Below are 135,504 nucleotides of genomic sequence, written 5' to 3' on the forward strand. Positions count from 1 at the left end.
TGGCGTGGAGTGTGGTCCACACTCTGGCGGCTCGGTCGTGCTGCTCTCGGTCCCTCTTGTACATGTTGGCAGCTACGATATCCACGGGGTCATCAGGATTGGGATCTGCTAGCAGCGACATGATCTATATGAGAACTTTATCTACAGTCAAGATAGACGACCAGTTGTGCGGAAGTATGTAAAGGCACTTTGAATTAGATATATTATTTCCAGATAACTGATCACTGATCACTGATCACTGATCACTGATCACCAGTGGCGGGGTTATGTTGCAGTGGTAAATCTGAGTCGTAAATTGTACATGAGGCGGGGCATGCGGGTAGTTTGGTGGAAATAATATATCTAATTCAAAGTGCCTGGACATACTATCGCACAACTTGTCGTCTATCTTGACTGTAGATAAAGTTCTCCTATCGATCATGTCGCTGCTAGCAGATCCCAATCCTGACGACCCCAATGGATATCGTAGTTGTGCATGCATTATTTCGTTCAGCTCATGACCAAGACGTCCTTTGGCGCCGCCGCCCCGAGACTGCGGCGAAGGAAAACGCTCCAGACCCTGTGGCCTGCTTCAGGGTAGAGGCCGTGGAACTAAGGCGATATTTTGAAGTTCAGTGTCATATGCATTCATCCGCCAATACATTTGTCGAGCTTCAAGGTGAAAACGCTGTTCAGCAGCACTAACATCAAGGTGGGTTGCAGGACATTGTACGGCGCTACTAGTAGCATTTCGGGTGGCGGTGGCAGCACGGTGGGTTGCAGGACGTTGTACGGCGCTACTTGTATAACCTTGGGTGGCAGCAAGTTCATTCCTAATGCTTCGTCGCAAAGGCATGATCTAGAAGACTGTCAAAACTTCAGAAAAACTTGCATATTTACGAGCATCTCGCTTACCTTTAGGTTTTGTCCGCACAGATTTTTTAAATTTTCTAAATGATTTTATTCAGTTTCGTCTTAACTGTTTAACACTTTCAATGTGAGTGAAAAATGATTGCATTAGCACAGCCAACATGATCTCCGTTTTGTAGGAGGCCCATGGAAAGCCGAGAAATGGACAAAAACTTGGTTGCTCAGTCAGTTATTATACTTTTTATACATTTTATTACTTCCTTTTGTTTACGACCGGTCCGCACGCTGAGTACAATCGAAGTGTCTTGATTTCCCGCCTATCGATAGTTCTTAGTGATCTACTTAACCTATTGGTATCTCCACTCGATGTATCGGTGTCGTGGACGATACCTATTTACTTATTACTTATTCAAAAGATGTAATGCTTAAAAAAACAACATTCTACAGTTTTATAATATAAAGTGTATCAGAAAAATTCTACCTAAAATAAATTCGTATTCATATTTTCTATCAAATCGAGACAAGCATTCCATAATACGCACTTTTAACTCCAGAATTACAAACATTGCTTAAGCCAGAAAAAATGAACAGAGAGAAAATGGTTTCAGTTAAGTTACAGTTGCAACTTTTTGCAGCTTCATCAATTCATTTACGATATTTAAAACGGAAATAATAATATAAGAAATCATAAAACAAACTTCGTCTGCGCAACTGAGAAGTGTTGTAGATTTAGATGACAGATGAAGAAAAAATGTAAAATTTGACAAAAACCGCTAAGGGACAGATGTAGTACTGAGTAACAAGCATTTGGCCCTGATAATAAGCGTCTCACACGTCCCTTCTCGTATGACCCATCTGATCGTACTGGTCATACCGCTCATCCCATTTGACTCCTGCTATTCCAATAAATCCACCAAACAAAACACGACCCCCCACTGAGATTCTGGCTACACTGTTCCTTATGCCATGTGCGCGGCCAATAAAACGAACAAACGAACAAAACTAAATAAATTAAAATAAACTAAACGCGCTGCGGCCTCAACAATGTAAAACATTTGCATTTTGCATTTTGGGGGCATTCAAACTGAACCAAACCAAATGCATCAGTTAACAGCAGAGGATGCGGAAGCTGGGAGGATGGGCAGACACATGTGAAATTTCGATGCGCAATCAAATCAAAACACGGTTTTTAACTTCCGCTTGATGGCAGTTACGTAGTCGGAAAAATACATGCACACCCACTCACGAATGTTCGTCTATTGAACATTTTAGATTCCCTTTTGGGTCTTGAGCTTTGTTTTTTAGTCACGATTCGGGATCCGGTTGGTCCTGGGACTGTGGCTGGGCTTGGGTTTTTTGTGGGAGCGGTCCAGCTACCAATATTTTTCAATAAATATTGGCATTTTTAACTTGTTTCACAATTTTCGAAAATTATTCATGCATATAAAGAAATACGTTGACGTTTTATTTATTTGAATTCCGCTTTTGTTTGTATGTATGTATTCCCATTTTCAATGTTCCATTTTCCATTCCCATTTCTTTTTCCATTTCATGTGACAGAAAAATAAGGGGAAACATGGAATAGTATTATTTTGCATTCGAAAAATATTTCATCACTGCAAGCGGTCAAAAATAGCCAGAGAATAGAAATATTTGCCTGCAACTTGGAATAGGAAAAACAAGCATGACGAAAAATACAATATACTGGCAACAAAATGTTATAAAAATATTCGAAATGTTTTTTATGGTTGAAACCCCATATTCGTTTTTTAAGCATGGAAACCCCGAAATAGAATACGAGTATTTGACAATCAAAAAGTTGTATGGAATTAACGAGCTCTGTAAGCTCAATATTTGATGTGGCCATAGAATTTAGACACACTTTTTTCCCACAGACTTTCCAAACAAGAGCACTGTCATATTTACAGGTTTTGTAGTAAAACCGCACATCGAGGTAGCAAAAAGATTGAAATAAAAACATTAAGGCTTCGCAATTTTGTATTATTTAAACCCTTTATTATTTCATTAATATATGTAGGTTTATGTGCCATATGCTTAAAAAAAATGTCGTATTCAAATAAATGTTAACCAGAGTATAACGGGCGACTATATATGTACATATTTTTAACTCAATTATTGAAAGCCCCCCATGAAAGTTGTCACCAAAAAAAAAAATCCGCATGCATGTACATACATACATACATATGTACGTCTATACATACTCGTACATATATGCATGCTCGTATATTTTGAACCGGAAGGAATCCTTCCGAGATACGTTTGTGGGGGGCCATTTTATTGAGGATTCGAGCACATACACGCATACTCGAAAACAAATAAATATACTTATTTGTTTGTTTGTTCAGTACAATTTTTTGGAACAAAAATTTATTTCGGTCACTTCCTCGTCGTTCTGATTTCTTTCTCTACCCTTTTTTTTGCAGCGCGTGTCCTCGAATGAGAGCCAAGTGGTGCTGGATGCGGTAACAATGGCAACATCCGGTAAATACAGTTGCGAAGTATCTGCGGATGCGCCCTCATTTCATACATTAATAGCGGCAGCCGAATTGGAGGTTATTGGTAAGTAATAAAGGCAAACATATAAAGGCCATTATTATATGCTGGCGATATCATTGAAGTTACTCTTTGGGGACAGGAAGACACAAAGTGAGCAATATACTAAGAATAACATTTTAATCCTGTAAGGGGTAAACACATTCAAGTAATTTTGATCCTTTGAGCCTTTGCGCAAGACACAAAATTAATTTCCAGTACAAGTTGTATATCCGTACGTTAAAGTTTTCAATACGAAACTAGAAATCAAACTAAACCGAGCCAGAGGCCATGGCCGGAACAAACTTTTCTGTTGACCAAATGCCAAATGTGAAGTTGGAAGGAAGGGACGAGTTCAATTGGGCAGGCGGTGGCTTGTGTGTGAACATGAAACTTAAAAATAAACCCTTGAAGTTCAAATGTTTTGGCAGTTAAGCAGACAAAATACCAACAGATTTGCGGGAAAACGAGATGAAGATGAAGATATTTAGGCGAGCAAACAAAATGAAAGCCCCGAGTGCAAATGTTTAGCCAAAGTCAGCGACGGTCAATAAACTTTGGAAGGGGCTGTGAATGTGACTGCTTTTCAGGGGGTGTGGGGTGTTTTCAAGGAGCTTTCGATGTGTTGACGGAGGTAAACTCAAATTGGCTTGACAAACTTTTGGAAGTGTCTATTTCATGTTTACAAACTCACATATATGCCATGTGCTGCCTGTGGGTGAAAGTTTGTTTGTAGATTCTCATTTTGACTCTTGAGGAAACAGACAGACTGGCAAGGGAAGTGAGTTTGACAGGTGAATGTGGATAAGAATTTGTTATTCTACGTATTCAAGGCGTCTTTATTCCGGCTTCACTTTCAACCGATTTTGCCAGTGCTCGCGAATATTTCAATTATGAACTGGGTGTATCAGATACACCCCCAAAAATGGGTACACACAGATACAATGATTCCAATTGACAGCCGGACAATTGCGGACAACCAGACAGAAGTTTCGGGTCAGATTCAGGGGGTTTCTCAATGCCGCAGTGTATCAGAAATAAAGTGACAATCGATGGTCATGCCGGGTCGATTTCCACCCATTCTTGTGTACGCGGATGCTCCATGCATGTACATATGTACCCCTGATGACTGATGCCATCTCTTTTGCTCTATCGTTTACAGAGACACCGCACAATGCGCCATTCATAACGGGAATACGTTCCCGATACCGGGTCGGCGACATATTGCGAGGTAATTGCACATCGCGACACTCCCGGCCCGCGGCCAATCTCACATGGACAGTGAATAATGAAGAGGTGAGTACCATCGAAAAGCCCCAAACTCGCAGCCCCCTAGACTCTAGCCCGTGGCCCGTTCCCACTAGATGCGCCCGAAATTATGCAAACACAATTTTCTTGTTTTTAAGCGTTGGCATCTGGCTGGAATTTATGCGTCTGTTTTTGGTCGAATAGCTGTGGGGAGCAATATCTGTGGAATGGGGGAGCGCGCAGGTTAAGCCCGCTCTGTAATTACCAGAAAAACACACGCATTCGTGGAGATCAACGCACTGGCGACACTCCCATCCATATCCATACATTATGCCGCCCCCGAATGGAACGAACGTCAAATTGAGTCAGCTCTTTTTTTGGTTTGTACATTTTCGGGAAACGTTTTGTACACACGTTATGGCAATTGGGGAATTTTCAGAATGGGTTTGGCTTGGGCAAATGACCCAAATTGAGAGCGGGCAGCGCACTCGAGTCGGGGACAATTTCCCCAGCTCATATTCACGTTTTGCATTTTACACTTCTCCATTTCTCTGCCGTATACGCCTCCTAATTGTTGGTGTCAATCGCAAACAGCTCTTGAAGTTAGCTCGAGGTCTGTCTGAATATAATATATAATGAATTAATTTGTTAAATTTTAAATAATTAATAAGGAGTGGAATATGCAGCTGCAAGTAGTACCAAAAGAATGAAGAGAAACTTTTTGAAATTAATATTTTATATGCGTTTCCCAATGAGCATTTTCTAGGTTAAATATTCAAGCGATCCATAAAACCTTTGCCTCTGGGGGATATGTAATTTTCAGGGGAAAACAAAACAGTGCCGAAAGACCTAGTTTGCATATGGAAAATTAAATAATTAAAGGCTGCTGCCTAAATAGTTAGCTTACAAATGTACACATACAATAAAACTTATTCACAAAGAGAGAGAGTGAGAGTGAGAGATAGCAGGGGGAAGAGTGCTGCCTGCAATTTCAGCGTCACTCAATGGCAAGCAATGCTTATTGATGCTGCATAATAGGAGCATAGTGGTGGCAGGAAAACAAAGCCCACACATAGCGACACACCCCCACACACACACACACACACACTCACACACACACACACACACACACACACACACACACACACACAGAGCAACACACATACACATATCTAAAGAGACCGCAATTCCGCGTTGGATGCACGAATTGGTTGTCGAGCTATCGAGACGAGCTGGCCATGGTCGGTGGTCGTTGGTCGGTTGATTGGATGTGCGGAGCTGTCGCTATTTCCACCCAGACCCAGCACCAGCCCATTCTGCTGCCCACAAAATCCGCTTAAACAATAAGCCAGAGAAACATACCACGAAAGCCAGCCAACAATCAACTAGTCCAGGGAGAGGGAACAACTGCCAAAATAGAGGAACAAAAGAAAAACAAGCTGGCATTCCCTTCCGAAAGAAAAACCTTAAGTGGTACTGCAAGAGCGTGATGGTTCCCGGTTGTTGCGGGGCAACAGACAAATTAATTTGCAGCCATGAAGTCAATCAAAGTCAATGCCGCAGCAGGGCGTCCCTAGTCAGTCCCCCCAAAAAGGATAATGGGCCAGGAATTTCTTTTAAAATACCTTCCCGTACGAGCGGCAGACACCTGGCTGTGTGACGTGCCAAGCGGCATAGTGACCCACTGGGGAAACTATTTTTCATTTTTGTTTTAAATACACTTAACTCAATGAAACGTTTAATTGTTGCAGGTGAATCCATCCCACGTGCGGCATCATAAAATCGTTGTGGATACGCGAAACGACATGCAAACGTCCATTGTGGGCATACACTTCGTGGTCACCGATCAGCACTTTGACAATGGCAAGCTTAAGGTGAGTGGATAATGGCCAATGTCCAATGGCTTTTAACCCGCTAATTGGTTGACCCTGCAGCTCCGATGCAGTGCCCAGCTGCACGACGTGTACTGGAAGACCACTGAGAAGACAATCCTCGAGGCGGATCCGTTCACCAAGTATGGCAGCGGAGGGGCCAGTGGGAACCGCGTCAGCCCCGATGAGTTCTACGACCAGTACACGCTGCACGAGGACGAGCAGTTTCACAGCAAGAAGAACAGCTATCTGACACAGCTGCAGGGTAAGTAGAGCGCCAATTAGAGGCCGAGTGGCTACGAGACACACACAAACACACACCGCACACACACACAATATACACCCGCTACACATACACATACACTAGCACCAAAAAGATGCCTGCACCCCTTGTGCTGGTAAGAGATGATAGATAGAACAAAGAACTACCAGAATACATCGAATACATGTCCTGCATTTGTCTGTGTCTTTCTCTATTTTTCGCTAGACTTTCTCTTTCATTCCTCAGGCGAAGAAGACGACGGGGCCGAAGGAGCGGAGGACGGCGGCGCTGCCTGGCGGGGCGCAGGCTCCGGCTCGTCCAGCTGCTGTCCGAGTCAATCTTTGGCAGTCAGTGGATCGCTGCTGGCGGTGCTCGGCTGGACGCTAGGCAGGCAATTAGTGTCGCAGTTGCAGGCGCTAACAAGCGGCGCCAGCAACAACAGCAGAAGGTGCACCATCCTCCGTACACATTCCGGACACATGCGGGTCAGCGCCACAAAGCAAAGGCAGCGGCGGGGCCAGGACCTGCAGGCGTCCAACTGCAGCTGGAGAGGATGTACACTCGAAAAGACCAGAGGCAGCGGCAGCGGCAGCAGCAGCAGTTGCATCAGGCAATTAACATGATTCAATTGTCATGCAACTCTTGTGCCACATGCCATGGAGGTGAACGGGATGCGAGAGTAGGGGGAGAGCCGTCGAGAAGCTGCCAGAATGCGCAGAGCAAATGCTGAGGATGAGCGATGATGCGAGAGTTCAGCCCTAGGCCAAGACCCATAAGCAACAGCAACCACTGCAAAATGTATCTAAAATATTTACACACTTATACACCAAGACACAAGACACTCGTTTCAGCTAGCTCAAAGTAACTTCGAATGCATTTAAGAGAAACAAAAAACATTAAAAGATACACAAAGATTGCCCATCACGAATGGGATCCATTTCATCAAATTTGCAGCGATATTTGTTTATTTCTTCAAGAGATGAAAGGGACAAAAGTTGTTTGAAATCTTCATGAGTCCTTCTTGGAACCGCTTGAGAGCCGCTCCCTTTCTTCAAGTGATGATGACAAAAACGGAAAATGTTGTGCTAAGCTTTTCACTTTCAGTTCTCTATAAAAATATATTTAAATACATATTAAAGTCAAGATTATTTGTAATTGATATAAATCATATTTATATGTATGTATATGTACCATATAAAATTATATATATATATATGTATGTATGTACTACTATGCCTAAATGTAATACCAAGGGAAAAGGAGAAAGCGAAAATGGGATGATTGGCAAAGGGCAGAAGAGCAATTAGATTGTAAGTCTTAATATTGCCTATAGGTATATGAAAAAGGGAATATATGTATTGTACTTGTATATAATATATAAATGAAACGAAAACCAAAAATCGAGATATGTATGAGCTAAGTATTTACGGTAGATAATCAAAATAAAAACCAAAAGCGAAGACAAACCAGAAATTTGATTGGTGTTGGATGTGGGCAAAGGTGCGCTGTAACCAAAGTAAAGTAAGTAAATGTTAAATGTAAGAAGCTAGATATATCCCCATCTCGATTTGATACCTAAAGTCTGGGTACAGTTTCTCTTCCTCAAATTAGTTCTTTCTCAAGTCTTCTGTTACCATAATAAGAGCTTCAGCTCCAGCTTCCTAAACAATAACATAATTAATTAGGATGCATTCGTCAACGTCTCACGCCCACCTGGCCAGCAGCCTTAATGATCCCAGGCATTTCGCTTATAACAAATGACACAAAACGACCCCAACTGAAGAAAGGACATCTCTCGGTTGGCCATTTTCCTGGTTTACTCGTAGTTGTTGGCGCCCAAACAATTAGCATAACTAAAACGCTCAATTAAGCGCCTAAAATGCTGCTGTGGAAGGCAACCAAGAACCCTCAATTTTCTTGGAAAAACTCCACTTTTCCCTGCTCTTCAGACTAATGCAATTTTCACCTGGCTACTGCTCTCATTTTATTACACGTTTCTTTGCCTTTTCTGGCAGCTTTTTCCCCTTGTCTTTTGGTTTGTTTTTCCTTTGTTTCTTTTCGTTTCTTGGATTTGTGTAACATTTTTTGCTTCCACTCTCTGTCGCCGCGTAATGTTTATTTTTAATTATATTTTTTCTCCCATTGTCTCTGTATATTGTTCTCTCTTCGTTTTATTTTTTTTTTGGTTTTTCTTGTCCCTGTGCTCTTTGGTTTTTGCTGGCACTTGGTGGGTGTAATAAACGTTAATGGCGGTTGACCACAAAGAGAAATGGTCGCACTTCGTTCTCGGCCTCCTCCTGATTAGCCCGTGCACACACAGAGCCATTGGATTTAATTGGGCAACATTTAATTGGATATTTGTTATCAGATGCTTAGTGGCTTAATTACTTTGCATAGCTCAGACCATGCCCAAAACCAAAATTAAATCATATTTCGAAAGGAACGAGAATTGTACGTCATTCTATGCGTATCTCTGCTTGCAAAAGTTTGCAACAAAAAGCGGCTAAAAGCATTTAACAGAAAACGTCAAGCCAAAAGAAAAAAAGAAGTGCAGGAAAGCCAAAGAACTTTCTATTCTATTTTCGGTAGTTTATTTTTTTGTGTTGGCTGCAGCTGGTGGTAAGTTTTCGTTTGTAAAAAGAAAATATAACAAAAAAAATCAAGAAAGTTGGCTTCTTCAAGGAGACGTAAAGCGGCTTTTAAAAATGTTTCAGGCGCAACTTGGCTTTGGCTTTTCACTTAGCGAACAGCACCAACAACAGGCAGATACATTCAGGAGGATGTAGCTACATATTCATAATGCTGATTGTCCCTGTTGTTGCCCCAACCCTGCTAGTCGTTGTCCTGGAGATTGAAAATTTATTCAAAAGTCTGCCGAGTTTTGTCAAGTCTGGCGAGAAGCTTGGCGCTGCCTTGGTATAATAACTTTAACTTGAAAAGTAGCTAGGCAAGCCGCTTTCCCTGGTTAGTTTCTCGCATTACCAACCCTCCCCGGAACTGAAATTTACATTTGGGGATACGTTTAAGTAGAAGAAAGTAAAAGCTGTCGCTTGTCATAATTGTACGACAATTCTCGTCAACATTCAAGATGCTTACCATGAATATGTGTGTATACATATGTCACTTGTACATCTCAAGGGTTTACGTTTACGGATTAAAATTGATATATATCAGTACTTCTGATATAAGAAACGTGTAATGCGGGTCCTTGAACTGGGGTCCGGATCTGTCGGCACCTGTTTATCGCACGAATATAAAATGAAGCTCTCAGCAGATGCAAGTGCAAATAAAGTCACGCATGTATTCACCGCACAGCCAGCCAGCACCACCAGCACCACCCCTACTCGAGCCACTAACCACTGCTGTGGCATGACTTCGGTGTGCACCGCACACCGGGAACCACAGGACACACAGCCAAACAAACAAACCCACGCACAAACACATTTAAAGTCATAAATTTTTATTTATATGATGATGACTTAAGTTCTACGTGCGTTACCTGTATCACCCTAGCCCCACTCCCCACCCGCAGGCCGCTCCTCCACCAGACAGTTACAACTTCCTTTGGCTGGGCTTTAGTTAAGTGCATGATTATGCTTTTAGTGGCATGTTGAGGTTTTGTCAGTCAGTCTGGTATGCTGTCTTTTCACTTCGGCCATCACACACATCACCCAAACCCGAATGCCAGCGCCACCCAGACCCCTACTATGATTTGGATGGCAAAACTGAACTTTAAACTCTTTTCGTTGCACAGCGAGACGCAGGAGAGGTGTTGGCCTTCGACTCCGACATACGTGAGCTAATGGAAAATTCTTTTTGGAAACTCTCTCCTCCCTTAACATTTGTATGGATATGGATTTTCATTTATTTTTCGGTTCTAATTTCAAGTTCTGCTCTTCCATCTCTATTTCCAAAGTGCTGGCGCTCACCCAGCCATAGGTAAGCCCTAAGCCGCAGCTGAGCTTGATTCTGTGTGAAACTCTTGTTGGTTATTTGATAATCTAGTTAGTTACTGAAGCCAGCGCTGGACAGCATATTTTAAGCTCCTTTTCGGATGGGGCTAGCAATTTTTTAAAGCGTTGAAACAGGACAAATAGCCAACAAAGGATCTACTTCTAAAGCTTTGATTTTGTAACAATAAATTCGATATGTGCATACGATAAATGCATGAAGATTAAAGCTAATTCTAAGCTCGCAAACCGCATAAAAATCACTAAAATATAAAAGAGCGAAAAGTTATGGCCAAGAAATAATTTTCACATCATTTTTTTGTGAGCCCGTTGATGGAATCATAAAAAGTCTCTACTATATATAGTACATCTTTTTAGTGCGTTCTTTGCGGTGGCTAAGCATCAAGCTGAAAGTATGCAATCAACTTTGATGGGCAGAGCATATGTTAAGGGAAAAAAAAACATTCATCCTCGTATTTATGTAGATGCATAAATACCAAAAAAACCACAACTGAATGGGCAAAAGAGACATTCAATACAATCTGGCAGTAAAAAGAAGAAAGACAAATAATGTAATGAATCATCCAGACAGAGCAACAAACTAACAAATTGTCATATAAATTTTAATAAGCGACTCCATAAAATATACAAGAGCATAATTATCGGCGGGAAGGCAAGTCAAACAAGGATTTTATGGACGGGCAAACAGCTGGAAGTGTGTAAATTATTGTGTCGAGCCAGAGGAATTAAAACATTTGCTGGAGAGGCACTGCCACACAGACCAGACAATCCAGACACTGTCTGGCAGGCCCAGGCCCATGCCCAGGCCCATGCCCAGGCCCAGGCAATTCCTCATGAGTCATGCCAGCGCAGAGCTTGCCAAATATGCAGCTGCTGAAGTAAAAATAAGCATCAACATAAATATAAGTCAAACAAAGCGTAACGGGTTTCCTTCTCTTCTCTTTTTTTACTTACTAGTACATATAAAAGTAGATTTTTCTTCGTGTCTCGAGCTGGCTGGGGTAAAAGCAAGTTTGTCGCGTTGCCAAAAGCCAAACTAGATTCTAATGTGGTCGACGCAGTTCGTCTCTCACTCTGCAAAATGTTGCCTTTTATAAGGCGTAAACACTCACAATGCAAACGGCAGACTCACACTCCACTCGTGTGTACTTTCTCTGTATTCACGAATGCTTTTTCCCCCTCTGTTTGTTTGGCTTTCACCCACCGCAGCCCTACACCACAATTATGTGAGAAGATTCGAGGGAAGGCCAGCATTTTCTCTTGTCGCCTGAACAAGCACAAAAAGAAACAAAAAACTTGGAAGGAACACTAGAATCTGTCAAGCCGAATGTCGATATACACTTGCAGCTCGAATGGATAAATAAAATTCCAAGGGAATGTTGTGTTTAATAACCAAATATATCTGATGTTAAGGTTCTAAATTAATCTGCAAGCATCTGTGTGTAAAAATAATAATATCCTTTAGAAAGTGTACTAGGAAATCAGAACCTTTATGCGTTGGCATGCGTTATCTGGCTGGGGTTTTGGGTTTGGGGGTCTAGGCGGTATGGTGCGACGGTGGCTTTGCGTCGTCTGTGGTGAAATGATGCGACAAAGTAAGTAGCAAAGGGGGGGTTGCCGGCGCTGCTCCTTGGCGGCTGCTGTTTCTTCTACTTCAGCTGCCTGTGTTTACTGCAACATAAATCAAAATCAAAGCCAAAACAGAAAAACAACACGCCAGAGTCGAGCTCTGTATTCGTATATTTCCCCATTTAGGGGTTTGCCTCTCGTTTTGAGAGCAGGAAATGCAGCCATGTATCCCAACATAGTTAGATATGTGAAGATAAACAAATTTTCTCCTTTGGGGCGCAGCGGACAGATGCAGCGCGACAAGTAGACAAGTTGATGTTGCGTGTAAAGTGGAAGATAAGTGAAATGCGCTCCCGTTGGAGAGCGTTTCCATGGCGAATTGCAGCGTGACATCATCCCAAAATGGCAAATGAAAGAGATTGGGCAAAGAAGTGATCAGGGGACTATCTAGTTTCCACTAATCGAACTGCCTTCTATTGAGGATATCCCAGCAGCAAAAAAATGAATAGTAAAATGCAGCTGCAACTTTATTTAACAAGTGTCAAATATTCAATTTTAAGTTAATTACATTTAGATAAAGTTCTCCAACTAATTTGAACTGTCAAAACAGTGGGTCCACGATCCAATTAGTTTCAAACATTTTGCCACACAACAGAGAAAAAAACTGAAAACTAAACCGCCAACAAATGGCATGTTGGAATATTTTCAATTCATTTTCGATGCACGCAAAGAGTGGCCCCGGGCAAGACAAGCATCAATTTCGATACAGAAATACAGAAATATTATGAATGGAAAAATACCCAAAGGAAGGGAGAACGTATTGGATTTCCACGTATTAGCGGTAAGCACGCACATGTCAGGACCACATGCAGCTTCCCTTCCAGCTGTTTATTAATGATTTGAGCACCTGAAATCATTGGTATTCCCAATATGTAAACAAATACTCGTGTATGCATATGAACGCAAATCGAACGAACTGAATGGAAAGCGAAACAAACTCAGTTGCAGGACAATTTTCACTTATTCCTACCCCAGAGCTGAACCAAAAGAAAAATAAATACAATTACATTACATTACGAAAACAGAAAAGTGTAAAAAGCAAATGCTTGCATTTAAAATTTCGCACCTGTTTTGGGCGTTGAATAAATATTTTAGTAGGCCTACCATTCCGTTGAAATGAGTTTTGCGGCAGCAACACGTTCCAGCAGGCATTCTGACGCACATGGAGAAGAGTGTATGAAACCGAATATGGCGATCATTTCGAATCTAACTGCTGCCTTCTGTTTGCTCGCCAAAATATGCAATGACATTGACGGCACTACACGAAATGCGATGCCTCACTGAATGTCGTCTAATGAATGGACACGGAGGCGCACACAATCACAATACCACCGGAAACAAGGGAAATACTCTCTCACTCTCTCGCTGTTTGCCTGTAGGTTGGCTCACAGGGTACTTGCAGATATCCAAGGGATGCTCGACTAAGAAAAACTATGCAAGAGGCAGAAAAAAAATGCATAAATGTATTTTAAAACGTTAAAACATTTTCCTAGATATTTTCTTTATCCTACTAAAGCATTATTGTGTATCCAATACAGCAAGAACCGGGGTATACACCGGTCGAGGCACTCTCGTTTTCCGCCTGTGTTTTTGTGTATTCATCTTGTTTTCAATTCCATTTCACATGAGGCTCGGCACGGCCGCCATCGGCAGACGGCAACACTCTTTTCCGCGTTGCCTTTGGTGCATTTCTCAGTTTGTCGCTCTGTCATTTTGCCTATTATTAGGGCGTGTGCAAGACGCAGATAGCGCTTTTTCCCTTCCCATTTTACTCCTCGCTCCTTTTGGTTTTGTATATGTTGAGCCAGCGATTCAATTTCAATGGTTGTTTGTTCGAGCTCTTTGTGGTCTCGGGATTGGATCAGATTATGCCTGATTGTTGCTTCAATTTGAGTTGGAAGCTGCAAGCATGATGAACACACAAACTCTTCGTTTAAGTAAACTTATTGTATTGTTAGTTTAATTCTTTAACTAGGAAAAAAAAGAGCAAATAATTCATTTGTAACAACACATCAAATTCTCGACTGATAAAGTTCCCTGCAATTATATTTTAGTAATTTAAATTCACTTTCGAGGCATATTGTTTGCTTACTTTGAGTGTCCCATTCAAAGGACCCTGAAATTCAACAATTTTTTATTGAACGCATAACTCCCTTTGGTCGAATTCTGGCAAAATGTTTATTATGCAAATCGAATGACAAAGGCCAAAGGGGCAATATCAGGGAGAGAGAAAAAAAGAAGGAAACTGGAGCTGCAACGCACCCGAGATGGCCCAGAGCTGGGGACACGGAGGGAAATAACCGAAAGCATTAATTAATATTCAAGTGGTCTCCTCCCTGTCGTGTTGCCCCCTTTGTTCTTATTTAATTTCATGCAGACATGAGGGGAATGCAGGGAGCAGCTTCTTCTGGATTGCCCGGGGGGAACTTATCAGTGTCAACGTTGTGCCAATAAAAACTATACTAGTATGCAAATATTTCCACAATCAAACAAATAGCTGCTAACAGGAGCAGGAGCTGGAGCAACAGCAGCAACACACAATACCAGCAAGGATGTGCAAACAAAAGCTGAAAGAATCCCACAGGACGAGGCGCCATGTGAAGCATGCAGAAATAATGGCAGAAGCCGGCAATAGGAAAGGGAAGGAGCAGAAAAGGCAGAGCGTGGCAAGTGCTCGGCGCTAGAGAGCAGATGCCTCACGTTTCCTTCTCTCCCAACGCAACAGGACATCACGGGATTGGCTGTGGCCCGCTTCTTTAGCCGCTTTCCGCTTACGCTTAGACAGTCGGCTTTGATTTGCCAAAGAAGAAAGTACGTACACCAGAACCAGGCACCAGGCACCAGGCAGCAGGCACCAACAACAACGACGAATTTGCATAGCTCAGTGCAATATTTCCATTCTCCTGTTTTGTCTCGAACCTCCAGTTCCAGTAACAACATCAATTCCCCTGGTTCCTGTCTTTGCATTTCCTTTTATTTCACTTCTTACTTTAGTGGTGGAAAAAACGCGCGAACAAGTTGCCAACTTTCATACGCCATGTGGGACGCACTTTTTTCTGTGTTTTACTTCCATTCCAAACAAAAAGCAGAAAAAGAACGTAGACAAGAAAGTTATTCTTAAACTGATAGAATTTAGAATCCCATAGCCGACCTTTCCATTGTTACTGTCCTCCCAGAAGTAAGATATTTGTTATTTCCCTCCGTGCAACTTTAAGCTTTGTTTAACAGCTTTTGCGATAATTATGAATTGATAGTTAAGAGAGTTTTATTTTGTTTTAAACATAAACATAAACATTCAAACATATATATTGCCGTTCGAAGGAATTTGAGTAATAAATCTGCACCCAAAAATTGTCCGATATTATTTAAACAAAGGATTTGGGGAATTGGCAAAGGAGTTAGTGGCCTTGAGAGAAGTTATTTTACATTTATATTTCCCATTTGAATATATTATTTTATTTGTATTGTTTTTCCACAATAATTGGCTCCACTGAGCTATTTTATGTTCATTTTATTGCATTTCGCATCATGTTTTGTGTGTGTTATGATTCCCTATTCTACTACACGCCACTCCACTGTTTGTCTTGAGCAACTAATAATCCTAATCGAAGAACAGGCTGCGCACGAGGTAACTTTTTAATTGCCCTTTCTCTTTCTGACAGTCGCCCTGTCTCCTTTCGCAGCAACTTAAAAGCCATAAAGCCGCAACAATAGAAGCTGCCTTCATAAAATATTTCACTTTTTTTTGCTCAAGTCGACTCTGCAACACTTCATTCCATGCCCTACCCAAAGGAATACAAACCAAGCATTTACGCATTCTATGCAAACTTACGCATTCGGAAATACCTGACGGATTGTGGTATGGGCAATGGTGGAGGTGCTCCTACCGTAGGTGCCCTTACAGTAGCACGAGACGTGCCAGAGATGGAGAAGCTGGGCTTGATAAACTATAAGCCACAAATTTGCATGGGGCTGCTGCTACTCGTACTGCTGCTGCTGCTGCTTCTTTTCCTTCGACTACAAATTGCCATTAAATGCAGCAAGAAGAGGCGGCTCCTCTTACCGGGTGTGTCTATGGGCATGAGTAAGGGCATGGGCGTTGCCGTTAACGAATCTATGTAGTAGCGTGACTGCCATCCGCTCTACCTCCAAACTTTGTACTTCAGCTGAGTGGCGCTACCTGGGCCGGGGAGTGGAGTTGCCAGCCCAACAATAACTGACACCAGTTGCTGCTGCTTTTGCTTTCCACTTTCCACTTTGTTGCAACAATTTGCGCGCCCCGAGGCGCCGCAAGGATACGCTGTGAGAAAGGACGAAAGATGATGCTGGGATGCTGCTTCATTGCATTTAATTCATTTTTATTGCAGAAGCTTACAGACAGATAGAGGAAAGGTATACACATAGGTGGGGCAGGGCAGGGCAGGGCAGGGCAGGGCAGGGCAGTGCAATGCAGTGTGTCGGGCCAAAGGCCACTTGGGTGTGCTCTTTAAAATTATATTGGGCAAAATTTTATGCAGTTGGAGATGCTAAGCTGGTCGCAGGAGCCAAGGATGTAGCTAACCAGCTGTCATTCTCCTTGGCTCCGTTTCCCTCTTCCCTTCCTGTGCACTCCTTCCTCTCACGCTGCATGCAATACAAAAGTTTTTACAAAGTAGCTGCGGCAGCTGCTGCAAGTTTGAGCATCGCAACCATGGGCGCCAAGGATGGGGCATGCCACGGACAGAACGGGACGAAAGCGACGGACAGACAGGCATTTTGATGAAGCTGCTTTATATATTGGGTGCGGGTTTTCGTTGGGTGGCCCTAGGTTGGTGCCTGGGTCCTGTCTGTGTCCGTAGCTGCCAGCAGCAGCAGCAGCAGCATAATTTAAATAGCATGTAAATTAGACGGAAGTCTAAAACGAGTGCATAATGTCTGCTAAAAGTGTTCTAAGTGATTGTAATTTAGGTAAAAGTTCCACTGGAGGCGCGCGGAAGTAGACTTGTGGCTTAGAAATGGTCTTGGATGATCAAGCCAAGCAAATTGATGGCCTTATAAAAGCTTTTGACAAAGGCAAAAAGGTTCAGCTGATGGAAGTAATGCGTTTAGGTTAATTGATTAATTAATTGTTATGTCAACACGTACTCAAATAATTTTCCTATTTACTCCCAAATATTTATAGAGGAAAGACACAACTCTGAGTACTTGAAATGGTGAAGAGAAAAAAGAACAAACATCTTAAACACTTTCATATACAAGTACTCTTCATTGTGCACTTCATTGTATTTTGTGTCTCTGCTTTATCAACTATCCTTGACTTTTTTCCTTCGTTTTCCGTTCCCGATTAAAGCAGGAGAAGACAACCCCTAGATATGAGAGTGGAATAGGGTAGCTGGGGGCCGAAATGAGTGCGGGGCATAGTGGAAGCAAAACCAAAAAACTGCGTGGTCCATGCTAAGACCGGGCTCAAAGTATTCCGGGATTTTCTTGGGTCTTAGCACCTTTCACTTCCGTATTTGCCTTTTGCACTGTGCCATGGGGACATCAACGGCCAAGGTTGGGAGAACGGAATCCGTATTCGATTCAAAGTGGGATTTGATTCGATGCTGCCATTTTTGTGCGTGTGAGCTTTAAGTTGGTCCTTGGACACATGCATGTAAAATATTGGTTGTTTTTACGCGGTTCAAGATTACTCGAAAATGAAAGGAAATCCACAATAAGCTCACTTTTTGATTGTCATTACAGCTTGCTCTCATCCACTTTTGCTCTTTTTTAAAATTCCATACTGCAGCAAGTAGTTTGTTCTCTGTATTCACAGTTTAATTAGCTCCCACAGTCTAGCACTAACCACTTCAGGCAACTCTTCTGAAATCCTCCACACAGTACTTCAACAACAACAACAAGGAGTATCTAAAATAATTTTACCTTTGGATTAACGGCCACTCTGGCAACTGCAGTGCAAACACACTTCCAGATCAACTTTGTGAGCTTCGGCACTAAAAATACTTAACCCCATTTCGGGAGCGTTTCATCAAAAACAAACCCACTGGAGGCGCACTCTAATCTATCAATAATATTATTGCTCGTTGCACTCGCTCTGTCTCCCAGAACTTTGAACTATATAACCCGAAGCCAGTCCCAGTCCCAATCGAGTCTCTCCAGGTAGGCAGCTACTCAACGAGCTTGGGTAATTCCTTAGGTAAATTTATAATTACTGGCAGCAACTTGAACTAGTTACGCCTGCAGTTGAAGTCCTTTTCCCTTTTCCCCCTGGACAGGTGTGCGTGTGTCCAATGGGTGGCCAAAGGAGTTGGGGTGGCTGAGCGGCAAAAGTTGTATCAAGTTGTTGTCTGGGCCAGCGACCAAGTCGGACAAGGCGCCAAGGCAATCTAATTTCCATTTTGCCGGGCAGACGGAGAAGCTACTCCTGCCACTCATCCCACTCCGCTACTTCTCCGCTTTCATTAGTTTTTCATGCTGAGGCAGCCGCACCTGGGAGTGGCTAAAAAGTTCATTCTAAGCGAAATTAAGTGCCATTTTTATTCGATTTTGTTTTCACTCGTTTTTGGCTATGGAAAAGTGCACTCGGTAGTTAAATAGAGTTTACGGAGAACGAGAGAGAGAGAGAGTTTTCCCTGGAGTTGTTCCATCTAAAGTTGTTTCTGCTGTGCAGCTCGACGTTTTTCATTGATTTTAATGAAAATGCAATTAAAAATTTAGCATACTCCAGGGTATAAGTGCATTAACATTAACTGAAAAATGATTTATAGCGTGTTTGACATTTTAATTATGCTCGCCGACGAAAACAAACAATCATATAAGGATATCTATGTGTGTGCCAGAGAGAAAAAGGGAGAGGGGCCGTTTTTCCGGCCATTTGTTTTAATTTTTGTTGTTTGGTGTTCAATTTTTAATGTTCAATTAATTGCATTAAATTATGTGCAAAATTATGCACTTAAAATGCAATAAGTTTCAACCTACAGCCAGAACTGACCCAACGGATCGAATCAAAAGCGAGACATAGGGCACTCAAATGAAGGAGAGAAAAATGGGATAAATCGTTTAAATAAATTCAGGGAAGTGCGAATTAGATATACACGAACCATATTGGGTGCAGTGTATTGCATTGGTTTTATTTATTCCAATAAGAATTTTATTTGAGGAGAGAATAGTTCGCTTATCGACGATTACCACACTGAAACTTGGTAAATAAATTGGAATTTTTCTTTGAAGATTCCAGAGGAATTTCAGTCATAAATCTAAAAGAGTTCTTTCCGCCGTACCTGCCGTGAGTCTGTCTGGCACGTAATCTTTGCCTGTTGTGCTTCCCAGAAATTCGCTTTCATTACGTCGAGTATACTTACGTTTTCCCATCGCCAGCTCTCTGTCTGCCCTGGGCAGCGCATCAAAAACCAATTAATTTTTATGTTACAGCTTTGTGCTGTTTGTTGTTCCATATTTTTTTTGCAACAGCAGCAGCAAACAGCTACAACAATGTGGCAAGAGAATCCTGGACAGGACATATGCATACAGAAGCAATTAGTCAGAAAATGTAACACAGTTCATTGGGCAAATTCGAACATGGCCGAACCTAATGACATAATTTCGGAATTGACTGGATTAGATAATGCCCACAACACAAACGAGGACACGAGCACACCAGCACACAGACACGCAGCCTCTGAGGAGAGGCCTCCGCCCTAATCCGCCAGCCAGGACTAATTGTTATAGGTCCTGGCCAGGACACAAGACAATCTGTTATAAGCCTTCGGCTAAAGATTAATGATCAGAAATCCCTAATGAAGTTACTTGGGAATAAACAGGACTGCGATTGGATTGCGTCTGCACGTTGAAGTGATGATGAGCGTAACGACAGCAGAAAGAGAGGACCACAACTAAATAAAGGAGACGACAGCACGGGAGACGGCTCTGGGGGGAATCTCTTTTTATTTATGATGCATTTAAATTGTTGCTCTTTTGCATATTTACCTTGTTATTTTATTACGTGCCGGAAATGAACTGAAATATAAAATAAAAAGAAATAAAATAAAAAAAACGTACCCTGAAAGAGAGACCCCAGCGAAACCGACCCCAACATAAACAGCGCGAAAACATTATCACAGCATGAAGTCGAATGTTTTTTATATGCAAAAATATTTCATTTCCTACAGCAGCGAAATGTTAAATAATAAAAAGAAAACAACAACGGGAGGAGCCGGGAAAATCAGCAGGAAAATGAGCGACAAAGTAAAATTCATAGTGGCGAGGAGGGCCAGAGACAGAGCGGCTGGGGGGGTGAGCACGGAAGAGACTGAGCAAATAAAAAAGTGCAATAAAAATCTGTTTAACATGAAGTGCTGCAAACGCACAAAAGTATGCTCGAGCGACAACTGCAGAGAGAAAGGATCTGAAGAAAAAGGAGCTGCGAAATCATCCTGTTGTATTCCGACTCCTCCCATACACTTTACAACTTATGAGTGCTAATAAAATTCACTCGGCATATCCCTGACAATTCACAAAAAAAGAAAGTAACACAAGGGAACTGTGGGCGTCCCTCAAGGTGTGCGCTTTGATAAAGAAATCGCCCCTCAACCAGGTCCGTTTGACGGCGACAAAGGTGGCGTGGGGTACACCTATATACATATCCATGGACATCATAAAATGCAAGGATTTCGTTTTAAATTTCACAATTTATTGCGGCAGTCATGGCCACAGCAGTTGCTTTGTGCAATTTCTGTGATAATTCCGCAAAGAATGAAAAGAGACGACGCTGCTTATGATGATGAAATCCCGGGGCTTTGGCTAATGCCAAGATTATTGGGAATTTATGCATTCTAGATTTTAATTGTGAAGGAAACGAATGCACTTTGGTTAAACGTGCTATCCCCGTAACGTTCTAACTTACCAATTGCTATCGAGTATCTAAAATAGTAACATTTCTTCTTTTACTACTTATTCATTTTCGAACTGGAGCTGCGCATCGACTGTGCTCTCTTCCTGTACTGTCAAAATTTTTAAGTCTTTAATTAAAAAAAAAAAATTAAAAATTAAAATTGAAAAATTTTAATTTTTATGCAGACGCAAATCCATTTCTTTCTTACGAGAGTTTAATATTTGATTCACTTGAAAAGTGGGATCAAGAACCCCAGGAGAGTTCACTTATGGAAGTGTCATTTCAGCCAAACGTCAGTCGAACATCATTGACAGACTGGAAGCATATCGAAAGCCATGAAATTGAAAGGAACACTTCAGGCAGCTGTGCTACTGTTGGTGCTTATCCATCTTCAGATCAGTGAGGCCATTTGGTTTCCCTGGTACTTCCATCGCTATGGACTGGAACCGCACTCGGCTCGTCACAGGGGCGCTGGCGGTGGCGGTGTGACAGCTCCGGCGGCTTCCAGTGGAAAACAGACAATGCCCGCGGGCGGAGCGAACAAGGATAAGAACAAGGGCGGTCCGACCTGTCCGCCTGGCTTCGAGCTTAAGGATCCCAAGTCTGTCCGTGAAGCTACACGTATCTGCGATGATAATCCTGTGCTGATGCAGCTTGCCCGCCTCTATGTGGTCAGTCCGGAGAGGATTGTGCTGCTGCTGGCCCAGCCCTCTCTGGTGGACTCGTGCGCCGAGATTCGCGATGTCCTCTCGAACATTCACGCTGCAACCAGCAAGTGTGTCCTGGCCCCAGACAATATCTATGGCAAGCTCAGCGAAGGCCTAGACTACTTCAAGGAGGTTGTCTGCGAGAGCGACTGTGAGGGCAGCTCACGCAAGCGCTTTGCTGGGCTCCTGGAGGCTCAAAACTGCATCCGGGAGATGCGCACCGACATGATCGAGTGCGAGGCCCCGCCCGATTGGTACGAGACGCGTAATAAGTCAAAACTGTGTCTGATCTACAACGATGTCCTGGACTGCTACTACACCAGGGCGGCCATGCTCTGTGGCATTGAAGCGGCCAAGCAGCTGAGATCCTTTGCTGCGGACAGCATGGGTCGGGCCATGAACCAAAAGTGTGAAGTCAGCAAGAAACTTCCAAGGGTGGTTAATGCCATGCCCTCGCTAGCAACAAGCTCTACGCCCATGGGTATGGCCATAGTTACCCTCGTCCTAATTTTAATATTTTGTTAAGGTTTTTGCTTCGGACACTTTATATTTTTATTATATTTTATTTACAGCAGAACCATATGGAAATCGTTAAATATAAATGTCAGTAGTTTAATGTTGAGGTAAAGAGTTTCTTTTATTAGACTGTATATCTTGGAAAATATATCTATAAACTTGTATAACTATATTCTTGTACATAAATATCATTTATCTTCGAACTGGCCTCATTGCCAACTTAAGTGTTTGGCTATTTTCAACTAAATTTCAATAAATACCCATGGGACTTAAGCTGTCGACAAAATAAGCCAATTTACTAGGGTGTGTCGGCCCTTCTGCGTGTGCGAGAGGGAGAACCACAAAACACACACAGAGGCAGAGAACACACTTGGAGCAGCGGACACACCGGGAAAGCCAGATGTCAGCGTTGCCTCTTGCTTCGAGCAGAACTCATCAATTATGTTGACGCGAATGGCAAATGTATGGGTGGTCAGGTGGTTTCCCTCTGTGGCCTTTATTAATGACACCTCAACCAATCGTTTGCACAGGAGAGAGTGTGAAGGGAAGCTTTTGTCGCCTCGAGCATTAGCATCGCAATAGACGAAAGCCCCCACTAGGAAATGAGTACCCCAATGGCGTTAAAAATTATGGAAATTATTAAAAGTTAACTGCTGATGGCGCAGACTTACATAAGGAGTTTCATCATCCTACTGCAAATGTCAATACGAAACGCATCATGATGTTCCACATGGGAATTGCAACTGAGAGTAAACTCAGTTTATTTTCCAATGAGAGCTTAAAATCCAAATAAATGTGATTATCTGTTAGTACTCAGAACTCAATGATCAGTGGCTTTGTTTGCCAGTCCGAAAGGGGATTGACTAAATCTGCGCCTATGTGCGTTGTCTGAGCTACGCCACTGATCCGAAAATAATTACGAAATATTAAATCGCTTGCCATAGCTAATAATCGAATAATCTTGCTCCAATATACATCCGTATTAATTTCAATTATTTCCTCAAATTGCCATCAATAAAACGAAGGTGGCAAACAGTTATCAGAGCCAATACTACAAATTTAATGCCATAATTAAACAAAGCGAAATGAGTGGCAAAAAGGGGAATGGAAAGCCACCACCCAGCCCCAGCCCATTAAAAGCCAGAATATAGAGTCAAATCCAAGCTGACAAAATTGGGCGTGGTTGTGGGCGAGGGCACAGGAACAGGATGAATCGAGTGGAATATATGCCAAAAGCATGAGCATGAGCAGGGAGCAGACGGGATCGACTGGATGTGGCGCCCATTTGGTGTCGCCATGGCTGACGTTGTCTACTCCATTAAAATTAAGTTGTGCTTTTTCTCTGTTGCTCTGTTTCTGCCTGTCCTGTTGGCTCTGCTGTTGTTGCTTGGCGCCAACGAGACGTTGAAAACAAAAAGCAGATTGTTCACAAACAAAACACGGGGCACATTTCAATGGGGGTTTTACCTGTAAATACTCGTAGTGGCATCAGGCCAGAGAGACGACTGGCAAAACAGTGAGCCGGACCATCAGCACGCAGCTGTCCTCCAGCAGATAAAGTATCTTTTTTCCTCCTGTTTTGTTTCCCCTTTTTTGCTCTGTTTTTCCTTGGCTAAATAAAAATAAGTGCTCTGGAACAGAGACCATCCCCTCCTGTTGCTTTCAATTGACAATAAACATGGGAGCTGAACGGAGCTGCTAGACGGACAGGACCAGAGACTAAAACGTTGGTTATTCCCTCAGATGAATGTCCCTTTTGTGGTGTGTGTGTGACTCACTCTATGGTTACCGCCTCCACCGCTTTCATTAACAATTTTAAAGCAAACTAAGGTCTGGGGTCGGACCGCTGGAGTCTGAAAAGTGCTCCTTTAATTCGACAATTCTTATGTACATACATACATATATTTAGATCAAAATTAAGGTTACTTTTATCATTAACAGACAGATTGCACAATCATGAATTCAATTACTTGAATATATATAACGAACAAGTAACTGCTTTGGCAATCTTTTATACAACGACAGTACTGAGAGCATCAGAACCATTCCCTTCAAACTTTTATTCTGATCAGCTAGTAGTTACTAACAGTAGTTTTCTAGCTTGTAGCTTCTCTCTCGATGCATCTCTCTCTCTCTCTCTCTCTCTCTCTCTCTACCCAAGCAGCTTGCTGCAGTCTGCAGTCTGCCCGCTCGTACGATGATCTCTATTTACCGTTTCCTTTTTGATCTGTCTTTGAACATCCTAGTCCTCGCTCTCTCTAACAACAACAACGACGCAGCTATGAGTCACACAGTGGACAAGAGTGTGCATGCTTAGAGATGGTTTGAGCAGTGACCAATAACAAACGGTAAAGTGCAAAGAAGACAACGAAAGGGAACACTGCAAGAAATTTCGTAGTGAACAACCAAGAATACACTGAAAACAATATTACTACATGTTATGAACAGGGTTCATGGCAGCAGCTCTATAATTCTCTCTCTATAATTAAAAACAATTAGTTTATTGTTTATCTTTGGATTTCAACCACATAAAACAGTTTTTATTATTAAAGATTTCACAAACATGCAACCTGCTTGATTTTGCGTTCCAGCAGAAAATCCATTTGGATCCTTCACCACCCAAAAGCAACGCCCTCCGCAGCTTTCGGCTAAACTCAATCACTCCCTCAACCTCAACCTCACTCACCTCACCTCTAACACCATCAACATCAATTCAACCACACAAAAAGCACCAGCCAACCCGGGCGAGCCCACACATTTGTTTATGCTATTCTTTCCATTGAATTGCCACAGCACGTATTCCATACCGAAAAGGGACAGAGCTGGAAAAGCATTCCTGAAAAAGGAGCAAGGGAATTGAGCATATTTAATAAGTTGACAAAACATATTTCACACGCACAAATGCGTCAGCTTTCGGTTGGCTTCCATTTTGTTTGCCCCTCGACTTACTGCCAGCTGCCTACATATGTCAGGCATCATTATTAACAGATTTTTGGGTGCGACACGCACGAAGCCCCAAAATACTCGTATCTGAACTCTCAATTTGGCCCGGGGCCCTGTGTTCTGGCTGGTGGCAAGGTGGGAGCTGAAGGACACACAGCGTGTGAAAATGGTATTGACATCTATTTCAATATTTATAAACGCGCAAAGAAAGAATTACCCTACAGGGGGGTGTATGGGGATTTTGGTTTCATTACATATTCCACTGAGCTTCGAGTGGCTGGACCTTAAATAAAGAATTGTCCAGGCAGAGAAAGACAGAGGATGGGACTGACACGCAGAATCAGCTCCAAGCTGGCAGACTCATGCACAGTCCATCAAAATCAATTTATCATTTTAGCGTCATTCTCTTAAAGGATATTTTCAATTGTGTGTGCTGTCCTTGAGTGATTTTGTCCACTGCAATTTTTACTACCAGCAGAGCAGAGCACAGCACAGCTCCGACCCAACGCAACCCAAGCAAAGCATGTAAGTCTCATGAAATATGCATCATTTAACATTTACGAGTGGTAGGGTCCGAGTCAGCCGGAACCTTCGGTACATCCTGCGACTGACAGGGGAATTGGTGGCTGGTGGCGGGTGGCGGGAGGCAGGGCAAAGCGAATTCCACCTTCAGTTATGGTCCCCGGCTGGCCGCAACATAAATGCCACAGCATTGGAGCTGACACTAATACGAAAAGCCTGGTTGGGCATCTAATAAGCGTGTGCCGAGGTGTGCCAACTGGCCAATGCACAGCGTCACCCCCGTAGGACAGAGGAGAGTGGGCAGTGGACAGGGAATGGACATCAGTATGACTGAACCTGACTGGGTGTCATGGCCACGCAGCACGAGTAGTGGGACAGGGAAAGGGACGAGCAACCAATCTTAAGAGTAACCATTCTCTGGCACTGCAGCAGGCAAATTAAACCCATATCAAACTAAAAGCATTGAACTGCCTGAACTGAATAAGCCAGGCTAGACATCGTTGCTCCAAATATCCAGGAATAACAAAACGTGCCCAGCGCCAAGCACTCCCAATGGTGACCAGAAAAAGTGTAGCACAATCAAAGGACGGTGGATAAAATGTGTAAGATGTGTAGTGGAAAGTGTAGCAAATAAATGGCGAATCCCTTACTATTTACGATAGTTTAAGTAATCTCAATAGTCACTAATATTACTGCAAGAAAAATCGATAGTTGCTGCCACGGTTTCAATATACCATTAGTACATACAGAATATTTCTTATTGTAAAATATTGAGGTGACATTGTAACGATAGATTTCAAATTTTGTTGTAGTCCAGATTCCTCTGCGCAAAGGATTATTTAACCATTTCGTTGCATGTGAATGGGTTTTGGTTACAAATCCTCTACAAAGCATTCAAATTCTACTTTTTATCAGCTATACTTTTCAGCTTCGTCCCGGACTTTCCCACAGTGCAGCTTCGTCAGAGCTTCTTAGAAATTTAAATCAAGGCAGGAGTGAACCCAATACCATAGACACGTCTCAGACATGCAAAAATAAAGTGAAAAAGCAGAAACATATAATGCAGAGAGAGAGAGAGAGCAGAGCAAAGCAGAGAGCAGTTGCCATATCATTGGCATATTTATGCACAGTTTTTGCTGCTCGAGGGTTCAATGCATTGATTATATCTCGATTACGCATACGCCACCACGACTTCCATGGCCGAGTGAGTCGATTTACAGATTCAAGATTAAATTAATACCTGCTCGAGTGGGCCTGGGCAAGTTCAATAATATATTGATTTCTCCAGTCAAGCCGCAACTCAAACATAACTTCAAATGGAATCAAAAACAGAGAGGATCCCGACAGACAACTTTCAAAACAGGCTGGACAAATTATTCCCGTCCGCCTTGTGGCTCATTGCTTGGCGCTGTCATGGCACTTATTTAATTTATAATCAAAATCAGCAAACCCGACCCCAGAACAAACCGAGAGCGAGGACAGTCCCAGTCCCGGGCCAAGTCAGTCAATAAAAGTCAGAGAACGACGAAAGTCAGTGAAGGATGGGAATTGGGAGGGAGAACTTGTGGCATTTGTGCTTATTTGGACATTCAAATTGCCTGAAGCATGAATTATGTTCGGAGAGCGAATCAAATTTGGCTCGAATTCATTCCTTGTTTTGTCCGCCATTGAAAGTCGGTGAAATGAATGTAAATAAGCGTAAAGATTCGCTTAGTGACTTTGACTCCAACCATTGGCTATTGTTCAATGAGAAGTAAATTGAACTTTCCCTTGGGTTTTCCAGCGCTGCGAGAGTTCCAGTTTTATGAACAATGCTTCAGAAATTAGAGGTATTCTCAGGTTTATTTTGTACAGTCCACGAAGCTTCAAACTCTATACTGTGCATCTTTATACTCGAACTCAGTACAAAAGGAATTATCGGTGTAGTTGAGTAGTCTTAAGGGGAACTTAAAATGCCGCATCAGTGCGTTCGTAATTGATGCTATGGTTTTTGCTGTGGGCACTTGTTCCTTGACGAAAATGCTGATTGATCCTGGAATAATTTGTAAACTTATATATTTGACGAGGCACGTCGAATGGTACTTACTCATGTGTTGTAGTTTGTTGTACCGATCTCTATCCTGATAGCAAAAATATTGCACTATGAAATGATCGTCATCTGTTTCGGCAAACTGCCTCCAAATGCGGTGGCCCTGAAAAGTGCGTTTTACACACTTTTCCTGCAGATAGTTTGGGTGGACTGCGTACAGATACCAGCTACCAGTGAACTTTGCGGGAAATAATTACAGTTATTAGTTTTTTTTGTATGTGTTAAATTATATTTAACTTACCACTGTCGCTTTTGAAACCTCATGGGGTAGCGGCATAAACTTTGGACACTGACCAGCAAAGGTAAGCCTCTGCTCCTTGCTTAGAGTTTGGCCAAACACCAACACTACACTTTAATGAGAATTGTCATCGAATAAATGTAGTCACCGAGGTCTTACATTTTGGGACTTACCAAAGTAACCGCAGCATATTGAAGGAGTTTTGTATGTCCATTCTTAAAGCGAAAACAAATAGCAGCAAATACCACAAATCGAGTTGGTTACACCGTGTTGAAGCATTTGTTACACAGCGTTACAGATTGATTAAAAGCTGTTGGATATATACTGCATATTATTCACAGGTCACCCAAGTCCCAAGCCCAATTCCCACCAATACGGTACACTCAAAGACCTTGACCGCAATCCTTTCCAGCCAAAATCAGCCAAAATTCTTTCAAAGAATTATCAATTATTCAAATGCGCTTAATGTCATTTGGCGGTACTCATTAAAACACAGACGGGCGAAAAAACCTCAAAGGCCACAGACAGCCAGAAGAAGACGAGTCAAGTCTGTTGCTCACCTTTCGCCAAAGATGGGCTCAAGAAGGACTCTGTCACTCTCGGCGGCTCCAAGTAGTAGCGCACTCTCTACTAATGACATGCAATTTAAAAGACTTTAAAGTAGTTTCGTCTAAAAGTGTGCCAGCCGCCTGCGGCATGTCAATGTCATTATGCACGAAAGGCAGAGTGACGACGCGACGGAGACGGCGATTTGCAACTGCAGCCGCAATCCTCTTTTATTTTTCCCTTTTTATAAGTAAATTTTCATGGATACACCCAAATACCAACAAGCGCATACACAGGCGCACATTTACATACGAATATGTATAACAATAAATGCATTTTTAACACAAAATATAACCATGCTATGATGTACGAGTGTGTGTATGCATATGCGTGGCTGCACTTGTATGAGAGATGGCAACAGCAAGCCGAGACGAAAGCAGCGGAGGTCGAGCGAGTTTGTAAAACAATTTGTATGCTCCAATTTACAATCAAGACACGCACCAGAAATTCATTGCCACCTGAAGCATGCGGGGAGAATAAAACAGAAAGCGGACAACAACGACTGACGAGTTGAATTGTGTTGGCCATTTCTCGATATTCGTTTATATTCCTTGTAGACTTATTGTTGCTTTTGTACTACTTAGATTGCTGAGGAATTACAGAAATTAAATACTGCTTGCATTTCCTCCTTGAAGATTGATCTTTCCTCTCTACTTTTCCGAAATTACGGCAATATTTCTCACTTTCTTTGGTATTTCAATAGTCTTCTTGGGTTAAGCTTGATGTAAGTCAGGGCACCTACAATACTCGTAAGCTTATATTTGAGAAAGGAGGCAACTGAAGGGAAAGGAAGTGATTATGAAATTCCAATACCAATTGCGGTGTTTCGTTGCATTTCATTTTCTCACAAACCACACAACAAAGCTAAGAGATTCTCAAAAGCGAAATTATTCACAGAATCCCAAACACGCTGAAGCTCATTGCGTGTGTATTTTATTTCCGACTCTAGGCAAATTAATTAGGAATAAATCCAATGCGATAGGCAACACTCGCACACAAATCGAAGAAGCGAGCAGCTCAAAAGGTTTGTTCTGCAATTTTGTGTAGTGGCAGAGGCAGTCGCGTGGGAGGGAAAATAATTACACAGCACGCAGCAGACAATGCAAGGTGAAAATTGCATTTTCAGAGCCAGAGCCAGAGCCAGGGCGGGACGCTCCAGAGAATGATGGAGTGGTGGCTGTGTGCCGTATGAGGGCTTTGGGTAGTACTCGCATTACATGCTTCTTAAGTATCTTTCGCCTCATACGTGCCTAGCGTCGTGGGGGCTAAAGATATTTATACGAACTTGTTGGTTCTGTTTCGTTTGCGAGCAGGAAGGAAGGAATGAAGGCGGATGGAGGAAGGAGAATGTATAAGGGTAGCGAGAAAATGCATTTAACGAAACTTGAACAAAATTGTAATGTAAAGAGGGGGAAATTATACAACTTGTTGTTGTTGCTCCCGCTCCCGTTCTTATTCCTGAAACTGAGCAAGTCAAGAAGTTGCCTGCTCCGCCCGTGTCTCTGCTTTTTCAGCTAGAGTTAGAGCTTTCTTCTACTTTTTCGTTGTTTTTTTGTTGGGAGAAAGTGAAGTCTTGGCACCTTTATTTAACAGACAGAAGCCCAAGGAGCTTTTGTTGGCTGTATGCAAGAGATTTACTAGCAAACGTGCGGAAGATAGAGAGAGGAGACCTTGGGAAGTGGTAGGGGAGGCGACATACATATGTTATGTCTCCTCCGTTGTCTGAGGGTGGCACCTCCGCCAGCATAAAGTCATTAAGTGCGGGAAATAAAAATAAATTTACGCTTGGTAAATAAATCTCTTTGATTCTCCACTTCTTCGCATCGTTTTCGTTTTTCGAACTACTGAGAAATACTTTAATTACATTTTTATAAAATTCACAACAGAACTAAGAGCATGGAAAATGGGGAAACTTAAAGGAAATTTGAAACAGAAACATGATTTTTGAAACTCATTATTTCGGCATTGATTTTCACTTTTTAACTGCTCATCGGGAATTGTTCGTTGGGATGAAGTTCATGCGCTATGAAGGGGAAACGTACACAAACTTCTTAGCCAGTTTCGCCGGCACCTCGCTTAACCCATTTCAGCAAATGCGTAAACATTTCACGTAATCGCTCAACACCTAATCAGCATTCAGCTTCAACCCTTCTGCCGCTCCTTGGCATTGTGATGCAACAAAGTTTGCAAGCCTCAGCCCCTGCCCCAGCTACAGTCCCGACCACAGCTCCAGGCTCTGCCCTATGAGATGTTACGAGTGGCTGCATCCTATACCCATTCCTGGAACAGAAGCCACAAAAGTTGATGCAATGAAGAGAAAAGGGAAACGAGCAGAGCCACGTTTATCGCAGTTCCTTGTTGCTTCAGATCCTGCAGTTGTTGCTGTTGTTGTTGTTGCTGGTAAGCATATGAGCATAAAGGATATACGCTGTAAATTTTCATTTTTATGAAGTTACACAAAGTACAGAAATGTGGTTACATTTTGGATTAAACTAAGGTAAGTATGCAGAATGTTTCAGTGTTCTCACATTATATGTTTGCACATACACATACATATCTATGCACAGCCACTGCAAAAAAGAAAAAGTAAGAACAGCGCAAGTACGAGGAACAACACAACTAAAAGATATTTTCAACATACATTTTAACTCTAGGGATATGAAGTCGGTACATTAATTATATATGCTCCAATATGTTGGTACATATGTTACATATGTATGTACATGAAAAAAGTACGTCTCGAGGAAAACATTGCCGCAGAATTAATTTAGCTGCACGGCCGCCTCTGTTCTCTCTTACTCTGTTAAGTGTTCTGTTAGTGCTAGAGACTCTGCTGTCTGTGGAATGACCGTCTTTGCTCTCTCACTCTGTTAAGTGCTCTGTTATCTCTACAAACTCTGCCGCTCTCTGTGGCACGGTCGCCTCTGATCTCGCTCACTCTGTTAAGTGCTCTGTTAACTCTACAGACTCTGCTGCTGTCTGTGAGCTCCCACCAAATCTAGTCACAAAACCAAAACACCTGTTACTTGCAAGTTTCCCGTTCTGTGCTTCATTGTTGATTTTTCCATAGTGAGTAAAGGCTGTTTACGAACAACTTGGTCAGCTATGATTAACAGTTGCAATATAACATCTATAAGTTTAAACTTTAAAATAAACTCCCATGAAATTTCAATCTCTGTTCTGCTTAAGCGTCTGTGGCATTGCACCATAATTCCACAATGAACTCATCTGCTACCACATACGAGTAGGAAGACTCCAGATGCTTTTCTCACGCGCTTGCAGAGTCGGCACGATGTTCAGCTGTGTCTGAAGTGCTCGGGACGCTATGGTTGATTTATTTTACATGTCACGACATAAGCGCACTTCCAAGTGCCAATTGGCGGGTTTGGTCCCTGCTGCCTGTTTGGGTATTTTTCTCGGCAAATGTGACACGTTTGTGTGTGTTTTCGTGCGTGTAATAAATTTTTTATATGCACTGCGCAAGACCAAAAATAATGCTAAATTCTTAATCGACACCTGTCAATAAAGCATTCTTCTTCCATTGTCGTCTGGTCGTGATGGGACTCATGTGTAGTGTGTTGACACTTTATTCCCTTTTTTAATATGGCACCCATGAGCTTAATACATAGACATACCCGCAATGCCTGTGGGGGGCTTCTCTGATTAATATCCGCAAGTATTGACAGCTGAGATTTCCTGCCATGTTTCGAGTGGGCGTGGACGTAGACGGGGCAAGGCTGAGTTAATAAAACATCGAGTGACATGTTTTAGGAAGGGAACGTGCGTGAAATTCTAAAATGAGCAAATCCTTTGCGGTTCTCCTCCTCTTACTCTCCTTCCACTTGCCATTGTGCTACGCTTAGCTCTTAAATTATTGTCGCTATTTTTTTGTTGTATTAAATATTCAGCATTGTGTGCAACTTTTATACGGAGCGTAGGTAAACATGACTCATACACCGCGTATGCCGCGTATGCCGCAGCAACCACAAGGCAGTATTAGGGCTCGGGTGGAGGAGGGTCTAGATTCGCTGTTGACCTCAGCTCTCCACCTGGACGGGGTAAGCTCCAAAGGCTGCGGCCCAACAAACAAAGTCTAATGACAGAGATTTATGCTGTAATTGCATTTAGTGGGTCGTCGGAGAGAATGAAACAATGTTGAGTTGGCAGACCATAAAGAATACCGAATACTCTTGCTGGGATTTTCATATTATTTTGAAGGATTAAACACACAACCAGGTGTAGTTTACTGCACTTGGCATCTACATTTTATGCTCTCGCCTCTGCAGGTAAATCAGATTCTCCGCAAATTGCTGCATCCGACATCCGACTGATCCATTCTGTGAAGGGTAAGGGTGTTCGTTTTGAAAGAAATGCGCCATAAATAAGCACTGAAACCAATTATAAGTTTTGTTTTGCTGTTCGCAACGGTGACATCGGGCAAATGGCCAGGCACAAAGTTTAATGAAATTGAAAATAAATGAGAAAACATTTTACACGACGTTCCTTTTGAGATTGGTTGCAGAAGCGCGACTCGTTTGGATTCAGTATTTTAATTGCAAAATGGCAAAGTTAAGCGTACGCTTAAGATGAGCAGAGCACACAGTACAAAGCAAGTACAAGTAGCTGGCCAGCCACCCCGACAACTCCCATCATCGTAGTCTGCAGAGACCCAAAACAAATGGCCATATTAGCATAGTCCGAGCTCCTCCAACATCTCGCATCCAACCTCCTCCATTCCTCCTAACCAAATGCTCCCGCACCCTACACGTGCGCACTTCACTTGGACTTCATTGCACTCGGGGAAGCGCACGTGAGGAGAGCTCGGAGGCGGAGACTGTGGGAGTGGAAATGGGGTTTACACACTTGTGAGTTTTATGGGTCAAGTGTTTATTACGCCCACGGGCGTGGCATGCGAGGATGCAAGTACGTAGCTCAAAGGCGATGCTAAATTGTAACACATTGTTCCGAGAGCTAGAAGCCTGAAAGTGCTTCTGTTTACTTATGTAATTGTAACGCTTCCGTGGCCTACTCCCTCTGCTCCAGCCGCTCCTTAGTGCCAGTCCCACTCCTACCAGCCAGCAGCTAGTGGCTGCAGCTTTTGTCCAAAAAGATACAGACTTTAATTTAAGTTTAATTGCGCAAAAAGACGACACTTTTAATTGAAGATCTGCCCTGAGAGCAGCCCAATCAGTCCATCATTTATTGGCTATTGCAGCATCATTCGCCCAGTGACTAATTAAGTGCGGCCAAGTGAAACAGGCCCATCTCCGCTCAGCTCCTGGTCTGTCTATTGCTCTGCCTAATAATTGCAGTTAATTGAGGGAAATTGCTCTTGCTGGCCATCATGCTGAGGGGAGCCCTTGCCTTTGTTGTCTGCCTCCTATGCCTGCTCCCTCAAATAACACTTTTCCAGCTCTTTTTATGTATGTAAGACAAATATTTGAAAACACAAAAACAGGCCTGAAAATTCAGTTAATTGATGGCTCCGTGGATCCTTGGGTGCCGCAGACATAAATTTCCTACCCACAAACAACTATTCCTATATTCAGTAATTTAATTGTACTCGATATTGAGTACCAATTTTGGTAACAGTCTTGCCGCTTATTTGTATCGCAATTAAGTGACTTCGTTATGTAAGTGACTGCTTAATTCTACTACTTAATACATGGTGAATGGAGCCAAAGTAAATGGATTTGGGCCGAATGAGTGGCGCCTTTTCATGTTGCGCATAAAAATGAATCTTGATAATTCTCATTTAAAGCCACAAAAATCCCATTTAATCTTTTATTTCATTACGTATTAACACACTTATGTAATATCCTGTTGGGTGTTTTTTTTTTGTTGGCTGCTGGTTGTTGCTGTCGCACGACGGTGACATAATTTACGCTACAAACACAATTTACCAATTAATTAACGTAGTGATTAACGGACCTGAGCCTGCGGCTCGGGGCCACGGAGGCGTGCAAATCAATTTGGGACGCCCTCTTGCTCTTTTCATAACTCGAAATTATAATTAAACTGTGCGTAGAATTCGACAAACAAAGGCATAGAGACGGAGAGTGGAAAACGGAACAACTTTCAAGTTCAAACAGCCGTGAAATGACAGGACACTGTGCATCCTTTCGCATGCCATTCTGGCGGATAATCAGGAAATTGTGTTGACAGTAAAAACCTGATGAGCGATGCTTACGTTTTCTTTTACTTATTTTTTTCCACACAAAGTTAATGAGTTGGACCTACGGAATCAGTGAAGCTTTCTGAAACTTTGCCTCTTTAAATGCTGCCACTAACCAAACCAATAACCAAATGTGGGGCTGGGTCCAATCATGTTCATTAAAGTGCCATAAAAGTAGAAACAGAAATCACCTCCATCGCCAGTTGTTGATGTTTGACATTAGCCCGGAAAACTTTATCCCGAAAAACCCACAGGAAAAGCAAACCATCAGGCCGACCCAAGCCATTGGGAAACTGTCTAATTAACTGGCTGAGGCCAGAAGACACAGCAAACAGACGCCTCTCTAGGCTGTTCTGACCCAACAGGAGACGGGGCACGGCTCATTCACAAAACTAATGACAATAATTTGGCAACTCTCATCACCAGTTTGCCGGGAGTTTCGGTAGTACAATAAAATAAATACACTCGAGTCTCTTTCGCCACTTACATGTCATGGAAACAACTTTCGAGACAGTCATTGTCTCTATGGGGATTATGGGGCTAAAGTTTATCGGGGTGCAAGTGGCAAGCCAACTTCCGCATGCCAACGCGGAGATGAATACGTGAGGTATTATGCATGGAAATCTACTCCTTCCGTTCCTTCCACACTCCAAATAAATATGGAAATGAAAATGAAAATTCGGTGCATTATTTGACACGTTCGCAGTGGGCAAATAAATAGTTTGCATTGACTGCACAGCTCCGCGTCTACGTGATGTTATTTCGTTTGACATCCTCGCTATCGTCATCATCATCATCATCATCATCATCATCGTCATTAGAATCAGCATCATAATTGGCCATCAGCGGCAGTGGCAGCCGTGCCATTGAGCTTTATTGTTTCGCAAATCGAATTCATTTGTATTATACGCGCTCCGATTGTTTTTGTCTTTGCTGCTTAATTTATGCAATTTGTGCATTAAAATGTTCACATTGAAACAAAAAAAGACTAGAAATAATGCATTTGTTTTGCAGCCTAAAATACACTTTCGGACTAAACTCTTGAATTATCTCTAATATTCCAACTGCTCTGCCTCGAATCTTTTTTGAGATCAAAATGAAATCGAAGGCGACATTTGCAACCGAGGTGGGAGTTGTGACCAGCTTTAGCTGACAGAACCTTTGGCAGTGCATGGAGGCTTTACGTTTTTGTGCACTTGTGGGGCTTACGAGTATTAAATAATTTTGTTTGATTTAAGAATGGCAAAGTAAATTAATAAAATGATATTGTTGCCTAGTGGCATTCTGTAACTTTATACATTCAAAAAAATGCCAACATATTATGCTAAAGATGGAGCAAAACATTGAGGTCCTTAGATTTCCCTGCATTGATTGATTAACAAGCCTATTAGTGACCTGATTTGGTAGCAAAAAGCTGGAATGTCCACAAAGTATGCTTGTCAAAAGTTAATATCCCATAACGTAGCCATTATGTCGGTATATGTAGGCGAATAAATGGCCGAAATGAGTTCAAGTTACGCTCAAAAACGAAAGCCGAATAAGGGGCCAGGAATTCGCATCCCTTTGGCAAATGTTGAAGAAGTCAGCCCTAATTGTCTGGCCGATGTCCAACGGCGGCCTAGTGTCGGCCTTTGTTCGCCTTCCAAGCTGGCCACAGCCATTGTGCTCTGGCTCTCTCGTTCTTGAAAGGAATATTGAATTACGTCTAATGGCCAACTTCCCATACAATGCTGGATTGCAAAGGCCCCAGCTACCCCAGCTACAGCACAAGAGAAGAGGAAAACACACGTTTCTTATTTTTTAATAACAATAAAGAATATTTTAAATATTTGTCAACCTTTAATCTTGTGCCTCAAGCGTAGTCATGGTAACTGAAGTTATTAAAGGAACTGAGCTGCAGCCTGTTTGAAATGCGAACTAGACCAAGGCAAGTCCACTCGAAATGTATTTATTCACTTGTCTCAAGTAGAGGTCGATGGAGATCGAAGGCGATGTTTATTTGTTGGAAAGTGAATTCCCAATACCCTACAAGAAGGCAAAAACAAAGCTCGTATGGCAGTATAGAAGTGGTGATTGAAGCGACAACAGACTTACTAAGAAAAGAGTATAAGAATAATATTCTAACACCTTTTTCGAATCAACAAAGTTAATGGAATCGGAAAAAAACCAGAGTACGGACAATTCTACGTGTAAAGGATGCAGCTGGAACCTTTGTATGAGAATAAAGAAGCTCATTGAGTGGATCGCATGGCTTTTGTTTGATGGCATAATAAATATTTCGCCTGTCCTCAGTAAATAGTGCAAACAATGGCGACTGCTCCATCGCCACTCCACTACTGTCCACCGCTCGAAAGTCTGCGTAAAACGCAATGTTCGAAGCGTCCACACAAGCGGAAGTTCAATATGTTTGCATAGGCCCAGGGAGCAAGGATTCTGTGGAAAGGACATCTGCGAAAACGGGGTACGGAAGGAATAGCGGAGGTCAAGGGATGCCTTTTGTCAAAGCCAGCTCAAAGACAGCCGCCCTCAAATCGCTTTTTTATATGCCATTGAATAGTGGCTCTCGTGGTCTGTTTGCTTCTCTGACCTCTGGCCCCACCTCGTCCTTTTAGGTGAGATCTGTTTGCCTTTGGTATGTGCTCGATAAGAGTGGAGGTCCTTAAAGCGAGGAAAAAATCAACCACCTAATGGCAATCAATTAGCAAAGATTGAGCTCCCGAGCCGCATCGGACTGCCCATAAAGGCAAAACGAGGTTCTCTGTGCGCCTTTCCGTTTTGAAGTGTTTGCGTTCAAAAGGCGTTTATGCTTCTTCCTTTCGACTTTTTTTTCACCGTAAATAACCCAAAGAAAAGTGAAGGGGCGATAGGTGCTAAAGCTAAATAACAAACTTGTTTCGGATGATTCTCTTTTCTGTGGTTCGGTTCTCCTTTTCTTTTCAGACATTTTTTCCCAAACAAACACAAAGTTCGAATGACAATGGCAAAAGGAGGGAGGAAGGAAAAGGCTACGCACACGGAAGTTGCCTTTCATCGAGGCTTTCGGCTTTGCTTTTCTTTTCTTCTCTTCTCTTTATTTATTTTATTATTTTGTTGTTGTTGAAAAGTAAATGAAGCCGTGTTTGTTGAGGGTCTTAGGTCATAATAAAGATAAATGATAAGAAAGTGATAAGACGTTTTTTAAACAACCAACGAACACGGGTCGAACGTAGCCAGCCAGGAGGGTTTCAGATATTTGAAAGCGTTTAAAGGAACAATGTATACATATTATGCAGATAAATATAAGAATATTTTAATAATATAATAATAGTCCGTTCTGGTTGTACTTCTCCAACTTAATGACACAAAATAAACTCATACTTCCACGCCACTGTGCGATTTCCCTTTCTTGACATCACTTTGCCTGTGATACACCAAATTTACGCCACAAATATTGGGCAAACAAGAGCTAATCCTTTTGGAAATTTGAGCCGCTTTTTAGATGACTTTCCAGCCAGCCGTAAACTTTGCTCACATTTTGGTTGAGCCGCAGAAAGCGGCCTACAGCAAACACAATTCGATTACGAAAGAGCAATCATAAAGCCACAGAAGAAATATGAAAGTAGGCCGGAAAAGCGGTTGGTGTAAACAACAAATTGATATCAACGATACGACAGATGAGGATGCGTTGTGGCAGCTGGAGGAGCACACAAAAATGTCTTAATAAAGTAAATTTTTTAAACACTGCCACGGGCAATTAAGTCATGATTGGGGGAGGAGCAGGAGGATTCCAGCGGTCTTAGCCAATGTCAGCATCGGCTCTTGAAACAATGTTCCATGGAGGGGAAACTGGCCGCATCAAATATTTGCCAAATAAATATCAAAAGACTCACCCTCCCTCGCCGCCTGTTAGTCTTGTATAAATCAATTGATTGTCGTTGTCGTTGGGATTTATCTTTCCTGGCCCACCCTTGCGAGAAACTCCACAGGGGGAGGCAGCACCCCAGTTTTAGAGGCACGCGTCTGTAATGCTTTAGGTGGAATTATGTGCCAGATTCGACTTCGTCATGCTGGGGGTCTCCGATATCTAATGTATTAATTCCGTTCGTTCAAAGAGCTGCCAGGGGTTGGGATTTGGACTCTAATAAAATTGCAAATGTCGACTTGCTGCAAAGTCGTTGGACAAATGTCAAAATTTGCGGCTATTGATTTGACTTCCTTTCAGGGACATTGCGGCAGGAGTGTGCCATCTATTGATCAACGGAGCGGGGGAACGGAAGACAAATAAGTAGAAGGCAGTGACGTATATTCTTATAAAGTATACAGACAAATTGGAATGGTGTGTGAGTGCTTTGAATGCATTCTAATTTGGGCAAAAAGGAAATTCGCTCATTCCAGTGGGGGTGGAATTTAAAAGAGGGCGCTGTGCCGTCTCTTATAATAGCATACTGGGATGGTGTGGGTGCTAATGGTTTGATGACCAGTTGAAATGCTAACATTAAATTGCTCGAACGAAAAGTTAAGGTTATTGCGAGTAGTTACGAAGTGTAGATGAGATTAATACTGACGGATGATGTTATGAAATGGTCTTGGGGGTGGCAATATAGTCCCCATGGGGGTTGAATTCTGTGTGAAGCTGCACTCAAAAATATAGAAATTTCCATAAAATAAAGATTATTGAGATGCGTATTCTTCATCTCCCCATCTATGACACACAACTATGTCCTTAAATTTGCAATTAAGAAGTTCCAATAGACATCGCCCCCTAGTGTAGCGACCAATCCCTCAAATTGGACAAAGTTTGTCCGATCATGTTCGATTGGTGCGTCACCAATTCCTGATGGAGCTGGTGTCTCTGCCAAATCCTATTGGCACCAATCAATTTAACATCAAATGTTCCAGCCCGCCAAACCCTTTCACCATTCTACGCTCCATGCCGTAAGCTCGGGGAAAAAATTCTGTCAACCATCTCACGGCTCTAATCCATTTGCGAGCTGGAAAACAAGTTCGGTATAAATCCCAGAAGCTGAAAAAAAGCATCAAAACTTTGCTATCCTCAAACGGAAAAGTGAAACGCAAACCGTCAACGCATTTTTGGTGGACACTTTAAAAATCCCAGAGAGAGATGGAGGATTGCCAGGGATAGTTCTAGTCCGAAAGAGAGGCAAAGCCAAACACTTTAAATGCGATTGCTGTCACGCTGGATGACGACTGGCTCCGCTCTGTTCGAGATGGTAAACAACGAAAAACTTGAACCCCCAATGGCTCTACACCGCGGCTATCACTGGGGAGGGTCCAGGCGGCACTACCACGTGGCACCATCCCCAAGCAGCCAGTCTCCCACCTCCACCTCCACCTCCACCTCAGCTAGAGCAATGTCGGCAATGCGATTTACGACCATTATTCAATCAGTATGACTGTTTGTCATTTTGTGCGAGCATTTTTTTTCGTCTCTCTCTCGGTCTTCCAGGGGAGCTGGAGCTGGAGCTGGAGCTGGGGCTGGAGATGGACCAGCAGATGGAGGTGTCTCCTCTGGGCGGGGAGGCTAGCTTGTGATGTGGAAGTCAACTTGACGCCGTCTCGTCTGTTGCATTGTTGGAAAAGCTTTTTCTCGGCATTTCTGGCTATGCTGTCCTGTCCTTGTCGGGCTGTCTGCTGTATTCTGGTCCCTGCCCTTGGTCCTGTCCCCATTACCATTCCCAGTTCCAGTCTCAGTCGCAGTCCCTTACCCTATCCTGTCCCTGCCTCATAGTCAGTCAACGTTGACGCGCGCTTTTAATGCATTCTTATGTCATTTTTTGCACTGCACTGCACTCGAATGTCATTTCTTTTGTATGTTTGGAGCACGGAACAACTCGCTGCTTTCCCAGTCCCGGAAAACCCCAATCCCAGCTCCAACCACTGAGTGCCCCGCACACCACCCCGCCCCTTAACCACACTTCATTGCTGTCGCTATTGTTGCTGTTGTTGTTATTGTACTTTTCGCTTTTCATTCATTTTATACTTTTAGAATTGAGCAAGAGAGAATGGAGAGAGAGAGCGAGAGAGCGAGAGGGCGCGCCGTCGCCAAACTTGAAATTGTGGGCGCATTTCATTTATGTTGACAAAAGGGCTCTCCCCCACCCAATCATTTTTCACCCTCCTCCCTTTGTCTCACCAATTTGGGGACTCTTTCGCCCCGCACCCCGTTCGACCACTGTTTGTGGAGACCTTTTTTTTGTTTCGTGGCGCTTTCTGGCTTCATTTGGAAGAGTTGATGCTTTGCGCTTTTGTTGCCTGGGGCAACATATGACATGCTATCCAGGAAGCTGCCAGTGGGGAAATGCTTTCTAGGGTACATGGGGAAGGGCACCTCCCTCTATCTCTGAGAGGAAATGAAATGGCAACAATCGGCAGCTTAACGTTGGGTGCGTTAATTGATTTTGATTGAGATACCGAACCACCATGGATGAATCACACATTTAAGAATACTCCTACTGGAAAACAGACACAGAAAGCCTTCGAACAAAAAAAACACTAGAGGCCTGGAATATCAATGAACAATCCTTGAAACCGATAGGCTTGCATTCAGTTGTGTTGGTTGGAGGCATTGATGGATTCGAAAACTTCCAGAGATATTTGTCGTATGCTGGTGATGACGATGCTGATGCAGAGAAGGATATGAATTCTAACAGCACTGAGCTGTAAATAAAACTGTGAAGTAAGACGTAATCAAATTGTGTCACTATTGTGGCCAAAATAGTAACTGGCAAGAAACTGCAGTGAGCGGAGCGGAGTCTGAGTTATCAGACGAAAAGCTAATTTATTGTAATGAAATTGAAGTAAGTAGTGTAGGGGTCGTAGAAGATGGACGTGTCACATAACAAATTTTATAAACAATTAAAATGTTACACTTTTAAAATTAAACCTTAAACAACTCCGGTGAACAAGATTCGGTTTGTTATATTATTAATAGATTATCTTAATGTGACTAAGGATAAATATTTTTGCTTTGGTTCTCTCTCTCTCTCTCCCACTCTCTCCTGCAAAATTCGAATGTTGGTTATACTCAATAAAACAAAAAGAGAAAGCGAGAGAAAGATGTCTTAGCAGAAGTGCTTATCATTGATATCTATCTTTTGGTAAAAAAAACTTCATTATAATATTGAAAATTGATTTTCTCAGTTTGCTGGCAAAACCAAAATTAAATTGACACAATGGGTAGTCAGGCAATATTCAGTTGCAAATTCTGGACAAATTTAGAGTTTTCTAGTCGAGACCCGAAGCCAACGTGGTCTGCATAAATTGAGGTCAATAAGAGGCAACAACACGGGACACAAAAAGAAAAAACTCGTCTCAAATTAATACGAAAAGTTTCTTGATTATTTGCGAATCACCTGAAGAACCTGGGAAGAGAAAGACAAGCAGCAACACCGAAAGCAACACCAAGAAGCCACAAATGTTTTCCATGTTTGAAAGCCAACGTCACATGAGACACAGTCTGCGTTCCAGTCTCTCTAGGAAAAAGTTTTAGTCAAAGAAGCCGGAGACACTCTTGGGAGCGGACAAGGGGCCCAGAGATGTCAAGTAGTTAACTAATCCACAGCTCCCTCCCTCTGTCCCGACCTGCAGGGTACACGGGTGGTTAGTCAAACAGAAAAGATAAAGAAAAATGCTTAACTCGGTTTGATTTTGCTCGGAGGCACAAATTTGTTGCCGGCTTGTTGCGCGTGCCATTTAAAATTGTGCAACCGTGCGTATGCTTAATGTTTTTCATATGTATGAACCGCCGCCACGGCCACGGCCACGGGCCCGGCCACTGTGTGACAGGCCACCGAAATTGAAATTCAACAGACATCACACCCAGGGACCTCAACCGAATTGAGTCGAGTCGGAATGAGTTGACTTGACTTGACTTGACTGCGCCTCGACTTCGGGTTCGAGTAGAGTTGACTTTTTGGCTGAGTGCACCAAATGATGATGTTTTAATTTTTTCGGTTAACCAAAAAAAGTTTGCAGCGAAATTTTCCTTACTCAACATCGCTTTCAATCTCTCTCGCCAGAAGCTCTCGTAACAGAAAAAAACTAATTTGTATGCCAGCCAGCAGAAGTCGTTAAGTCGTTTCAACCAGCCATCTTGACTTGTCTTTGAAGTTCTCAGTTTTTCCAAAAAATAAAAGAAAACGCAGCCAATTTTCTGTGTTGGAACTTCTCAGCGTCTGGTACTTGCGCTCTCTCCTGCTCTGCCCCTAGTGCAAATTGAATTAGTTTTGCATGGGAAGGAGCTAATTAAAATGCCGCACATCATTTACTTGAAAATGCATTTTAAATTACACTTGAAAAATTATGTGACAATTTGCCAAAAAAAATACCGACTGTTTGCCACCAAAAAATAAAGACCCTGCGGAAGAAAACATTCTGCAAATTGAAGTTGCGAATTTTAATTAAAATGCCCGCTACTTAAAAATAAAACAGACAAGTGGAAGAGAAACAAATTCAGTGTGTGTGCTGGGAGAATGTTTTCCCAAATGAAATTACTGAAAAGTGCGGAAGTTGGTAAAGAGCAAGCAAGCACTCATAGTTGTAGATTCTGTTAATGGCTTTGTTTAACTAAGAAGTTTCAAGACACGTTGTATCCATTTGGTTCATTTTTTGTAGCATTTTTAGCGTAAGTTTATTGGAGCACATAAACAAAAACTACTAAGGCATAAATATTTGAATAAATAATCGAGATAAATAACTTAAGGAACACCTGAAATGATTCGGGAAACTGAATTGGAATTCGAATTTTTGCCTTCAAGTGAAAATGCAAATCAGGCAGTAATATTTCGAAATTGAACATATGTAATTTGATGAGGAAATTATTGTGATTCAGCTTCTGCCACTTAGGCTGTTGCCACTGCCAGCAACAATTAGTTATGCAAAGCAGCTGAAAAAGCGAAAATTTGGAATGCTCAAAGTACCTCGCAGGCAAAAAGTCCATCAGGTTGGCAAAAGGCAGTCGAAATTTTATTACTGCTCAAATGTAATGCCCAAATCAAAGCCCATTTTGTATGGGCTCTCCCCAGGCCACTCCACCAGCCATTCTGTCCCAGCCCTCAATCAGAATCAGAATCCCGTTTCGAATTTCTCAATTTGCTACCCATCCTCAATCATTCAATCTGGCAGAACAAAATACTTTGCGTGTCCTTTGCAATTTTCTCATACATCAATTTCCATATTCATATCGACTCGTATTTTCGTACGTATTGAGACTCGTGTATTTTGCAATATTTTTTGTTGTGCGACGAGAGATGGAACGACAACCGATTTCCCTTTGTTCGCATTTTACGCACGATTTCATTTACATTTGTGTTCCTTTGGCTTATGGATCCTCTTTCCCTTTACCTTTTTTTTTTTGATTCTTTGTCTTTGGCTTCGCCTCCCCCAAAGTCCCAAAAAGAAGAGAGAATCGGTTTTAATAAAATGAATTAAGTCTCAGCTACTGTGAAGGAAATGCTGTGTTCTGCAAGGGTTCGATTGTCTTAAGATTTATCCATTTGCAGACTCTATCAATATAAGTGGTATGTGGGAAGACGATAGATAAAAGTTTAAGGACGAACAGTTTGATGTTCGAGATGAAGCCTCAAATTCAAAGTTATCATTGTAGAAATCATGTAATCTTCATAATATCTCGAAAATTCTTGCGCTTAAAAGATTGAGCATCAACTCTTTGATTTCCATGCCATTTAAGTGTGAAAAGTAGTCCGGTTTAATTAGCCAATAAAATATCGGTGAAGCGTAATCATTTGAGTGGCCTTCAATTAATACCGAAAACGATGAAACCAAAATGATCAATAATTATGGAAATTATAAAACTTCCTATGTTAGCCGAAAACAGAATGAACTGAAAATAATTCACAGATATACAAAATATACATAAAATCCTTTCCCACATAAAAAAATACACAATAAAATAATGTTTTTGTAGTTGAAATACTCGTACATATATAATGGTATAATTTAATTTGCATTAATTTTGTTTTGCTGCCATCGCGGAATGGCTCTGCCCATTTTCGGGTTTTTCGATTAATTTATTTGGCTTGGGGCCGCATTTAAAACTGATTGAAAATATTATTCCATCATTGACAGCTGCGGTATTGCATATCAAATTTGCATTTATCATACCGATGTTGGGCATAAACCTATATTTGCCGAATAACAAACAATTGACCGCATTCGGTTACACCAGACAGACAGAGGGGAGGGAGCGGGGACACGAATGGGAATCAAGTGCCCGTCAATGGCTGAGGGGGGCTGGGATCTCTAATTTAGATGTGCGGTAAATACCCGATGCAGTGAACATTTGTTTATTGTACTTAAAAGGACACTAAATATGAACACCTAACAGTTAGTTTCGCAGTTATAGTTGTGGGTGGATTTGTAAATAATAGAATAATGGAGTTGTAACAATAATTTACGGAATTTCCAAATGATTGTGTGGCTTATCTACCATTTATAAATGCGCCAGCATAACAAGCAAACTCCGATATAATGTGCTTAATCTATCTGAAAGTAAACTTTAACTAATTTCACAATGAGACTTTGCCTTTTCTTTCTTTTTACTACGTTGCGGTGACGAAGGAAAGGAAAACTGCGATAAGCGACTCTGACAAACATTTATCTGCGCCGCATGCAAATTTTCCTCTATCTCTGCGCTCTTGAACACACCCACACACACACATTGGGGTCGTTGAAAACTTTCGGTTGTCGGTGTGGAAAGGCAGAAGCGCCAAAAAGTATGCCACACAGATAAGAGTTTCGAAAGCGGCTAACTGAAATGGGTAAGCGCGGCAGATGGCTGGCATGGGAGCGGCAAATGTCATTCTCATTGTTTGCGATACAATTGAAAAGTATAATTAATTAGACAGACGCAGTGCAAGGGAGGGGCAACAGCTGGAGATAGAGGAGCACACACACACACACACACACCCAAGCTCACTTGAACTCGTATAAATGGCACTTCACTAAAGCGGCTTAGACCCAGACAGAGGAGACAGACCAAGGGAGGGGCCAAGTGGGCAGCATACCGTTCTATACAAGGACAAGTACGTCTCTCAATCTGCACAAATCCCCTGCAAAAATGAACGAGCCAAACGCATTGCAGTCCCACAAACACACACGAGTACGGCCAGAGAGGAGGAAAACCAAGGGGGCCGAAGCCAAAGCCCCCTCAGCATTGTTGCCTGCAGTGTAATTAGCATATTAGACAGTTCAGTCAAGGATCCTACACCACCGATGGCAGTGGGGTTGTGCGGGAATGGGGCCAATCCGGAACGAAGGCGTTCAACCTGCCCCGATTCAATGCAATTAACGTAAGGCGCCATGAGCTGGGAGCAGCTGCAGCAATGCTCGTCTGCACTCTGTGCTCCGTACCTGATGCTGGGCTCCATCTGTTGATATGACAATTCTGATTTTCCAAATTAGTCTCCATGTGTGTGTGTATCAGCCATGGGGAAAGTGTAACTGTTTCACACATACCACGACTCAAATATTCGGCCATTCACTCACTATATAGAAATAGAAACAGAGCTGAAGTCAGAAGTGCCAAAAATAAGCTCTCAACAGGGGTTCTACTTCGAGAATCGGTGAATCGCAAAACCGTTGTAGTAAAGAGAAACCCTTTGGCTCTCTACGCCACTGAGTGTCGTATAATTTATGGCCAAGTCAATTTGTTGGCTAGCATTACAAGGCAGACGATGTGGAGCGATGCAGACTTGGCCTACACACATGGGAGTGCCACAGAAATGCAATTGTCTCACTGTCTGACTGTCACGTTATCCCCTCATTTGAATTGAAGCGCTCTCCCGCTGCTGGGGAAGAGTCGGAATCGAGCAGTTAGAGGGCTTTGGAGTATGGTCCAGGAAAAGCATAATGCTCGTGTTTAAATTATAGACATTTATGCTTAATGCTTGGATACAAGACCCAAAGTTAGGCCAAAAAACAATGCCAGATACTCGTGCATTCGGTGAGAGGGAAAATGAAACAAGCACAGTCAAAGGATATTCAAAATAAAACAATGAATTGCATCAACTATGTGCAAGAGGCAGTCAGCAGTCCCCTGCAGGGTCCGGGGACATTGTCCAAGCCAGCATAAAGCGCTCGCGACACTTGCAGCGAATGTCCTTTTCAAGCGCCACGTTTTTTCCAATGCTCCACAATGGAGCACGGTCTGTAGTTCGTGCTGTGGGGGGTTGCTATCGCAGGTCCAGTCAAATGTTGCAAAAAGTATGCGTTTTATTTCCATTGGGGTCATCTAGATGAACGCGTCTGGGTATATGCTTGTCTGGTCAAAGGACCCTCTCCCACAAACGATTCACTAGAAGGTGTATGTATACTTTGGCTCTTGTTTTGTTGGACTCTCGTTAAAAGAAACAAATAATTGATGCGATAGCATGGAGTAATAACTATTAACAGGGATCAGACGGTGACGTTAGCGGAAGAATAATTTTAGAGGAATACTTTGTGGATATATTTAAATGAGGTAAAAGCAAAGCAAGCAAAGTAAAAGCATTTATGAATCTGACTAATCTCAGAGTGACATTTGCCACAGTCCTATCACATTCCGGGAACTCCATACCATTTCCCAGAAAGCATGTCAACCCCTCCATCATGTCGAATGATATCTGATAATATTCAACATAAAGATGTAAACAAAAGAGCAAAACAAAAAGATTTTAACCCAAATTAACTTCACCCGAGGCGCGCACACACACACATAACAAATTGCCATTGGCCACAATATACTCGGAGGCCCATACCGAATCGAGGACAACATGGATCAACGATAAAACGCCTGCTCTAATTACACACAATGGGCAATAAATAAAACATTGACAAATCAAGATGTTTTTGTGTCTGCTTGAGGGCACTCCCCTAAGCTTTCTTTTTTCCCCAAACATCAGAGAACGCCCACTCACAAAGAAATCGCCAAAAGCTGAAGTAGGAGTAGCAGAAGAAGTAGAAGAACAAACCTAAATCACTTGATTATGGGGATACTTTCCCAATCATTAATCTTCGAGGGGAATGCAAGTGTATATGTGTGATAAATGACCATGGGAAAAGCCATATTAATAACTAATAGATGACAGCATAATTGTGATTTACAAGAGCGAAATAAATAGATTTTTATTAGCCAGCGTGGAAAAGCGTGACGGGAACATTTACCAGGAAACGAAAGGTGGGGAGGAGAAAGTGTACACAGAATTTACTCAATTGTTTTGAGTGGAGCTTTCCTCATTCATTCCCCCATAAAGTCTACTTTCTCTCGGCCCTGCAAATGTTCAAGTGGCCGCGAGCAGCTCTTCAGACCAACTCCATTCCATTTAGCCATCGTCAAGTGAACCTGTTGGCAGTTTAGAATGCGAAAAGTGCATTTCAGCAGGTTTCCACGAAAAGCTTAATGGACATTTTATAGCACTCTCCATACCGCTCTCCACCGCACACATGCCCGACCGCCCGTGCGCTCCACACAAAAATAACAGAAAAGAGTTGGCCCGGGTGTCATGCATCATTTTAGCATTTCAAATACGTAGGCACATAAAAATCTCTTAACACCAAGTCGACTGCAGAAATGAAGCAAACAAAACGCAAAACTGGGAGAGCAGGAGAAAAAAAACTGCAATTGTAATTCAACTTCAGTGTTTCCAAACTGTTGGAATGGCGCCCAGAGGGGCCAGGCGGCCGGGAGGCCAGGGAGCGACCGACGGCCGGCAATCTGACTGCTCTCAAAATGAAAAATTGAATTTGTTGCCTGTGCCTCACACACTCATCGCAGACGCGGAAAAAAATGAGAAACGAAAAAGAAAAACGAATGTCTTGCTCTTAAATTGAAACGCTCGTTACGCACACTTCGCACTGTTTATATGCGTGAAATTCGCCTTGATTTATGCAACAATAGCAGTTGGGAGGAAAAAGATATGCAGCTCTCACGGAGAACAGGTCAAAGTGCATTAAACATATTACGAATAAATTTGAAGTTATGAACTAAACATAATTGAATTTTATGGTTGCAAACTTCAGGTAAATGTGAGTGGGAGAAAAAGAAATTTAGAACTGCTCTTCTTGTAAATAGATTCGCGGCGATTCTGCCATTAAAATGGGTATGTAATTATAGAAGATTTGTTACAAATAACCAAAAAATATATAAATAATTGTTCTTTCTTTTAGCGGGAAGGTTAGCGGTGTTAGGATGTTTGTTCAGAGGACGATGGCGGCGGCAGATAATCCTTAATAATCTTCGCATCTCTAAAGTAAACGGCTGTACTCGTATCCGAGTTGTCTTCCAGTGTATTGCGGCGTTGGACTATCCATAAAGGAACGTGCTCTTCATCATCGCTCTCCCCATCAGTGGACTTATTTTCGTGAAAGCCAAAGAACAAGCTGGGCTGCTGGCTCACACTTTTGTGGACTGCTACGGGCATCTCTCCCTGACTACGCATCGAACTCTTGCGATCTTCAGAGAACCGCCTGCCCAGATAGGCACGCTGCTCCATTGTAAATGCCGGCACACTTTTGAAGGACATAAGTTCACAAAATATCGCGTTCTCAACTGTTTCGAATGATGCGAGCACGTTTGACACGTAGGAGCGCTCGATTCCCCCATAGACCTGGGGCCAAGTGGGTGCCGACAGAATGCACCACAGCTGGAAGGCGCTGTGGTTGATCTGGAACCCTCGCGTCTTCTGCAGATGATCGATTATCTCCAGAAACATGTACTCCTGCCCATGGGTCTCTATAGTCAGCGGAAGCTCGCTCTGCATCGGCGAGAATGGCGCATCCAGTGAAAGCTGAGCTGCTCCCCAAATATAGGGCATCACGTAGTAGTCGTCCATCGAGCTCCTTGAGTTTTTTGTCAGCGATAGCGAGTAGGTCAGGATCAGGCGGCGAATCAGCCGAATGTAGCGGTGGAAGAGTAGCAAGGCCGCGGCCACAGTATCCTCAGCAACCAGTATGCCGGCCCTGAACAGGCTGCAAAGGAAGAACAGGAACATTAGTTCGTTGGCGGGGCCAAACTCGAGGCTGCTCGAGCAGCCAAAGGAGCGCCGCAAGTACTGTCCCAGTTCGTTGATGTGCTTGCACTCTGGCTGCAATGCCTCATCGAGTATCGAGAATACAAACTGCTGCATCTGGCGTGTCCAGGTGCGGTAGGCCCTGGCGGAGGTCTGCTGGGACTCCAGCAATGTATCGGAGCTGTCGAACTTGGGTGTGCACTCGGCTAGGAGTATCTCCAAGCCATCGAAAATTTCACACAGTCTTAGCATCTGCTTTGAGACTGGGTAATCGCTGTTCAATTTGATTCCCTGTATGGCCATGCTGGTGCTGCTGATGTAGGCGATCGTGTCATTGTAGGCCCGCGAGCGAACCCAGCCGTCAAGCTCCTCCAGGCATCGCACATGCCTCCTCGGCCCGTTCTGCGCTAATTTTGTTGCGTGCAACACCTGGTCGCTAGGGTCGCTCACATCATACATGCGTTTATTCATCCTGAAGCTATACAATTTTTAGGTTTCTGTTTCGGAAAGTAATGCTTTCTGAGGTATTTCCCATGACCAACTAAAATCGCATAGTTCATTAAATAAAATATACAATAATAAAAACTCTGTTCAAGTAACTTTTATCTGTGCCTTCTTCTATACCTGGACTTATATGTTGGCACAGTGCAGCAACTGCTGGCAAGTGAGTTACGCTATACATCAGCCACTGTCTTGTCATAGCTATAGAAAATAAATACTAATCCATTTCAGGCTATGGCTACGATTTTCCTGAACTGTGGCCAGAAGGAAGAAGGAAAGTCTGCAAGAAAACGTCTTAAAAGACATTAAAGATGGCATGGGATGGCATCTTAATGCAATCCACAGAGGCTAATCATTGAATTATATATTTTAAATGGAAGCCCTCCCTTGCAAATTTAGCAGAGTGTTATTTTTATTTAACAGTTTAATTTTCACCCAAGCTGCTCCAAAATAATTTTCAAAATTATAAATAAAGTTCGTAAAGAAAATATTTTATTTGGAAACTAAAGAACATTTTTGATTTGTTTACCACCTGCAAGGCGAATAAATATAATCTCTTTTCAATGATTTAGTCAAAAGTTTATTTCTTATTGTTCTCTTAGAAAGTTTTGGCTGCAAATTAATCCACCTGCACGACGGAAATGGCTGCTGTCCCCCGTCTTTCCTCAAGATGCAGCTTGCAGCAATATCAAACTATTAAAAATTATTCATTAAATACAGAACACAATAAGACGAGCAACAGCGATGGCAGAAAGTGCAGTCGGAAAACATGGAAATGAAAAAGTTGACTGCCTCTCCAGCTCCCTCAAGCCAGGCCAAACAATTGCGAGGTGCCGCCTTTTCAGAGTTTTTATGCTCGGAAAAGTATGGAACGAAATTACATCTGTACGGTGCAGCGTGGCCGAGGTGTGAGAGGAGGCGAGAGGAGTGTACGCTGATGGGACGAAGTCGAGTCGGAACTGAATCCATGAGCAGAAGCAGGAGTCGGAAAGCCGCCGTCGAGTAGTGAGCTGAAAAACGCCAAACTAACTAGACTTTCACTTTATTATTCATGAGAAGTGAAAAGCGTACATTGCAACAGCCAGCAGAAGATGACGAAGAGGAGAAAAGAGGAGGGAAGAGTGAAGGAGTAGAAGGAGCAGCAGAGCAGACGGAATGGGATCAGTGGGGGATTGCCGAAATGACTAGCCAGAAATGATGTGATGTGGGGCGTGGCTGGAAATTAAATGAAATTAAATGCAGCAACAGAATGAAAAGCCAGAGCAGAGTGACAGAGGGTCGCCCGCTCAAGGTGCACTTAGAGAAATGCACATGACGGAAGTTTGCCATTCAAAGTATATTTCATTTGGCTTCGTATTATTCTGAAGATATAACTAGTAATAGTTGTATATTTTTTTGCAGTGTGCAGAGTGCTTTTCACTTTGGGTATTCAAGCAAAATGAAATAATTTTTAAATGAAATTGCGTTGCCTTTTTGATTTGCACAAGGCGCACGGCTCTCCCACACCTTTAATCAATTCTAATTAATTTGCCAGAAAATGTACAAATATAATTTTTATAAATAAGCAACACTAATCGTCGCACCTCTGGCCCACCATCCTGCCACTACTGCCACCGCATCGCCACTAAAGGCCAGCAATTTGTTTCTATTAACAAAGCTGCGCCTACAAATTGCCCATCATTTATCAAGCCCAACTAAAGGCAGCAGCATGGAGAGGGCGTGTATATCGTAGATGTGTGTGAATGGTGTCAAATGGTCAGGGACAACAACACACACCTGAGCAATTGCTAATGGTGTGGCGTTCAGTATCATGAAAAGCAGCAAAGATAACTTGACTAAAAGTGGAGGCAACGAACAGGAGCATGCCCTGCAATCAATTAGAATGGCAAAAGAAATATCGAGCAAGCAGCATTCTTTTTCAAGCTAACCAAGAGTTGGGCACTGCGATTACTGAAAGAAACGAAAACATGAGTCCTTTAATTAAATTTGTTGAGCTAATTTATTCACGTTTTTTTGTAAATTCTCGCTCATTTTTATTGTATTTTTAAAATGTAGAACCACAAAATATTCCACATCCAACTCACATGTGTATACACATTTGTACCCCCACATATCAGCAGCAATCAAGACAAAGGAAAGACGAAAGCGAAAATGGAACACACATCATATTCACAACTATATTCGAGACATCCACACACATGTGTTCGGCCATTGTAAAGGGGACATCAGATACAAAGGCTACACGTAGATGCCGTCATCATCAGAGATGGCCAATTTGAAGTCATCACTCAGCGCTGACAAACAAGCGTCCGACGTCCGTGGTCGGATGGAGGAGGAATCGGAGATGCCTTGGGCACCCCCAAACCGCCACCCGCCGAACGAGTCGGTGCTCGTTCTGGGTTGGTCCGATAGCACGCGCCACGCACACACACACTTCAAAGGGACCAGAACGGGATAGGAATAGGGTGGGTGAGGGGTGGCACTGGGCCGGCTAGGTCCGTGTGAATCGAGGCCGGGAAAGTCAGCAAGTCAGCAGAGTTCCCATTCCATGGGATGGGATCCAACATAACTCACAAAAACACATCAATTATGAGGGGCCTCCACATATGGCTGGTGAGGGGTGTCAGTGCTGTGCCCAGTGCTCTTTATTAATGACAGCTAAACATTCAGGGAGCGAGTGCGAAGGAGAATGTCTGTGCGTGGCCTGGCAGGTGGGAAAAGCTAAGTCCTGACCCTGGCCACGCTTCAAGTTGTTCCCTCACTTTGAGTAATGTTCGCTTGTCAAACCGCAACCGAACTGGACAACCATAAGTCATGCTTTTGGCAATACAGCCAAGTAAAGTGCGACCAGACGGCTACTTGGCAGTTGCAATTGCAAAATGTCGATGGGAAACGTGTAGGACACGGTGATGGTTTCGTCACTGCTGGCTCTAATTTGGATTGGGTAATGATCCGAACATCCGCAATATTATTCCAGCTGTTCTAAACTGCTTAATTGTGTTTTTGTTTCATTATTAATATCGTATGGGAATAAGAAAATAGGTCAAATATCGTTTCATCTCAAGCTTGCAGTCATTCAAAAATAATCATTGTTCGAGAATCCTTCATATCCCCCCATTCATATCCCGTTCCCGATCTGTTTCCCTCTCCCCCCAACAATTCATCAACTTTGTTAAGAACACATCTCAATCCTACCGGGGCGGACTATTAAAACTTAAATCGACTTCTTTTGCAAAACAACAACAAAATCCCATTCAGTTTAATTGCTATCCGAAGAACAACAGCAGCCACGGCACTGGGTCCTCGTACCATTCCGAGCACTATCTGCTGTATAGCGCCTAAGAGTATGCAATAAATTGTATGCCTACCACGCGACCTGCCGGAACTTCCATGGGGAAACAAACACACACACATACACAAAAACAGATTGAAACCAAAAAATACGAAAACAAAAGAAGAGACAAAAAAGAGAAGAGGAAAATAGAAAAACCAAACATATGAATGACTTTCATTACTATTTTGATGCGAAATGCTTTAGCATCCGCACCAGATGGGGTTTCCGTTGAGGAGCCATCTTCCCATTGTACGTTCGAGTGTAACGTGTCCTGGCATGGGCATAGAATGTTTATCCATTGTTATGTAATCAATGGCAGTCCCAGATTGAGGCTGGGCCACCTCCCTCACCACATATCCCCATGCATGTCTGCCTGCAATTCGCCGTGGAGCAGACGCAGGAGCTGAAATCGTTAAAGTTCATTGAAAACAAATGATGGCATTACTTTGATTTGATGTGTGCTTTGATTGCTCTCCCACACAAAAACCCATCCCGGGATACACACAAATGATGTTGAGGCAGTACGCAAAATAGTTGCAAATGGCCCACACACATGCACAGACATGCCCAGATATGCCCCCTGCTTCCATGTGTGACGTTTTATTTTGTTGGTTGACTGATTTAGCTTGTCATTCAATTTCACGGTCAGTGGCTTTCGCTTCCAACAGCGTAAGAAGTCGAGACGAAGACGAGAGAGTGACATAACAAAGTCATTTGCATTGTCCAGGCAAACACAGCAAATTGATTTGGAGGTGAGCGAAACGCAGCTGCGGCAGGAATGCAAGAACTCGAAATAAAAGTCTGAAATTGTCAAACGTAAAATTCTGTGGGTTTTCCCTTGCACTGTTCACCCTTCAGGGATTTCCAGGCGTTCTGCCACAACCATTTTCTGGTCTAAAAAAATGTTAACTAAGGTTCAGAAACCAAGTAAATATTTGGTTACGGCTAACCACTAACTGCGTTAACGATAAGGACCTTAGATCCTGCCAGATTCCCTTGAGAAAATCAACAATTTAAAGCGTTTTCATCGGCTTAAAGATGTTTTCATTCAAAATAGCGAACAGGAATGAAACTCTTTGAACAAATACAAAACGAATGCTGCAAAGGAATTGAAAACAGGTGAAGTACGACTTGCATGCCTCGGGTATGTCGTCAAATATCCCACATGCCTTGGACTTCATCTACCGAGCACTATTTTTTTTGTTGTAGCCAACAACATCACAACCAATATCCACCGCAGATCCGCCACAAGCCAGGGAGTTTAAAGTCCACGACGGCATCAACAATGGCCAATCACTGAACAACAACCAACAACAAAGTGCGAACAATTACATCATGCTGAGTGACTTACGCTAAAAGGACATCACACAAACTGCGGGAACCCGCTGGCAACAACAATCCGAGCAACAGCAGCAAACACTTGGCTGGGAGGAGAGGCATGCAAGTTGTGTGGCATTTCACTTTTAATAAACACATTAAGCACTTAATTGCACACTTGAGTGTGGCCGTCGAGTGCTAGGCGAGTGTCCTGAAGCCAACCGACCGGAGTGTTGATGTGGAAACATACGACAGTTTCCATAGAAATCAAAAAAAAAAAAATTATGAGAAGGATAGCTTCGGTGCCGAATACTTAAATACCCTTTCTGATTCAGCAATTCTGTTAAATATTCTAAAGATTTTCTTCACGTTTTCCAGTGATTATTAACCGTTAATGTCTAAAAATTGCTAGCAGCCAACGAAATAAGCGAATTGTGAAAATTAAAGTATATTCTTTAAGCTTATAAAATGGAACCACTGAAATGAATAGAGAGAATGCAGCTTGCAGATGTGGGTAATTGGTGTGTGTATATCCATATCCCCGCTTTACAGTGCCTTTGCGTATGTTGTGTTGCCATAGACAATCGAGTCCTGTCATCGCTGGGATGTAATTATTTTATCTAGACGTAGGTATATATATGTATGCGTATCTGCATGCGTGCGTGCTTGTATCTGTGAATTCAAACAATGGAGAGCACACTTGAGTTGCCCCACTTGAGTCTCCCACTTCTATTCCTGCCTCGCGTTGCGTGCCTTGAAATGTTTCAATATTTACCGTTTATTAGCTGCCACATAGTGAAGGTGCTTAGGCGAGGGGCGTGGTGGAGAAGGCAGACAATTGCGGACAAAGAGGTGTTAAGGTGTGGCAAGTGTCTAAATATTGCATGCGACTGGTGTGAAGTGCTTGTACTGTAAATTTCTTATGATGAGTATCAGAGAAAAACTTGTGTATTTGGAAAGCAAAAAGCATTTAAACATATAATGGAATAAGACAAATTGGAATAAAAAAGAGTGCAGAAGAATTCTTCAAATTTACCATTCAAAATTATTAGCTTTATTTTTAAAAAACTTCATCAAATTTCCTTTTTAACATTTACAATTATTACTCGCATAGTTCATGATTTTGACCCAAGAGTCTTCTCCAAGCCAAATATCATTTAAATGTTTATGGCCAGCATAACTTTTGCGCATCCCGGCTTAATAGTTTGCATCTTTTTTACCGCATATTCTTTTATGACATTAGCACATACGCAAGCATATTCTTCCTGGAAGTACAAAACATTTTGTCCCTTTTTTGGTCATTTGTTTGCAAAACTGTTTCACTTATGTTTCATAAATAAATGTGGAGCAGCGAGGGAAGCGACAAAAAGTTGTTGCCCCTCAAGCACACATAAACACACGAGTATGTGTATATATTTTTCAGTTGCATTTAATGCCATTGCACAGAAGTACACACATGCGTAGATAAGACCATATACATGAACACGTTGGCAGAACATCTCAAAGGCAAGGCCTCGTCTGGGGTTTGTTGCTCGAGTTAAATTCCACATAGGAAAGCAAGAAAACATATTTAACTTTTGTAACAGGATATACGGCACAATAGTTGCAGTTTCGCTCAGATACTTGCTCCCTTGTTGGTTTGCTCCATTTGTTGTTGGAGTATTTCAAGTTGAACATTCCCCAACTGTCCATGTCAACCATTTACACTTGATGCATTTTTAAAGTTTGGCCCAAGCCAAAGTTTTGACTTAATAATATATGACATTTTAATTCCGTTGTTCTACATTATAATTGAGTGCAAAATGTAACCAGAGAACACTCGGCGGGAGTGGAAAGGTTTTGATACTTTAAACTTCTCAAGAAGCATGCAACATTCCCTGACAGGTTATGGGATGGGGCTAAAATTAGCAACAAACAAAGGTTTTTGAGCATTATTGTGGACATAAGAATTGAAATCAGAATATGTATTAGAAAGTATCAATTTATAAAGTTGCAATTAACCAAAGACCAAATTAATGTAATTTTGCGAACACTGTTGAAAATTTAAAGAATTTATAACTACACATTCCATGTTGTTCTTCCTTTATGACTTCATTTAAAGCACATGGGCAACAAAGAGGAGAGTCGTATGAAATAAATTCTAAAAAATTCCATCTATTTCTAGTTCAGACAAAGCCAGAACCCCAATCAAAATCCCAAAGCCACCCTGAAAAACGTCTGAAAACTTTTGTGAAAGTCAAAGCCACAGACAGCGGCAGTGGCAGCAGCAAATCGGGGCAGTCAAAAAATATTAATAAACCGCAAGCGCTATCTCGCTGTCTCGCTTCTGCCTTCTGCCTTCTACCGTCTGACTCAGCTCCGCTCCGCTCCCCGTATCGCTTTAGGAATGATATAAACCACAGGATAAAAACTCAAATATGCAGCATCGACAATTTTCCACAGTCATGTGAGCAAAAAATACAGCGAAGGGAAAACTATGAAAACATCATAAATTTCCCACAGTCAGAAAAGTTTTAGAGAGCTGACTCACCCACAAACTAGACAAGTACTGGGCTGGTGGAGGATATAGCTGATTATCCAAATGATGCATTTGCAGCCTGAGCCACGAACCAATGAAAATTGCGAAAGGCTTTCCTTTTGCAATTAATCCTTCGATTGGAGAGGGCTGTGCAGCTGGTGCAACAAGTCCGCGCAGGGCCGTGGCGCACTTCATTGAATCGGCAGCAGTTTCGGCCGAATGCTCACTCACAAAGGTCACCAAATTACGGCACTCATTTGGGTTAGCAAGCAATTTGGTTGATGAAGAGCTGTGATAGAGTGGAAGCTCCTATGTCAGTGGGGGTCAGGAGGGTTGGTGGGCTAAATCTAGAGGTTAGCGTGAGGTTGCACTGGGCGGGCGAAGTGGACTGCTTAATTGTGGTTTAATTGAGTGAAATTTAAGATTATAGTGCTCTGATAATGCCGATTGTCTGTGGCTACGTGAGTGTGCAATTTAGATCCAAATGGGAACAGGGTCGAAGGAGGCAAAGCAACTTGAATACTATCTATCAGGATCACTTACGAGCTCCTAATATCGACCTAAAGGAGTTTAAAAAGGATCGAAGAAACGCCTTTATTAACCATAAATTTGCTACTTATATTTGGTACATTTATAGACTATTATTAGACTCCAGAATATGCATTCAAAAAGTTAAGGAGTCAAAAATAAATATATTTTGGTCCGTGTCATCGTATTAACAATCGAAGGAGCTACTTTCTTTTCGTTTCTGCATATATTTATGTGTTCGCCTATGATGACCTCACCACCATTAAATTGTACTCTTTTCCATGCCTGAGGTCTGCTCTAGAGGAAACCCAACAAAAATATTATCTTAACCCTTCCATGGAGGTAAGCATTGCACACTTTGTGTAAATAGCAAAAACTTTTCCACTACTATTGCGACCTTATTATTTATATTTTTTGTGCGCTAGCACAGGCACACACGCTTATTATCCACTTAATTATCATACGAAAAGGCAGAGCACAAACAGCGACAAGCCACAAAAGGAAATATTGTGCAAGGGTCCGGGTCCTACGAAAACATTATTAGCGTGTGAGGGTCCCACTCGCAATGGCCTCCTCAAAGACTGAACAAAAACACACCACACGTACAGAGGCAGAGGGTTTTGCATTTTACAGAAAACTTGCGAGAAATTCCAGCGAACATTGTTAGACTCGCGAATTTCGCGCCACACACAACTTTTTGCCATAAATACAAATTTTGGCTCCTCATGGAGTTCTCGTACACAGAAGTGAGTGTAAGTAAGAGTATTTATTTGTTTTGATATAATAATCTAAGCCAGTACCCCCAAAGGCAGCACTTGCAAGCGGAAGTGCAAGCGCTGCGAAAGTTCATTTTTGTGTAAAAATAATTTCGGATGCCTCTCAGTTCTACTTTTAGAGAATTATCAGTGAACATGTTCGTGGAAAATACTATAAGAGTGGATTACTTAATTATACAGATATTGGATTGTAAGAACTTGAAGTTGTTTTGACACTTCTACCAACACGAAAAGAGTATAATAAATAACCAGCAGATTTCAAATGCTTGTCCGACTAATCAATGCTCCTGTCTATGCCATAACTTCACACACTAGCCACATCAATCTTGACTGGGCTGCCATTCAAGCTACCTCCATCAACCGACAGTTCGTCAGTCAGTGCCTCCGTTAGCCCGGCCGTCAATAACTTCATCGCTTTTGCTGAGAACCATTGAAGCTTACACTCATCGACGAAGTGCAGGTGGGAAGGGACCGCCAGAATAAAGCAAAAATACAAATATTATGGCACTGGCAATATTTACACTTTTCACGCTTTCAACATTTTGCTTTCGACTTTTCGTTTTCTCAAATTTTGGCACCTTCTACCTCTCTGGCAACTGTCTGGCCATCCCATACATCTGTACACCCAACCATCCATCGACCTCTTCAGTGCACTTTGCTCTTCTTCGACGCTTCGTTTACCAAAATAATATTCGTAAATAATTTTTGCACCTTGATGTGATTTGTGCGCAAAAATATTTTTCCAAATGATTTGTTTACTTATGTATTTACTTTTATCTGTGCTTTTGGCCAATTTCTGTCGTGAGTGCGAAAGCGACAGTGAGACTGTGCGGGAGTGCCTGAAAGAGACGGAAAAATCATAGAAGGAGCAGGAGCAGGAGCACTCACTGTAATTGTATTTGCTTTCGGAGCTTCCTCCACGCCATTTTCCCGCCACGCAGCGAAAGTCAAACGCAAATAAATAAACCGTTAAAGAGAAAGAGTCAGGGTCAGGGGAGGGGAAGTGGGAAGTGGGAACCGAAGAAAATGTGCGCTGGAAAATGCCGATGCACATTGATTAAATCAAATAAAAAGGAGGCAAATAAGAAAATTGGATAAAGGCAACACAACCGTTCTAGTTCATCAGTATGAAAAGGTTTTCGCATAGTCCCAATGCTCCCAATCCCAATCGTCTAGTGCCGATAGATGATATTTCTATACCTTTAAGCGCAAGTTTTACTCAGACCAAAAATTCACACACCAATGAACCCGAATCTCAGAGAGTCAAAAAGGGAAATACTTAAATTCTTAAACAAAACGCTCTCTCAAGCCAAAGCTACTTTCAAATGGCACTATTCTTCATTAAATCTTCCCATTAAGATCCCATTTGGTATATATTTTCCGTTTGCCATTCGGGAAACGTGCTGCCAACTAAGAAACTTTATTGAAATTCTATAATTCGACAAACAATTTCCATGTCACACGAGCAGGCGATCCGCATAGCGGGGAGTGCGAAAAGCGCGTGCATGGGTAAGAGTCGGGAAAACGTGCGTGACGCTGAATAGTGTTGTAACACTTTAGTTTAATGGATGTACGTATGTGCGATACAAATTGACGGTCTCAAGCCGCACTGAAAATGACTCAGTAGAATTTTCAACGATAAACAGCTTTAAAGTAATCGAGTTCGCACAATAAGCATAAAATATAATGTTCATATAAGCAAACAGTCTCCACAAAGAGAGGGTGGTAAAGAAAAATAAAATAAAACTCCATGAGAAAGTTCGTAACTGGAAATTGTTTACCACTGCGGATGATACTGACGTTGATGGTCATGATGATGTCATCAGCACTACGCGGGGCTGTTCCCAAATTATGCATCGTGGTGAATGCGTCCCCATTGAAGGATTCCCTGTATTCGTGTACACACTCATACGCACACCCCAGACACACTCTCACAAAATCAATACAATAACCGGAGCTGGAGTTGGAGCAGTCAGCGTTGAGATGAGCCGCAGACGTCGCCGACTCTCCGGCCAGACGGGCCGCCAATGTGGCGCCAATATTTTTCACAGTCTCCCTTCCGGTGGGGGTTGATTTTGCTGTCTTCCGTCAGTGCTGTTCCTCTTCCTTCTCCTTATTTCCACCCCGTGTGTGTGTCCTGTTCCAGCTGAGTTTGTGATGCTCTTGGCTTGGGGGTTTCCCTCTGATAGTTTTCGCAGCTTCTCGCTGAACTTTTTATGCAGACTTGGCAACTGCTCCTTTTTTTCAGCCACTGACTCATGTGCAGTGATATATTTTGCTCGTATATGTTTGAACTTGTTTTCAAACATTTTCCTTGAAGCTCTTCCAGCTCTCCTAATCAGCTATTTGTGGCCTGGGGGAGTTGAAGTTTTAATGCAAGGCGCTCGAAAATATTGGGAACTTTGATTAAAAATCCAGATACATTCTTTTGGTCTTGCTCTAATTTTTCTCAACCTGAGGCTGGCGTCCAAATTTTAATTTTCCATTTTGCTTTCATCTTTTAATTGGCGTCTGGTGTTAATTGAATAATATTAATTACCAACTGACAATCACAGCTGCTTTCACCACAAAAGCGAACGTGTTGCGTGTATGTGAAGCATAGACATTGACCTTGGGCTACCCTGTTTATGGTGAGCCCCACCATTTGTATTAGGCAAATACATTTAAGGAATGTAATGGGGTTTAAAGGCAAAAATAGTGATGCATTTTGATCTAGTATACTGGTCAAATATAACTCCACTGCTTGTGAATTTTCCGTAGTTCTGTACATTTATAAGAATAATTATAAATAAATAAATGCCCGCTTATTCCTTTTTTAAAAATGAAACTCATATAATGTTTTTTTTTCAGAATCTTTACTCAACGAGGCCTGCAGCCTAGTTTTTGTCTCGGGCAAAGTACATTGATGAAGTTCCCATTTTCCGAACAGTGTTCTACTTATAGAATTTAATTAATTTTCATTCTGGTCTTTTGAAACTTCTAACAGGTTGCCCTTACATAATGCCCATGCCCATGCCCAAACAAGTTTGAGAAGACCACACAACCAAATGGTTCCACTAATTAAATAATAAATTTAAGTAGAGACATGAACAAATCTTGTTGTTGGTGTTCCCTCTTGGTCCGTTCCTCTGTCGCTGTCTCTTTTGGCCAGCACATTTGTTTTATGTCATCGTCATTTCATAAAAAGCTTTTGCAGCAGTGACGATGGAAGTGTCGCCCCGGCCCCCACAAGGACAACCTACACTTGCATTCTGCCGTTGCATTCACGATGCGCTTCTGGCTCTGTTTCTGGTCTGTGGTTCCTGGTAATTACTCAAGCAGACGTCGAGCACTCGTGGAGGACTTGTCGGCAGGCAAACATAATGAACATATGCGGCACAGTGGCATAAAAAGGTTTGCTCCTCCACTCCAAATGTCGCCGCATAGAGGGAAGTGGGCGAACGGCACAGCAACTGCACAGAAGAGGCGTGGCCAGGGCATTACGCGCACATAATTCTAATTAGTGGCATATGTCAGCAGAGAGGATATCTCGGCGACCCTCACCCTCCCTCCACCATCTCCTCACGCTCATACACAAAAATTATGTTATTATAGCTTTCGAGTACAAGAGGGCCACGCGTGGCCAGAACCATGGCATGGGAAACCGAAGCTTTAGTTACCCTTGCAGTTCGTGTAATTTCAAATTTTTGCAGAACAAAGTTTCGAGTACAGAAGAAAGACGGGCCAACAGGCCCATGTCGTCTCGCCTTTTGTGGGTCTCAAATCTGGTGGACAACCACGAAAGGTTGCCTCTCGAAGCTGTGCAAGATATGGAATAACTTATTTACTTATTAAATTTAAATACATTTACAAATACATATGCAAATAGCCAAATCTCACCTACTTACTCAATCCAAACGCCAGCACATGGACTATTTGTTTTCACTTCTTGCTTTTCATGTGGTGTTTTTATTGCATCCACCGACGTGTGCCTGGCTTGAACATTTCCCCACTTTTTTTCCGAGACTTCATGGGAAATTTTTACCGATTTTTCGTTCAAAGTAGGCTTGGCCTTTAGGCTGTCAACAGATTTCCATTCATTTTCAAAAGTTGTTGATTCTGGCAGATACAAAAATAAACACACCAAAATGTCCAACCTTGAAGATTTCTTTTCCAAAAAGGATCACAAAAAGTCAAAGAAAAATTCCGAGTATTTGGCAGCTGAGGAGCTGTACAAAACGCTCAAAGAATCAACAAAGTTTTCATCGGAAGACAACTCCAACCTGGAGGTTGACGTCCAATCGGAAGATGGGGAAGCTGATTATGCTAGAGACTCAGCACCTCTCAAGTTCGGGATGCGTTTTTCAGATGAGGCGCATGACTTCACCGAGGAGAATCGTGGTAAATTTACGAATGTGCCACGTGACATACCTAAGGCCCTTGTCTCCACGGCACCTGGCCTAATCTCTAACACTGGAGGTGATGGCATTGATGTGGAATTCAATGAGATCGTGCCAGCGACATCATGCCCCTGTCAGAAGCCGGAGCAGGCCAACCACGAGCCGGCCAAGCAGAGTGAACTTTCGGCCAAGAAACATATCTACATTCCTCCGGCTCTCCGCCAGAGCCAGGGCGACTCTAATAAACGCAAAGCTCTGCCGCAGCAGCGCAAGGTTCCCAGTCCAATGCCGGACAAACCTCAAGCCCCCGATCTCAATAGTCTGGAGTACTTTCCGTCACTGAGCGGCTCAAAGATATTTAAGCGTCCCAAGTAGCAGAAAGAATGTCTCTTTTCTTTATGCTTGAATTTAAGTTGAAGATCAACCAACCATCGCATCCCTAATAATACAAATAAAAAACAACAAGAACTATTAAATCTGCCTTCTGCCATTCCTGTTTTCTCCCTGTTTATTCTGGCAGACAAATTGGCACTCTATAGACCCATTAGCATTACACAACTCGCTGTTAGTCCCCGATGTGTCATTAGCTCTAAACGAGCCAAATATGTACAATCAAATCGGCTTTAGTCTTAAATGCACCCCGTGGAGTTGAGCGAGTCCCAACCCAAAGCAGGCGTGCAAATTTAGCTTCCTGTTCTACGGCCATTGGAATACTTATTTTGGTTGTTATTTTTACTAGATTTTGGTTAATAAAAAGGCGGATGGAAGATTGAGAATTAAAGAATAACGCAAATTCTCTGTTACTGAAAAGTAAAGGAAAATTGTTTTGGCAATATTTTGTTTACCGCTTTTATGATAGCCATGGCCAAGTAGTCGTTTAGCTTTAATTTTCTTTTGAACATTTAATATGCAAAATGTCACTTCCCACACATTTTTAAGTTCCCCTCCACTTCCCAAAAAAGAATAGTTCGTAAATGTATGAGAAAAAATACATCAAATAATTTATTAACATTCGTCTTTGATTTTGTGGATTGTTTTCAAAAGATGTTTTGCTCCACCTCTGTTCAGAATTTTCTCTTCAGTTTCTTCTTCATCCAAGGTCTCGCGATTGATTTTGGTCTTCGGTGTTGGATCCTACCTTCCTTCTAAGCAGGCTAACAATGTCCGCCATAGGGCCCATAGCAGGAACAGCAGCCGTAGGGTCCGCACGGGCCGCAGCAATGGTTGATCGACTTGAACCACTGGCCATTGTAGGGTCCGCACAGAAGACAGGGTCCCAGTCCGCCAGTTGGTCCACAGCAAGTACCGGGCATTGAGCGGAAGCAAGGATTGCACATCTTTGGTTTTTGTTCTGCAATAATCAAAATAGAATATATATTTTTAAAAATATTAGTTTTTAAATTAATTTACGTTTGCCTGTTTACGGAAGTAGGATTTGAAAAAACAAAAAGAATTTTGTATTTTTTCCAAAATATGTTTATCGTTCGAGATCTCAGACTAGAATGAAAATCTGTGGAGCTCACACAGAGGGCAAAGCACTCGAACAATCAAGTTCAATATCAAAGCCTACCCACTTTGGGGAAATTTTTGGGAATACTTAAAAATTACTAATCCCTGATTTGGATATCAAACGTAAAAATCACCCCCAAATCCCACGTCCTGGTTATCTCAAAATCAAATAGAGTTCCACTTGACTGCACTATTTGTTACTGCAGCCAAGGGCGTCTCTCCTTGTTTTCCTATCCATCGCCTTAGTGTCATAATTTAGCTGAAGGCGCAACAAGTTGGGAAAAACTGAGATATGGTACGCGACTCATTCTCTGCCTCGTCCCTCGCGTTTATATTGTTTCGGTAAGAGCAGAGTTTTCTTAAGCATTTCAAGGGGGAGAAGCATGTACACGAGTACACTCAAACATATATTTCATCCTGGTCGGGATTCCAGCTTCAGACTGCCGGCCCTCCACTTGAGCGTTGGCTGTGTTTACTCTGGACCCGGACCGGGATTCCCCGTCAAAGTGAAGTAAAGTCATTTGACAAGTTTTGTCACGTGCGTCACATGCTGGAATGCCTCCGCAGTCCCGGTTTCCCATTGCTGTGAAGCCCTACCCGGGCTTCTGCACATTTCAAGCAATTTTGCAGGCATGCCTTGTTGCTCTGGTTGTTGTCGCCATTGTTTCAAAATTGTTGCGCCCATGCTAGTGTTGTTCTTGTTGTTGACCTGGTTTTCCACTTATTTTCTTTTTATTTTCCCTCTTACACAGCAACGTCAAGACGTTCGGAGGTCGGTCTGCCTTGGCATGGCGCTGAGGAGCTTGGAGCTGGCTGCTGTTTGTTCAAATGTGTTTGTGATTATTTAGTTATGGCATCTAATTGAGTTTTGTGTTTGTTTGCGGCTGTATGGTGCGCTGCGGGGGGCTGGTGCTTATGTGACGGCTAATTGAGTTGATTACTTCAACAATTCTCACGTTGTCGTAGGGCAGAATGGCCCACAAATGGATTGGAATGGAAGTAAAAAAAGCTGGGAGTGGTACGTGGAATTTATACACATTGATAAATCATAATTAATGGCTTAAATTGTTCCTCTTTGGTCTCCCACGTCCCCATTATCTCACGTCCCCGTATGTACTTACCAACTTCTATCACTTGAATGGGAGGGCTCCCTCAACCTAAGCTCTTCCGCTTCTCCAGCTTAGCTGCATGGTTTGGTGGTCTTGCCTGATTCATAAGCCATACATTTATGTATGTTGTAGATTCTCCGCTCCGTTCCATCAGCCCACAAGTTCCTACTAATGCCCCATCGCGTGCTCTTCTCGTATTACAGCGTTGCATACTTGCAGGCGTGCGGCTGTTCCCATTCGATGTGGACTCTGGGGCGACTTTAAAGAAACGTCGGAGTACGAGTACGTTGTGACTGTGAAGTTTAATGTTACGTGTTGGTGTTGCTTTTTTTGATTATTTTCAGTTCCGTTCGGTTGTTCTTTTTATTTTACATTTCTCGTAACGCCCTCGGCTAGAGCTGCCTGCTGAGAAGTTCAATGTCCGGCATTTTTCAAGCGTCCGTGCAACGGAAGTTTAGCGATAACTTTTTTGTTGTTTATATTTTTGATTTATTTATTTGTAGTTAACCGAAAGCATCCAAAAATGAACGGAACTCCATTAAAACAGCCGGGCCCGCGTTCTTTAACTTAGCAAGGAGAGGCGGGCGCCACTTGACTGCTGATATAATCCATGGAAAAAGTAGATGATGATGAGGTATAGAAGCTGTGCTTTCAGCCAGACAAAAGCCAGCCCACTCAGTCATACATTCAGTCAGTCGATGGCATCCTTATCTGTTGTTGTCCATACATCCATACACCCACAGCCACATCAATATCAACATCAATATCAACAACAACATCATTATCGTGGGGAAGGAATTAGTGCGAGTCAAGTGAACTCTATCACTCACTCTCTACGGCTTTCTCTGTGGCTCTCCAGCGAAGCATAACTTATGCCCATTGTAGTTATGCATTGAATGTTTTATTGAAATGTACAACCCAACAAGTCACTCAGTCCTCAGTCAGTCAGGCAGTCAGTCATTCACTCAGCCAGGCAGCCAGCCAACCAACCAACCAACCAACCAACCAACCAGCCAACGTGCCACCCAGGCAGCCCCCAATCGAGTGCACAAAAACCTCTGCCATGTGAAGACGTTTGTTGATTTATAAAGCGCTGCATGCAATTATCCGCTCAAATGGAGTTTGTCTATTGCCAATAACGCATCCCGGGAGAAAAGAGCATTGTGCATGTGGGGGCATTGTTCCGCTGTGGCTCTAGGGGGAGACTGCAGGATTCTGATTCCACAGAGTTTCCCTCATACATTCTGGGGCCTCAATCCGACTGTTTAGATGGACAAAAGAGTTTTTGGCGCTTGTCAACAAGTGGTCTATTAAACGGCGCTGCAAACAAGCCAAATGATGGACGAACAGAATCAATAGGAGTGATTATGGATCCACTAAGATGAAAAGCGAGAATGGAATTTCTCCAAAGTGAAATATAATTATAAATCCACTTTAGTCTCAATGCGAGCAGAAAACGAATGGGGAAATAATAAAGAGCTACGTGCAATATAATTGATTTGATTACACAAATCCCACACAAAAAAATCTCACATAAAATATCAAAAATGCACCCAATATGTGTGTGCCAAGCGGTTCTATCAACAACCAACCATTCAACGACCCTTTGCATTCCGTATTTGATCTGATTTGTAAGCACCATTGCATCGATATATAAACATTTGAATTTGAATTTCCTTTTTTTATAACCCATCAGCAAATTAAATTGATTTTCCACTTTGGACGGCAATAGTTTGCAATTATACAGAAAGGTTTTTTAAGGCAACCAGTTCGAGCCAAACGAAATGGAGTTCAAGTGTCAAAATTTTGCTGAAGACATTAAATACTTGAAGGATGCACAGAGGGTCAGAATAAAAATCGTAATATTTTCTTTCGGTCATAAATCACTTAATTAATTAATCTTAATTTGAGGCACCATAGCAGATGTCTCCACCTACACATAAATCTTATAAATTGCCCCCTTAAAGTGCCGTAAAATGCATGTTGAGCGGCAGAAGTTTTCAAGACATTTAACCCTAAATGGACCTGGTCGCAAACTGACCGAAAGAGTGCAAGAAAAAGTTTATAATTAAAACTTTACGCACGTTTTGGCTAAGTAAATAGCACAATAGAGGCAGACACACAAGCACTGCCATCACCATCCCCAACACAAACGAAAAACACAAACAGGATGGCTTTGGTTTTAGTATTTTTGGTACGCATGCAGCGTACGAGAATTTTGTGCTGCATACTTAAGTGGACGCTGTCTTGGCGCTCGCACACACACACACACACACACCAAACTCAAGGCAGGACATATGCCAGAGCCAATAGAGTCCCGCGGGGCAGGGAGGGGGAAAAGGAGACCAGTTCACGGGGTTTGACACTAATTATGTGACCAGTCCTTTGCTAGGGAATTCACTAAGAACGTTTAAATTTAGTTTTGAATGGAGAACGAACAACTGTTCTGAAAGTGTATTAGCTACAGGGATTCCATATAGATTCCATATAAGTGCACAAAAACAACTAAAACCCATCGCCGTTAGCCGTTTAGGTCAAACAACTATTTTCTATCTTTAGGCGGAAAACGATATTTGCCACTTTTACAATGATTCGAATCTAATTTTCTTAAACGCACACACAATACAAAATCTAGTCAGATGCAAGTGCTCAGTACTAAGGTACTACAAGTTCTCCTGTACCTAATAGATACATAATAGATACATACCATATCTTCCGGCTATGTAACCAAGTTGCAACAAGCAAACATATTATTCATGAGGAGTACTGCCCGTAAAAACAACAGGAACAATGACAACAAAATTGTAAGCCAAACGAAAGTTCATATGTAAATGTTTTGCCCATGTTTTGTTTGCTTTAGAGTGTGGCCAGCCAGTTTGAGTTTGGTCAGCTGATTGTTTGCTGCTGTTGTTGCTGCATAAATAAATGCAAATGCTGCTGAAAGGGCCAGCCTGGCCAAAATGTACGAGTTTTTTTGTTTGTTTCTTTCATTTTGGCTTTAAATTAGTTTGGGAGAATTTGCGCACAATTTTAATTGCTCTGATTAAATGATGTTGGTACTCTGAGTTGGAGAAAACTTTTAATTGAGTATTATTAACGTTTTAAGCTATGATTTTTTGTAATAAATGTTGGCGAAAATGGTGCAGCCGCAAGCGTTGTGGCCTCTCAACGGTCAAAGACAGCGAGAAGGCCATTGTCGAGTTAATTGTCATGGAATGGCTCGTTGGCTGTCGGTTGTTGCCGCTTTATTTTTGCGAATTGTATGTAAATTATTGTAAATTGTTGCGGTTTTGTCATTGTGCAGCACAAACTGGTCATACAAGCGAAATACCCTGGGCAATGGACAGGCATGCTGAAGTTCTCTAAATATCTGTATTTAAATAAATTTTAATTAGAGCAACTGCTGCTGGTGAGGAGTTTCGCATAGCTCACACCTGGGTATCATTTAGTCTACCCGCTGCTTAAGTGGTCCTTCTGTTTGGCGGCGTTAATATTTTGCTCTTTTTCTGTAGGCCAGCCTGTCGCTTTCAGTGGCTGTGGCCCATTATGGCCAGGCCTGTGTTTAAAGTTTGTTGTTCTGTCGCTGTCTTCGTTGCTGCGAAAAACATTTATTACACAATTCGTAGTCCGGGCCCACCAAAATTGTTAATTTCATATATATGTATGTATGAATGTATGTATATGTATTGTGTACATTTTATTTGCATTTTCCATGCAAAAGGCCTTTCAGGTGGTGGTCGTGGTGCAGCAACCCCCAAAAATGATTGCTTATAATTACATAACATGTGTTTGCGTCATTGTTCTTCCTGTATGTACGTACAGAGATACGTATGCAGTTTTCGAGCGGGGGTTTTAGTTAAAAATAGCTGCAGTTGGAGCATTCTATGAATAACAATTTGAATGCAAACAATTAAAAACTGGCATGAATTAAGTGAGAAATGTTTTATTTTAGTTTAATTGGAAAATATTTTCGGGTGGCAAATTCAATTTACTAAATGGATTGGCTGCGGCCCCAGAATATCTATTTTAAATTTTACTTTAAATACTGACATTAAATTTCTGCACTTTCTTTGACACTGCAAACTCATATGTGAATATTAAAAAATATTCTTATTATTATTCAGCTGTCATCAGCATGCGGTCTGCTCGGCTTCGCCGACAGTGAAAAAATGCTCCACTGCTGCGGGGAAAGATAGAAAAAAACGTTAAGCGACTTTTTCCTCCGCATCTGGAGCATCATTATTCACATGGCACAACTCTGGATTATCGCACCGGGCAGCGAAAGGAAGGAGTGAAGGCAAAGACAAGGACGGGCTCAAGTGAAAGTCAGGGGGCCAGTGAGCCCACCAGTAAATATTGGGGAAAAAGACCAGCAATATTAAAAAAAAAAATATTGGCTCAAGTCACAACAGGAACAGGCCCTAAAAACTGAACATGGATAACTAATAGTCAAGGACAGACTTGACACACAAAAAGTCTGAGCACTTTTTATGGACGGCTTAGCGGGAAGAATGTCCATTACGAGGAATCCGTTGTCCTTCATGTAACTCAAGGAACCAAATTCAATATAAAAGAAATGGATGAGAAAATGCACTTGGGATGACTTTTTTTGTAGGCTTTTGATTAATGTTATTCAGCACCAAGACAAATTCATGTGATTTGATGGCAAATTAAGGTGTATCTTAAAAAAATAGTGAAGGTGAAACGATAAAACTTGAGTATTTAAATCGAAATTACATTTTTCCGAAGCTCATATACCCAAGGTTTCTTACTGTTAATCTGTCTGACAGCTTAGCCGCAATAAGAGCAAATATTTCACCTTAGAACTGGAACATTCAAGCTCATTTAACTCGAAGACAAATGGCATTTTAAAGATGGAAAGAGAATGTCGAGACGGAGACCAAGGCCACCAGTTCAATTACAATATTTGGAAATATGGAGGAAGTTAATAAAAAGGCGCATAGTCTATAGGTTACATTTTAAATGCATAGTTTTTCTTATTTTATTCGTTGATAGGTATGTGTGTCACCTGGTCCCAAAGTTCACAACCTTTACTTTGGTTACCACTGAACTTTCCGTTTCTAATGATACTTTCTTCATGTAACATGAAACCAACTGACACACATCAAACTAACGCCCCTTGAAACATCACATTCTAATGCAATAGCCGCCCATCAGTGTGCAGTAAGGAGAAGGTATACAACAGCAAGCCATCCACTTAACCCCGAATCGCATTTCAGCAGCTTCATCTCGCATCTTAATCAACCTTAAGTCATCCTCTCGAATCACCACAGGACACACTGGCCAACCAGCAACCGCAGCCTTTAAGCACAAACTTTCAGACCCCTATTTTCGTGATGGGCTGCAGCTCGGACATAGGAGAAGGGCGTGGCAAATATTATCAGTGTAATGTTGCATGGAGCCACAGCCGTCCACAGCAATCTATCAACAGGAAAGGAGATAGCCCTTTGTGCAGGTGGCCAAAGTGGCGTCGTGCCTGCTGCTCTGGCAAGTATAGGTACGGCAAGGATAAGGACGGCACCGCTATGGAGAACACATGACAGAGTTGCCAAATGCAGCAGTCGTGGCTACCAATCTGCAATCATCTCCCGTTGCCTGCTGCTGATGAAGCCAATAAAGTGCCTTTTGTTGTTAACGTCGATAATGATGTATCCTTCCCGATTGTGAAATGAGCTTTAACCCCCGTCATGGCCTTTAAATAGTCCCTCCGAAGACCTTGTCAGAAAGTACTTCTTTATTTGACATCTTGGTGAAGGTTGTGTCCCAGCGCTCAACCGTTCTTGGTCGCAGTTAGTCAAAGTTTATGACTTTTCCATGCAAATCGACTTGACCCTTAGAGCCCTTAGGCTTCTGCCAACCCATTTGCTGACCATTTACTAATGTCTTGAGCACACTTCTGGTTAATTTATGAGATTCTCAGACTTAAAATTAATTCAATGAAATGCCCAACCGACCCATTTCGTGTATGTATACATTCGACGCGTTCTCTTTTGAATTCAACATTTCACGACAATCATGCATTTCGCTGTTGTGAAACTTCACATTGTTCATTTAATTTGTATTTATTTATTCATATGGCAAGCGTTTTATTGCATTGCTATGACAACCCGTAAATGAAGAAACTTACCGCAAATCCAGGCATACGGCACGGAAGATGAAGTTGGAAAAAACCAAAGAAATGTAAAGACTTCAGATGATACTTATTTTAAGTGCATCTTAATGTTTAGTGATTGAAGCCAAAACAACAGCTTGAAAGTATAATGGTAACGTGCTTAAAATAGTTCAATAGGACGGTAAACTCTTACATAAGTCTGTACTCCTTGTAAATATTTAAAATCTCTCATTTATTATGAGAGTATTTCCCGGCTACCATTGCCAGCGTTGAACATTTATCCAATTTTTTTTTAACTATCTGTTAATGCAAAGAATTTTTGCATGCATGTATTACAAGCAGCGAACAACGGCAACTGCAGCAACGGTCGTCGGCATTCTGCAGCTTACAACAATAATACAATTCTTTAATGTAAAAACAGACAAGAGGAGAGACATAATAAAAATATATATATGCGCAGATATATCGCCACATGAGTATAAATATATAATATTTTATATGTCGGCTCTCCAAATGTTCAGAGTTGCATTTTTTACGTTCCCGCAGCCACGCACAAAAGTCTGCACCCCCCACACTCGATCACGCCGCCATTCGTCTGTCCGGACATCATCTGACCAGACCAGGCCAGACCATCCCATTCCATCCCATGCCAGTCCATACATGGTCTGGCCAGGGCTCATGCTCATGCAAATGAAGTTATCCTGCGGTTATTTGTGGCTGTCGTTATGATGTGACTGAGGAGCAGAGTGCGGGCGAAGCAGATGGGGATGGTGCAACAGGATATGTACGTGGATCGCAGTTGCCTTGCCATTGATTAAAGCTTAATTGAATTTAAGCTCAAGTCGAGAACTTTAAGGATTAATTACATTATCCTGGGACAGGGCCATATCATTGCAATTGATGAGTCTCGCCATTCTCTGGCCAACATTTCAGCCTCAATCGTCTTACGCAGCACGCAAGGCGATAAGGACACGACACATACACTGCGAGAAAAGAGCTTTCCAGATGTTAACTCTACTTGCAAAACTCTATGCTAAAAATATATATTGATGAATACACACACACTGTCATTAAGTCTGCTCCTTAACAATTATAAACGCTCTTCTAATGGATTTTCCCGCAGTGTATATAGTGTCTGCTTTCCGATACATCGTATATAGCTGCAAGTATGTTGGAGCAATGTTTCGCTTAAACCTAATTAATTATGGCAATTAATTGCAAAATGCATTTGCCTTGGCCAAAAACCAACATTCCACACCCCGATTCCAGCCCCAGAACACAAGAAGACCAACAGCCAAGGCATTGCCCACAAACAACTGACAATTGACCGACTTTTGCCGCAAGGCCGCCGACTGTTTATTCTGGCCGGTTCGTTTCCTGTCGGACTACTGGGTTTTGGGTGTCATACGAGACGGCCGCCGTGATTAGACAATGAAATGTGAAACTGATTATTGTCCAAGCCAAGCGGCTAAAGAGAATGGCCATAAATAGTTTGGCTTTCCACATTGTTTGTCTTGACATTAGCCTGGCCAGGCATTGTGTCAGTCCAAAGGATTTAAATCTTTAGAAAATTATGGAGAACTGATGTGAGTCTGCACTTGGTCTTCTATCAAATGCAAATGGAAAGTGTATTCAAGCCGCATTCAATCAAAAGCGTTGCTTATTTTGGAAATGGAAATGGATAAGGAATTAATTCTAATCGTTGCTAGGTATCTGTCTAAAAAGGAAGAGCCACATTTTGCCAAGTACCAAGCCACTTTAAATAGAATAGTATTAATAAATCTTTATAGAAAGTGTGAAAAAATGTAACAATTTATGTATTTATTTATTTTTATTGATTTATACTTTCTTAAGCTTTGGGATCCTTTTTTCTTACTACACTGCTCCTGACGCAGACATAATCTCCATATTTCCAAAACAACAAAAAAGTCTTATCCCGACAAATCAACCTTCACCTTGATACTCGACGTTCCTTTTTCCGGTGCTCCTGTCTCTGGTCGGAAATTAATACACTTCCGGCTTTGGGTCGGCTGTCGCATTACTCAAAATGTGTTTGTGCCCCTCGCACAGGGACATAAAAATTAATTTGTTTTTGCAGCAAACACGACGTCGAGCTGCCGGATTCGCGTTGTAATCAACCGACAAATAAATTAACACTTACCCCTGACGAGGGTCGGAGAGAACGGTAGAGAGTAGGCAAAACAGGGCGGGAAAGATCGGCGGTTCTCGGTTCGAATTTTTACGAGCGGCTGGCAAATTGTGGGTTTTGTGTATTTCTGACCTTTTCATTTGATTTCCGTTTATGACTAACCTTATGTACATTTTTTCAATATTTTTTTGCTGCTCCAGTATTTAATTTTTATGAGCCAGACAAGGTTCAACGTTTGCTGCGGCAAATAAATGTTTTTTAATATGCGGAGCACGTCACGTTTGGCGGCATTTTTCAATAAGCAATTTATGCGACAAGTGGGTTGCTGGGGTAGAAAAGTAAATATTGAATCCGCGGGGCGACACAAAAAAATACAAAAAAAAAATGTCGCCCGATAAATGATTAATTTTGGGGTGCCAAAGGGTTGGGTGACAGGAATTTCAAACGTAAAAGGGTACAACATTGGAAAAAAACCCGCTTTTCTCTCTTTAATTATTCGCTTAAAATACAAGTCAACAGTTATTCAGCTTTTGGTCATTTCTGGATATGCATATATTTATATATCTTATATCTAATAGAAGATATCTTCATTTTAATTTATAATTAGGCTACTAAATGAGGGTCATACTGGTCGGATGAAGAGAAAATTGTTTCCCAACATGAAGCTATATTTCAGACCATCAAGAACTTTGGGAAGAATATTTCAAGGATTTTGAATAAACACAGACAGGAGATCCAAATTATACCTATTACGGTTATCAACAAACGGTTTCAGCTTTGCGGCAATAATTGTTTGGGGGCAACCAACTGCCCTCCAAACGGCCGCACACACAGCCCCACAGCCCGCTGCCAATTACAAGCCAAAAACTAGCCGCAACAACAACGGACACGGACGGGAGCAACAAGCAGCAGGGCTACGAAAAGATGCTTAAAATGTCGACGTAGCGCACATTAGGCTTAATTATAGGCAAACAGAGACAAACGAAGCGCATGGCCGCAACATAAAAGGCTGTGTGGAGAGGGCCAGGATCCGCCCAACAGTGTACCATGGAAGCTCTGCTGCTGTTGTGGGCCGAAAAACGTCAGTTGCATAACTCACGGACAAGCTGATGTGACCGAAGGGCAGGGCAAAGTTTCGGTCTTTAATTTCGAACCAACGAGAGCAAGATACGGAGCTGGGTGGTTTCCCAAACCCAAGCACATGACTGTTTGTCAGTTGCTGTTGCTGTTCCTGATTCTGGAATCGTCGGACATTGTTGGTGTTGTGCAATGCACAACTTTTCCTGCATCTGCATCCTGTGCGGTTTACTTGCCGTTGTCGAAACAACTTTGGTCCTCCCCCAGTCCGCCCCCTTTCTCACACGCGTTCTGGCTCTGTTGTTACTCTACACTGCCCTCCCCTCTGTTGTTGTTTGTGTGTCTCATTAGAGCATTAATCATAAGCCGGCGAAATACTTTTCTGGAGGGTGTACCCAGTCACGATTGTACCACTTTAATGGCATCACGTCGACCATCTCAATTTCTTTTACTCGGCTTGCGCAAAAATATGAGAACAAATTGACCACACATAATCGCATACCCTTCGAGGAGGGCATATGAGATTTTGAGACATGGTAATGGAACCGCTGTGTATATATTTTCTTTCTTTAATTATTTTAGTTTTATTTCAGATTCGGTAGGAAAAAATGCAGTGTAGAGTACTTTGTTTTCGGTCTGTCAAGTCCTCACAATTTCCTTCTTATTTGTAGCACACTTTCGTGGGTCGTCGGCTAATTGTTTCCCAGCTTGTTGCTCCCTCATAATTCTTAAATGCTTTATTACTCGCACACATCACCCACCTACGCACACACACACACACACACTCATCTACACAGTCAAACTCACCCAGACTCGTACACTTTCAGACACAGTCACAAATTGGCTCAGGGCATCGTCGACGGCAATACAAATGAAATAAAACGCATTCGCTTCCTACAAATTTCTTAATGTTGTTTTGGTTGTTTGTGCGAGCCTTTGGTGTATGCTCATACATATGCATATGTTGTTGTTGTTTTTGTTTTTATACCCTTACTGAGGGTACTATGGGTTTGGGAATTCAACAAAATTATCCGAAGTATAGCTATAGTTATCAGTCGGAAGCAACTAACATTAGATCACTACTGATCACTCCGTACGTAGAGCAGCTACATAGAAGAATGATTTATCTTGTGGAGTATGTGTTGTTCGGCTTTCTAGTACCCTTCAGCGTTCTTGTTTTGTTGTTGTTCCATCTTTTATTTTTGTTTTTGTTCTTTCTTTTTGGCGCTTTTGTGCGCTGCTGTGGTTTTCGTTCCTCCGGTCTTTGTCATTTCCTTCTGGGAGGGCGTGTCGACCTCGCGGGACTTGACATTTATAGCAGGAGCATTAAAAGTCAAGAGTGGCAAATGGGGGTGGAGTTGATGGGAGTCTGAGGTCACACGTGAGCACATGTGTGCCTGTAGTCAGTTCCGCAAGTGCGTGCGCTATAAAGTCACTTAAGGTTCGTCTGGGGCATCATAAATAAACGAGCGTGGGCAGAGAGAGGTAGGCAATTATTTAATTAATTAGCTTGGATTAATTGCATCTATTAATAATATTTACAGAAGTATAATTGAATTATCGTTGGATAGAAATTTAAATTAGAAGTCCTTCGTTTGGTTTCGATTTCAACCATAAAGCAATTACATGAAAATCGAACCAGAATCCATCCTAAAACGAAAGAAACAAAAAAAAAAATAGCCCCAGATGGGACTTGAACCCACAATCTCCGGCTTAGGAGGCCGGCGCCTTCTCCATTAGGCCACTGGGGCTTATTTTAAAGTTGAAAAAAAACTCTATATAACCTTTTCACACATCCTTTTTTCCTTCACGCTCGCTATTCATAAATATTTGAACAGGAACCACCCACGTACGATCGTTCGATAGACCAGTCTTTGTGGTGAAAAGTATTTACTATATTATCTATGTACTTACACATGTACATATACATACATACATATGTATATGTATATTTATATGTAAATGATCTATGTATCTGTATATTTCGTATGTGTCTGTCAAAGGGAAAATAGATCAGAGTCCAGATCCAGAAAATAAGTCGGAAAAGGGTCGCCAGGGAGGTGTTTCTTTGTTTTATTGTTTCGTATACTGAATCAACCAATATAGCAGAAGTCATTTATATTGAAGCAGCAGAGTGTTTAAGCGCTGTCGACAAATGAGCTCTTATTGAGTTGTCTTTCGTTATCGTACTCGTTCCCGAGTTCATATATCAGATCACATGGCGTATGTATACATATGCACATACATACATATGTACTTGTTCTGTGTTAATTAAAACCGCAATGTGACTTTTAATTGAAATTAACCTGAGTGGAAATCGGCATTGGCCATGCTCGTTTGCACTGACATCTGGGTGAGGTTCAAATTGCAATGCATAAATCACAAAATAATCAGACATTTACTGTCATTGTTCGGGTGTGTTTGCTGTACCAGGGAGACAGAGGGAGGGAAGAGAGATATCAATCTCGCAAGCCAATTGTCAATTGAATGCATTACAATACCAAAATTTGGCATATATTTCCGTTCCGATTCGTGTGGCGATACGGGCCAAAGCCTAACTGCAAACACCCACCCATCGGTTGCATAAATACTTAAAAATGTGTGTACATTTTGCTGCAGGCTATCTCGGTCTCTCACACATGCTCCTTCATTCGCCCTCCGCAAATTGCACACAATTACAAAATGGTATGCGTGTGTGCGTGTGCAATGAAAATTGATTTATCACGCACACAGCATTTACGGTCACGCATCCCACATAAATTTTCATTCACTGTCTTTTTCGGAAGCAGTGGGCCACATTGTTGTTCCCTGTTGGTACAAGGGTATCTGAGGCGTTGGAAAATTGTTTTATGCGCAGCATAAATTGCAATTCTATATTCTATCAACAAGGCTTTAGCCGATCCGCACACACAAACAGCCGTCGACGCCGTGTAGGCGGCTCTCAGCCGCAGTGTAAAATAAAATTATGTTACTTTTTTTTGGCTGGCCATTAAATAACAATAAAATTGGAAGAGAGAACTGAATTGCAGAGAGAACGGGAGTATTTACAAGTACTTTGCGGTTAAGCAAGACAGCTCATAAAATATATATGTATTTACGTACTATATATTGCGTTGGATTATATTAATGGCCTAGAGAGCATCCCATATTGACATTTTCTGTGGGTAATAACTATACATGCACTAAAACCGCATGTTTTTTGAGTAACGATTTCATTAGTTTGTGCTGTGACTTTCCTTATTTAAGTGTATTAAATAATTGTTTTGTTGTTTACCAAAATCATTTAGTTATATTCTACAACTCAAGCAAACACATTCAATAGTGCATAACCCTTATACAGACACCCAAAACCGAAGGGCTGCATGCCGCATAGCTGACCCCCAATGACATCAGAGCACGAAAAGGGACGATGGCGGGATGGCGGTCTATAATAGCACACATTACATGCGAGATTTGCATGCCAAAAATTCATTAGCACTTTAACAATGACAATTTATGTTATACACTTTAGGTGAGTCCGCCCACCATTATGACACCCCTACCGCACCACCGACCGATTACCCACCGCTAAATTCAGTTCAGTATCCTCACAGACGGATATTAGATTACATGCCAATCGTAATTATTGCTTCCTGAGGTAACAATGCGCATTGCATAATACATTTTGGATGAATGTTCTCGGTTGTTGGACTCTGAGTGCATCGATTTGCAATTAGAATTCATTTAACTGATTCATAAGAACGTATTTAATTTCAATTTAAACAACCAGAGACACAGACAGAGAAAAGCAGACATGGTGCATAAATCACAGAGGAATGGAAAATTAAGTACACGCCACCGATAGTCTTCAGTGGACACTTTACTCGGCTTTCGGCCTTCTTCAGTGAATGTCTCCCCAGAGGCCACTAAACAAATTAGCGTTAATTTAATGACAGACATTTTCGCCCTTTTTCCTTCAGTCCGACAGAGTTTATAGGTTTCCACAGTGAATGGCTGGCTAGCGGTCCTTTTTCCAGCCTTTACTTGACTCCACACTTAAGCGATGCCTAGACCATAAATTCCATTTGATTTTCTTCGAAAATGTTGCCCTGCAATGTCAGCACCAACTGTTGCGTGGGCGTGGCATGGTCCTGAATGGCAATGATGGCGACAATAAACTTGTCGGAATGAATGTTCGATACGAAGGGAATGCGGTAGAAATTTATAATTTAAAGCTTGAAGTGCCTTAACTTTAGCGAATTTGCAGGGAATGGATAGAAAATACATCTCATAAACATAAAACTATGTTTGCAATTTTATTGAAAGTCTTTCATGGACGATTGTTACTCTGAAACTTAAAAACAAATCAACATAAAATCTTATTCAAAAGAAAGTACATTTTGATAATCATAAAACTCCATTGGGTAAAGATCATAAAACCGACTTACCATTTTCGAATCTTCTCTGAAATCGCTTCAATAGAGGAAACAATAAACGTTCATGAAATATGAAAAAATGATTTTGATTTTGTATCGACTCATGACCAATAACTGTAGGCAGGCTGCAGGTTCAACTTCCAAAGCGAATTGCCTTCACTCAGATTACAGAATATTTTATGAGTATGAGTATGAGCACAAGTGTACATATATAGAACGAGCAGTATCTTCTATTGCCTGCCGCCAAAAGTGGCATCCAAGGTTCTCTGGCACACCCGCCGCCCAGAAGCTCTCTCTCTCTCTCTGCCACGACTGGGATGTAAATAATAAATCTGTTGCAATTCTTTGGACAGACAAGCCAGTGGGGCAACATTCCCAGACAGGCAGGCTGACTGCATTTTAGATGCTGCTTCTGCTGCTGCTGTTTCCGCTGCCCTACTGCTCCTGACTACCCTGGCTGATGTTCTACTTAAAAATCGTGACTGGGCTGCAATATTCAAGCAATTTGACATGCATATTTTAAACTTTGCTTAGCAGCCAGAAAATTAAATAACAAAAAAATGTACGAAAATTGAAATGCAACGCTATCGCCATTGCTTCTGCCAACAACAGGAACAACTTTCAATGTCCAAAAATATTTGCGAAAAAATTGAGAAATATTTATATGTATATAAGGGGAAATATAGAAGTTTTTGAAAGCATTTTTTGCACAGGTGTGCACGAAAATTGTTCGCACCTTCTCAGTTGGGCTCCTTTGGCAGTTCCTTAGTTGGGCAGAGAGTTTTCCGCTTAGCTGACAAGGCGAACCATCCACAAATTTCTATTTGCGGGGTGCTGCTACTCTTTGGCTGTTCTTTTCCTGCTGGGGCTGCTGCTGCTGCTGTACATAAGTTCTGCTTCCTTTTACAGAAAACTTTTTGCATACAACTAATGTGCACTTCCGCTTTCTGCGCGCCATTTTCTTTTCAGCTTCTTCATCCCCTTGTTGGAGCCCTTTCTCTGCAAAACTCACCGTGTAAAGAAGTTGAGGAGGAACCGAAAAATATGCGTTGTGTACGATATTATTTTGTGCTTCGAACTTTTGTTTGCCAAGAAAGGCATCGAGGGGAGGGAATGAGGGTACTCGTGCAATTGCTGGATGAGTGCAGAGATGCGTGTATTTATTGCCAAAGTTTGCACAGTCCTCCAGGGGATATACTCGAATAGGGCCAGCAAAAGAGTTCAATTGGAAACGTTGACTGTACAAATTTACCTGAAAGCATTTTCATCGCAATTTTGCTTTTAATTATTTGCAAATGTGTAAACAAAGGTTTGAAATATGTTGCAAATACATCATCATAGAATTGTAATGAAAAATGGTGAAAAATCCGAAAGAAATCATTATAACTGTGGTAATCTATGAATAAAAAATGGGATACATTTAGTGAAAATAATAACAATTTGCTGTTCATTAAAGTTTCATTAAAGCTACAAATTTGTTACATATTCAACATTTCTGAGAAGCTCCATAGAAGCTCGAAGCTCAAAAAATATTCCATTACCAGGAGAATGGTTGCAAAAAGCATTTCTAATTACAAAAAAACAAAAAACCAAAACAATGGAATACAAAAAATACAAACTGAGTAAGAAGAAACTGACTGAGGATGAGCATCCTATCAGCAAACATATTTGGAACAAGGGGAGGAGGCCATTTGTAGATTTTGGCCAGGAGGTGCAGATAAACGAACTCAATGAAGATTCAAGCCCATCTCCTGCTCCGCCTCTTATGCATGTTAAACAAAACAATCAAGACACGCAATATCCAAGTCCTGCTCCCATCCCTGCCTGCCAAGTGGTCCATGTGGCATGGAGTCGGTACGTGGCCAATACGAGTGTCTGTGTGGTTAGTCAATAAAAATGCTGCCCAAATGGAATTAACACGCACTCGACCAGATCACCAGCTGCAGCAAACGAATCTCAGGTCGGTCTGCATTTTTCCGGCCCGACTGGCCCCTACTCGCCCGCTTCTGCTGCTACTCTCCGCATTGTCACAAAACACTTTGTCTCACTTAATTTTTTCCCATCCAGAGTTTTTTCGTTTGCTTTGCTTCGACTCTGCTCCGCTTTACTTTTTGTAGTTTTCGTTTTGTCGTTTTTCGTTTTTACTGCCTGCTGTTGCGATGCGGCAAACAATTTCAATTTAAATTGCCAGCTTTGCTTACCTTTTTGCCGTGCACTGGGCACACTTATCAGTGTCAATAAAAGTCGAAGGGGAGCGCTTCTGCCAAAGGAAGCAGTCCCAAATGGTGAGACAGCAGGCGCAAGAAGCAGAGGCAGCTGTGACTCGTGCAGCTGAAAAAAAGTGCAAGTCGTAATGGATAGAGGAGTACGAAGAGTAGAAGATGGTTTGGCATAGGCACGGCTACTGGTACTGGCAAGCGCTGCTGCCCACAACTTTGGCTTAAAGTGACCGAGCGGAATGTGAAGCGGCTGGTTGGAAAACTTTATTGCCAGAGAAAACTAGACATGAATGAGGTATGACTGCTGCCTAAGGCGGAGAAATTTTCAGCAATTACACTTGGTAGTGACTGAATTATTGACGATTAAGTCTTTAATAGTTACTGTCACTGTTATTGTTAATAATAATGGGTCAAATTGAATTTAATTGACTCGAAACTCTGTGTGTAGTATTATGGCCGCTCAATAAACAGGTAAACTACTGATATAATTGAAATACATATGAAGTTATATATTCTCAAAGGACCGTCTTTTAATCCTTAACAAGAACATGTTGGTTCGCAATATAAACCTGCGAGAAAAGCTGTGCTATTTGCACAGATTTTTCAGCACACGCAAATAAAATATGCAGACTCTTAGACAAAAACATCATTCGCCTCGTAAGCAGAGCAAGGCCTGGGAACAGAGCCAGCCACCATCTTAGGCTAGTGCTCGGGCAATAGAGATTTTTGTTCTTTGGTTACTTTCACGCTCCATGCCCTGTCTTGGCAATGAAATGGAAACCTTTGTTAGAGCAAAGCTAATAATTGCCAAGACAAGAAACACTCTGTAAGTAGGCGTAAGCCATAGGTGGAGAATGTGGGGTAAAATATGGGTGAATGTGGTATTTGTATGCTTATGAGTGTGCTCTGCATGATGTCGCTTAATTAAGCAATAAGCGTCGTACTCGATGGGGGGAAACTTGGCCCCAATGAGATGGGAAAACTGAAAATATTCTTATGATTTATGGCGTGTGAAATGGAGGAGATGGATAGTCGAGTACAGTGTATAAAATTATAGAAACTTATGCAAATTCAGTGAAAAATATTAAACGATCGTCCCATAGAGAGAAAATATTCATAGTACTCTTATATAACACACATGTTTAGAGGAGGAAATGCTTTAATTAGTTCTATAAGGAAACGTAGAGTGGAACAAAGCTGGAAAGTGCTTAGAAATAAGAAGCATCATAAACTGACCTTTATTACAATAAGCCCCATAGATTAATGTGTAGAAAGACAAATATAACTTCCACAAAAACAAGAGAATTCTATTATTAGAGAATTGGAAAAATAAAATACAAGCGTGGGTTGCCGCATCAGTACATTGAACAAAAATGGAAGTACCCAGGATGGTTGGATGTAATCCGAAATGCGTCTAGCCATGGCCAATGGGAGAAACACAAAAACAAGGCTAAAGAGATAAGGGCCACTTTCCATGTCTGGTTGCCAACCGCTGTGTCTGTACCTGGCTCCCTGGTTATACCGCTCTCATCGCGTTTTTCTCTCTCCAAATTCCCCTTTTATCATTTGTCGCTTTCGAATGAAAACAAATTCTGCGGCTTAAGCTGCGGACTGACTGTCCCTTTCGTATTTGTATTTCCTTTAATTCCCCTCCTCGCCAGCACTCATTTTTTTCTCGGCTCTCTGTTCCCATAAAAGCAATATTAAAGGACATGAGCGCAAATATGCCAAGTGTAAATATGAAAAGCGTAGAGGGAGCACAAAAACAAAGAGGAAAAGCTCGATAGCGGCATTAAAAGAAATTGAAAAGCAGTTGCGGGCAAATGAAAAAATATGAGGTTGCTCAATGATTAAACTAGAGGACAACTTAAGGACAAAAAGAAAAGAGTATAATAGGGCTGTAAAAGGATGATTTTGGAATCAACTGTTGATTACAATGAGGATCCTTTCGGTAAACGTACTCTTAAGATGCATACACACATGTAAGTACCATTGTACAAACAGCCAATATCATTGCCTGCCTTCAACCCATTTCTTGCTGCATTCTCATTGTAGCTCCACGCTCTTAAAATTACCCATAAAAGTGAAGGAAACACAACGAAAATCTCATTTTCAGCACAATTTTCACATTGCAACACAAATTAATTTCCTTTGAGATTTGCATTTTGCGCAACTTTATCGAGTGTCCTGTGACTGGCTAGTAGCGAGTGGCGTCCTTGCTGCAGTATCGTTTATGTATACTAGTCCCCCGTCTGCACCATCCACCGAAAGGACCCCCCACAAAAAGGTCGCAAAAGTATGAAATGTCACTTTACAGTTAAAATGTCCAGAAAATTATCAAGTTTAACATTTTGTTGCTTCCTCCTTCTGCAGCGAGAGATAGGAAATATAGTTGCTCCGTTTGCCTGCTTGGGCGGGTCTCGGCTGCCACAGATGGCAACTTATAATGAAGTCCGCCAGGACTCTGCGAAGGACACTGCGACCCTCCCAGTCAGTCAGTCAGTTATTTTAATGCAATTAGGTTGGCAATTGCAGAAGAGTGTGCAAATGTGTGGTAGATGTTGGTCCCACAAAAACCAACAAGCGATTTTTGAGCGTGTTCTCGCTGGCAAAAGAAACCTCTGACAGCAGGCAGCAAAAAACTTTTAATTAGCCGACAAGTTAATATCGTGCATACGCAACGTTGAACCGATGAGCAGCACACGAATAAAAGTACGCGTGTTCCATGCAAGGGAATTCTCAGTAAAATCACATTCAGAAAAAACATTTTTAAATCTTTTTTTAAGCAAATTACAGGACGGTTGTTCGGCTTTTGTTTGCGAGTTGGCAACATGATCGGAAATTGGACGTGATCTCAAGTTTAGTTTGAAATTATTTAAACTCTTTGTTTTATATACTCGTAGTAGCGCTCATTCATACATACATATTAATTGATAGAGCATCTCTATGTTCACCTCTTGGTAGGAGTAGTCCTCCGTGTATTCCTGTTATCTTCCTGCTTATAAGTATCATTAACAAACCCATAATTATATTCATAAGCAGGCAGTTGGCAAGAGGAATGTTTGTTACCATCCCACACATCCTCACTGCAGAAGGACAATCTGTGCGGATTTTCCTTTTCCTGTTGGCGCAGTTTTGCTTACAAGTTCAACTCCTGTAAATATGCTACGTGTTCCAAACGAGCACACAAACAAAAGTTGGTCTTGCCACTGCCCAAACCCAGCCACCGGTGCACCGGTGTTCCGCCGCCATAATCACATATATAAATATTGTTGGAATTGTACGTATCGCACGGCGAGGGGTCTGTTTGCGCAGCTTAGATTTTGAAGTGCTGTTTTTGCTTTAGTTGGTAATTATAAAAGTTTTGTTTCACTTACCTGTTACTGAGGGGAGCCACGCCACACGCTGTCATTGAGTGGCATGCGAGACAGTAAATCTAAATAAAAATATTTGGTAAACAATAATTTTAGGAATTTTTGATTATTTCATAGCGTACCATTTCCTCCCACACATTCTGATTAACATTATGTTAAAAATCATCTTATGTTACAATTAAAAAGTTCTTCCAATGTTAACATAACTAAACTGCAGCCGAAGAAGCTTTAAAGCTTTAGTGTAAGTGTTAAGTATGGAGAATACACTATTCGATTATAAAATTATTTTCTCAACTTAATATCTACCCCGACTAGCTCTTAACTGTTTTGTTTATACAAATACATAATTTATCAGTTATTACATACGGAGATACATAATTTATCCAATATTTAATTTAATTTCCCTAGAGTCCCTACTAACGCCCCACAACGCTCTTTTAGCAGTATTAAACCTCTCCTAAAATAACGACTGTAACGTAAAAATATCCTAAATAATGCCAGAAACGCACCAAACAAAATACCACCTCAAAGAGCACACCAACAGCCAACAGTTTATGGGGCAGATCGACCGATCTCACCAATCTGACAGTTCTCGGCTGATCGTTGGCGTGTTCTGGTTTGGCTCGACGCATCAGAGTTGTGCCAAACACCGTGGTACGCGCTCTTGTGTGTTCTGATTTATTTTTAAGCTACACACAGAAAATAATTTTCTGTACGGGTGAAGGAAAATTTAGTTTTCGTGCTTCTAAGGCATATACGCGAGAATTTCGGTAATTTTTCCTTGGAAAAAAAAACAGTTCTAATTGCAAAGAAGTTCCTCAAGGAATAAAAAAGTGAAAGAGTTCGAAAGAAAGTATATATTGAAAATATATATATATCATTTTGTGCGATAAATCTATATTATACAGTGAGCTGGCATACTTAAAGCAGCTAAATATAAAAATATGTACAAAAATCAGTGTGAATCAAAAATAGAGAGAATAGTTTATTAGAGAAAAGTGCCATTAAATCTGTAACTATTCGTTAGTTAAATGATCAAGTCGATGAAAAATATACAACATACAAAGCAAGAAGTGGAATATATATTGAGCAAAAGAGAAGATATTTCCCAAAAAGTTTAAAAATATCAACGCCACGTATGCTGCCTGTGCCTTTTGGCTCGGATTTTGGTACGCATGACCACCCCTTCACATGAACATCGCGGCGTGTTTTTATTGTTGCCACGCGAAGGAGACACAGAGGGAACAGCGTGTAAGTGAATTTTTGAACAAGCCACGCCGCCACTTACTTGATCGGCCAGATACTATATAGCCATGTACTGTCTTCTGTTTTGTTCGCCTATAAATAGGAATTTTAAGTGTTCCATGCTGATCAAATGCTTGTAGTGCATATTTTGGTATTTGCACATTAAACCAATTCTTATTCAAATAAAAGGCAATACAATAGGCTAAATTTAATTTCATTGTCTGCTGATCGTTTTTGTTGCCGCTGCTGCTGTTTCTGAATTGGGGGCTACAATGAGAACAACAAGCGCAATAACAACATTGCCGCATCGACAGATCCAACTACGTGTGCTTGTTCTATATTTAGGCGCCGAAAACATCTTCTGGCCCAACGAAAATGACCGACGAACCGACTCCGAACACCGATCCTACAATAAGTTTCCCCCTCAGTCCACTTTTCTCTTCGGCAATAGTTGTATTCCCTCTGACGTTTCTCTGTTGTTTTTCATAATATTTAGCCACACACAGCCAAACAGCATTGCATGGGATATGGTAGAAACAGATTTTACTTCTATTAAAATGTTTTGTTCTTGTAAAAGGCACTTTTTTTGTCTTTTAATACAATTTGTTGCATCCAAGCTAATTTGGAAAATATGTTTGTGGCCAGTCGATATATTTGACTTAATTTTATTGATTTTATTGGACACTTTGAACTGTTTAATTTCCTTCATCTCATGTAGCATTACACTTTATTGATATGTGTCTGATTGTAGCGGAAATAAAAACATAATCTCTTCATTCAAAGAAATTCTCTTGTATTTTATCCGAAATAGTATTAAACTGAAAGTAAAATAATCGCTAAATTGATAAATATAAGATGGTTTGCCGTGTTTACAAAGCGAAAAATCGCATGCAAATATTTTCTCAAACTCAATAGAACTCGGTAGCGAAATAAACAAATCATAAAACCGGTAATCAAACAGTATGGCTATCTATAAAAGCAGAAAAAGAAACATCCAATCAATCAGAATAAAATATGTATCTGGAAATGTTTCCTTAAAGCTGAAAGTTTACCGAATGACAAAATGATATGACAATTTGTGAACATTTATTTTCCAAAATACCAACAAATCACCGTGAGACTACCAACCGGATATACATATACCAATCATTAGCCAAAGTGTATACCTCATCGAGGAACACACCCAGGGGCGAAAAGAATTGAATTTAGATTATAAATGGTGCTTCTGTATGGTCAAGCGTCAGAACATATTTCGCGATGACTCAGGCCGCTGCTCATCAAGTGAATTTTCCCAGAGGGAAATCGGCGAAAAGAAAATGCCCATAAAAACAACAGAACTAATTTTCTACATTCTCTCGACCGGCTCTCTCTCTATGTCAGTGCCAGTCTCTCTCTCGATCTCTCTTCAGCTTCAAATCTACATGTGGGCATGCGCTCTACTTGATCAGCTGTCTGACAACAAATGCGAGTGCAAGCGGGATAAAGACACTCAGTCCAATCTTTCTCACCTCTCTGATCGATTGCACCATATTTTGTTTAAAATATTTAAAGGGAGCGACGCTGAGAGTAAACAGAATACCCCTAAATAAAAATAAGTAAAACGTGAATGGCCGCTTATGTTTTCATTAAACGAAAACATTTTCCATTCCGATTTAATCGGGTAAACAAATGTACTGGGGCCAACCATAAATACTGGGTTATCCCCATTTGAGTTTAGTTTATTATGAACCATTTCAGGGAACAGGGCTATAAGTGGTATGCAAGTATGTTCATTTTAAGCTTATCTATCTGCACTTATGTATATGAGTCATTCATGAAATCTTTTTCGATATTAACAGCCCCTTTTTAGCTAAAATAATTTGGTATTTGGTAGATCTTCTCTGTAGATCTTCTAAGTTTGTTATATGGTGGATGGTTCTGTCTAGAGTGCGTGGACTATCCATCAAGCTTTGTCCTTAATTCGATTTTTTGGGCTTACATTTTCCGTAAACTTGTTCCGGACTATAAGGACAGCCAAGACTTGGACTAAATATGGATTTCATTAACCTATTCATTCACGACTAAACTTGGATCCATTGGACTCCACACACAACAAAGAGAATATCCGATTTCACAACCTTCAACAACCCCCAATCAATCGATAAGCTAACACAGCCTGTAACGTAAGCTCTTCTTGAAAGCTTTGAAAAATGACAACACGTTCGTAGTTGCCTCTGCGAAAAGCTAACAATTCCTGCACAGTGTGCTTTTGTGGCTGATTCCCTAAACTCGTTCACGTTGCTGTTGGTCGCGTGTGAGAAAATAATAAAATACAATACATATAAGAAGGAAAATCGAAGAAATTTATACCACAAAACGAATAGTGTTATGTCCAGTGATATTTGTGGGTAAATTGCAAAGTGCAGCAGTGAAACAAACGGCAGCACCTGAAGCATGTGAAAAAATGCTTTCCCTTTTCTTCGCAGTGCGTCTTTAAAAGTTTTCACACATGTGTGAATTTTCCTGAATGTGTGTTGTCTGGTATCCATATCTTTGTGTGTGCAAATTGTGTGTGTGGGCTATTACATATGGCTGGGTAGGTCAATCGGTCAGCTCATGACCCTCTTGGCCCCCTAAACTTCATCAGATAAGCCAGAGTCATTTTTGAAGTAGCCAACAAAGAGGCGACGCACAAAAGTATGCTTAACGCATTTCCCAGGCGGGCCATCAAAAGCTAATGAGCAAATTAGTTTTAGTGCCAAACGCGAGCTCTTGACCTCATTCCCATCCAAGCCGTTTTCTCACAGTCTAAACCTATCCTAGAAGCCTGCTTGACTGCTAACCATCTTTCAAACATCTGATGTGTTACATTTACCCATATTAATCAGTGACGAGTGCGTACTCGCATTCCCCAGTGCCCCACTCAGGAAAAGAAAAATATATATTTAAATGCCATTGTGACACTTTGGTGAAACTTTTATTTTGTTTGCTGCAAAGGCCAGTGAGCTTTGCTGCACGGCCAGAGAGAGCTTTAAAGAGCGAAACGATGACAAGAGAGTGGCTCCCGCTCTCGCATGCTCTGAGAGTTGATTGCCCATCTGACAGTTGCATGCCACAAAAGACTCCAAGGGAAAAATGTAAACATTGCGTGGGTTTTTGTTTTGGTGCCTGCTCTCCCACACACTTCAACACGCACACACACACATACGCACACAGATGGAAGTACTCACACAAACATGCTCCCTGTGTATATGTGTCAAGGGTTTATATATAGCGAGACCCCAATGAATGATAAGTTATCAATGCTAATGGAAATTCGTTGTCTGTTTACTCAACTGGAATTAAACGAAATCCAATAAAATGTGCTAAAAGCAAACGATAGAACGAAGCCAAACGCCTAATAATATTCCAATAATAAAATCTAACTTCCATAGATCTACAATTAACCCTCAAACGCAGACTTTCATAAATGCCAAATTTTACAAACCGTCGCTTTAAACTCGTCCAAAAGCATTAGCCAATAAGTCTTACAAGCATTAATTCAAACACCGCCGTCAAAACTCTACAATTGAATGGCAAAACATATTCTTTTGCTAAACAATATTAAAAGCTATCCTCAGTGTAAATACGTGTGAGAGAGTACTTGGCTGTGTATTAGTGCGTGTTTTGTATCTGTGTCTGAGACTAAACACACCTGTTGATGCCCTCGATGTGGCCCTCTCTCTCTGACCGCATTCCGGCGCTTGGCTAACACGTTTCTAGACCACAATAGTTCTTTGAAGTGCATTTTGAATGAAAGCCAAATCCATATTGAGCGCCTGAAGGAAACTTCAAATATGAATACAGGTACTGGGCGAACACGAACACTGCCCATCTTTAATTATTAACATCCATTTTCATTAACTCCCATCATCATTCATCACGCGCTTAATTTCTTAAGGGATCTATTCTTTTATCGATTATTATCATCCAATTATTTAGCTAGAACACAAGCACAAAAACGAACCATTAAACGAAATTAACAAATAAAATGTGTTACGATTATTAAGATTTTGTTTTTTTAACCACCAATAATATGCTTTGTATATTTTAAATTTGAATGGAGCTCGTCTTTTTGTCTACTTGTATATCAATCAGATACTTTCATTTAATATTGAATCATTTTCATACTTTAATTTAATCGCATTATTCATCCTACTCATCATTATACCAAAATAATTATATTAAAATTATCCATTGCCTTACTAATGAAATCTCCTATTTCAACTTCACATCACTTCAATGGAAACCATAATAAAAATCCAACAGGAGATCATAAGGAGCATGCCTCACTGACACAGCAACAGCAGCCTAAAGAGCAAAAGCAACAGCAGCCAACTAATAAATACGATGCCTTGGATAGTTCTAGCTCTAATAATAAGCTAAATCATAAATACAATAACGATAACGATAAGGATAGGGATAAATCCAAGGAGAAGGGTAGGGAAGCCAGCAAAGATACACAACCAGTCAGTGTTGTAGTCATTGATGAATCATGCCCGACAAAGAACCAACAGCCTGCGACTACAATCGAGCCCACCATAAGCCCGAGAAGTGGAGGAGCCTTAACTACGACCACATCATCCTCCCAACGGCGACGACAGTTGCAGTTCCAGAGACAAAGGGAGGCGAAACTTTATGACCAACGAGATGAGGCCACATCGTCGACAGCCACTACAAGCGTGATGGGTGGCGGAGAGCTGGTCAACTGCATAGCCTATGATGATAACACCTTGGTCATTGAGAGGAAGCCGTCACCTACATCTCCGGCCACCTCCAGGCGATATCTTAAGGCCGAGACGCCGACGCGAGGCAGTCGGAAATACAATCGCAAGTCGGCAGCAGCAAAAAGTGATTTGGAGGTGGTTATTGTGAAGCCCGAGCATCATCACCAGCATCGCTCGCCGACGATAACGCTACCTGTACCCATCAAAACAACATCAGCAGGAACTTCTCCATCTGGAACGTCGCCATCGGGAGCAGGCACACCTTCGGTGCTGCAACAAAGGTATATGCAGCTCCAGCGGGAGCACGAAAAGAAATACATTTACAATGCAATGCAAGAGTTTGATTATTTGGAACCAACTAGGCGCTCTAGGGCATAGTAAGTTAGATCCAGACCCCCAAATATCGTATAGCTTTCGTAACTCTGTGTTGTACATGGCTGTCGTGTATCCCTGTACTCCATAATGATGCTCCATAAATGCTCTTAAATGTGTCCATAAATTACCTTTTGTTTTGGGAATGTACTCGCATGATTTATTCAACTTTTTTAAACCTAAGTTCAAATGTACGAAAGGTGCATTTTTATTTTAGTTTTTCCATAATGTGTTCTGATTTTTTGGTACTTCTTTGGTACTTTCATGATTCTTTGATATGCATATTTTCTTGGATATATCGTTAATGTATTATTATTTTTTAAAGCAGCTTAAAAGCATGTGGGGCAAAATATTTTAAATGGTGTTCTTTCAGCGTTCAGCCGATTAATATGTCCATTTGTACCCATATACATAGATATGTTTATGAGCGAGTTTAGGTTACAAGAAATTTAAGTTAACCCTCGTTCTTCGTCTGGTCTCTCTCTCTCTCATCACAACCTTTAACGTCGGAGGGTAGCTCTCTCGGTGCTCTCGGTGATCTCCTCTTCGCTTTCCACTTGATTCGCTCTCTGTAGGTCTTTCTTTCCGTTCTGCTGTCGCTACTGAAATTATCCCTTGCTCGTGTTTTCTTTGTCTAAGGATTGCAATGTTTTTGAAGTGCGCTTTACTCATAGATTATTTATTATTATTTAACGTGTTTCACATTCACTATTATCAATTTCTTTTTATTATCATTTTATTCTCACTGTGTACCAAGAGGCATGTACTAAAGAGACAACGTAGGCTTCTCGAATGGATAGGGGTGAATCTTTTTCTTTGTCAATGAAACAGAATATATGGTGTAGTCCACGGAAAGATAGTTTTCCTTATTTTATAATTAAGTAGTCAATGGCAAGTGCATCCAAATGTATATTAAAAGTGTTTTGTTTAGTAATGATCTCTAACAATTTATTTCCTACTTACAGTTGCAGTGCGCTTGAGGTCCCTGACGACTCCAGTCAGCCGAGCAGCACCAACAAGAGACCAAGCAACACTGAACTCGCGCTCAGCACGGTCACCAGCCAAATAGTCAACAATAGCACCTATAAGCTCGACTTTAAGCAGCGTCGCCACAAAAACGGCAACGGGAACGGGGAGCCATCAGGCGGATCGGGACCAAATCAGGGGGGCAGTGCTTCGGCGAACGGCAGCAAGCGACGGAAGTCAAGCTGTGCATCCTGCGCAGGAGCGGGAGGAGGCGCCAGTGCCCCAGGAGGAAGCACTCAGCGGCTGACGCCGGAGGAGGCCCTTGCGGCGGCAGCTCAATCAGCGGCCGCCTCGGCATCTTCGTGGCAGCAGCAGCCACAAAATAGTGTAACAAGTGCGGGCAGCACCAACAGTAGCTTTAGCAGCGGTGGCCGGGACGAGGACAGCAGCTACAGTGCCGTTGGAGGGGACAGCAGCAGCAGCAATAGCTGCAACTGCGACATCACTGGGGACAACAGCACATTACACGGCTTCGGGGTCGGGGACGTTAGCAGTTTCATTGGGGACGACGACTGCCAGGACGACGACGACGACGATCCCAACCAACCGGATCTCAGCTCACAAACCCTAAGGACAGCGGCGATTGTCGCTGCGGTTGCCGCTGCCAAGGAGGACCAGGACCAGTCCTTGGGCGGAGTCGGAGGGATCACCGACTGTGAGAGCTTTAGCGAGCGTCGCCAGGATGCGGATGATGGTGTGCGGATCGTACGGGCCAGTGTCAACAATGATTCACTTGAGGATGTCGGCGATGTGGATGACAATGCCGATGTGGTTGTAAGGAAAAATACGCGCAACCGGCCCTCCATCAGGAGGACATGTAGGATCACCGAGGAGGACGACGACGCTGAAGAGTTCTACGACGACGAAGAGGTGGACGACGACGAGCCAGAGGGCACAACCATTGATATTGATGAGCAGGAGCAGCTGGCCCATAACGACGACGACGACGACGAGGAGGAGGAGGAGCAGGACGGCGACATTGAAGGTGACGAAGACGACGACGACGTCGACGAATACTACGAGGAGGAGGAGGACGACACCCAGGCCTTCTCCCCATTTTATTCCAGCTCAGCGGAGCTGATTGACAACTTCGGAGGCGGTGCCGGCAAATTCTTCAACATCATGGACTTTGAGCGTGGCGCTTCCGGTGGCGGCTTCACGCCGAACGGCAATGGCGGAGCCTCCGGCGGTGGCGATGCCTCCCACTCGGCGCGATATGATGGCGCCGAGACGGATCTCGGAGGCGGCAACACCATCATGGGTGAGTCTTTGTTTGAGGAATATCCATTCAACCTTGGAAAAATACATATCATACGTTCCTTCATACCGACAGGCATTGATTCCATGGGCATTGCAAACATTCCGGAAACCATGAACGGCACAACAATTGGACCCAGCGGCGCTGGTGGCCAAAAAGCTAATGCCGCCGCTGCCGGCCAGAAGAGGCCACAGCGTCGTGGCAAGCCGCAGCCAGATCGGCCGCAGCGAGCGCTCTTCTGCCTCAGCGTGAAGAATCCACTGCGAGCCATGTGCATACGCATTGTAGAGTGGAAGTATCCTTTTATAAACCAAACCTAACCAACCAGTTGCAAGCAAAAGTTGTAGACAGAATATAGAAAATTCGATCTACACACTATACTTTGAACTGGTTCGCAATTACAAACAACAGATATCCTCAGCCTGAGACTTTCCTTAACTCATTCACCTCGCTAGACCATTTGAGTTCCTTATTTTATTAACCATTTTTGCCAACTGTGTTGCCTTGGCCGTTTACACGCCTTATCCGGGCAGCGATTCGAATGTGACGAATCAAACCTTGGTGAGTAGTTCCATTGGACGATCCCAGTGGCAGAAATCGTATATTCTACTTTTTTAATACAATATTACGGAATATTAATCTATATGCATTTCTTTCATGTATCTTTTATATCCGCCTCATGCATACAACTCACATATCCAAATCAACAATACGAAAACCCGATTCCCCGAATACCAACTCCAAACTCCAATTCCTCCCAAAAACCCACAAAACCCCACAAAAAACACAATAACAGGAAAAAGTTGAATATGTATTCCTAGTTATATTCACAGCGGAATGTGTTATGAAAATTGTAGCATATGGTTTTATGTTACATAATGGTGCATATCTAAGAAATGGATGGAATTTATTAGATTTTACAATTGTAGTTATAGGGTAAGCATACAAAATATTCCAGTTAAAAGCGCAGAGCGCCTAGGCCCTCTCTGGCCTCGTTTTAACCATTTTCTATGTTACCTTATATCCAATTAATCGAAATCGAGCCAATCAGAAAGACCAAAATATTCGAAATTACCAAACAAAAGTAAATCAAAACTGAGACACGTATGAACTTTGTATGCCACACATTTTTACAGAGCGATAAGTACGGCACTCTCCCATTTGATGAAGGATGCTTTCGATGTGAAGGCATTGCGTGCCTTTCGTGTGCTGCGTCCGTTGCGACTCGTATCGGGTGTACCAAGTAAGAGCTGAATGCATCTGCCAAAATATGAGCAATAAATAAAATACAAAATTCACCGGCTTAGTAGGAGCTCTTTGCAAATAACTACGGATCGATTCGTAGTTGAAGTGCGGCACAGAAGTGTATAAGTCATCCTAAAAATAATATATGTACATAAGCTCGATGTTATCAGAATTCCGTAATTATGCTATTCTCAGTATGAGTTTCAATTATTCCAATAATAATATGGACTAAACTACCAATCTAAGGGCTAATTCCGTTTTAAAAATAATGGTTTAATCAGTTAACTTACGAGGAAAATGAGTAAGAGTCATTTAAATTACGAAATTGCAAATTACTATTGTTCTCTTGAGCTAGAAATGTGTTATTGGAACTACCAAATTCTGTGCCGTGTTTTTCACCTTTGTGTGTGCACTAAATTTTTGAAAAGCCGCTAATCAAACTAAGTAGCATCAAACCGAATATTGGCTATTCATAACGCTATTCTATACAGGTCTACAGGTTGTGCTAAATTCAATTTTAAAGGCCATGGTGCCCTTATTTCACATTGCACTCCTGGTCATATTTGTAATAATAATCTACGCGATCATTGGCCTCGAGTTGTTCTCCGGTAAATTGCACAAGGCGTGTCGCGATGAGATCACAGGTAAGAAGAATCGAGTCATCGCATCGTACGACTTTCATACGTTGTACGAATATCATTCAATTGTCTTGAATGCTACCAGATATGTCGCATTACAAAATCAACGTCCAAAAGCTCTATTACTGGAAGATGAGTGCTCCAAGGAATTCCAGGGCAGTCATTCCACAATTACACCTACACACAAAAGTCAGAAATACACTTTGATATAACACTAGTTGCCTGTTCCTTACTTATCTACCAGCTAGTAGAGCTATTGAAGATTATAAATGTTGGGACAAATATAAGTATGCCAAAGATGCGGCATATTCCGCCACAAACACACCACAAGAAACCCCAATGGCATCAATGACATTATCATTATCTGATCCCATCTCATTCCATTCCAATCAATCACTAATGCATAAAACCTAAAAAAAAAAACAATCCAAACGGATCCAAAACGGAATCTAGGTGAATACGAGGATGAAATCCGGCCCTGCGGCGTAGGCTATACGTGTCCGGAGGGCATGAAGTGCTACGGTGGCTGGGATGGACCTAACCAAGGCATTACCAATTTCGACAACTTTGGACTGGCCATGTTGACGGTGTTCCAGTGCGTCACCCTCGAAGGCTGGACTGATGTTCTCTACAGCGTAAGTGGCTGCCTAGTTTTAGCTTGATCTTAGTTATATTATTCGTAACTTTTTCCATAGATCCAAGACTCTATGGGCAGCGACTGGCAGTGGATGTACTTCATTTCGATGGTCATTCTGGGTGCGTTTTTTGTGATGAACCTGATTCTTGGTGTGTTGTCCGGTGAGTTCTCCAAGGAGCGTAACAAGGCCAAGAACCGCGGAGACTTCCAAAAGCTGCGCGAGAAGCAGCAGATCGAAGAGGATCTTCGCGGCTATCTCGACTGGATTACCCAGGCCGAGGATATCGAGCCGGATGCTGTGGGCGGCCTCATTCAAGATGGCAAGGTGAAGCAGGCAAACGAAATGGATTCCACAGAGAATCTGGGAGAGGAGATGCCCGAAGTCCAAATGACTGAGTCCCGATGGCGCAAAATGAAGAAGGACTTCGACCGAGTCAATAGACGAATGCGTCGTGCCTGTCGCAAGGCCGTCAAATCCCAAGCCTTTTATTGGCTGATCATTGTCCTCGTGTTCCTCAACACAGGCGTCTTGGCCACGGAGCATTATCAGCAAATGGATTGGCTGGACAACTTTCAAGGTGAGGCTCAACCTCTCCCTCTATTCGTACTCGTATTTCAGCACTGAACTCCGTCTAATTTCAGAATATACAAACGTTGTCTTCATTGGCCTCTTCACCTGCGAAATGCTGTTGAAAATGTACAGTCTGGGCTTTCAGGGCTACTTCGTTTCGCTGTTCAATCGCTTCGACTGCTTTGTCGTGATTGGCAGCATTTCGGAGACGTTGCTTACCAATACGGGTATGATGCCGCCTCTGGGTGTCTCCGTGCTACGTTGTGTTCGTCTCCTGCGCGTCTTCAAAGTAACCAAGTGAGTATATACATAAATACCTAATGTACATATTCACCCCAACACCTTCTTTCCTTGCAGATACTGGCGGTCTTTATCAAATCTCGTTGCTTCCCTTTTGAACTCGATACAATCAATTGCTTCGCTTTTGTTACTGCTCTTCCTGTTTATTGTGATATTTGCTTTGCTGGGCATGCAAGTTTTTGGCGGTAAATTTAATTTTGATGGCAAAGAGGAAAAGTATCGAATGAATTTCGATTGCTTTTGGCAAAGTCTGCTCACAGTATTTCAGGTAGGGCTCAAAACTCAGCCCAGTTGATGCAGAAGATCCTTATTTTCATCCAAACTTCATTTCAGATCATGACTGGTGAGGATTGGAATGCGGTGATGTATGTGGGCATTAATGCCTATGGTGGTGTCTCCTCCTATGGTGCCTTGGCCTGTGTCTACTTTATCATCTTGTTCATTTGCGGTAATTATATATTGCTGAACGTGTTCTTGGCCATTGCTGTCGATAACTTAGCTGATGCCGACTCGTTGTCCGAGGTGGAAAAAGAGGAGGAGCCTGTACGTATATAAAAAAAGGTTTAATTATAAGTTGGTGGTACTTAAATCTGAGCTTGACCTCTAGCATGAAGATCCGGCTCTAAAGAAATCCCACAGTCCGACTCCGACCATTGATGGAGAGGATGACGAGCATCTAAGCATTGATATAGATATGGAAAACAACGAAATGGATGAGGATAAAATGTAAGTGCACGATCCCTAGAACATATCATGTTGATGGATACATTTCACGTTGTATTCCAGGGACCAGGAAACACTCTCAGATGATGAAGTGCGTGAAATGTGCGAGGAAGAGGAAGAAGGTATGTTCTCTGCTATTGATTCAATTCAATTTTCAACTAAGACGAGACTAAGATTACTTTATGGTGTTAACGTAGAATTTAAGTACCTTAAGCTTATGCCTAGAAATGTACGAACTGAAAACTAACCAGAAAACAAACCAAAAATATTCCTTAAAACTTTTGCTGCCGACGCCTCTCATCTTCTGCTGCCACTTTGTTGGAAACCACTACACTGAACAAAAAACACAACAACAAAACGAATCAACAAACACCTTCACACACTCAATTATTAATCGAAAGACTCCCATTCCGAAGTATCAGCACATGTCACTGCACGACCCCGACGTTTATCCGAAGTCAGCATGAAGAAGACTAAAAAGCCCATGCCGCGCGGTAGTGCATTTTTCATTTTCAGCCACACAAACAGGTAAATCAATCACTGATTGACAGTCAACAGCTACAACACACTCTTTGATTTGGTTCATTTGTCTTGTGATTGAAGTTTAAGAACTTTCCCTAATTATTGACATTGTTTTGCACTCTGGTTCAGATGTTCGTTGTTTGCATGTGACAGAAAATCAAATTAAAAACTCCCATCGAACTGTAAAGCATTTTGAGGCTGTATATAATTATAATTAATATAACTGATCTGTTATTGAGTGTTTCACACTCGACTGGAATTTGTTCCCTTATTTTTATTACAAGTCGTGTGTTTATTTTTTTTTTCCTTTTGCATTTTGCATTCAACTCAAGTCGAATATCCTTAAACCATTTTTTTCTGAACTGTAATTTTATTTTTAAGCACAGAAATGTTACTCCAATAGTAAATGTATATGCTATTCATTTAAAAACCTTTAGCTTAATTTTAAGACATTTGTAGCGTAGTTTGTTAAATATATTTTAAGAGTATAAGAATTATTTCAGATCTCCTTGCCAAATTCTCATAAATGTGTTTATTATTTTTTTCCAAATTGGCATACATATTTATGTATACATAATATATGATCAAATTTTAATTGCAAATATAGTGGATGAAGAAGGCATGATTACAGCACGCCCACGTCGTATGTCTGAGGTTAATACGGCCACGAAAATCCTACCCATACCGCCGGGCACATCATTCTTTCTTTTCTCACAAACGAACAGGTTTTTATGTTTTAGTTATAATTTCCACGTCAATCAACCAGAATTCCCACGAATGATGATCTAGTTTTTTGTGTCTGTGCGTGTTCCATGTGCGTGTGTGTGCTATATATAATTGTGTAGTTCTCTTTTTGCTTAACCTCGTTTTGTGTATTGTCCCAAGTACTTAAGCAAAAGATCTTGGATGGAATCTGGCGCCTAGATGTATTAGTTTTTAGAAATTTTGAATAGATTTGTCGCCCCTCGCTTTATATTTTTATTTCCTAACTTGTCTTTGGTGATCTCTAACTGCATGTTCTGTAATCGACTCGTATGAGTATGTTTTCATTTGTTTTATTATTTGTTTATGTTGATTTTTAATGTATAGATTTTGTAGCAAAGCCGATAATAAACTTCTTTGTAATTGTTCCTACACAGATTTCGTGTCTTCTGCCATTGGCTCTGCAACCACAGCAATTTCGGCAACATTATTCTATGTTGCATTATGTTTTCCTCAGCCATGTTGGCCGCAGAGAACCCCCTGAGGGCGAACGACGATCTGAATAAAGTAAGTAGCTCCCGTACCGACCCATTAATGAAACTCCAAGTGATAAAAGATAACTGTAAGTTATGATTGAGACTTAATTAGAGTTGAGAGCGTTACTTTTCTGTGCGTGCTCGTATATTAGCAACACTTTTCATTCGATGTCCCTCACTATTCGTTTGTTTTTCAGGTACTCAATAAATTTGATTATTTTTTCACGGCAGTTTTCACAATAGAACTGATTCTGAAATTGATTTCATACGGCTTCGTTTTACACGACGGAGCCTTTTGCAGATCCGCATTTAATCTTTTAGATTTACTTGTGGTCTGTGTCTCATTGATATCCCTAGTATCCAGGTAAACAATAATCAAAACACTACTCTCACCCAGTAGTTGTGATATAATTTTACTTCTGGACCATAAAATATAACATCGATTTCAACTGCAGTTCGAATGCGATCTCAGTCGTGAAAATTCTTCGTGTGCTCCGTGTTCTAAGGCCACTCAGAGCCATCAATCGTGCCAAAGGTCTCAAGGTAAGACCCCATTTAAGTTCGTCCTACACATACTCCCTCTTAATTTTTTCAATCTCGATGCAATGCTTCAATTAAAATTTAATCTACTTTTTTCTACATTTTTTTTGAATTCATGTAATTTTATTTTGATTTTTCTTTATACACAAACCACCCCACAACAAATACTTTTTTAATTTTCTACCAAATAAGAAGCTTTTACAAATTTTGGTCTAATAAAATAGCCACAAAGAAGTGGTGGGGGGCCCACAATCAACTCTAGACTATGCGAATACCAACCGAAAAACCTTGAAATGCTGGGTGTAGGGTGCACCGATATAAAAGTTATAAGGAAACGAAAGCTGATGATTCTTGTTATTGAATTATACACTGCAAGCTTTTGAGCATTGCTCTTAACACCTAACGAAAATGGGCGTGGAATAGAAATGTATGGGCGTGGCTTGGGCATAGTTTAAACTATGTATAACTGTTGATACTAAAACCCGATTCAAACTGTGCGCGCAGAAGCATATCCAACGCTTTAAGAACATATCCAATATTAGTACATTGTAATACATTCAATAAATTAATAATGCAACAATATATATCGTCGTATCACATACAGCATGTTGTTCAGTGTGTCATAGTCGCTGTTAAGACTATCGGAAATATTGTGCTCGTCACATGCCTACTGCAATTCATGTTTGCCGTGATAGGAGTCCAGTTGTTTAAGGTATGATTTTCGTTTTAAGTTCAACCTAGTTTTATCTGTATTTTAGGTTTTTGTTTTATTTTTCATTAGTCTAAAGATTAAGAGTTATAAGAAAGGCTAGAAAACAATCTGCGGCATGCCGAAGATGTTAATACCCTTGTATGTAACCTCGAGAGTTGAGAATTTCATAGGAATGCCAAAAAATGGCATGTCAAAACGAAAATCGTTTTCTTTTGAATTTTATTAATGCATCTAGATTCTGTCTAGACTTTCGCACACGGAAGATGTCAATAAAGATTAAGAATATCATATTTTTTTCAAGGGTATTAAATACAAGATGTTTAAGATCCTCAAACACCAATATATAAACTAAGAAAGTCATTGTATAAATCTGCGATTGAAGTCGTTGCATGTGATCTACCTTAAAAGAATACAAAGAACTTCAATAAATCTAGAGACTTTCTTATAAGATATTTTAGTTAGACTAAATTGTGAATAGGCTTAGTTAGTCCATATGTTAAACAACAACAATTGTATAAATTTCGTTTATTTTGTGAGTGCACATACAAGCAACCACCAAAAAATATCCTAACATAATAAATATATACATAAATATGTTGTTCAAAAATAGTTTTCCCATTGAGTTTGCAATAACTAATTATGTTTTCATAAATTGTTTTGTTTTCGTATTTTTTGATATTGTTTACAAGGTTTACTGACTAATTTTTGTATAGAAATTTCGTTATTACTAACAGCTAATATTATTAAAATGGAACATATTATTCAAGAAGTGAATGTAAATACTACAAATACGAGTATCTTCTGCCTAGTACTGCTTATTAATGCGCCGCATAATCCCCGAGAAGAGTATCCAATAAAATATATATTCTAGCTAAGGAAGCGAGAAAGTTGTCAACAAATGTTGAAACCAATGAGTGAAATCATAGTACCACATACTATGTTGTAATTTGTATGTATCTGAGGGATTTAATTTACATGAGTTTAATATTTTCGAGGCATTAAAGAGAGAGTGTAATCCATCACACTGAACCTAACACAACTCACACGAATGACAAAACCAGTACACATATATCTTTCCCTATTTGTAATATTAATATATATTCCACACCCATTTTCCGCGTTTGTATACGTCTAAATCTAGTATTTACACCTATTTATATTTCGATAAAGATCATAAGCACAATCACACCCACGCAACATATTTCGCACCATGTTTACATTGAGATTTTTCTCCAGCATCAAAGCAGCAAACCAACCTTGCACCCTAGCATCAAGGCAACCCAAACAGCTCCCAGGTGTACAGAATCCACTAAGTTTCCGTCAAGTGGCGGACCATCATCAGTAACATGGCCTCTCCAAATCCGTAGTCGGAATGCTAGAATGAATCCACAGTAAACTCTATGGAACGGAATCTCGACGTGAACCGCTTCACAGTGAATCGGATTTTACTAAAACTATAAAATCAAGCCGTTCGTTCAAGTGGATTCATTAAGGATTCCCCAGCCAAAGATACTAATACATTTTATTTATTTCTGCCTATATTAATACTACTTTTTTCCGATTAAAACAAAATATGTGGCCTAGACACACTTTTATTTTCATATTCTTTTTATTATTATTTTTATTTTCATTTTATTTTTTGTCACTTTCCGTCAATATTTTTAGCTTGGTATTAATTGTACAATCGATTAAATCGAATGATATTATAGCCAACAAAAACCCATCGCAAATTGATCCCTCAATATTACAAACATATTTTTCTTCTTTTTTCCTCTCTTCGTACGTGCTTCGGTTGATTTGTATTGAATTTTGCCAACCAATCGAAATAATGTCATTGTTTATTACTGGCATAACAATGCAAAACCATTTGATTCCCCTAATCAAAATGTGGCCAAAAAAATACACACACAAAAAAAAAAAAACAAAAACATATTAATGATGCTGTCCTTCCACACGCAAAATTGAATTGAAAAATAATGAAACAATATAATTATATACACGCCTTTCAAAAATTCCCACACATACACCTAAAATCATTTGGCCTACACTGAAAAAAATAACAAAAAACGAAACTACTTCTACAGTATGTGGTCAAGTGCGTGGTAGTCGCAATCAAAACCATTGGTAATATCATGTTGGTTACATATTTGTTGCAATTCATGTTTGCGGTTATTGGAGTACAACTCTTTAAGGTAATTTCATTTGAATTATATGTGAATAGTCACTGGTGGAGGGTATCTAGAGTCGGCTTTAAGTGTGCGCTTCAATTTTTGAAAAAGGGAAAGCTATAAATAAATTATCAGAACTGCTGCTTAATCAATGTGCTTTGAATTTTGTCGTACTTACTCTTCCATCTCGATATTTGTGTCTAGGGTTTACGGGTAGTTCGATTGAAAGGTAAATATTCTCAATGTTCTCACAGAAGGCAAAGTTACACCAAGATTTTGAAAAACTTTTCGTATGACAAAGCCTACGTCAATTATCTTCTCAGCTTAACATAAAATACTTCCTACTCGTACGCTTTGCAACACTTTTGGTAAATCAAAGAAACTCTACAATTTAACCAAGGCTAGTTATCAGTTCTTGCTTATCAAAACTAACCCCAGAGCAAAAGTTACGTTAGCTAGCTCCCTGCTAACCCAATGTAATATAGTAATATTCTTCGTTGAAATATTCCCATGTACGTAAACCCAGTTCCAACCCAATAACATTTTGTTTGATGCCCTGTCTGTAAATATTGTGCGTCCACGAAACTAATACTGTTGTCGTCCGTCCCATTTTGGGCAGTGTATGTAAATGTGTTTGCATATGAAACACCTCGTATACTTATGTACATACATTGATATTGATCGTATATAGATAGCTAGATAGTCTATCGTATATTGCTGCATAATATATTTGAATTAGGCTTTAGTCGATAGTCCCTACCGTAAAGCAGTTCTAATGTTCGTCATCTCTGGGAAAGTAAGCTCAACCGAAGATTACTTCAAGTTGGACTTTCTTCGCCCTCAGATATTATAATAACTTTTCCATTTTCCATGCCGGTCTTTTAATATATTTATTATAAACTCTTCCCCCGCCTCCCCCAAAAACCATTCGTATTTCCCCATTTTAAAACGTATTTAGGGCAAATTTTTCAAATGTTCTGATGGCTCCAAAATGACACAAGAGGAATGCTTGTAAGTATTACAGAACCTTTATAATCAATCTTAGAGGAGATACACACATTACGAGCTCCTTGCAGTGGCACTTATCTGGTCTATGACGATGGGGATGTCCACAAGCCGCGTCTCAGGGAACGTGAATGGACCAACAATCGATTTCATTTCGACGATGTAGCCAAGGGAATGTTGACTCTCTTCACAGTGTCTACATTCGAGGGCTGGCCAGGGTGCGTTTCTAGAAATTAATATATAATATCATATAAACAGTTGATAACCTCTCATCTTTCTTGCCATTTCAGCTTACTGTATGTCTCGATTGATTCGAATCAAGAAGACGGCGGCCCAATACACAATTTCCGTCCCATTGTTGCTGCTTATTATATTATCTATATTATTATAATTGCCTTCTTTATGGTGAACATATTCGTCGGTTTCGTTATTGTCACTTTCCAAAATGAGGGTGAACAGGAATACAAGAACTGTGATTTGGATAAGAACCAGCGAAATTGTATAGAATTCGCACTGAAGGCGAAGCCCGTGCGCCGCTATATACCCAAGCACGGGATTCAGTATAAGGTGTGGTGGTTCGTGACATCTTCGTCATTTGAGTACACCATATTCATACTGATCATGATAAATACAGTCACACTGGCCATGAAATTCTATAATCAACCGCTATGGTATACGGAACTTTTAGACGCCTTAAATATGATATTTACGGCAGTGTTTGCACTGGAATTTGTCTTCAAATTGGCCGCTTTTCGATTTAAGGTATGATGAAAAAAACAGTTTTATTTTTTTAAAGTCTCTTTACTGTGCTTTTGTAGAACTACTTCGGGGATGCCTGGAACGTCTTTGATTTCATTATCGTTTTGGGCAGTTTCATCGACATCGTTTACTCTGAAATTAAGGTTCGTAAAATCATCAAATAATGTCCAACTTGATAAATTAAATTTTATTTATACCTCTTGACAGAGCAAAGATACTTCTCAAGCGGCTTGTGATATTGTCGAGGGCTGCAAGTCCAAGGCTAAGGCGGTAAGTTTTTGCTAGGACACTTTTATGTAGATTTTTAAATTAATTCTTGTTTCAGGCGGGTTCCAATTTGATTTCCATTAACTTCTTTCGCCTGTTTCGAGTGATGCGATTGGTTAAGCTTCTCAGCAAGGGCGAAGGTATTCGAACGTTGCTTTGGACCTTCATTAAATCATTTCAGGCGCTGCCCTACGTAGCTCTACTTATAGTACTTCTCTTCTTTATCTATGCGGTTGTGGGCATGCAGGTGAGTCTCTTGAATCAAATCTCTCGCTCTCTGTCCACTTTCTAATGCATGTTTTGGTGTCAGGTCTTTGGTAAAATAGCGTTAGATGGAGGGAATTCAATTTCGCACAACAACAACTTCCAGACGTTCCAACAGGCGGTTCTCGTGCTGTTTCGTTCGGCCACTGGCGAGGCTTGGCAGGATATCATGATGTCCTGCTCGGCGCAGCCGGACGTCAAGTGTGACATGAACTCGGATACGCCGGGAGAGCAATGCGGCTCATCCATAGCCTATCCCTATTTTATATCCTTCTATGTTCTCTGCTCATTCTTGGTAAGACGATTGCGTACTTCTGTTCATACAACTGACTGATTGTTTTGGTTTGTAGATCATTAATCTGTTTGTGGCCGTCATTATGGATAACTTTGACTATCTAACACGAGATTGGTCCATTCTGGGTCCCCATCACTTGGACGAGTTTATTCGCCTGTGGAGCGAATACGATCCGGATGCCAAGGGTCGGATCAAGCATCTTGACGTTGTCACATTGCTGCGAAAGATATCCCCACCGCTGGGCTTCGGTAAGCTCTGTCCACATCGCATGGCCTGCAAGCGCCTGGTGTCCATGAACATGCCCCTCAACTCGGACGGCACTGTTCTCTTCAACGCCACCCTCTTCGCGGTCGTTCGCACCTCGTTGAGCATCAAGACTGAGGGCAACATTGACGATTGTAATTCGGAGTTGCGGGCCACCATCAAGCAGATCTGGAAGCGGACCAATCCAAAGCTTTTGGATCAGGTCGTTCCCCCGCCGGGCAACGACGATGAGGTGACGGTGGGCAAGTTCTATGCCACGTATCTGATACAGGACTACTTCCGGCGCTTCAAGAAGCGCAAGGAGCAGGAGGGTAAGGAGGGTCACCCCGACAGCAACACGGTCACCTTGCAGGCTGGTCTGCGTACCCTACACGAAGTGTCGCCGGCCCTCAAGCGTGCCATATCCGGCAACCTGGATGAGTTGGCCGAAGAGCCTGAGCCAATGCATCGCGTAAGTCATTATGTTCTGTCTTTCGAATGCGGTCATTTCCCTCACCAAACCTCAGAGCAGATTTAATCGATGTCTTTTTTTGCAGCGCCACCACACGCTCTTTGGCAGCGTGTGGTCCTCTATTCGCCGTCACGGCAATGGAACATTCCGGCGCAGTGTCAAGGCCACCCAGAGCAACGGAGCCCTGACGATCGGCGGCTCAGCTTCGGCGGCCGTAGGAGTTGGCGGCAGCACCTTGGTGCTGGGCTCCGATCCCGCCAGCGGGGACTATCTGTACGACAGCCTGAACCGGAGTGTGGCGGATGGTGTGAACCACATCACACGGAACATCATGCAGGCACGAATGGCGGCCGCCGGTAAGCTCCAGGACGAGCTGCACGGCGCGAGCAGTGGGGGAGAGCTGCGCACCTTCGGCGAGAGCATTTCGATGCGGCCCCTGGCCAAGAACGGGGCTGGAGCCGGAGCTGGCGGGATGGGCATGGGAGCGGCCACAGTGGCCGGCACCCTGCCACCCGAGGCCAATGCGATTTCTTATGAGTAAGTATGCGGGGGATGCCGAGCGAGGCGCCGCGTTCATTAGGCCAATGTTGGAGTTTGCTCTTTTGGTTTTCACTTAGCCGAAGTACCCGTTCACACACGAAGCTCCATTCGATACTTCTTGTTACTATGGCTTGCTGTTTAGTGGGTTGATCCATATTTCGTTTACCGAACTTACATACGTATTTTCTTTAGTGGCATTTTGGTTAGTCACCTAGTGTGAAGAGTGCCTTAAAGTTTGTAATGGACAAAAGGAGCCAAGCCAGGTCTAACTACTTGGCCCTAACAAAAAAAGAGTTTTTACCTAGTTGACTTAGCACACCTAGATGCAATCACAAATACCGTACTCGTACCTATAAATCCATAATATAAACTTGCGGATTTAAAGAACCATAGAAGGAAAAAACAAAAAACAAACTGCATTCATTGAGAAAAAAAAGAGAACATAAACCAAACTTTTACTCAATCCCCGAACATTAATTTCAGCAACCGCAATCGTGGTATTTTATTGCATCCATATAACAATGGTAAGCCTAAAATGCTGCAAATTGCAATAATAAAATAAAACAAAAAACATAACAATGAACCACAGCAGCATCTACAAAGCAACAATTAAATTGCACAACAATTCATTAACCAACTTTGTTTAATGTTTTCTTATATGTACTTTGTTCCGTTTTCCCTATTTCCCTATTTATTGAACAAAATTCTGATATTAATTCCGACTAATTTTGTTACTTTGTTTTATTCCCCCTACAAATTCGACCACTCAAACAGTCAAAAAAGATACAAACTTACTTGAACTCCTCTCTAAGTTATTCCTTAAATTATATTTTAATTTGTTTACAGCCTATTTCGTAGCTGCTGCATTCCATTACAACACATTGCAAATCAAATTATGTACAGTCTCTTGCCCACTGAGTTCTAAGATTTGTTACTGCCTGCGGCATGCCAAATGTTACAAATAATATCAATCAAATGCAACATCATAAGCTAAACGGATAAGACTACAAGGAAACTGTTTCGTTTTCAATTTGCTCGTTCTATTTTCTTGGCTGTTTGTTCATCGCAAACAAAACTAATGCATTCAAATCTATTGAGAAATATATCGTCATAACAATAGTAGTACAAATGAATAGATTAAAATGCAGACGCGGCATTGTGTATAACACATCTATATATATCACATATTTATCTACAAATTAATGATCGTAGTACAAAGCTGTAGTTTAGTTACACAAATTAAGGCGCAGCTTACTCTTACAGATACAAAGTAGAAACGCTTTTGCTGCAACTCATAATATCAATTGGAACAAAACCATAGTTTAAATCTAGAAAAATACACAAGACAACACTTTAACACATATCCAAGTACTATCTACTCGCATATTCGTGCATTCGTCTTAATTGCAGGCTCACATACAGGTAAAAGTAACAAAAATATGGAGGAATATTTATTGATAATAGCTACCTGAACACACACGATTTGGTGTAAGGGTTTTACAATTTTCAAAGGGGCAGAAATGCATATTAAACAGTTTTTATTTTGTTGTCCTTAGAAAAATACTTAATGAATACATCTATTTTGTTGTATTACTAACCAAAGTTGAGAGATAACCGTGAGAGGCTGAAATAAAAACACATTACATGTAACTTCTATAAATTGAAACTTAAGAACTACAAAAAGAAAAGTTCCAATCCCGGATTTCAAGCACCCCGATACTTTTTCATACTAAAATGTAATCATTCTAAACAGTTTAACACACTTAAGCAAAGCGTATGTGGCTCCTTTTGTTGATTACAAACTAACGAAAATGAGTGAGAAAATCAGTGAAGAATGAACTCATCAAACCCCATCATCATGCTCAAACGAAAAACCTAAACGAACAAAACTTGAATTAAAACAAACAATTATCATTATCAATTCAGCTAAATCTGTGCGTTGAAGTAATTCGTTTTTGTATAACTCTTTCTTATACAAATCTTTATTATAGCATAAGTGATTCGAGTTTAAAGACCACCGAGTGCTGAGCTTCGAACACTGAGATATACTTGCTGGATGAGTGTCCGAAGAGTTCGAAGCGAAAAAAAAAAACAAAAACACACAAATGGTTTCCCATCCCACCCCAAAATAATCCCACGGAAATCGTTCCTAAGAACCTATTTTTGTTATACTACTTTGCTTAAGTTTTAAATGAGAAAACAGTAATGATGCATTCCCAAATCGGTAAAGAATATGTTATTTTGTGTGATCGAATTGAAAGTTCTCTGAAAACTGACAAAATGAGTGGATCAATGACATACTCGTAACACCTACAACCAGAACAACAACCTACATCAACAACAATCCGAAACATCGTTAACAACTACAACAATCGTTTAACTCGCAACAACAGCAACAATGAACGTAATTAAAATCCATAAAACCAAAGCCCGATATCGATGTCTATCTATTCTATATATATAAATATATTTATATATATAACAAAGCCGTGTGTTGTTCCCACATACTCAAAAGCCTTGGCCCTGGCCCGATCTAGTTCTATCATGTACTACATATATCGAACGTGTGTGTTTGTTGTGTGTGCCTTGCGGTCATAAGAGCCACATTTACCCAATACTAACCCAACCCCAAAAACTACTTATGTAGATCGTTATTCCCATGCCGAGATCTGAACGTTGTCTCTCTCATTATTTTTGTTAAACGTAAAATATACCTAAATATGTATGCTTGACATGCCAATATCTGTGAGCAATTCTATTCCAAAATTTACTATTGTCCTTCAATGTTGTCTTGTCGTCGCATTTTTGTTTATGTTTTGGAGGCCCCGAGTGATACTGACCCCAATGCCCATCAAATACATACATAAACTGAAATATTACCACACAAAAAATGCTTAGACACTTCGCTTGCCTTGTTCATAGAACCCATTGCCTTAGTTTTATTGTATCTGGAGTGCATTACGCTATGCTTATACATATCTAGCGATTGTTGCTTGCTTTAGTTGAACTAACTTTTGTTTTTGTACCATATTGTGCTTATAAGAGTTATAGTTATAGTGCTTATTAAAAAGGAATGACGATTTATGGATATCGTGTACATGTTTGTATTATAGAATGCTACCTAACCAACCACTAAATGTAGTTATAAATATATATAGCCTAAGATACTTGTATCGTATAAGCTTGATGATCATGCTGGCTAATATTTCATAGTAAGTGTTTCCAGTTATGAGTTTTAGGAAAGGATCAAGTATAGAAAAGATCAAGCTATAAATTTAAAATTAAACCGTAAATAAAAGCATTATCTAGGTTAACGTCTGCAAATAAATACAACAAAATATTAAACAAGAAGAAAGATATATAATGTTTTATTCAGAATAAAAAAGACTTCGAGTTCAGCTTCCTCATTATCTTTCCTTAGAAAAGTGAAAGTCTAACTAAGATTAGCTAAGATTAGAACTAAGAATACAATCCGGTGTGTTTCCACAATTTTCAAAGTTCATTCATTACCAAATTAATTTAATAGTGCGGATAGTCTCAAACAAATTATATCTAGAGTAAAGAGAGATGGTTGTAGATCTGGTAGATACTTTTTAATATTCATCTGTAAATAATAACTGTAAAAAAAATAACCACAACGTTAAGGAAAATCTACAGGAGTTATCAAACAGACATTTATTCTTAGAATAGCCCTAGCCAGAAGTAGTACAGATCATCAAGCCCTGTATAAATATAATTTCCATAATCGTATAACCCAAACAATTGACCATTTTCCGAACGAAACTCTTCTAATTCTCTCTCTGTTCTCTTCTTGTTGTGTGCTCATTTAGTCTACGCACCCAATGGTGCTATTCCTGGCCACGAACGCATGATCCAATCGACCCCAGCTAGTCCCTACGATCAGCGTCGTTTACCAACTTCATCTGAAATGAACGGCCTAGCCGAGTCATTGATTGGAGGGGTAAGTGTCTAGTAGAGCAAGGAAATGTCTTCAGTGTTCTTAAAATAATGCGAACCCCTCTTTGCCATAGGTACTCGCCGCTGAGGGACTGGGGAAATATTGTGATTCCGAATTTGTTGGCACGGCTGCTCGGGAGATGCGAGAGGCTCTAGACATGACGCCGGAGGAAATGAATCTGGCCGCTCATCAGATACTGTCCAATGACCATTCACTGAGTCTGATTGGCAGCAGCACTGGAAGCATATTCGGTGGCTCGGCAAGTGGAGCTGCCGGTGTTGGTGGAGGTGGTGGGAGCAGCAGCATACGCAACGCCTTTGGCGGCAGTGGCAGTGGACCGTCCTCGCTCTCGCCCCAACACCAACAATATTCTGGAACTCTACAGTCACCACCGATACCAGACAATCGTCTGAGACGAGTTGCCACTATAACGACCACGAACAACAACAAGCAACAGCTTGGCCAAAATCCAAATAATTTGACTACAAATAGCCAAACGAACATGTCAGCAGCCAACCAGCAGCAGCAGAAATCGCCACAACGTGGTCCAGGGAATCAGAATTTCTCCTCATAGCATAAACATTGTATCCCACACATACAAAAAGTCTTCTTCATGGAATTTTAGAAATGTAAAATGGAATATGCAATTTTTGTATGTATAATTTTTAGCAGGAAAACAACATTTTAGTCATAGAATCGGGAACTGTTCAAAAGGAATTGCTCTCAATTGAGGAAGCGGCTACACAAACCAATTTGTAAAACTTGTATAAAGCAACAAAACCAACTTTAATTGTATATGATAGCATTGTTTTTGCCTTTTAATAAAGTACATATGTAGGTTTGTATGTGCATATATCGTGGGCTTGTCGTCCTATAATGAAACCAAAACCAGGCAAAACTGAAAAACATAAAATGTAAATGGTCAAAATATGTATATTTTTTAGAAAAGAAAACCAAAAGAAAGGAAACCCACAAACTGATAATGTCTAACTTGTAATTAGCAAAAATTTAAAAACCCAAATGGGGAAACCATTAAACAATTTAATTGATTAGTTAATATAATCACCAATAATGGAAACATAATGATATATATGTACATATGTAAAGTACATACACAAGCACATACCCTAAACGACAGTGTGTGTATTTCGATTTGGACGCATTTTATTTTCTAAGTATTTAATAATTGCGTAAAAAGTATAATAATAACAAATGGAGGAATACGAAATGGAATTGTTTACTATATTTAACAGACATTTATGAAATTGATTAATTTTCAAGGAAGAAATTAAAAACCAAAGTCCCCAAAGAGAATTGAAATTGTTATGATTGAATTTTATAAATAAAAGCAAAATATATTTGAGCAAATTATAAATACAGAATTGTTTATGGGCATACAGAAGACAACAGCTACAGAGTTATTTTATTTGGGAAAGGTGTTACTCTGTGTATTAGTTAAAATTTGGCTAAACGAACACCAAAATTAGCGTCTGCAGTCTTCAACTCAGAGAGAGAGTCTTGGAAATCTTCAACATTGTTAATTTCAACCACTGCATTGCCACTACTGTAAAAAGATTTACAAATTTAAATATTTCCTTTAAAATTTATCAGAATTTTCTTTTACATAAAAAGGCAAGTGCATTTTGGACCAAACTTAAATGTAGTTAAATGTATTTGTCTGGTTTGAGTAATTTTTAAAAACAAGTTTAATTTTCGTTTCAACTCACCTCCTATTATCCAACAAACTAACGAAACGAGCGAGTTCTGTATTGTATTTATTAAGGTGTAGCTTGGAGCTTGCATACATATCCAATGAGCATTCCATAAACAAATCGGAAGGAGATGCGCGTGACAGCAGGGGAGTCCAGAACACAAGTTTAATTAAAAAAGTGCAAATTGATTTCGCTATACTTTTTTAATCGATTCGGCATGGAAACGGAGAGCGGAGGAATGTTGAATAACTGATTTAAATGAACAATCTATGTACATTAATGTATGTTATTTTGTTGCTATTTATGGTGCACGCCAAATTTAAATATATCGCTGTACACAGGGATATTAAACTTCGATGTGACCTTCTGATTTCTTCGTATTTTTGCTAGAGTCTGGAGGGGGCGTACGTGTTAATCTGCCACACAAAGGATTTAGAGTGCCGCCCCCACAGCCATAGAGAAAGGCGTTCAGTGGAAAAATAAACAATATAAGAACACAAAAAAAAAACAACAACAACATCTGCGTCAGCAAGTAGCTAGCATTTTTCCATTGATTTTCTGTCTGGTGCATTTTCTTAACAACACTTTCCCCACCGTTTCTATATCGTCGTCGTCCTCCTCCTCCTCCCACTCATCCCCTGTTACCCCTCCACCACCTTCTTTGGGCTTTTCTTTACACTCTGCTGGTCTCTGCACGTTGCAATTTGGTGCTGCTCTTCGGTTTGCCAATGCCATTGTTTGACTGGGGCTAATACGAGTATGACTGAGCCTCAGCTCTGCGGAAGCTTCTGGAGTTGCAGTCGTAGAAAAAACCGGAGAAAAATAGGGCACTAAAGAGAGAGAGAGAGAAAGAAGTGGGAATACAACTGAGATTTCAAAAGACAGGACAGGACCGGACAGGACACGCCACATCCTGACCCACGTCCCATGGTCGAGGATAATGCAAGAAAATGTTCTTAAATTAAATATTTGCTTGGTCCGAATCAGCCCCAGAGCCACAGTAGCGCAAGCTCCCGATCCCGCTGCAGCTTCAGCAGCAGCACCCCCGCACCGCCACCATCATTGCCAAAGAGCCAAAGGAGGACGCGGCGCTTGCATTGGTGGGTTAAGAGAATATGCAACTAATCATCATGACATCCACAATGCTCGTCCATAAATATTTCACATGCTCTCTGGCGATTTTCGTGCAAATATTCAACAAATGCATTGTCACTGGGCTCGCACTTTGGTGTGTGTGTGTCTTTATGAGTATGTTTGACCAAGTAAGTTAGGGCTTTAGAGAGGACTTCAAACAGATTTCATCTTGACTTAAGACTTCAAGTGATGAAAAGCTGAAAAAAAAGTCAGAAAATGGAATGAACATAATACCCAAATAAACGAAAAAAAAAAACTGCAATAATAAAAATATCAATAAATGCTGCATAAAAAATATACTGTCCATGCATAAAAAATACTCGAAAACAAGCAAGCATAATTACCTCAATTTGGGGAATTGGTATTCAATAAAGTTACTAACATAATAAGGAGAACAGTAAAAAAGTTTGGGCCAAGACAAACCATAAACCTAAAGAACTGCCACCAACTGGGTACATTCGAATGGCATTCGGTAGTCCAAAGTTCCAATCAAAATGAACCCATAAAACGGCGGCAGGCAACGACTGCAGCGCCAGTTCATAAAGTAGTTTGCAGTTGCAGGACGCCAGCAAGTCTGCAAACCAGCATCAGCATCAAAATCAGCATCATCACAGCATCAAATGGTGGACTGACAAGCAGACAGAAGGGAAGACTGAGTGCGCTTATTGAGGAACTTTAAGTTGGGGCTGCTTCCTCTTATGAGCATGGGTAATCGGACGAGATGTAAAGCCGTTAACATACTCGTAATTGTGCTCTGGGCCAGGGCCCAGGTCCTGGCCTGGGACGGGCTTGAACCGAGGAAGGAGTTCTACGCATAGTTAGACGGCCCATTACACAAGCTGCACACGGCATTTAGTTTTTGCCGCAAGCCTAATTGGGCTCATTATGTGTACGAGGAATAACGTTGCTCATTTGCGATTAACCGCACGTAGAGCATAAGTACAAACAAAGACCCAACGCCGAACACGAAAAAAAACCACAAACAAGAAAATTGTGCTTCAAAATCAACTGAGCTGAGTTATGTGGGATATGTGGGGAATATACATATACATATACACATGTAGGAGGAGTTAGCACAATTGCCGCTGGCATTATCTTTTGTGCTTTTATCAGCACAGACTTACCCGAAGCTCTCTCACAGCCGGTTGCCCTCGTATCTGTATTTTGTTTCATTAGAAAACGGGCTAATTTGGTACCGGGTTAGGGGTGCAAATACTCGTACCTATTTACCCGCCGGATATTCCGAAAAAAATACAGAGCACAAACGGTTGCAGTCGGCACACAAATATAAATTACGTTCGCCAAAGGGCCACGGAAAAGTGTTGATAAATGTATGGAAATTAGTTTTGTGCCGATAAAGGAATGTCAATTAGGATAAGTTTTGTGCTAAAAGGAAGTCGCTATGAATGTTGTACACATAAACAAATGTACATATCCATAACTATCAGTAGACCTTAACAAAAGCTACGAAATAAAGAATTGAAATTGTTAAACTAGCTTCTAATACAAACGAAAATTTAGATGAGAATCAAACTGAAGTCTTCTTTTTCTAGAAATATGAGTTTATAATTTTAAAAACATTTTTGAACCATCCCCACTTTACATCAGCACTAAAAACATTCACTATTAATAATGTTACATGAATCTGCACCCATTTTGCTACTTTTCTTTAATGTACAGCAACTTTTTTTACAGCTCGTCTAACTACATTTTAAGTAGGCAATGAATTTTGATGAGGTTCCCTCTTTATTCAACAAAAAAAGATTTCCCTAACAAAGGACGTGCCTAACAAACTTATGAAAAATGCATCGTTTAATATCGCTGGACAAACTCACTTTGATGGCCTATTCGGTTCATGTGGACCTCCTTAAACTAATACATTCTACACGGTAAATGCAGGATACGTTATAATTATACACAATTTAGCAGCGTTCTTGCTAAAGGGATAATGTGGAACGGGAAATGTGTTCACTATTTCATATTTACGTTTTTCATAAGTGGCACATATTAAAGAATATAAATTTCACCCAAGTTACGATTTAACATATTAAAACCATAAAGCGCTCAGGGAGTTTCGGCTGATATATGCAACAATCTGAGACAAGAGCACACGCTGACATTGTTTATAAGATTAAACAAACGAACAAAAAATCTGTAAATAAAAAAAGAGCAGCGTCGGATGCGAACACGCCAGAAAAATGTGTCTGGTTGCCTGAAATTCTCACTCAGCGGGCCAAAGCAGGAGTGCGAGCATGGCCATAGAAATATGTCACAGCGGGCGAAAGTGAAAGACAGCGACAAAATCCGAGGTGTAATATCCTGTCTGACAACAACAAATAATAAGAAAAAACGAGAAGAGTCAACAAAAAATATACGGGCAAGTACGAACAAAGGAGTGAAGCTGGCGTTGCCTCATCAGAATGTGCCACAAAAAAAAAACCGGCATATTCCACTCACACTCTCAACGCAGCGACGGGTGGCAAGCCGCCCCGGAGACTCCACAAGAGGCAGCTTAAGCTGGTTTTAGGGGGTCCTTTATTAAATGTGATCCCCCTAGGTATTCATCTCACTCCTTCCCTCCGACAGACCATCTGCCCATTTCCATTGGGGAAACATGTTGACCAAATTTTTTGCGTTAACAGCTCTCTTATTGATTACCAAGAAACTAGAGATGGCAACGTGATGGGCCAATATATAAGTCTGAAAAATAAATAGATAAAGGTATGCAGACATCAAAGCATTTAAAATGTCTTCATAAAAACTTCAAAGCATTGAAGAGCATAGAATTTAGTGACAGTTGTAAATGAATAAGCTAAAAGGAAGTGTTTCACATTTACGCAATTCAAGGAGTCACGCTTCCATTCCCAAGCCCGGAACACCGTAAAGTGAGAGCACGTAACCAATTGTAATTGCCCAGCCTGGTTATAGACATCCGGCCACATTGCATACCTAATCGAAGGCGAGCCCCAAAACAGATTCACACAGCTCGAGTTCCCTCACTTGCTCATTTGTATACTGTACGTTGGAGTGTGTGTCAATTTTCCATGATTGCGCTTTGCCGGGAGGAGGAGGCGGCAGACTGGCAACTCCCCAAGACTCTCGGGCAATCCGGCATTGCATAAGATTTCAACTACTAATCATTGACGTCTTTGGCAGAGGAGGTTCTACTTAACCATGTGAAAATCCCCGTGGGAGTGCGGCTGAAACTGGGACGCATCGGCATCGGTAAATGAAGCAAAAGGAAATTGTGTAAGCGATTGGGAATGTGTTTGATTTATATTTGATTGGGAAGTAACGAGTCAAGGAATGGCTTAAACTGCTGATATGTTCTTCTACCACCTGAAAAGCACTACCTAACTATTGACCAAAAATAGATTTCAACCTTTAACAGAAATCAATGATTCAGAATAACACCAAAAGAGAGCTAGGAAGACACTCCTTTATCTCACATACTTTATCTGTCATCATTCTGTGCATCAGAGTGAAAACAACTGAAAAATAAAACTAAATAAATAATGTAAGCTGTTGCCGCCACCGTGCCGAGCAATCCAACTGCATCGTCAGGGCCCAGAATAGCAGCGAAAAGAGGGCACAATGCAAGAGCCAGCCAAGAGCAGCACAAATCCGCCTTTACAGGCCGCCAACTGACAGGCTCTGGCCCCATCTGTACCAGGCCAACACAGGGCATGCCCAGGGGCCGGTCAGGCAGTCAGCCAACGCCAGAGGCAAAGTCCAACTCAAGTCAAGCTGAAGCTCAAACGCAGAAAGTCAACAGAGCAGTCCGAAATTAAAAAGAATGGTTCAAAGTAACTGCAAATAAATAATGTTGAGTTCCTTATTTTTTTGCAGTTACTTTGAATCATTCTTTTTAATTTAGATAGCTGCGTTTGGGTATAGTTTTCAAAGGACATTAACTAATAGATTAATATAATTATATTAACGAGTCAGTGTACGTTCAACACACACAGAAACAAAACAAACATCTCTGGGTCTGTTTAGGGATTACTCCAAAATTGGTTTTTCGATCTTTTAAGTTCTCCAAAATACAATAAAACGAGAAGGGACGTGTGAGACGCTTATTATCAGTGCCAAATGCTACTACATCTGTCCCTTAGCGGTTTTTTGTAAAATTTTACATTTTTTCTTGGTTTTTTAATTGGTCTGAGATTTTACGAAGTTTGTTTTATGATTTCTTATATTATTATTTCCGTTTTAAATATCGTAAATGAATTGATGAAGCAGCAAAAAGATCCAACTGGAATTTATATAAGTCTTTTGAAACCATTTTCTGTCTGTTCATTTTCTCTGGCTTAAGCAATGTTTTTAATTCTGGAGTTAAAAGTGCGTAATATGGAAAGCTTGTCTCGATTTGATAGAAAATATGAATACGAATTTATTTTAGGTAGAATTTTTCTGATACACTTTATATTATAAAACTGTAGAATGTTGTTTTTTTAAGCATTACATCTTTTGAATAAGTAATAAGTAATAAGTAAATAGGTATCGTCCACGACACCGATACATCGAGTGGAGATACCAATAGTATAAGTAAATCACTAAGAACTATCGATAGACGGGAAATCAAGACACTTCGATTGTACTCAGCGTGCGGACCGGTCGTAAACAAAAGGAAGTAATAAAGTGTATAAAAAGTATAATAACTGACTGAGCAACCAAGTTTTTGTCCATTTCTCGGCTTTCCATGGGCCTCCTACAAAACGGAGATCATGTTGGCTGTGCTAATGCAATCATTTTTCACTCACATTGAAAGTGTTAAACAGTTAAGACAAAACTGAATAAAATCACTTAGAAAATTTCAAAAATCTGTGCGGACAAAACCTAAAGGTAAGCGAGATGTTCTAAAATATGCAAGTTTTTCTGAAGTTTTGACAGTCTTCTAGATCATGCCTTTGCGACGAAGCATTAGGAATGAACTTGCTGCCACCCAAGGTTATACAAGTAGCGCCGTAAAACGTCCTGCAACCCACCGTGCTGCCACCGCCACCCGAAATGCTACTAGTAGCGCCGTAAAACGTCCTGCAACCGACTGCATAAGGAATCGGCATGCTGCCACCGCCACCCGAAATGCTACTAGTAGCGCCGTACAATGTCCTGCAACCCACCTTGATGTTAGTGCTGCTGAACAGCGTTTTCACCTTGAAGCTCGACAAATGTATTGGCGGATGAATGCATATGACACTGAACTTCAAAATATCGCCTTAGTTCCACGGCCTCTACCCTGAAGCAGGCCACAGGGTCTGGAGCGTTTTCCTTCGCCGCAGTCTCGGGGCGGCGGCGCCAAAGGACGTCTTGGTCATGAGCTGAACGAAATAATGCATGCACAACTACGATATCCATTGGGGTCGTCAGGATTGGGATCTGCTAGCAGCGACATGATCGATAGGAGAACTTTATCTACAGTCAAGATAGACGACAAGTTGTGCGATAGTATGTCCAGGCACTTTGAATTAGATATATTATTTCCACCAAACTACCCGCATGCCCCGCCTCATGTACAATTTACGACTCAGATTTACCACTGCAACATAACCCCGCCACTGGTGATCAGTGATCAGTGATCAGTGATCAGTTATCTGGAAATAATATATCTAATTCAAAGTGCCTGGACATACTATCGCACAACTTGTCGTCTATCTTGACTGTAGATAAAGTTCTCATATAGATCATGTCGCTGCTAGCAGATCCCAATNAAGCATTAGGAATGAACTTGCTGCCACCCAAGGTTATACAAGTAGCGCCGTACAACGTCCTGCAACCCACCGTGCTGCCACCGCCACCCGAAATGCTACTAGTAGCGCCGTACAATGTCCTGCAACCCACCTTGATGTTAGTGCTGCTGAACAGCGTTTTCACCTTGAAGCTCGACAAATGTATTGGCGGATGAATGCATATGACACTGAACTTCAAAATATCGCCTTAGTTCCACGGCCTCTACCCTGAAGCAGGCCACAGGGTCTGGAGCGTTTTCCTTCGCCGCAGTCTCGGGGCGGCGGCGCCAAAGGACGTCTTGGTCATGAGCTGAACGAAATAATGCATGCACAACTACGATATCCATTGGGGTCGTCAGGATTGGGATCTGCTAGCAGCGACATGATCGATAGGAGAACTTTATCTACAGTCAAGATAGACGACAAGTTGTGCGATAGTATGTCCAGGCACTTTGAATTAGATATATTATTTCCACCAAACTACCCGCATGCCCCGCCTCATGTACAATTTACGACTCAGATTTACCACTGCAACATAACCCCGCCACTGGTGATCAGTGATCAGTGATCAGTGATCAGTTATCTGGAAATAATATATCTAATTCAAAGTGCCTTTACATACTTCCGCACAACTGGTCGTCTATCTTGACTGTAGATAAAGTTCTCATATAGATCATGTCGCTGCTAGCAGATCCCAATCCTGATGACCCCGTGGATATCGTAGCTGCCAACATGTACAAGAGGGACCGAGAGCAGCACGACCGAGCCGCCAGAGTGTGGACCACACTCCACGCCATTCCATTAGTTCTAATTTGATAAGCATGCACATAAGGCACAGTAACACCACCCAGAATACTCACATTCATACCCATATTCATACAAATATCAGACTTATGACAATTTTCTGAAGATCTTTAACAAAAACTACATCGTGTGTTCCACGTAAGCATTATACATCATCCTCTTCTGAAGATTGTTACATATATACATAAAAGTGTTTAACCAAATATATAAGAAATCGGTGGCCTCTTTCAAAAGCAATGTTGTCTGATTAAATGCATTGGTGGTCTCCAAAATTTTTAAAAGGTACGTGTGAGACGCTGCGTACGCGTCACAACTTTTATACCCGGTACCCAGTAAGAAATTTGTACCTTATTTACTCTTCGAGTACCGGGTATAAACGAGAAGGGACGTGTTAGACGCTTCTTACGCCCGCCGCCCTTCCCTAGACTCAAACACTGCAGACTCGCGGCAGAGGCAGCGCCCGCACACAAAAAAAAAAACAAACAAGCAGCGTGACGGGGTGGGTTAAAAGTCGGTAGTTGCAATGGCAGGGGAACCGCAGATGCAGGGGCCGAGTGAAGCAGAAGCAGAGTGTAAATAAGAGAATGTAAAAATAACAAAAAAAGCTACGGGACAGGGTGGGTTTAGCCACTGCAAATTAATTTATTCATTCTGGCTATAATAATGATCCAATCGGATCCCAATTTGGTGATCTGATAGATATGGCCATTCCCTACGGAATGGCGTTTTTAGTTTTCTTTTATCTTCAAAATTGTAGGTTTGGTAGGTTTTCGCATTTTTGCGGGGGCGGAAGGGGGCGTGACTCATTTTTGAAATATACTTGTAACAGTGTGAGCATACAGAAGTCTGGATGCAAAATGTGGTGGCTCTAGCTTTTATGGTCTCCGAGATCCAGGCGCTCAACAAGACGGACGGAAAGACGGACAGACAGACATGGATCAAGAATATATATCTTTATGGGGTCGGAAACGTTTCCTTCTGTGTGTTACGACACTCACTTTGTGCACAAATACAATATCACCTATTTAATGTAACTATTCTAGTACCGGGTATAACTACACAAAGATTGACTGCGCTTCACCTACTTCTTAAGTTTATGCCTTTGTCCTTAAAGGTACTAGATATAGAGCAGTCTGAACGACAACGAATAGAAGTGACTGCACTAAAGAGATTCGTCCGGCCATCATCTCTTTGGTCTGCTCTCTGTGCACTGTCATATTAACGCCTTGTAAGAGGGCCCTACTCAGACTCCGCTGCTGATTGAGTTCTTCGGCTGATAAGTAAATTTCCTCGCTTTGGAAAAACTTGATTTCTTACACATCAAATGGAGATAATCAAGTTAGAGCCGCCGACAGTTGATGGAATGCCTCTAATAGATTTAATGCATTTACAGTTTGATTCACTTGAATCGCATTTGCATTGCATCACATTAATCCACGTTTTCTCCCTTCTCTCTAACCCTCCCAGTCGCCATGGCTCATTTCCGCTTGCAGAAAAATTCACTTGTTGACTGCATTAAAGCAAATTTATTTTACAACTTTCCCAACGCGTTTTCTGTCTTCTCTCCCCTCGTTGCCATTTTTGCTTGCCCTGGCACGTGAGTTGACTCGCACAATTTATTAAAAAGATCTTTGGAGCCAACTTAAATTTCATTCAATGCTTGCTTCCCGAGATATCAAAGGTAGAGACAAATTAAATTTTAGTCAAACAGAATTTTTGATGTCCAATTCATGTCGCTCCTCTTGCGTATAGGGGGGGGTAACATTTCTCTTGGGCAAAATACAAAAAATACAAATAAAATGAGTAATATTTAATGGGGGGAACATGCTATGTTGCTTTCTCTACATATCCATAATAAGATTCAGAAATAATACATTTATAATTTAAAATACTAATCGAACATCAACTCTTTCTAAACCAGTTGTGCCATCGATTGATGTGATTTAACATCAACAAGTTCCACTTTCGCCAGCTCCATTTTCCCTTTAATTACGGGCAAATCAATCAGAATCGTCCTCTAATGGTCGCCGAACCACTTCCCTTGGAAAATCTCAAATTGCTCTTTCCATAGAACGTAACATGAGTCGCGCCTGTAATTTACATTTTGGCGACTTCCATTTGGTCAAACGTAATTATCTTGCCTCTGACGAAATGTGCGCGAAATTATAAACTAATTTGCGTGTTGATTTTTGCCACGCACTTGCATCAATCCTGTCAAAACTTTTCCCACTCACCCTTTTCGGGCATGCAAAAGCGTAACCTGCCAGACCAACCGAATAGCCATTACCCAGAGGACGACCAGTCCATTGCCATTGCCGTGGCCGAAGTGCTAATTACAAACATGTCACTGGCCCGTGCCGTTCCGTTCCGTTTCGTTCGGTTTTGTCTGGTTCAGGTTCATCTCGATGTCCTTGCAACAGACTGAGCCAGACTTCATATTTTGTGTGTCGGGTTTCCCGGTCTTTGGTTTGTAATTTCGATGTGGTCGAGATTCGATTTTCACACGCTAAACCAAGAGTGTTTTCAGCCACCGGCCACTGCATTTAGATAATTATGATGTACAGTTTCGGATGATGTGCAGTAGTTGTAGTCCATCGACCCGACTGGCCCTCTCCCTCACCCGCTTGGAAGTCCGCAGACAATTATGAGGATGATGGCTGCCTTTTGTTCGCAAAGGGCACAAACAATTGTTTAGAATTTATTAAGTGCTTCCTGCTCTGACAGATGCTGGAGTAAGTAGAAATCTTGGCACTTAGGATGCACTCACGACTGTTTTACTCGCAAGTTGAGGTCTCACATATCATAAAATTCGGGTTCAAAGTTCATCCTCTTCCTGCATGGGCTGGCCCCTGCAGCCTGCAGCCTTCAGTCTTCAGCCTGGATATCCTGCCCACCCGCTGCCCGTCACCCGTTGCCCGCTGCCAGGAGCACTTAATGCAAATGTCTGGTCCTCTAATTGACACACTCTGGCGTATCAAATGCTGAATTAGTGTGGGAAACATCCTTTTGGCACAATGAATCTCAGAGTTGGCAAAGACCATTCAAATTTCACAATTGTTCGTCCTTACAGAGTTTTGTTGTACACATTCTGATGGGCTTTAGAAACCAGTCATAAGATGGCAGGAAGGGCTTAAGACAGGAACAACAAGGAGAGCTTCTCCGGTTTAAAATTATTTTGATATTATGTACCAACGAAATGCTGCCTATGTTTAGTGTCTACTCATAAATATAAATCAAATGAATCAACAAAAAATGAGCTTCCTTTGAGCTTCTTAATACATACATTTTTTGTATTTGTTTGTTTAAGTTGTTTAGTTTTTCAGTTGACCATTAACTGGGTTACAGAACAGCATTTTCAGGGGCACCACACAGGAACACGCATATCTAATTAAAATTTTTGAAATATAATACAAAAACAAATGCACACATATAGTATGTACTTGTCTGTCTGTACTTACATATGTACAACTCCAGTGCACACAGAGTCGTAATAAATCTAAATAAAGTTTGTGCACCTTTTCGCATTACCAAATTGCAAAATTTGTTCATTAACACATACAGGGAGAGAGAACGGGAGAGCTAGAGGAAGAGAGAAAGAGAGAGCCAGAGAGATGATAGGGGGAGCGTGCGGTTGAAGATTGGCAACCTCAATGGGATTACAACGCAATGTTTTTGCAGCAAATGTAAGTAAACCAACAATGGTCCATCCTCTGTGAATACTGAATATGCACATTGTGCCCAGCCCGGGTCTGGTCTTTTCGGTTGTGTGTGTAATGCGATTTTAATTAGAAAATTAGTTAAGTTGGAACCCACCTCTGCACAATCCCTTCTTTGTCTGAGATTTCTACTAATTATTTATAAATATTTACTCAGTGAAGCAATGAATAGACACTTTGGGAATGTTTAGGCAAAACGTTTTCGGCAATTAACTCAGGAGCCAGGCATAAATATTTACTCAACGCCAAATCGAATGAAGGTCTTCCATTCTTTGGTTTGTATTTGCAGGCGCACAACAGAAGACCTCACCACACACACAGGACACACAGGATAGTCAGACGATCATGTGTCAATCATATGTTGCCTAATTAGTTGCCATAGTTGTACACTCATCATATTTGGTCAGATTTTGGCCTGACTTGGTTACATGTTTGTACATTTATGCTCAAAATACAATATGTATCTATGGGATGACAAAAGTTTCGGAGCAAACGCACTATTTCCGTTTCGTTTGGTTTGCTTCCAGTTTCGGTTTTGTTTTCCTGCTGTTTTGCATATATTGAGCATGAAGAGTGCAAACTCTGGGGCGGCCGTTTCTAAATTAGTTTCCAAATTGTTGTCACAATAAATATGTACATTTACATATGGCTCTTCCTCTCTCTTTATCAAACTCTCTCCCTCTGTCTCTCGGTCCGGTTATGTTCGCATTATATGGACAATATGTTTGCTGTGCCCGTTGACATCTTTGGTTCAGTTGGTTATTGTGTGAAATGATTTTGTATTTCTTAATACGAAAAAAAGGCTACCTATATTTGTAGTGAGTGGTAAAAAGGTTAGAAATGAATTCATTTGTTGCCAAGTCAGAGTCGGTGCGCAAATGGTTTTTCAAATGTTATGCCTTTGGCTAATCCAAAACTAAATGAGTTACATTTTCTGACTGCTGCACTTTCTTGAAAACCCTTAGGAAATCGACTTTACATTCGCAACTCTTTCACAACTTTTACCCACTCGAATGCAGCCACACTCCCACTTAGCACGCAATAAGAAGGCCGCAAACGTTGTGGAGCATGCAACAAGTTCTCGCATTTTCAGCTCCTTCTGCTCATCTTATGCAATTATTTGCGGTAGCAATTCGCAGAAGTTCCGCACGCAACAGCTTTGACTCCTGCCTGCGTGACAGGTCGCAGAAGGGCTTCCCAGTTCTGGTGGCCCATTTCACGTGACTGACGGCAGGTTCGGGTCTTTGTCACGTGCCACTCGGCTGAATTGTTTGTGGATTTCGGGCTGCATTTTGGAGAAGATAGAAAAACATGGGAATATGGAAAGATTTTCGTTTTTAAATATCCTATTTCAACAGTTTCCGCTGGTCATCGCCATTGAAACTAAATGTTATAGTAATGGAGACAAATTAGCATCCATATCTACGACTTTTGATTTTTTTTAATCCCTATTCGATTACTGGAAGGACTGCAATAGCGAACGGTGCTTCCTTTTGCTTACTGCTCACCGACCGAGTCGTGTGTAGGGGAAATACTAAGCAGCTTCAGCGAGCAACTTCCTTAAAGCAGTTTACCTACCACACCAAATTCCTATAAACTTCCCCTTAACGAAGGCAAAGCAGTTTCCTAAGCATCCCACCATGTTACTATAATTTTCCCCTCCACGGTTGGTAAGCAGTTCCCCAGCAAAACACACCACAGCACAACCCCGAGAGGCATCAAAGTTTCATCAGAAGCCGGCGACCACTTGTTGATTTGCGGTGGTGAACTGAGGGTTGTCTCTTTGTCCGTTCTACTTTTAAGGAAACCCGTTAGGCGCATGCCCGAGAGGAGAGAGACCGAGAGAGAGCGTGGTCGTCTCTACGAGTCTTCCTTGATTCGGGTCTGGCATTTTTGTTGGCCAACAAAATGTATTTGCTCAATGCGTTTGTCACTTCGTGGCCGGAATTCGGTTGCTATAGTCATCATCTTCTTTAACATTGCAGCTCCCACCCATGTCCACAGCCCACCGCCAAAAAAAAGAAGATTAGCCATGCTATAGAAGTGCAGGAGGAATCAAAGCCACAACCAAACATGAGATTCAGACAAACCAAAATTATACAAAGATTTGCACAAAGTTTTTGAACCCTTAAATTGAATCAACTTGTGCTTGTTTAGTCGTGTCAGTACATGCCAGAGTCTCGTTTCATGTGTCCCAGATTCCCTCGTACTTTTTGTGGTTTTTTTATGTGGTTGCTGCCATAATAATAATTGTTTTCACTTCTCGTATGAGGTGGGGAGCCTCACGTGTTACTCTGTGTCGGTTTTGTTTTCCTTCTTTTCCTTCCTCATTTTCAAATTCCTTTCGGCTCAATTTGAAGAGGGCGTTTTGACTGCATTGGAATTCATGTGTGTACTCGCATATTTGTGGGCACATTTATGTACATACAAAGAAAGTGAACCATTAATAATTTAAATTATATTTTCTGCAAGATTCTGCAAGAGACCGACAACGACTTGCAGAGCCGTGCAGAGCCCAAGACGAAGGAAAACCTCGGCTATTTGTCTTCAATTAGTTTGAAACTTAGCATGCTGCTCCTTCCTCTGGAATCGCAAACAGCACTCAGAGCACCTCATTAACATGGTCCAGAATACATAATCGTACCATCAGGCATCCTCACTTCATTAATGGATGGTGATTAATAACAAGCTGCCAAAATTCCTTATCAGAGCAACCGACTTAACTATTTCCTTCGATATTTTCTACCTCCTGGCCAAACATATAAAAACATTCTGCACAATCTTCGACAGTGTATGTAAATGCATAGTTATTTCGGTCTTTGAGCATATGGACTTGCGCTTGGCAGAAGGATAAATATTAAATATTGACAACGGTTGCAAATGTGAGCAAGCAGCAATTTGTTAGAAAATATTTGGGAAGAGTCTCAACAGTCCAAGCAATAGGTAAAAATACTAACTACTCATAATTACTCATATGGGTGCAGACTATCTGTGCTTTAAATAATACATGAAATATGACTATTTTTCTATCAAGGAATATGTGTAAATGCTTTTAGAACTTAATATTTATCAAATAACCATTTGATTATATTTTTAAATATTTATTTATTTTACTTCCACAACAACATTCGAAACAATTACGGGTATGGCAATAACAGAATCCCGCGGTTCACTCTGCCATGATTGGTCTTTGATTGTAACGAGGTCTTGCCTATGGATCCGAGCACATTCCATGCCAGGCCACAAAAATAAAGGAAACACAATCAGATCAAAGGGGATAATGCAATTGTTATGCCATAGTGTCATTTGGTGAAAAGTTTTTTGCTGGAATGCGATTTTCCTCATTCTCGGCGCTTCCTTTTCAGCTGCATTTCCCGCTGCTTTACCCCCCATCCCCCTGAGCAGACAAACTAATGCAATAACATTCAATGGGCAAATACAGTTATTATTGCACAAGTTTTTGTTGGCCAAATTTGATTGTTGTTGGATTATTTTGTCCATGTTCGAGGATAGTATAGCCACCATCCCCCTGCCAGTGTGTAATTTGGTTTGTTCACTTTTTTGCTTGTTTTCCAAAAAACACTTTTATTGAGTACATAAAAGCTTTTGGCGTGGACTCTGCCTTTTTGATAATTCTCATTTGGTTATTTGGTTTTCTGTTCTTGATTTTTTTCGCCATTTCACGCACTTCAATTTGATACGGCATATGGCTGGGAGTCAGCATATGATTTCGTTTTGTTTGCTTTCCATTGTTTTTGTTTGCCAATTAACGAAAATATTGTTTGGGAAATTGCCTTAAATGAAAGTATTTCGGAATTGTTTGAATTTTAAGTTTTTTGCGAATTTTGCACTTTCCATTTTTTGTTTCTTTCATTTTTGTGTGACAATTTTGTCCGTGTGGCGTTTCAATTAATATTGATCAGCGTTTTCAATTGTACGTGAGAGACTGTGATTGAGATTTGTTTTTCTTTTGTAAACGATCCTTATTTATGGGATGGAACGATTTTCTATAATCTTTTTTCGGCTAATTAACTGTGGGTGAACGAAGATTGTGTTCATCTCATGTCTTTAATATTTTTTTTTAAATATTTTTCAACTCTTCTTAAGGCTAAGAAAAAAACCCCACCTTTGAAGGGACTCTAATTCGTAGATAAAGGTAATCGATAAAATAACTAATGGTCAGAATCTGTTATGTAAATACCAACAACCTTACCTTGAACTGTATTGTTAATTAATCAAATTACAAAAAGAAGAAACCAAGCGCACAATTTTGTTTGTTTTTCGGTACCTTAGACAATAATTAAAAACGCAATAAATCATCAAATATTAACTGGAATTTTCCCATTGAACGTTAATCTATTCAAATGGAAACCAAGTTACACGAAAAATCGTGAGGGAAAACTATTGAGCAGACCAAAAAGCAGCACTGAAATGCACGATAATATTCTGTTCTTCGGCTGTAGTCGTAATCATAATAATCCTAATAATAATAATGGCCATTAGGCAAAAACGGCACAATCCAGCAAAACCATTTTGGCCATTGAATTCAATTCGTGCGGAAATTATTCATTATGAATGAGGGGCTGAAGACAAGGCCAGGCCAAAGGGGTTGCAGCGGGTAACCTGTGGGACACACCCAACTCCACCCAACCACCACAAAAATGCTCGCAAATCAATTCACGAAAACGTGAGCAACGTTTTCTCTTCAGTTGCATAAGCCCCAAAGGGAAAACCACAAGCAGAAGGACGAAATGCGAGCGGAACTCTGAGTGGGAGTAGAATTGGGAGTGGGAGAGCTGACAGGAAGTAGGAAAAAGTAAAAGTATTTCTGGAATTTAAGCAACTGGCATTTGTGCCCCAAAATGTCAGCCGTCGACAACAAATGTGTGTCTACATATATCGTGTTAGTTGCAAATAAATATACACATACCATACATACAAACATTTATAGAGATGTTCCATAAGCAGAGTGTGTGCCACAACTATCAGACAGTGAACTAAAAACGAGTCTCGAGATATCCATGAGAAAATAGTTGAGAGGCTGAAATGTTAATATTGTTCAGCTTAGCATTTATATTTTTATTTTTAGCACAATAAACATTTTACTGGTAAATTATACTAGTTCACCATTCGAAGTCTGCTCTGACACAACTTGTAGGATTTATCAGATTTGTTTTGAAATAATGTGTATGATCTTTTGTCTCGATTCTATGAGAATTATGTCACTGACCTGTGGAAACTATTGTGAATATATTCTAGGAACATGTTTGATATAAATAAAAATAATAATAATAAAGCTCATTAATATAAAAAATATATTCTAGGATCATGTTTGATCCACGAACAAGTAGGTCCAAGCCTTTTCCAAGCCCCAAATTCATTTCAGTCTTAAAGATTGATATGTTTTCGCTGCTCTTCAATGTTTTCAGGGGCGCAAGCTAAAGCCAGACATTTTGCGTGGATTAAAGCGACGAAAGACAGGGAAAAGTTAAAGTGAAAGTGCAGTCAACAGTTTAGCAACATTATTCGCAGCATAAGTCAGGATTATCACTTAAACGCGGCCCCGCCTCAGTGTCCTCGAGCCACTCCCCCTACTGCTGCTGATGCTGCTGAAGCTGCTGCAAGCACTCAAGTGAAAGTCGCGGAAAAACTTCAAAGAAGTGGAAGAAGAATAGGAAAATGCACACTAAATTGTTGTACGCGAAGTTGCAAGAGAAATGGCCCGCTCTGCATTCCTTTAGCCGTGTTGGAGGATGGGGAAACGAAAAAAAGGCAGGAACTAGAACAAGGAGAAACGGGAATTGAGCCCTTACAACATGACAACTAATAGTCAAGGACAGCGCTTGGCCTGGCTGTTATCATCGTCGTCGCTGCCAACTACTCCCACCACCGCCATCCACCATCGCCCATCGCCCATCATCGTCATCAGCTGCAGAAGACGGCAACAGCTCCGGCTTCTTCACTTCATTTAAAGGCCACTTGTCAATGATAAAATGGAAAGAGGTTACCATTGGAAGGCTGGCTTCTCGCTGAGAGCCCCCCGTCGAAGCGGCTGGTGGCAGGCGGTCCCGGGTATGGCTTTTCCGACTTCTCCCCAGTGTCCTCCTAAGTGTTATTCTTTTGCCTTCGTTTTTTATGCGCTCTGGGTTTATGTTTCACAACGTATTTGTCAGCCATTATGCAGTTTAATGTAATGCTTATTTAATTTTTGAGGAATCGTTTCCAAATATATGCTGAAATGATGATCTTCCTGCTCTCAGTGGGATAGAAATGGCTTAAACGAAGAAAAAATTAAGTCTTTAAGTTCTCTCAGATATGAACAAGAGTAACCTATTATGTCTAGAGCTCTGTCTTGAAGTGTGGAATTACATGACCTACTTATAATTATGGAGAAGAATCCCACTAACTGAAGAAGTCTGTTGAGTTGCTGATTTTCCAGTTAATCAATTCCCAAATTATTTGCCATGAAGCGTTCAACAGTATCCCTTTCTTCTGGTTGACTTCAACTATTTAGGTTCCGACTTTATATTTAAAGTTGATAAAACCCAAAGAAAACACGCTTTGCATGGTAGCTGCAACTGCAACTGGTACTGCAGGCAACAAATGCAACTTTGTGGCTGCGGTAGCCCTAACAAACGCCGCAACAAAAAAGTTCTAGACCACTCTTGGCTTAAAGTGCGCTCCACCACACGCCCTTACAGGCTCTCTCTCTGAGCTCTGTGCACAGCAGCGCCCATGCACACACACAGACACACAATTGAATTGAAGTGTTTTTGCACTTAAAAGTTTAAACTTTAATCCTTCAATAATATTATTGCCAGAGTGCGAAGTTAGATCCACCTGGGCACACCTTTCCGCCTGCCTGCCACATGCCCCGCGCTGCGTGATTTCAATTACAGAGCGACAGCAAGCGGGAGCAACACACAAATTCGCGCCGCGGCTCATTGGCAAAGTTATTCGGGTGGGGCGGGACCATGAGAGAAGGAATTTGCATTATAAAATGGCTTTCTGGCAAATCGTTAGCGAGCTGCAACCCGGTCTGGGCGGGGGGCTTATGAATTTCAAGTGCACCAGGCCAACCCGGTCAACCGCCATATTTGGGCCATGTCCGCACTCCAATCGATACCGCTTTAAAGTCAGCTTTAACTTCGCCGCTCATCATGGCCCCTGTCACATTGCGGTTGCGCTCTGCACCATAATTAGCTAATTGATTTCAATTTGTATTTCGTGGCTTTTTTGGACAACGTCCAGTGGTTTTTGCAGATATCAAAGTGCGGTTCTCTGAGCGGTTAAGCTTTAAGAATGACTTTTTGTGGCTTGCCGGATTTTATTTCACTTAATCGAGGGTCTTGCATCGACTGAAGCTTACCTGAACCACTCCAAGAACAGTGCAAAGTTTCATCTCTTGCATCGACAGAATGAGTCCGAGAACGGATGTCCAGAGAACAAGAAATCCTTTTACGGAAATGCAAAAATAAATGGAGATATGCCACACAATTAACTCGGAGTTGAATGTCGGTTCCAGGCCAATTAACCTCCCTGCTGATATTAGTCCCACTCAGGACCGAACACAAAATGAAGATCGAACTTTGTGTCGAGACTCCATCATGTGCGGCAGTGGCAGTGCCTCCACTTTGCCCGTTGTCTGTGCCCGGCTTATTTGCAGCTTTGTGCCGAAGACGAAGGCTGCAACAACTGCAGCAATTGCAGCATGCATCCTGGACAGCTTTGTAGGATTTCCATTTGGGCTAATCAAATGCCTTGCTTTGTGGCTACTGTTTAGGGCTACGGCTACTCTTTGCAGTTACAGTTACAGCTACAGTTACCCCAACGTAACTGAATGGGGCAGCCGGCATCAGCTTTGCTCCGTTGGAACATCCTTGCAAGGATTCCCAAGCCAGTGGCAGGCTAATCAAAAAGCAAAAATGCCAAAATCGTCTTTGTCATCATATGTCTAACACTCATCTGCCTCTTACTCTTACTCTAGAGTCCCGCCCGTTCCACTCGCATCTCTCTATCACTCTCGTCTCACCTTCGTCCTTCCGTAAATTTGCATAGGCGTTGATTTTGGTAGCTACTACTGTTCCACCTCCGCCTCCGCCCACGCCTCCGCCTATGCCTGTTCCTGCTTCTACTAGGACCAAGGACCAAGGCCGATGGGCGGGCGAGCAGGAGGCGTAGGTGTTGTGTGTGCGGGCGTGTGCATGGGTGAGTCCGTGCTTTGACGTTGGGCTTATCAATCAAAGGATTACATATCGAAAGTTGAAAGGCTCTTTAGCAAAAAAAAAAAAAAAAGGTTACTAGGGGAGCGGAGGGGAGAAGCGGAGTGAACTCTGCCCTGGCACGCCATTTGAATGTAAAGTAGGGAAACCTCTCAACGTGAATCTGCCCCACCTTCTACCTCAAATATCCAAAATTGTATGTCCTGTACATGAAATTTAAAGCTTTCTTTCCATGTTTTTCGTCTGTCATATATTTGAATAACAGTCACATCAATCACCAAAAAATAAAATACGCATACGAGTGTGTGTACCCAACAGCATCCACTCCAGCCAGCACCGACTGACGCACTGAGCTAATGAGTGTTGACAGATGTCAGTTACAGTGGGGGCTAATAGAGGGGCCTCGGGGAGCCGTGTACCCCTCCCCATTTGGATGATTGTTAACATGCCGACTGACAAAACCGCACTGAAATTGAGCGTTCCAGAGGATTAATTAAAATGTTGACATTTACCAAAAAACCAATTGGGTGATGGGAGGAGCGAGTAGCAGCGCGAGACACGACAATAAATAATGTTCAAAATTCGTTAATAAAGATTACAATGTCCCGAATGTTTGGCAATTGGAAATAAACATGATCATAATCTGGCCCTCAAAAGCTGATACAAAATGTAAAGAAACAGAGTTAAATGCTTGGATAAAGGAATTTCTCAATCATGAGAATATATGTTTAAAATTTAAATATGAAAGAATAATAAACCAATACAACATTGATCAGATTGAATATAACAATTTGTACACTCCTTGGAACATATTTAGTATGGGGGGAAACCATCATAAAAATAAATGTAAGTTACTAGTTTACTTACTAGCACTGCCTTTCTATATAATTATACGAGGGTTTGTTCACTCACTGCTATCACACATCGTTAATGACAAATGTGTGGGGTGTGAATGCAATTACTTGCTCTGTTATGTGGCATGAACTCATCTGCGACAGCGTCACACGCACTTTACCAAATGTCCAACGTCTAACAGTGTGGCCAGGCACACATGCACGGCACTCACACACACGTACTCACACACTTGTACAGCCGGAGGGAAAGTGAAGAGTGAAAGCGATCGGACGCGCTTGTTTTTCCTCCAGCGTCTAATTCATTTTCCGTGCGTGAAACTGCCTGGAAAAAGGTAAAAGTGAGAAGGTGCCCGACAGGAAGGGGTACGTACCGAGCCAGACCGACATACGCGTTCAGGGTGAGTCTCCCGGCGCGGAATCCAGTCGCTGGGCGCCGCTCCATACACAGAGGAGGGGAGGAGAGGCGAGGAGGCCACGGGTTTTTCGCGCTCTCTTCTTTGGGAAGGCAAAAACAATTTTTCCCATTTTCGCAATCTTCTTTGCTTGTTGCGAGCAGCTGATCGCTAATTAGTGGTGGGGAGCGCAAGCGAGCTTGCGCATACCGATATATCGATATATCGATACCCCACCGCCGGCAGCTGTCACGTAGCAGGTAACTGCAAGACCGCAAAGGGGATAAGGTGGCGCAAAAGCTACAAATTTCCAGGCCAAATTTCTAGGCCTGGATAGTCTGCACGAGGGGCAGTGGGAAAAGGTCACGGATCCGACCACACTCCGATCCCCCGCTCAGGCGGTGTCCCGGTCAACGGGACGTCGGGGACCGGGGAAGGGGCGGTATATCCCCCATCGAGAAGCCAAGGGGAAATCCGAGGCCAGCGAGGGAGCCCACAAGTGCGGACCGCGTAGCTAATTAGAGCATAAACGAGATATGGACACGGGAAACCCGTTCGTGGGCAGATCGGCGCTGGCAAGATCGCCGCGCCAACTGCCGGAAGAAGGGAGGAAAGCCGATGCTTCGGTGGTCGTAATGAGGGGCAATCTCATCCGATCGCCGGTACTCCAGGCAACGCCAGGAGCCGTTCAGGGTTGTGAGGTTGACCCCAAAGAGACCCCCAAAAGGGTTAGGGACCCCGCAAGCCCGGCGAGCTCGCAGAGACTGACACCGCCAAAGAAGAGCAAGGCATCGCAGGAAGCTAACGGTCAGCAGAACCTAGCGGAGCTGGGTAGACTCCTGGAGGAGATCACATCCAGGATGCTGGACAAGAGCACGCGCCATATCAATGAGGCGACCAGAAGCCTGTTTGTACGTATAAAGAAGCTGCATTCGGACATACAGGATGCTAACCAGGCGGCCGAAGCGGGTAGAAGCGACATGCAGGAGGGCATGGAGGGCGTAGTCCTCTGCTCGAAATGCGCACTGAGCATTCAGAGCGCGGACAAGGAGCAGCAGACAACGACCGTCTGGAAAAAGGATGCCGCATCGCAAACCGAGCCGTGGCGAAGGCTAAGCCAGCCGGTTGTGTCGGATGGCCCTGTTGGGGAGCAGGCTCCCACGCTTATGCGCCCAGCAGGTCTCAAAGGCGCACACACGAAGCGTCCGAAAAAGGCCCAGAGCAAGGCACACGAACAGAAGGCGGCGCACAAAGCCCCCAGCCAGCGAGACAGCCATGAGAACCACGACAGCGAGTGGAGGGTGGTGGCCAAGAAGACGAGGATAGCGCACCGCGCACGCCCCGACGCGGTCGTAGTGCAAGCTGGCGGCAAGACGTACAGCGAGGTATTGGCCATGGTGACCAGGAGGGAGGACAACCAGCTGTCGGACCTGGGAAGCTGCGTTTCCAGGGTACGCCGCACCTTCAACGGCAATCTTCTGTTGGAGGTGGCAAAAGACAGCTCAGAGAGCGCTGAGACCATGAAGGAGAGCATCGCCCGCGTACTTGGCGACGCAGCGGCAGTGCGAGCGCTGTCAGAGGAATCGAAGGTGGTCGCCTTGGAAATCCGCGATCTCGACTCCCTCGCGACAGAGAGCGAGATATGTACCGCCATCGCGAGCCAGTTCGCGATAGAGGAGGAACGAGTCAGGGTGAGAAGCCTACGACGCGGCTACGCGGAGTCCCAAACGGCTGTAGTCAGCTTGCCTGTTTCCCTGGGCAAAGCTGTAATACAGCGGGGACAGGTGCGGATCGGATGGACAGT

The 135,504-nt window shown here is 41.6% G+C and overlaps 6 protein-coding genes, 1 long non-coding RNA gene and 1 other non-coding gene across 18 annotated transcripts in view; 4 read left to right on the forward strand and 4 right to left on the reverse strand.

Annotated features, from left to right (window-relative positions):
* LOC117584194 overlaps positions 1-7,691 on the forward strand; it is a 41,774-nt gene extending 34,083 nt beyond the window's left edge. For 2 of the 3 annotated variants that reach the window (XM_034272962.1, XM_034272964.1), the window contains exons 4-8: positions 3,294-3,429; positions 4,565-4,698; positions 6,402-6,524; positions 6,585-6,786; positions 7,009-7,691. In XM_034272962.1, the coding sequence (XP_034128853.1) occupies positions 3,294-3,429; positions 4,565-4,698; positions 6,402-6,524; positions 6,585-6,786; positions 7,009-7,406 (993 nt within the window). In that variant the 3' untranslated portion in view covers positions 7,407-7,691. The remainder of the gene's footprint in view (positions 1-3,293; positions 3,430-4,564; positions 4,699-6,401; positions 6,525-6,584; positions 6,787-7,008) is intronic. The other variant, XM_034272963.1, reaches the window with a different exon arrangement.
* Positions 1,451-22,582, forward strand: LOC117584196. The gene is made up of 3 exons (XM_034272966.1): positions 1,451-1,461; positions 12,631-12,634; positions 21,542-22,582. The coding sequence occupies exon 3, from the start codon at positions 21,591-21,593 to the stop codon at positions 22,485-22,487; it is 897 nt and encodes a 298-aa protein (XP_034128857.1). The 5' UTR covers positions 1,451-1,461; positions 12,631-12,634; positions 21,542-21,590; the 3' UTR covers positions 22,488-22,582.
* A 5,214-nt stretch (positions 22,583-27,796) lies between these two features.
* Positions 27,797-28,514, reverse strand: LOC117584199. The gene is made up of 4 exons (XM_034272968.1): positions 28,444-28,514; positions 28,274-28,382; positions 28,030-28,210; positions 27,797-27,975 (listed from the first exon to the last, which is right to left on the reverse strand). The coding sequence occupies exons 1-4, from the start codon at positions 28,482-28,484 to the stop codon at positions 27,809-27,811; spliced, it is 498 nt and encodes a 165-aa protein (XP_034128859.1). The 5' UTR covers positions 28,485-28,514; the 3' UTR covers positions 27,797-27,808.
* A 20,685-nt stretch (positions 28,515-49,199) lies between these two features.
* Positions 49,200-50,580, reverse strand: LOC117584091 (serine/threonine-protein phosphatase 2A activator). The gene has a single exon (XM_034272839.1). The coding sequence runs from the start codon at positions 50,525-50,527 to the stop codon at positions 49,232-49,234; it is 1,296 nt and encodes a 431-aa protein (XP_034128730.1). The 5' UTR covers positions 50,528-50,580; the 3' UTR covers positions 49,200-49,231.
* A 12,514-nt stretch (positions 50,581-63,094) lies between these two features.
* Positions 63,095-63,848, forward strand: LOC117584186 (protein CDV3 homolog). Its single transcript, XM_034272954.1, has one exon. The coding sequence runs from the start codon at positions 63,158-63,160 to the stop codon at positions 63,782-63,784; it is 627 nt and encodes a 208-aa protein (XP_034128845.1). The 5' UTR covers positions 63,095-63,157; the 3' UTR covers positions 63,785-63,848.
* Positions 63,849-64,664: 816 nt separating this feature from the next.
* LOC117584155 lies at positions 64,665-64,962 on the reverse strand. The gene is made up of 2 exons (XR_004573830.1): positions 64,820-64,962; positions 64,665-64,760 (listed from the first exon to the last, which is right to left on the reverse strand). It is a non-coding gene; the product is annotated as an uncharacterized LOC117584155 (long non-coding RNA).
* A 12,102-nt stretch (positions 64,963-77,064) lies between these two features.
* Trnar-ccu lies at positions 77,065-77,137 on the reverse strand. Its single transcript has one exon. It is a non-coding gene; the product is annotated as a tRNA-Arg (tRNA).
* An 11,757-nt stretch (positions 77,138-88,894) lies between these two features.
* Positions 88,895-112,220, forward strand: LOC117583860 (voltage-dependent calcium channel type D subunit alpha-1). 9 transcript variants are annotated; one of them, XM_034272480.1, is made up of 34 exons: positions 88,902-89,026; positions 90,053-90,464; positions 90,927-91,665; positions 92,722-94,043; positions 94,116-94,335; positions 94,496-94,601; positions 94,837-94,976; positions 95,177-95,283; positions 95,777-95,929; positions 96,377-96,558; positions 96,619-97,138; positions 97,203-97,428; positions 97,489-97,699; positions 97,765-97,974; positions 98,039-98,157; positions 98,218-98,276; positions 99,284-99,401; positions 99,816-99,945; positions 100,112-100,278; positions 100,370-100,457; positions 101,059-101,166; positions 103,251-103,358; positions 104,293-104,345; positions 104,411-104,557; positions 104,630-105,101; positions 105,158-105,241; positions 105,306-105,368; positions 105,424-105,612; positions 105,676-105,924; positions 105,980-106,639; positions 106,725-107,176; positions 107,663-107,703; positions 111,010-111,140; positions 111,211-112,220. In XM_034272480.1, the coding sequence occupies exons 2-34, from the start codon at positions 90,455-90,457 to the stop codon at positions 111,709-111,711; spliced, it is 8,085 nt and encodes a 2,694-aa protein (XP_034128371.1). In that variant the 5' UTR covers positions 88,902-89,026; positions 90,053-90,454; the 3' UTR covers positions 111,712-112,220. The 9 variants fall into 9 exon arrangements, 8 of the variants coding, with proteins under 8 accessions (XP_034128365.1, XP_034128369.1, XP_034128370.1 ...); XM_034272474.1 differs by lacking the exons at positions 99,284-99,401; positions 101,059-101,166 and adding an exon at positions 98,556-98,682 and having other exon boundaries at positions 88,895-89,026; XM_034272478.1 differs by lacking the exons at positions 99,284-99,401; positions 101,059-101,166 and adding an exon at positions 98,571-98,682 and having other exon boundaries at positions 88,895-89,026.
* Positions 112,221-135,504: the final 23,284 nt, after the last annotated feature.

Source organism: Drosophila guanche, unplaced genomic scaffold (assembly GCF_900245975.1).
Source record: "Drosophila guanche unplaced genomic scaffold, DGUA_6, whole genome shotgun sequence".
NCBI lineage: Eukaryota > Metazoa > Arthropoda > Insecta > Diptera > Drosophilidae > Drosophila > Drosophila guanche.

Bases quoted from the DNA above. Each gene is read 5' to 3' on its own strand.
- LOC117584091 (XM_034272839.1), bottom strand. From the start codon at position 50,527: ATGAATAAACGCATGTATGATGTGAGCGACCCTAGCGACCAGGTGTTG.
- LOC117584186 (XM_034272954.1), top strand. From the start codon at position 63,158: ATGTCCAACCTTGAAGATTTCTTTTCCAAAAAGGATCACAAAAAGTCA.
- LOC117584199 (XM_034272968.1), bottom strand. From the start codon at position 28,484: ATGGACATACAAAACTCCTTCAATATGCTGCGGTTACTTTG. The intron at 28,383-28,443 runs GTAAGTCCCAAA...TTCTCATTAAAG, and splicing joins AATATGCTGCGGTTACTTTG to TGTAGTGTTGGTGTTTGGCC. The intron at 28,211-28,273 runs GTAAGTTAAATA...TTTCCCGCAAAG, and splicing joins AGGTTTCAAAAGCGACAGTG to TTCACTGGTAGCTGGTATCT.
- LOC117583860 (XM_034272480.1), top strand. The intron at 95,930-96,376 runs GTAAGAAGAATC...AACGGAATCTAG, and splicing joins GTGTCGCGATGAGATCACAG to GTGAATACGAGGATGAAATC. The intron at 96,559-96,618 runs GTAAGTGGCTGC...CTTTTTCCATAG, and splicing joins GGACTGATGTTCTCTACAGC to ATCCAAGACTCTATGGGCAG.
- LOC117584196 (XM_034272966.1), top strand. From the start codon at position 21,591: ATGAAATTGAAAGGAACACTTCAGGCAGCTGTGCTACTGTTGGTGCTT.